This window comes from Anopheles cruzii, chromosome 3, assembly GCF_943734635.1.
Source record: "Anopheles cruzii chromosome 3, idAnoCruzAS_RS32_06, whole genome shotgun sequence".
In the NCBI taxonomy this organism is placed as follows: Eukaryota; Metazoa; Arthropoda; class Insecta; order Diptera; family Culicidae; genus Anopheles; species Anopheles cruzii.
Window position 1 is genome coordinate 25,321,829 of NC_069145.1, and position 144,179 is coordinate 25,466,007.

Here is a 144,179-nt window from a genome sequence, read left to right on the forward strand (position 1 = left end):
CCCGTTTCGCAATGCGCTGGGCCTCGGTGCATGGAGTAAATCGCCAAACCGTTGCGCTTTAAGGATCAGCCAAGTTGGCTGGCAGGCAGCCGTCGTCTCTGCGAATTCCTGCGCCCATCGGTAAGGTCGCAAACCGGTACCGGGCGTATGCAGCGAGAGGAAGAAAAACGACCGTGGGGCGGTCATGTTGTTAATAGGTTTTTTGTTTCAAATTATTGAAAACAATTGAATTACTGTACGGTCGCTCGTTACTTACCGATCCGGCCCCCGGGCGCCGGCCACCGCCGCCGCTGGCCCTCGGTTCATGTTCCAGGAGTTGTCTTCTTTTCCTGTTTGCTGCCCGGCGCTTTACGGACCCGACCCGGTTCTGCGAGACCTTCGGTCGATCGGTCGACCGGCGGGCGACCCAAAATCCACGGAGCCACTAACGAAGGCGGATGATCGTCTTGGCGCGCGCGCGATCTTCTCGGGTTGCTCCGATGCTCGTCAAGCGGAAAATTGGAACTCCATTTTCATCCGTTACGCCCGGCCGGTCCTTCGGGGGAGAAGACTCCCAACAGACCGGCCGACTCCCGGCGTACAGGCCGCCAGAATTTTCGGGGAAAGGTGTGGATAATTGTTCATCCAATAAAAGAGCAGTGTTATTGCTAAATTATACAGAGGCCGGAGCGGGCTTCAGCTTTGGGAGTTCGGAAGCCGCGGCCTGACCGTGGTCCCGGCACGCCGAGAAGGGGGTTAAATGAAAAATTATACAACGGAAAGTGTAAACAGATGTAACTGTGTGGGCGCCCGTTTTAATACATATCAAATGTGGTGATTTAACGAATCGTTCGACATCGCGCTTCGGATCGCGCCGCGGTATAAATACAACATATCAATTAATTATGATAATCCGTGCTCCGTTGTTTGCTCGGCTCGATACGCGAAGGCACATTTTGGACGTTCCTTAAATGAAACCGTGTTCCTTGGCCTAATGCGTAAACAAACCCTGATTCGGTCAAATACGGGCAACAAAAACACACTGGACACAATGCAAGAAACTTATAAAACACATTAAAAAGATAGAATTTTCCTTGCCAGGGTCGAAGAATTCTAAGCTCCCGTGGCGAACCGGTTGGGAAGCTCTCTAGTCTTAAGCTTTAACAATTTTCCCATTTCCTGTTTATTGCGCCGCCGCCGCCGGGGTTAGGCCGGGGCCGCATTGTGCAGGTCCGACAATTTCATGACCCACCACGATTAACGGCCCACAAAACGTGCACTATAAAAGGCACCGAACTACCATTACAGCACTGGTTAATAGCTCTGTTACCGGCCCGGCCCGGCCCGGCATCGCAACACATCTTCCGATCTTCCGGGCTGATGTTTAATTTTTTTACGACAACACACCACACAGATAAACCTCCGTTAAAGACCGCAGTCGGGGCCCGATTAGCAATTCAATTATCTCGCCTCGGACGAGCATCGTGGGCTATCGATAAAAGTAAATGCACCGCGTCGCAGCAAATCATATGTTTTAACACCCGGGCGCGATAGCGCCGAGGTCCCGATATCCATCACAGAGCCACTGCCGGCCACTGGTGCGAGCTTACATGGGGTTAGGTTGGGCGGAAAATAGTAAAAACACACATATTGTCTTATCTCCAGGCGCTATTCGTGCGCCTTTCGCGGCCTTCCGGCCCACGGTGTTTAGATGAGTGTGAACGGAAACCATATTTTAAGAAGGTGGTTGGCAGTCGAGTTATGTTTCTTTGTTAGGTTACCACGCATAGGTTGATTGTTGGCCACTAAAACCCGGGCGGCCCCATGCGCGAGGGATGCGGGATTTGCGCCGGGGAGCAATGATGGAGGTCAATTTTTATGACACCCGCCCCGAAACGCCCAAAGTATCTCCCGCCGGGCCGGCAATTAATAAGGAGCCGCCGGTAAGAAGGTTTCCCAACCAAAAGAAGAAAAAAGAAAGTAAAATAAACAAATGCCCACCAGATAACGGTTACGGCCACCCATCGCTGGCCGAACGGGTTGTAGAGTCCCGGGCGGAGTAGTGCGCCTCCAACTGCGAGTGTCGTCCCGCTTGGTTTGCGGAACATAAAACAAATATCCCGTAGGTTGCCCGGCTGGACACCGAACCTGCCGACACGGGCTTGCCAAAACACTACCGATCGGCGTGGGGGAATCGGAAGAGCTTCCCTCGCGCTCGCCCTCCGCACCTCTATCTTTACGATGGGCTCCGGGCCCGGGAACCGCATCCTTTGCATGCCGCGGGCAGGCGGGCGGACAGTAATAGCTAAAGCACACACCAGATAATCTTTATATCATTTCAGAAGCTCGTATAAAGCTCGGGCGCTCGGGAGTTGAGCAAATAAAAATTTGCACCACAAATAAACCCGGCCAAATCCTTCAAAATGGCTGGCCGGCCAACCTAACGAAAGGGGAAGGCACCCAAAGAACCGTGACTCACACTCACTCACTTACCCGCTCCAGCCGGTACACGTGGCCAGGGTTTGCGTTAAACGGCGTTGGAGAGTCGTTGTTTTCTTCCCGTTTTTTTACGAACACCACTCCCTTATCAGTGCGCAGCGCCGACTTTACGACTGTCCGGTTCGGGTGAGGAGTCGAATATTTCCAGCAAACGGGGGCCCGAGGAGACAGACGACAGCCCGCGCGTACCGAAGAAGGTCGTATAATTTCTTAGAAAATGAAATATACGACTTTTATTCATCACATTTTCTGCACCCTGTCAGTTAGCCAGGGGGGGACGTGGGGCACCGGGACCAACGGCGCGTCGGGATGACGCCCGGGGACGACGGTCAGCGTATAAATCACTCTCAGGCTCGGGATCACGACGTGCGATTTCAGTTTTATTACCTTTTTCCCCGAGTTATGGTCACCCGTAGTTATTAAAATCTGGACCCATAAACAGAATTGCGGAGCGCCGGCCAATGGCGTACCCGCCTAGCCGTACCTTTCCCGCCTGGCTCCGTTCTGGGCAGGAAAAGTTACCATTTCCATCAAGGCCCGCCCCACGTGCGGACCGCTCCGGAAAACGTCCTTGCGAGCGTTGTGTCCTTGCACCGCCGACGCCGCCGGTTTGATGGATGAACCGCGGGTTAGTGACGCTGGACACTTGACTGAGCTCCTGCCCACGGGCGAGCAATTAATGTCGGGTTCCCGCACCAACCAGCCAGCGGCGGACTCGGCATCGCGGAATTGCCAATCTACGTGCCACAATGGGGTGTTGACCGCCGCGGGCTTGATTGGGGGCAGTTTTCTGCGCCGCGCCGAGATGGTAAATCAATTAAAAGATATGCGATCGCGAGGAAGAGTCACCGGCGGCTGCCGATCGCTTGATGGCCACGAAAGGACACCGACGCGACTACGTGTGTGTGCGAAAATGGGATACTTCAATCGTCGACCATAAATAGACCTGCTGCTCGGGACTCCAAGCCGAGGTATTAGCTGCCTAGAGAGCATCTTGCTTAATTTTATCGCACCAGAGTCAATGTGTTTGTGATCGGTTCGATCCGAACAGGAGCACATTTTATCGAGCCTTATCTCGTGCGTGCGATTTTGCGCCTTGCATATTTAAAGCTCATTCCGAAACCTTGACCGATCCCAATTTGACACACAATTTCCGTTCCGAAAAGTATGGCCTCGGCAGCCTCGGTGCGACGGTGCGTGGTGGTCGTTCAGCAACATGCCCTATTGTTTGCTGTTAACAACATTACACACCCTCTCTCTCGCCTCGAGGCTCCCGGAAAGGATCCACCTGCCGCCCGGCACTCAATTTCCGAGCATAAATTTGCCTGTCACCCCGTGTGAGGCCCTCTGGTGCATGACATCGACACAATGTTTAATATACTGCAACCATGCAATTCCCCCGCCGCCGGTGACCCGCCATCCCTTCGGCTCAGCGGTGGACGGAAGCGGATGCTTGCGGATGAGTTATTCGACACGTCTCTCGCTCTCTCGCTTGCTCTCTCTGTCCGTCTCTTATTTCACTCCCATCTGCGCGCCCGTGTGTGTGTGTGTGCGTGTTTTCGTACGTGATTTGGCCAAGGCCAGCGTGTGAATCTTACTTTGTCGGGGTCTGGCCTCCCCCCCCGGAGCCACCCGTCAACGGTGCGGTCAGAGGGTTGATGAGGAAAATCAACGTTTCTCGCACCGAGCAGATGCCTATCGGTGGATGGGAAATCATTTTCCACACACCACCTGGCCGGCTGGCTGGCTGGCTGTCAGGCTGGCTATCGGCGCGCTGACCGGACCGACGGGGGCCGCGATTGTTTCGCGAACGGATATGCAATTATAATCTGGCGCTTCGCTCACGCCCCTTTTCCGTGGCGGCGGTGGCCGGCCGCGGGGCCGCCACCTGAAAATCGCGGCGGCCATTTTCCTAACCTTTTCGCGCCCCACTCGCTCTGTCTCTCTCTGGCTCGCTCGTTCGGGCGACACAATCATCAACAACAACGGCTGTTGCACAGAAATAGCAAAGACCAAAACAAAAAACGCCATACGGTCCAACTGCTAATTAAAACTGACCTACAATAATGCACAACACCCAGCCGTCCCACAACAGCGCCAGTGCAACGATTGCATGATAATTAGAGGGTTTTGGGCGCGATGTGGCGCAGCGGTGGCCCCCGGTACACCCGGGCCCAGAGATGATGGCCGCCTCGACGCTTTCGACACTCACGGGGCCCTCCGCGAAGTTGATTGGATCATCCGGATTGGTTTTTGTTTTTTTATGAAACCAAATCTTCATCCGCGTTCCGTGCGGACGGACCGACGGACGGAACACCGGAGCGGGGCTGGGGCAGTGTAGAAACAACAACAACATGTCGAAAGCTCGGCGGAAAATCCTCGCCGCTACGCCAGACTGGCCTGTGGAGCCGTCGGCCGTCGATGATGATGCTGCTGGATGGCCCCGACCGGGGCCGGATCTTTGATCGTAATCTTCCAACGGCCGGGCGGGGGCACTCATCATCATGCTGTGGGTGTGCAGGTGGCTCCAGACAGACTGATTGTAACATTCCGTCACGTGGCGTGGAATGTTTGGAAGGGCCTTTGCTGCACGAGATGGATGGTTGATTTTTTACTTCCTATGCCTCGATAAGTACCATGCAACTGTTGTTGAAGCTTGGGTGTATATCGGTAATTTAGGCCATTTTGAGGTTTTAGTTAAGTTTCTACGACTTCTTTCGTTACCAGTTACCAGTTACTAGACTTACTTAAGAAAAATAGTGGTAAGGAAAACTTTGACTTAAGGAAAATAATGTTGGCCAATTATCAAATCACCATTAGTCAAGTTGCTATGCACCACAATACATCGATTGGATCGTTCCATTCGAATTTTACCAATAATTTGGTCATGAGACAAGTTGGGTCTTGAAATTGGAACCCAAATTGCTCAGCTGAGACCAGTGCTTAAGCGCACATTTTTGGCCAGAAACAGCATACTGATGAGGCCAAAATCACCCTATCACCAATCCGTCATTTGTCATTTTATTTTCGCTTCAATTTATATTTTTTCTGAATCGAAGTAACTAATTTTGTTTGATGTGCTTCGAAGGCTGAAAAAAATGATGACGCAAGAGTAACATTTGACTGGGAAGAAATACACATCCAATAATTAAGAAATCCTTTTCGGACAAGAGTTTTGCTCTTTTAAACTGACGAATTGATTTTAAAAAACGCTCATAATTTCTTTGGTGAAATGTCTCTTTCAAACCTTTCCACATTTAACTTGTTTTAAGTTTGAAACGATCTACTCTTTTGGTGCTCTAAAGAGCATCTGTTATCTAAAGATAATTGTTTTTTGAACAAGTTCAGAACGTTATTCAATCGTAACATACATTTATGTTTCATTTAATTCCCATAAATGGAATATTGAGATTTTTAGTTCACATCTTCATCGTCTTGGTGTTTGCAATTGAAAATTGATTCAAAAGTGTCAGTTTTATGTTTCTTGTTTTTGTTTAACTCTTTATCTTACATCTAAATCGTTTGAAACGAATCCATAGAAAAGGTTTCTTTCAAACGCTGCTCCACGCACCTTGTTGCCTATTGATGAGCTCTTTCCGAAGGCGAATCGGTTCATCGGTGTTTGCTGGGGTTCCAACTGACTGTTGTGGAATTATGCGTAGCATTACAGTGACCGTTCAATCGGGCCACACTGCGAACGGCTACGCTCCGTAGGCTACGAATGGCACGCCAGCAATCCAATAAACATAATCAAGTGTGAATGACTTCCTTATTATAATTCTATTCTTCGTTTTATGTGGTCTCATTCCGTGAAACCCAATTTTCTCCGCCACCCTTCAGAGCAGGGCCAGCATAATGTGGGTTCACATACATATTAACCGTTTTCTTAAAACAAACCCACCTCGTTCGCTGCGCTGCGGACCTGGATGGATCCCAACCCGATGGCCAGCACGGCGCGCAAGGCGTATGATAAATGAAATATCAATATGGTGCCGTGATTGTCCGTTTATTAGCATCGTAAATGTGTTGTTTGCTGATTAATAGATTAACGATGACTTGCGGACCGCGGCCCTGTACGTTTGGACTGTTTTGACTCGATCGCCGTCTTAGTGGATCGATCATCTTCCTCGGGTCGCTCCGTAAGGAAGATCCGTGACGCCAAATTGATCGGTGAAACACATCCTCTGCCCTCGCCCGCACCCGTTCTTGTTATCACCGGCCCGGGACTAGAACCGATGGAAGGGAGCTTCACCACGGATCGGTAACCCGACGGGGACTGTGAGGTTCTGATCGATTGTGTTGCGTGTTCCCTCGGGAGATTCGTCGTTCCGCTGCTACGACTGCACTGCGACTAGCGACCTTCCGATCGTCGCCGGGTCTCCGTGAGTAAGTTCCATTTCGTAAGTTATTCCATTTCGGTTGTCTATTTTGGCATTCTGGATCCTTTTGCCCTGGGAATGTCGGGGCGCACGAAGAAGAACCGAGAAAGACAAGACATGAATTAGAATACGGCCGATCACTTTACGAGTTGTATTTTATTGAACCGCGATGATTGTCCAGATGTTGCCTCGCTCCAGTCTCCAGGGATGCCCGCGCCCTCTGCCTAGCCATGGGGCCTTCTTGTGTGAAGCGAAGAGCACGAAAACATCAACCCGAAAAGCGGACACCAAAGCTCGTCACAAGTTGCGGGGTGCACCTCGGTGGAAGGTGAAATGGACTGATGTTTTCATTCGCCAGGATCGTGCATCGACTCGGCCGCCCGACGACCCAACGTAACTCTCCCCTCCACGGACGGCGGGGGGCAAACCTTTCCTGAACCTGACGGAGCTTTTTCTTTTTCCCAGCTCCGTTCGATAATTATAAATCTCGTAACATCCCGTAATCAGGCTACAATTCCCGATAGGCTTCGCCATTTGTTCGGGCGCAATGACCACACGGCGACGGCACGGGGCGTACCGCACCGCACCGCACCGTACTGTTCTGACCGCGGCGGTGGCGGTGGCCGAAACATATGTATGCTCATCCGGCAATCGATCCTATCCATCGGATTTCGGATCGGGCCGATTCGTCGTGGCCGGGGGCGCAAATGAATCATATCTGGCCGCGCGGCCGCGCGCATAGATCACCCCCCACAAAAACCGTTGGTATCCCTTTTTTGGTGTTTTTTTCTTTTCGAGTGACGGCGACTGGGGCGCTTTTGTTGCGGTTGTCGGTAGATCTTCCCGGGACCCGCCGGCGGTGGGAACGGTTCTTCGGTGGACGGCACCGGGAACCCATGGGAAGATCGGAATTTGCTTATATCATTGCACCGTAATCCTGCTGCCGGCACCCGGACCTTTTGGGGGGTGACTTATGCCAAGCCACGAGGTCCCCAAGAGACGGCTGCTATGCCGAGGCAAACTTTGAAATGAACCTATGGAAGCTCCAGAAACGTTTCTTGGTAGCTTGTGCCAGATTCTTTGTTAAAATGTATTCACAACACACTTCTTCAAAGATTTTTTTTATATCTTACAATTAAATTGATAATTTAGTAAACTTGATTTACTATGCTTTGCCTAGTATACGTTACGGAATGTAATATTCTCAAGATTGATCATTTTAGTAAGGAAACTGACAAATGAACGAGCAAACGAAATAATGATTACACTCCATATTAAAATCCTTTTAGTTTGTGCAGGTTATTTAGAGTGGTTTGGACTGCGCTTCAAATATGCAAACAATAATATCAATAGTGATAGTTATTGTGTTGGGACACCGATTTTTGATTCTTTTAGAAACGAAAAGTAAATTCTGTGAAATTTTAGTAAATTCTGTTATGAGTAAAGTTTACCAATTAATTTCTTCTGCTCACAATTTATTCAATTTACCCACAGTTCACAGTCTATGGGCACCGGTTTTGCCCTCCTGCTCGGGGCTTCTGTTGCTCTCCGCGAGTGCTGCTCAATGATGTGTGGCTAAGAATGTTATTTAAATGAAAAGTACGCCTCGCATCGCCGCGACAATGGGTGCCGCGCGCCGATTAGTGCAGTTAGAAAACAATACAATCCGCTTAGCAAACTAGCGTTCGCCACGCACGGAATATCACTCCCACCCGCCCCAGACGGGGCCTCGTGATGCAACTGCAACTGCACGCGTATCGGTCGGTGGCTGCAACGTGCGCGCGTCGTCGTTCGCGAGTTTCCATTCCGGTGCATCCGTGTGCTGGGCGAGCGCGAGCGAGCGAGACGAATTTATGCGACAAAAAAAGCATAAACACTAGGCAAATTACTGAACGAGCCACACTTGGCCCTTGGGTTGGCGAACGCCTCCACTCGGCCTCCGAAGTCGAAGAACAATAGCTGCAGCCGGTTCGTTCGTTCGTTCGCAACCTCCCGGCGGCCATTATGCTGAAATCAGGAGCCACCTATTGCTGCTGCTGCTGCTGCTGCTGGGGCCCGTTGTTGCTGCCGTTCCATCGTCGATCGAGACGATCGTGGGCCGCGCCATGTTGGGCAGTCGTTGCCTTTTATGTTAAGGATGCACGGCGAACGGATGCACTCGGAGGTGGCGTGCGGCGGGCGCACAGTATCGGCTGATGACAATGAACGTTTCGCCATAGACAAAAAGCATAAATCGCGTCATTTATGAGTGCGCGCACCGCCGGCGATGCTGCAAGCGCGAGGAAGCCAAGCCCAGCCGACGTTCGGTTTAGCTGCACATCGATTCGTTTGCAACACACACTCTCGCTCTTGTTCTCTCCCTCGCGCGCGACAAAAGGATCCCAATAATAGTATTAATAAAAATACGCGCCCTCACATACACAGGGAGCCGGTGGATCGGCTTACCATCGGGGGATGCATTTGCTGCACGGTCTGTCGAACCGCGCGGGCCGGAGGAGTGAAGGCAGCAGCATCGTCAGCAGCAGCAGCAGAAGCACTGAGCTGCACCATTCTTTTGTGTTTGACAATTTGTGCGAAAATGAACTGATGCACTCGGTTCGATAATCGTAAATATTATGTTTTATGAAAATAATGAGAATATTCCGTCGCCCCGCTTTTTATCGGCGCGAAGCCCGGGCGGCGAACGGGATTTTAGGTCCGCGTCCGCGAGCTGGTTTTGTTTTTGGCATCCCAAGCGAAATGCCAACCGTTTCTGGTGCAACCGCACTTTTGCTGCAACTGCATCCGCCCATCGAGAGAAAGAGAGAGCGCTGACAAACGCACGTTACGGATACACAGCGAGATTGGAGGCCTTTGGTTGGAGAGCAAATCACTTTTTTTCACTCTGATGTTTCATTTAATCCGTTTTTGTATGCTCAAACGTGGCGGGACCAGGATTCGGTTACATGTTTTGATGTAGCACCGTTGGCCGGGCCAGGGTTTTGTGGTTTTGGTTCATGCGCCAGCTCCTGCTGCGGTCCTGTGTTTTGCAATCTATTCCGCACTCCGGTGCTCTTGGTGCTGTCCTGTGGCATTCCACTAAGCCTACACTCAGCAATATTCGAGTCACTGACTTTGCTACAAATAATGGCGACATAATCTAAATTATAAGCACAAAAAACAAGCATCTTGTGTCCACCGTTCGCTCAATAGAGAACCAAATCGATCGATCCGTAATGCAGCCGTACATAGAATGAGACGTTATCAGTCATCAATGTGCCCGGACGGGGTGCATACAAAATTAAACCTGGCAAAACATTGGCCATTCCAACGGAAACGTTCAGAATCGTAACGAAAACGTGAAAATTATAAATACCACAAAGAAGGCCCCCCATCGAGGCCCGGTCGGTCCTCAATCAAGACGCAGCAAATCGCCTCGCTAATGATTCTTGTCGACGCCCTCCAGAATCACAGCGCATGGTGCACCGTGCCATTTCGATCCACCGCCGTTCCGCCGGAACGGAAATGGTGCCGGTCCAAAATTGGCCCCGACCGTTCCAAAAGTGCGAAGCTGCCATTTCCGTAGCCGATTGATTGTTGCCGATTGCTGCCGCAATCGCCGTTGCAGTCTGCAACTGTCACGCAGGGTCCCCGCCGTTTCATCGATGGTGGCCTATTGCATGTGGCACTGATGCTCTGCCGCCGATATGCTAACATCGCACAATAACATGACGCACAACATCGATCGCACACGCTAAATAAGGTCCCGGCAGGAGTGCGTGGAGAAAAAGCGAAATGATAATTCTTGTCCACCTTTCCGTGTGGCGAGGTTCGAAAATTGATTTACTTAACACGCCACAATCATAAACACGTGCAGCACTCTAAAGTGGTGCGTGCCACAATCGGGGGCGATCTTTGCGGACCGATCCAGGATGCCGGGATGCCGGGTTGCTAGAGCTAGAGTACCGCCGTCCGTAGATCGTCCTTAGCGCGGTGAATTATGTACGACGTGTGAAAATATAATCAACCGCTCTCTGCGTACTGACCAGCGGAGGTGTAGAACACCTTTTAGATCCTGCTACCCATCCAGCCGCCGTAGCAGATCGTATCTGGGCCCGCCGATCTGGGCTTCGCCATCACCAAAACTAGTGCTCCGACGGGCGTCTCGGTCTGGGCTCCCATTCCGGTCCGGCCCGGGATCCCGTCCGGTCGGTCGGCAAGACTGTTGCAGGCGAGAAGAATCGCGCACGTTATTGCTGGCAAATCTTTATGGAGCAATAAATATTACTTATCAACTACATTTTTCAAGCTCATCATCCGGCCGGGTGCACCGCCGGCCCGCAGGCGCTGCCCTTTTTGGGGGCCCACACATTGGTGGCTCCGTTGGTCGCCGGTCTAATTAATTATTCATTTCTGAAGACGATAAAAGTCGCCGATATATGGAAAAAGGCAAACGCAGCCACCGCAGCCCGGCCGGGGTCCGCGGGCGGCCGCCGCGCGCGCACGCCTTGCTTTGTTTCAACAAGTTATGGCAAAGTTTTATGATGTCAATCCATCACCGGTTTTTATAGCGCCTACCGGAAGGAAAATGTACTGGAACTGATATTTCTATTTCCCTCTTTGTGTGTTTGTGTGTGTGCTGCGTTCGTTTGAGGGCCGAGCTTTTTCCCGAGCGGGGTTTTGTTGCTGTGTACATTCGTATTCACGATTATTTCGTGCGCTGCCGCTGCGGCATGGCGCGCGGGTTTAATAGCGCGCGCTCCGCGCCCGGCGCTGGAAGGTCCCGGGGAATGTGCTATTTTTATGAGATTTTAACCTGTACCGATTGCTGCCTTGTTGCCGAAAGCGTTGCCCGTGTTTGGTCGGGGGACCGAGCACCAATAAAAAACGAAACGAATAATGCGCCGAACGCAAAAGCTCACCGGGCCAAGAGTATAATGTCGTAATGGGTGGTTAAATTTCTGTAAGTGCTTCATTAAATCTTCGCCACTGACAGGAGGTAGTAACGTGGAGGTTCTGGGGCGCGCTGTGATGTCCGCGTGTTTGGTGCTTCTCACGGTAATGGAGTCGATCATGATTATGAGGTGCTGTTTCCATTCCGATCCCTGCCTGCAAGGTGTGCCGAGAACGTCCGATTTTTGTTCTCGAAACGAGCGCCCCAGATAAGATTGTGCCGCCGCAGAGTGTTTGGAATGGCATAATTGACAAGGGCACCGTTACGGGCTGCATGGGATGTGTATTACAGCTTCATTGAGCTTCGAAACGGATGCACGGATTTTTTGGAGCAAAAGAACTGCTTTCTTTTCTTAAATATTGTAGCATTACAAATAACAGAACAGACCGGACTACAGCGTTGTCCTTTCATGGGGCTCTTCCGTTTCGTGAACAAGAAAAGGTCACAGGAGGACAGATCTGGGGAAAATCAACGATGTGTGAGCCAAGGGCGTTATTGTCTTTCCACGAGTCAACTTTTGTTTTTCCGGACTTTCTGGGGATTGCTTTGCGCAAATTGCGCATTACTTGCAGGTAATGTTCCTTGTTGAGTGTTCTTCCCTGTAGCAAGAACTCATGATGCACCACGCCCCTGCAATCGAAGATAACTGTAATGCTTGTCTCGCGATACTTTTTTAACAGTCCTCGTAAATAACTATTAAGGGTCAGAATTATTTGGTCACGCAGTCTTCTAGCCTAGCGGTTTTCGTCAAAATGGCTGTAAATACAACAGAAACAAAAAAATAAAGAGCCATACAAATTTGATACGCTTTGAGAGTTTTTGGTCTTTGACTCGGAACTATTGTTCAGAAATGTACGAAACGACACTCTTCTAAGACGATAGAGAATGGAGATCGATGGTGTTTCATAAATAGATTACGCGATAGTCTAAAAAAATCTTTTCACTTTTCTTTGCCATTTTTTTCTTTTTTTTTCCAAGGTGAACTTCCATAAAAAGGAACAATCAAAGGATCCTCCATTCTAAACTCCATTTAGTGGCCAAATGTTGATGTTCTTGTTTGTGAAAGTTATAAGCCCATATTGGTTAGGTTAGTTCTTCTTTTTGTGTACAATAAAGCTACAATGTTTTTTACACTTTACAAGGGACTTTTCTATTAGCCTCTGCTTTACTACCTTTCCTGTTCGTTTGGGCTCTTTATGCTTTAATTCTTATCCTTCTACTGTCCGAACGTAATCCTTCCTCCAACACTCTCTTATCGAACGTTGTTTCCTGTCTTCCATTAGCACCAACAAAAAGCCATGTGTGGCCACGAGCCGGGGTGCTAGAAACATGCGGCCGATTAATTGTTTTAAGTTACCTTTCGTCCAGCGAACATCTGTCGAATTCAAATCCTTCCACCACAACACGCATTCCGTCGCCGCCGCCGCCACCGCCGCCGCGGGATACACAATTTCCGGTTATGGTACCCCACCGAGTGGCCACGGGGGTGTGGCGGTGTTCCGCCGACGAACATTTCGACAATTTCCGCCGGTTCGCCGCAGCATAATGCAATGTGCAGCGGCTGCAGCACCGTTCCCGGGGCTGCCCGGTTTTAGCATTTTATGATTTGATTGTAAGACCGAAGGTCCGAACGGCGGAGACACGCCGGGCATAGTAACGGTGCGCGCGCGCTGCGGTCCGCTTCAGCCGCGATGCTCATCCCACCGTCCCCGACCGTGGTTAATGCATGGAGTGTAAATTTTATGACTTCATTAAAATTAATTTTAAATAAATAATTGGTAAATAAAGAAGCATTATCGCCATAAATTGGAATTTCATGTTTGTGCGCCGTCGTGCGTTCTTTTTCCTTCGCTCCTTAGAAACCGACATTTCTAGGGTCCCTCGAGGCCCCATGTCTAGGAGGGCAGAACCACAGAAATTAGTCGAGTTCACCGAGCGTGACCGTGACTGGTGACAGAAAATTTTCGGACCACTCTCAACTGAGCCCCTGACGTGCTGACTGGGTGCTCCCTTCTTCAAACACGGCCCCCCCCGCAGTACTCGGGTTGGGAATGTTTTGAGCTCGAAAAGGGTGGCGTCGTCAGCGTCCATTCGTTAGGGTTCGTCGCCTAGAGCTTCGTCGGGGTCGGGTTTTTTGTTTGCACCCGCAAACCCGTTGCACCAAAATGGCGACCGCTACGCAAATTCGCAAACGTTTTCGCCTGTTTTTTTTTTTCATTTCCCGCGGCATCCAAAAGAATCCGAACCGGCGGTGGGAGGCCGAGGCGGTGGGCACCGGGGAGCGCCGTCGGCAGGCAAGACGTTGCGGTTGCAAATGAGCATAATTTTAATTTATGTACGAACAAATTTTTCCAACGTTTGCGTACATATGTAGCCAGCGGACGTCATGCTGCCCGACAGAGAGAGAAAGAGAGAGAGAGAGAAGCTGACGGTCTGACCCTTGCGTTCCTCTGGTTTGGGTTTCATTTTTCACTCGCCTCCCGTGTGCCCATGCGACGGGGCCACGGTGTGTTGTTACGGGGCCGTTGTTTTGTTTTCTAATTTGAATGTGTTAAACCGCACATGTCTTCCGCGATGGTCCGAAGACGATTGTGGCTCGAAGGGCCTTGCAGACACACAGGCACACGGACCGGGACACACACGTTCTTTATGCGACCCATTGATGCGACGTCGGGCGCGTAACCGGGGCAGAAACCATAAAGAAACATAAACTCCCGGCCCCGGCAAACGCAGTGAAACGAAAAAGAAGCGGCAGCAGCAAAAAAACGGCGAAACATATGCAAACGCACTCACCTTCGGCTATGCGGCGAGAGGCATCACCTGCACGGTGCGCCCTGATCGTCCCTAATCGGGCGCGGATGAAGGGAAGCGAATGCCCTAGCGCCTCCGGAATAGTTGAAAGGCTTCGCCTCCATCGCCATCGCTGCATCGCGCCGTGGTCCAAGTGGTATTTTTAGTTCCATTTTTTGTGCGTTTTTTTATTACACCCAACCGCCGGGCCGTTTTCTCATCACGGCCCCCTCGGGAAAACCTCGGTAATGGGGCGCGCGGGACCCCGTCGGTCCGAGGGGTTTCGGTGAATGTACCGAACGCTTATCCGGGACCCGATCTTTCCGCTCCGTTGGAACTCGAGCCGTCATCGTCGTCGTCGCCGGCGTTGGCTACGCGGTTTTCCCCGGTTTTCCCTCTTGACCTCTCTCTCTCGGGGGGATGCAGCGCTCCACGGCTGTCGTTTGCCGTTTTGAACACACAAGGAGCCCGCGGCGCTGCGTTCTATTTCACTAATTACCATAGACTTTAATTTTCGTTTAGTGCACTACAAAGTGCGGCCGAGTGGCGGCAAAGAACGTAGAGCCGAATGTTTGCATCTGTCCCTAGGGCCGGAGCACGAAGAACCTGAAATTTGCATCCAACGGTGTGCAGTTCTTGGCGTAATCTAACTTACCACCTACGAGAAAGATCAGGCGGCGATAATCAGCCGGCCCGAGCCCGGGCGCATCGAATTAATTTCGCCGGCCTCGGCCTCGACACAGTGCCGTAAATTATGCTTGATTTACCTTAAAGTTAAGCCTCCAGCCTGTGCGCTCTTGTGTGTGTGTGTGTCTGTGCGTGTTGTTGTTTTTTGTTTTGCATTTTGTTTGTTTGCAAACTTGTTACGCAAATGGCCCGTTGCCGTTGGCCGTTCCTGGCGCGCTCCGTGTTCTGCGGGTTTTTACAGTTTTGGGGTCGATTTGGACGTAGTCGAGTGCGTACAACATGTGTGCGCAACCGCCGGTTGGGGCAGTAATGGAAAATGGTCCTGGAGCGCCGGAACCGCTTTTCCAGCCGGAAGAAGGGCAGCTTTTGCTAATGAGCAACGATTAATATCTATTAGCGCGCGCGGTGTGCGCACATTAGCAACGCTAAGGCGGCTGTTTCATCGCGAAATCTGGCGCACCGATGACTAATTAACGGTGACTGGTGTTTCAGCGACTTGTAGCTCGCAAAATCTTCTTTAAAATGTTTGTCTTCAAAAGTTTTATAATAACGAGATTGTGCTTTTGTCAATAGAAGGTTTTTTTGTACTTGACGAATATGTCCAAATTACATGTGGCACAATGATATTCTGTACCACGAATAATCAGACTAAACTCTGCAGGCGGAAAGGGAAAACTGAACAGTTCGTTTTGCGAACATGCTGAATCCCTAGTGTCAACAGCGCCAGACAAAAATTGTCCACAAATTAGCTACCCATTCCCAAAATAGATTTTATTAACTGGACCAAAGATGGAATTCGAAGACCGATTCTTGGGACAAACATTGGCAAAGGCAAACCAGTAGCAAACTGTAGCAAATAGAACCACACTGCCATGGGCCGACCAGCCCAATTTCAACCATCAAAGAATTCTTTCCATATTACGGATCGAACACACACATTTCATACATCAACACCTAATGTGCAAACAAAACAAGTAATATGGAAATGATTCTACATCAAGAGTAAACCAACAAATCTACCAAAAGAGATAAATGAATCTTCATACTCAACATGCCTCAAATGATAATAAAACCAACTTTAGTGGCAGTTGTCTCCACGTTCGACGTCTTGAATTAACATATACGCTATATTCGTTGGCCCTTCTGAAACGGAAACAGAAATCGCGACTTGCTACACGAAACAAGCTGCCAAATAAGATTTCGGAGAACTGCAAAGTGAAGTCTGCAAAGGAGGGCTGCAAATCAGTATTTTCGATTTATCTATGCTTCGATCCAAACTGTTTGAATTATTGCGAAATGACAGCGATCATTCTTCTCTCATCGGAATTCTCTATCAATTGGAAGGTTCAGGACTTCCTTTAGGTTAGGTTGAGAAACGATTCGTTAATGCAATGGTAGAAGCATTCGTTCAAAGACCGTAGTAGACGATGCTAATCTTTGTGTTTCTACTCAATCTTCTAGCACAATATGTTTAATTTTTAACATTGACTTACGATTAACAATCGCTTAGCTTGCGCCTCACACTTTATGAAAGCTATTCACTTTTTCGTCTTTTATCGAACTTCTTTACCTAATTAAATTTTATATTTACTTTAGCAAACTCCTAGCATAACAAGTCCAAACGAAAATCAATTCCGAAATGGTAAATCTCAGACCCGTTTCCTGATGATTATGTTCCTCTTCCGCTTCGTGTCAGTCTTCGAAAGACGTCATTTCCACCCGTTCGACTAACTGCGTGCGCCTTAGCTAGTTGATTTATTAACTGTCGCTCCGCCTGGCTAGGTCACAGGCATCCATTTACAGCCGAAAACTATCGCTCTCAGTTGGGCCGGAGTGGCGCTGAGTGCGACTTCGATGCGCTTGTGTGATCTCGTATCATATCCGCCATGATCACCTTCATCATCATCATCATCAGCAGCGGTAGCAACAGCAGCATCGTTTCCCGAACATCATACATCAAGGTATCATCACTCCCCGGTCCCGGCCGCACTGGCCCGGCCACCGGCAAGATAAACAGGATTAGAAACCGCCATCCCTCGGTCGCTCGCCCGTAAATCGCCTGGTGCGCGGGGCCCGGGTGATCCTTCCGGATCCTTTCCTGTATCCGGCGAAGCCATCAACCCCCTCACGGAGTCAGCTCGGCGGAAAATCAGATTTTTAACTCTCCGCCATCCGGCATCCATGTGGAAAATTGTCTTTTTATTATGTTCCTTTTTTCGGCTTTCTTTTTCAATCAAGCTGCCGGCGTATCGGGCACGGGGCACGCACGCACGGACCGCCCCCGACCGCCCGTGGCCCGTCACGGCCGTGCGTGGTTTGGCCCTGTGTGCGGCATTGTGTTCGCTGTGGGCCGGCGGATTCGGCGGTGCGGACGTTTTGATGAACGGTTGATGCGGGTGCCGCTTTGCTGCTGCTGATGCCAAGCGACGCGGAAGAGTCCTGGTGGCCTGCGCTTGACTTCTGGTTGCGATAACGATATTGTTTGGCTCCTGTGCCGGCTCCCGGCCACGTCTTGCAGGATGGGCACCGGTGTTACCGGTGAGCGATCTGCGTCCTGAAGCTAGGGCGACGAAGAAGCTTTGAAGTTTCACGGCTGAAGATGATGGTAGTTGCCGATGCGAGAAGTGGTCGGCCCGGAGTTGATGGATAGCGATCTCTCGAAATCGGCCCGACAAGGGGTGTCAAAGCTGCTACTGATGACGATAATGATGATGACAAAGACGATTCGAGTCGGCTTTTCTAGTTCTAGTGGTCGCTAGTTCCAAACTATCCAGCATACGAAGACAAATAAGGCCAGCATCCTTAAGGCATCGATTCAATCGCAGTTTTCTAAATGGAAACCCGCGTTTTATAGATTCTGTGGCGCATTTTTCTTACCAGTTGAGCCAATGAAATATTATCACAATTTCCAAACCCCGTTCAGTCCAGTGTAAACGCCCGTCGCCGGAGTTTCTCATCATAATATTCCCTCGAACTGATTGAGAACACTTTCTTTGCACGCTTCTCTCAGATTGCAACTAGCCAAAGAGAAATTTCCATGGACTGTCCTTCCCTAATCCCTGCTGCCTTAATCTTGCAATAACCAGCCCAGTTCGGACGGGGATCGGATAGTGTGAAGAACGACACTCCGTGTCTCCGTATCCCTGCTGTCCGGTGGCGATGGGAGAAATCCATTTTCCGGAGCAAATCCGATCGTAAAATCCAAATCAGCGATACGGTTGGAAATCAATTTCCTTCGGACAGGGGTCAGCACGACCGATTCGCCGATGCGATGGACGGGCAAAAAAGAAAAAGGGTCAATCCGATCGCAGGGCAGGGCGCGCTATTTCACGGTTGATTAGTTATCGCCTAACCTTGTAATTTTGCTCCGTTTCTTTGGGCGAACCTCACGCTAAGGGTGTTAAAGTAGCACTTTGATTTATCCTTCTCCGATGGCTTACGCTACAAAACCAATAAATTTCACCAACGGAAATCCTTAAATTAATGTCTTATCAAGTGGCATCCTTTTGATTCATGGAATGCATATGTTTCTGCCTTCAAAAGGGGGACACTATCGTATGGCCTATTAAAAAGAACAACAGTGACATCGAATCCCGAAGGGCCAATGGCCCTGCAAGTGGCCCATCGCTTGTCACAACGCGAAGGACTAAAGCTGTTCGACAATCGCGCCAAAGAATGCATGTTTTGATCACATTCTGAGTGTGCTGTCATGTTCTGGCATGTTGAGAGATCCGATTGGCCATGTGTGGCCATCCGATTGGCCTCACTTCCTGTGCAATAACTCCTGTAGGCTGCAGGTGCACACACACATTGGTTGTCCCCTCGCACAAGCAGGCCCACAGTCTCGCGGGAAAATTTACGGCACCCAAAGAAATTTGATGAATTTTTGTTACAAAATAAATGATAAATTAGGGCCCGAATAAGGGAGAACGCAATAAAACAGGACGCGGCGAAAGCGGGGCTAACGCTTGAAGTGGGTCCTCAAGCTGCGCGAGGTCCTTAAACCGCAAGACCACGAGGATTCCGTGGAAGAGGGAAAAAAACCAACAGACACACACGCGCGCGCGCGCTTTTTGCCCCATTTCTGCCCCTAACACCGGGCCTCGCACGGGACACCGGGCTGAATCCGATTGCAGGTTGACGTGCGCCGGACCTGCTAACGACCCGAGGGCCAATCGCCACCGTGAGCGGTGTTGTGGAGCGTTCCGTGCGCGTCGCCCGTTAATGTGTTCGCCCCGCAGACGGCGTGGTCAGTGAAGAAGTAACCTGTCAAGGCTGCCGAGAGACACTGTGGCTGCCGGACCTTGTTGCTTTCGGTTGGCTCGTGCTGGCCTCAACAGCCAGTTACCTAATGATGACGAATCGCAGAACGAGGCCAACGGTTTTTGCGTGATTTTACGAGAGCCCCTCCAGTCCACAGCTCGAGGATCGAGGCTCGAGGATCAGCTGGCTTTTGGGGTTCACGCAAGCAGTCGGAAGTCTCTCCCTTTGCTGGGTCCTCTTCTCTTCGCTTCGTGTGTCTGTGCGGCGCAGGGCCGCAGGGCATCGACTGCGCCAGCCGACCTGCCGCAGCACCTGCCAAATTATGATATATATTTTTCGTGTTCCAAAGGCCGCCTCTAAGCGGCGGGTCATATTTGGATTTTCGTTTCCTTTTCTGTTGCCTAACGATCGACGATCAGTGAGACCGACCGACGGCGGCGGAACCTGTCGGCTGTCGGAATCCCTGGTTCAGGTGGTGGTGGTGGTAAGACTTTTCATTTCATCTGCTCTCCTCACTTCACAAGGGAAGCCAGCCAGTCAAAAGGGATGCCCACGCGTGCACCGAATGCAGCGTGCATTCGTTGAAGTACCAGCAAATAGTTGCACATACGCTTGCGCTGGCCATTACGGGGTCGTATCGGGCTCGCCCATCGGAATACGGAAATAGGTCTGGTGGCCACGAACGGCGGCGGTGATAGTTTTGACGAGATGCTACGATTCTTACTGGTCCCACTGTCGCAGATTATCAGCCTCTAACGACGCCGAAATGATGCCACCGGGCCATAAATTGGTGGTGTCCACCGGTTTCGGAACGTTGAAAGCAATTGGTTGGTTTGTTTGTTTGTTACGCTCGCATGGTTTGTCACATATTTTTTGTACATTTGTATTTTTTTTTATTAATATTTTTTCGTGATTTTACATTCTTTCCTTTGATATTTATTACAATACTTTGTTTTGCGCCAACGTCAGCGTTTTCTTCACCAAACAACAACCGAACTCGGTACACGATCGCGATCAACTACGGGTCTTGCGTCTTGTTTCCTCTCTCTCGCTCGCTCTCTCTCTCTCTTTTTCTCTTTCTTGCTCTCTCTCTTAATCTTAACGCTCGCTTCGCTTCTCCGTTTCTATTGTTCACTTTTTTATCATAATTTACACATTGATTTTAGTATTTATACTTGTATCCGTACGTCTATTTGTATATTTATAGAGACCGTTTCGGTTTTTGTTTCGAAAGTATGCAAGGTGTCCGCGCCAAGGGGCTCTCGGGGATTGGTTTCCGGGGGAGGGGATTGTAACATTGTTCGTTCGGCGGACCTCCTTCCGTGCGGTGCCCGAATCCTTACCACAAAGTACACAGTAATACTATTGTATAGTATAGGTCAACACATCAAAAGACATCGTGTAATGTAGATATTACCATGTGCGCTTATGAACATTTACCATCAGCAGCTGCTTCGCGTCGAGAAGCCGCTAGAACCTGCCACCGCATCCGACAGCATCTACCGGTTCCTCTTACCGCTCCTGTACTGATTTCTTACACTTCGGTTATCCTTACCCCCCGCTCTAGTATGTACATTAATTTGCGCTAAAAGTTTTGTTGTGGCCTTAGCTTATATACTACTCAATATTACTTTTCTTTTCCGGTGCCGGTGCGCCACACGGATGCGTTTTTGCCGCACATCTCTGTGCGCCGGTCTGTGAGTGTTAGGTTTTGATCACTTTCACATCTGATTACCAGTTCTTCGGTTTGCCCCGGCCACCGCCAGCCTGATTTACATACACATATTAAACATGTTTTTTGTGTGTTTGTCTCAATTTCTCTTACACTTCTCCCATGGTGATGCTTCTTTTTGTTTGACGCTCGTTACGCTCCAATGCTCCGCACACGCACGCTCCGCTCACGCATCCAGGCGCGGTTTCCATGTTCGCCCCATTGCAAAAACAAACCTTTCCGCAACTGTTCTTCGATCGATCCACGCAACGTTTCGTAAGGTTGTCGTTTTGCTTGTTTTTGTCCATCTTTCGCGCCGTTCGATCATAAATTTTACACTCTACTTATTTATATGGCATCTGCTTCTGTGTTTGTTTTTGCGTTTGTTTCTATTTTCCACATTCTCGCTTTTGTCCCGCTTTTTTTCTGCGCTACTTTCATTTAACGATTGTTTGCTTAAAACTCGCCAACACACGAAAGTGGGTTTGGTTCACCTAAAATTGCATTATGCACCAGGACCAGTGAAGTGAAGTGTTGTGAAGGAAACAAGTGTGAAACTAATCGTCAGTAAAATAAGAAAATATAAATAAATAATACTAACTTACAGGAGACGGGCTCTCGCGCACGATCCGACGGGCGTGCCGTCGCCGGCCAAAAACCCCTCAACCCCGATCAGTGTCTCGAGCCAATCGTGTGTAATAATTCAAACTAAGAAAATTGCACTTTTCTCCACTTTTCACACACACGTACGGATACGCGATCCATCCGCGTGTGTTTCGCGCGTCGCACTTGCCCTCTGGCAGTTGGTCCGTTGGCAAGTTTCTGTTTCCCGATTGAAATCATCCGTTGAACTGTTTCCTGTTCGATCGATCGATTAGCAGCATTTTCATGCATGTTTTGTTTGTTGCTATAAAAACAACTTCGATTGTTCACTGCTGCCTTCCTGAACTGTGCGAGGAAACAACAACAACAACAGCAACGGTCCACTGTCTCTGCTCTATCAACCCTGCTTTGTTGATGGTGCTCTGCTTTCCATTTGCAACGGGCGCGCTATTTGCGCTATTTGCTTGCTGGTAATCAATTGTTTTCTTACATCACTTCCGCTTCTTTTACAGTTGCGTTCGGCTCCGGCTGCAATGCGCCCAAAGTGCAATCCCGGTGGGAATGCAGCTCCCATTCAAACGCTTCCCCCACGGAGTGTCCGCCTCCCAGCGTGTGGCACAAACCACAAAACAAACAAACACATCAGGGAACGGAAAAACAATCAACACAAAACAAATGGTTTTATGCTCTCTCCACTGTGTTCGGGCTGGCTGTGTGCGCGCCGCGCGATCGCGTAATTTATCGCGCGACTTTAAATCTTATTTACACACACTACAGCAAAAAGCAAACAACGCGGGCCTTCGCTAGGAATTTCCACACCACTTTCCACTTCTTCTTCCGGTTCTTTCCCCCTGTTTTGTTTGTCCTTCGGGGCACTTTCCACCGATACCGGCGCCGAGTGGGTTAAATTCGTTTGCTCGCGCGTAACTTTCGTCCTCTCTCTCTCTGTCTCTATCTGGCGGCTGTCTTGGCGCGCACCGGAAACCGGAAGAGGGTTGCTGGCTTCCGGTGTTCCGGTGCTCGGTTGAAAATCATCAATAATACTGATCGGTCGGTACGATCGTCCTCGTATGCAAGTATCCTTTAGTTTGCTCTGTTTCGCAGGGTTAAATTCCATCAGAAGGCGTCACGGCCTGGCTCGGGAAAAGGGCGGGGGGTGGGCGGCAAGATGCACCGGAAGGACCAGAAGAAACGGGGTTGTGCTGGGGGTGGGGTGCCTGTCGGGTGACTAGAAACGCAGCCCCCGGAGGTGCTCCTGGGAAGGCCGAACACGGGGAATTCAGATTTGTACTTGACTTGCGCTCGCCGCCAGATGCAGCTGGTGCTGGTGGTGCAGGTGGAGCTGGGTGGCGGTGGCGGCCGACGCCTCCAGGTGGTGCTCGAGGGGCAGCTGGTGGAGGCCCAGGTGGTGCTGCTCCAGCAGGGAGGCCGCGTTCGCTATCGACGACAGCGACGACGTCGGCGACGATGGCGATTGCTGTTGCTGTTGCTGCTGCTGTTGATGTTGGTGTAGCTGGTGCTGGTGCTGTAGCTGGTGCTGCGGCTGTTGCTGGTGGTGCTGATGCTGCTGTTGTTGCTGGTGCTGGTGGTGGTGGTGCTGTTGTTGCTGTTGATGCTGCTGCTGAAGCTTCGGCGAGGTGCTGAACTCGAACAGATTGGTATTAAAGTTGCCGGTGCTCCATCACGTGTACTCCGAGCGCCAGCTCTGTGAAGGGAAAATCCCGAAAGAAAGGACGGAAAAACGGATACAAATTTGAGTGAGAAAAATCCAATGAAAAGGGCAGCACTCAAATAGAATATTCCCTTTATTAGTTGCTTAAATAGTAGAAATAGGCGCACGTCTCTGCTTGTGAATACTGGTGAGGTCCGCAGTTGATCTAGCCTGGCTAAGAATGAAGTCCTTTTCCACGATTTATAGAGCAATTTTCCAAGCAGCTTCTTCCTTTCTAAGGGTTTGCTGGCGTTTTTTTCATCTGGCAGAAACCCCGGTGCCGTATTTTCGTCTTTCACATTGAAGACGATCAATCCAGATCAATCCTGATGATCAGGTGATCTTCAGATCAACCAGAGAATCCCTCACTTTGCAACTCTACCTTTTGTTTTCCTCGCATCTCGCATTTATCTCGTGATTTTAATTATCTCATTTACATTCATATTTCAATTTCAATTTTAATTCATTTCAACAAGGCAACAGATGTTATGAAATGCGACGATGAAAAATTTATTTAAACCAATCAAAAGTCGGCCAAAAACATGTTTAGTTTCTTCTTTTTCATGGATCATTGATGCACATGAAAGATATTAGCCACACGCAATTAGAAAAGCCTTAAATTTTCTTATTTAAGTTCGGAAAAGTTTGTAAAAACAAGGTCAAACAGTTTACGTCGAATAACATTAACAAAAGGGACTTGTGTACCTTCTGATCGATGTTTTCGTTGAATATATTTGGCAGATTAAAGAAGAATTGTAGTTGAGATGATTACTAAAGGCTTACCGGTTTTACAAGGTGAGAAACGCCGTGAGAATTCGACATCACACGTCTCTAATTGTTGATTTTGCATTTTAAACATCAAAAACTCATAAATAACTTAATCTGCTCTGGCTGCTTCAATCCAAATGTGTGTGTATGTGTTAGCTGGTACGTTAACGTCAAAGACTTACCATCGAGTTGAGTCCTAGATGGTAGGATTGCGAGTGGGGCACTACGCCGCCGCCGAGCGACCCGGCGCCTCCGAAGCCGTTCTGCAGCCCGCCGGAAGTTCCGAGCGCCCCCATGCCGGTCGTGTACCAGCCACCGTGCATGTGCGTGTGCGCCGGATGTAGTCCCCCCGACAGGTGACCGTGTTGTCCTGTTGAGAGGGAAGAAAAACCGGAGCGGTTACATTAGCTACTGTCGCGGTGGGCCTCCATGGGCGCGACGGCTGCGGACGAGAACTTACCCATGGAGCCGGGAAAACCGCCCGGGAACGAGGGTTTGTGGTCGAGCGGCTTCATCAGATCACCGAGATGGCTGCCGAGCGGAAGACACGAGCCGGGGATGCCTTTCTTCTTCTTCGACTTTGACGACAGTTTGCGGTTTCTCGTTTGGATGCCCTCCTTCTTCATCGTTAGCGGCCGGTTAACCTGCGAGACAGACCGAGAGAGAGAGAGAAACACATGAAATGATGCTCAGTTTGTCGGGTTAAAAGTGAAAAGAAAGGTTAAAAAATGGGCGACATTTAAATCGGCACTTTTGGTCGGCTAATATCGGCCCTGCGTTTCCGCCATTCCGGCCGGCGGCTGGCGTTGCATTTACTGCTCGCTGCGCTTGTTGCGCGGAACACGCGGAAGATCCTCGCGCAAAGATTAGCGCAACGGCGTAACGGAGCCGCGCGCGGCACGTGCCCCTCATTCGCGCCGCGGTTATGCTCGATTTGGCCCGACGACGACGTGGCGTATGCTGTGGACCCCCCACTCTCGTCGGGTGCCCTCGTCGTAGGGCTAAATGTGGCGTTAAGTGATGTCTATTTACTATTTGGACCGTGGTGCCGCCGCCGCCGGCGCGTGGTAGTTCTGGACGCGGATTCTGGGAACCCGCTCCGGATCTTGGAGTCAATCGGCTCGATTCAGCCAGTCAGTCCCAGCCAGGCACAGTGGTTCCTAATTAGGCTGCGTGTGCGATCGCGTAGGCCCGAAGAAGCGGATCGAATGGATCTGCGCGTTGCTGGGGCGTGCGTGAGGGCATAAATCTTGATGCAAATCAGCATTCCGGCGAAATAATCCACCGGCGACGGGAACGACGACGACGACGACGACGACGACGAAGCCGACAACGAGCGCCGTCGTCGAGCGAAATCGAGCAAAGTTATTAAACGCGTTAATTGGCGTTCCGTACGCTACATCTAACTTCATTACTTGCCGACCAATGGAGGGGCACTTTCTTTCTCCCCGCCACCGGTCCGGGGCGGGGCCACCGGTGGAGATGACGAAACGGGATAAATGGTTCCGATGATTTTTCGAAGATAAATTGAATCATTAAAAATTTATTTAATTACAAACGGGGGCCCGGCCGGCCGGCGCGCTTATTTTCGGCACATTTAAAGCGCCGAGGCCGATGCGTCGTCCTGCGATGCGTAATGGTACCTCAAAACAAGATCGACCCCGATAAGGATAACGATCTGTGAGGGATGTGATTTGGAAATTGATGCGCGAATGCGCGGTTCACTCGGTCCTGCAGGCGGAGCCTCCTCGGAGGTCGGATTTCAGTAGGACGACGACCACGACGACGACGTCTGGAAGGTTCTGGATCCTGGTCAACATATTTGTTCCGAACCCCTGGCGGCTCCTCAGGTGAAGCTGTTTTGCTCGCGAAAGGCGGTCGCCGGGCTTTGTGATCGTAATCTTTCGCAATTCTTCATTTCCTGCCTACCGTCAATCGTCAATCGGGTCCCATGTCCCCGTTTCTTCCCGCTCTCTCTCTCTCTCTCTCTGTTTCCGTGAGACGGTGTTGGAACGTTGGTATCTGTCAATTGTCAAATTGGCTTGCGCAGAATTGCATCCTCCCGTGACACACACACACACACTGGGCTGTGACCCGAAACAAGGGTCAGCGTCCCTTCTGCAGGGTTGTTGGGTTGGAATGCAGGTAGCCGAATGGCGAATGAATTGAAACCACTTATCGAAAGCCACGGGAAATCCTCTCGAAGCCGCCGGTGACACAATGCACAAGCTGCAATCGTGTAACTGTGTTTGCCGTGTTGTTGCCATTGTTGCCAGCAAGGACCAGGACCGAGGACCTTTTCCCTCCGTAGGCCCGCTCCGTAAGGATATCAATTACTTAAAGGACCGCCGACCGGGGGGGGATTGGCTCTTGGGTTCGGGTCCTGGATTCCGGACTCTTTGCTGTTACAATTATTTGTGCAAATAAATGTTAGTTTTTTGGGCCATTCAAGGTGAGGTCGCAGGAGCGTAAGCGGGACCACCACCATCGCCGCCGGGCGAGATCGCCATCGCGGCAATGTGTCACTCCTGCACCGGGTTCCGTTTTCCATACGGCACCTTACGGCCACGGGTGGCCACGAGAACGACAGACTCAAGACAGAGCGTGTGGTGTGGAGCGTCATCAACGCCACCGTGACAGCTGTCAGACGTTGGATCCGGATTTACGGCGGGCGGGCGTGCGCGCGATGGGAGCTCACGGCACTGCACGGCAGATTATCAGCTACGCCTCCAGATCCCGACGAGCGACATGACGGATCCCGCTCCCGTGTGCCACGCATCGGGACGTGCATCAGACACCGCGCATCTTGCACCGCGCTCGCGGGACACTAAAGTGATCGATCTCGCGCGGGAGTCACCCACAAAAAAGTCACCCCTAATCGTCGTAAATGTGGTTATCTGTGAACCCAAAAAATCGGACACCGCGAATGCGCACGTAGCGGACACGGACGCGATTAGATCGCGGGCGTCGCCGAGTGTCCACGGCGTGATCAGCTTATCGTATTGGCCATTAATTTAGGATTTTCCTCCTATTCTCTGCTAATTACATCTGTGTACCTCGTCACAATGTGGCCACTAGAAGGTGGCTCGCGATAAGATCATGTCCGATTCCCGATCGCGCGACGTGCGACGATAAAAGACCTCCCGTCAGTTACTATCGGTTGCCAATCCAATGTCCAATTGTTTTTGGGGTTGCTGAAATTGCAACCCAACCAACCAAAATGCACGCACTACGGATGATAGGGCGGATGATTAGCAGAATCGGGTGGGCTTCCGAGAACACCTCCACCGGGTTTTTACACCTCCCATGACCCCCGGTGTGGTTAGGTTTTTTAATTTCCCAGCATTTTTAGCGGCGGTTTTTGGGAAAATGATACCTCATTTCTGAAATCTTTCACACAACATCGCCTTAACCACTACGCTTCGTCCGAAAAACACACACATTTTAATGATAATGACCATTATTATGGTCATAACAATTCATTTATGCTGCGCTAGGAACCCCCCGGGCGACTCATATTTCAATATCCTCCGTTCGCTCTCTTTCATTGTTTTGCTACCCCCGTGTCCCGTGTCCGGCGCGACGCCTTGGAGAGCTTTCCCCGGCATGTTTCCCCACGCCAGGCCTTTTTCCCGTTACCGGGTTGCCGGGTGGCCTTCCTTTGGGGGCGGTTTCGGGACAGACACGGGTTGATTCGAAGTTGATGTAGTTTTAATTTTTTAATGCTCCTTTCCGCGTTTTCTTCGCCGATAGACAGCAAATTTTGCTGGTGAGCCGGCTTCTTGACCGGGGTCACCATTTCGTTAATGTCTTTCGAATTTCGGAATCAAATTCTGGCCCCGGGACATGGCACGCACGCACCTTTCGTTTCCGTTTTTCCTGGGCCATTTTTTCCTTGTTTATGCTACGCTAGGGTGCCATTGACCGGTTGGCTGACCGACCGGCATTGCACGCGGCGGCGGCGGTGGTCATTTTTGCATAAATTAGAATAATGAATTCTCTCCCGCCGACGGCCAGGGGTTGGCTGGGTCGGGTCACACACACACACGGGCACACTGCGGCCAGTGTGGTTGGCGTGCTTTAAATATTAATTATAATTTTCTAATAAACATTTTGCAGCCGGCCGGCGAGGCTTTGGGACCTCCGCCCGTCGGTCGGACATTTTGGGGCCGTTCCACTGACAACTGACTGCTCCGTCGTCGTCGTCCCTCCCAAAACCCCCGGACCAAACCCGGGAGCCGATGAATGAAAAGCGGTTTCGTTCGGATTTCACCGGGGCCATAATTGCGCGGAAAGCGCCACTCACACACACACTTGGGGCTGGCGGTCATTTGCGGCTACCGTTGGTCCAATTTTCTCGACGTTGACAGGTGGCAGTGGCGTCTTGGCCACCGCCTTCGCGTACGTCGGAACGACGCTTGACGCGGCCTTCCCGACGCGCTCTTTTCAACTGTCACTCACAACCGAACGGTGGCCGTGGCCGCGGACAGTTCGGAACGCCGTACCGTGCCGTGCCGTGCCGTGGCGGGCCGTGGCGTATCATCATTATGTGCTTTTGGGTCGGTTTCCCAAGACGTCCCAAGGCTGGTGAGAAGAGCAGACGCGGTTGACAATTCGCTCGTTTCGTCTTCGCGAGATGGATGGCTTTTTGAAGGGGTCTTTGCCTTGGGTCAGTGTCAGTTCGAACGCGACGCGTCGCAGTCCGAGCTGGGATCGGCAACCCCGAGCAGCTCCCGCGATTGTTCCGCTACCGAAGGGAAGCGTAATCAGGGCCGGCTTCGGTCAATTACCAGATCAAGTACCAGCCGAGGCCCTCGGAAACGGCCACACGGATTCCCTTCCACAGCTCCGATTGGTATTCATTGCTCCGCTTTGAGTTCCACCCTCTCGCGTTAGGGGCTGTCGCCGTACGGATCCGGAAGCAGATCCTTCGGAGAATCGCGCTCGGGAAAAGCCCTCCCCACACACACACGCGGACACCCCGAATTGGCGGCGAAAATCACGAGTAAATCAATCTTATCTCACTTCCCAAACCATTTACACTCTATTATCGTGTTCGGAACCCGCCGGGGCCGCCGTGGGCTGCGTGTGATCGTGGCGAGATTGATTATCCTTGAGGCGAATCCTTGAAGCGGACAGGGGGACAGCTTGCCCGGCCGGAATTGAATCCACACACACACACGCCGTGCCCTGCCACGGTCGATTTCCGGGCGCCCGGGCCCCTCGTGACGCCGAGTTTTTCCACGCCACGTGCCACCGTCGGTCACGAGTCGGTGTTATAATCTGTTTCTTTCGCCTTGAGCCACCCTCCTTAAGCCCGTGCCCGGACCGGGGGCGCTATCTTGTGCCGCACATCGAAGGGTGCCGGAGCAGCCTCCGCCGTGGCTGGTTGATGGTTGATTAGAAGATGAAGTTAATTTCCTGTCGAATGATATTTGATTCCACTCGCCGCTCGTTTGTAGCGTATTTTTTGCTGTGTGTGTGTGCGTGTTTTTAAATTCTGTTTACTTTTGATTAAATAAACCAAATCCGAAGATGCTGCTCGAGAGAGAGAGGCAGGACCACTGGGAACTTTGGTTATTGGCAGCTGACTGTTGCCGGAGCATCCCGGAAACGAGCGTGGCATCATTAACGCTCATGTCGCGCGCTGGACGCTGGCAAATCGTCCTTACGGCGTGCCCCGGATATCCCCTTCGCACGTCGGATCGGCGCCGAATATTAATCGCTTCCGAGCGGCGGCGCCGACACAGCCTCCTTCGGAAGGATCTCCGCTGGGGGTCATTATTGTCCATCGATTTTATTGCCGACGGACTGGACCGGATGAACCCCCGGACCGGACCGGGCTAGGCCGGATAATCCGGGATGGATTGCGGGATCGATGCGAAGCCCCTTTTTCTGCCCCGGATTGATAATTTATGATCGATCGGCAAAGATCGAGGCGTACTTACGTTGTGCAGCTTGTAGTAGAGCCCGCAAGCGTTGCAAACGGGTTCACCGCCCTGGTTCCTTCGCCACAGCGTGGTGGTGGTCGTTTTGCAGTTGGCGCACGATGTTCCCGCGCGTCGGGCGGCACTTTGAAGCGACTGCAAAGGGAAGAGGGAAACCGTAAACCAGAAATTAGTAATCATACATCAGAAAACATGTTCATTATCGCGGGTCGCGTCGAAGGTTCGTCTATTACGCTCGCGGTCGGACGCGGTTCGGCGACATTTATTAAATCCGGGACACCCCGGCAACGTTTCTGGTGCCCGCGGGCGGCGGGTGGCCGGAAAAACCAGAAATGCATCACCTCGGGAAAACAATTACGGCGCGAAGGTGATTTATTGCACACACCCCGACCCAAGAACCGGTACCCCCCGCGGGAGGGCTTACAAGGTGGCGCACGCGGATGGCCATCAACTTTCCGGTTGCGCAACCTGCGCGCGACGGATTTGGAGCCTCCGGGCCACAGGCCTAGTGTCCAATTTTGCTTCGGCCCCGGAGCGCTCGGGAGGTGCAATCTACTCGAACGATTGCATCGGCCACGGCGGCGGTGTAACATTGCAGCCAGCTCGGTTGGTTACGGAGCAGAAAGATTGAAATGTCATTAGTGGAATTGGCTCGGTTTTTATGCCGCTGCGGCTGGTCCTTGCCGCTACCGTTTGTGGTGGATTTTAATGAGTTCATAACGGGCCGCGGCCCGGCCTGACGTTTGAGGCCATCTTCCAAATGAAATGTGACGCACACACACACATGGATCGTAAATCGGTTCGTTAGTCATCATTTGTTTTTTGGCTTACTCGGGGGCCACGGTCCACGGTGTAAGCGGTGAAATATGATTTGCTGACAGTCGGCAGAAAAACAGCCCCAAGCTCGCCGCCATGCGCCATTTAGTGACGCTCGGGTGTTTCGAAACCGCTTTTCGCTGCCGTGACGGTGGCGGGTTTGGGTGTTACTTTATGGCCGAAGAAAATTTTCGGTTGGAAAATTAATAATGGATAGCGCCGGGCAGCCGAAATCAATTTAAAAGCGACAACCGAGCGAAAGATTTCATTTGTGTGAGTTGCCGAACTGACCGACCCGGCTTTTGGGGCCCCGGGATTAATAAATTCCCCACAACGAACCATTAGTGCGGGCTTCGTGTCCATTTCGCCTGCCACACACCCGCCGCCGGAGTTGGTTGTTGAATTTCATTAACAATTTCGTGCGTCGTTTCGCCCGGAGTCCACCAGAAACCGTGCGGCCGCGGATGATGGATGGGAACCCAGGTCGAGATGGCACCTTAATTTTCCGTCGTTTTCCCTTACGGCTCGCGGAACACGTGGCAAGCGCAAGACAAACGAGCTGTCGGGGTGTAAAGTTTGTAGGCCCCCGTTTGGCCGCTTAGCTTAAAGAGTTTCGCTTCGCTCCTCATCTATTAAAGCGTGCTTTGGGGCTCGGCTCCGTTTCGATCCGCGCCCAGGTGACAGTCCCCCCCGGCGTCCCAGGTACGGGCGTGAAAATTAAACACGACCGATCCGCCGCCGCCGGGAAAGCGAAAGTGAACCGAAAGGACGCGGTCCGGCCTGGCTCGACCCGGTAATGCGGGGTTGATTACGCTCAATGTAAATCCCATTTCCGTGACGTTCGTTATTTATGCAATCCCCCCGTCAGCCCATCCTGCCCCCCCACGAAGTGACCGCACGGAATCGATATGCGTGCCGAGTCGGGCCCCGCAACCCACAGGAGCCCCCGAATTCCCCGGTGTAACACGCATTCCGACGGTAATGGCATTCCCATTACGGTCATTTGTTTTCCCGGTCGGGGGGCACCCCCGATGCATTTCCCGCCGGCCCGGGGCGACGCACCCTGTGGCCGGTGGCCGCCACATTAATTATAACCAAATTAAACGTCCGAATCCGATTGCACGGCGTGGCAACGACGGGCCAGTCACACTCAGTGGATGGAAAATCGATAAAATCCATTTTGTATTTTCACTCCAGACCCCAGGAGTAATACGGTGGCCGGAGAGGAGCGGCGGGTGCCACATTGGCCCCCACCCGGGCCCCCCTCCGTCCGTTTGGCACGAAAGATTTTCCCGCACAAAAGGGAAACTTCAGCCGACAAAAAAAGGGAATTATTTTTTTTTGCTTGCCGGACCAAGGGGTAGGGGGTGGTGGCAGCGACAGACAACGGCTGACGGACGGTCGGTAGCAGCAACTCCGATTAAAAGAACGCCACCCACCGGCACCAACACCAGTGCGCGCGCGACACGCGAAGCGAAAGAGCGAGACAGTGAGACAAAGTGAGAGCGAGACGGCAAGCTGCTCCCCCACCCACCACCCACCGGCGAACCCGTTCCGAGCGTGCCGATTTCCACGCCCACTTTTCACCCGCGCGGTGAGAAAATCTCATCACCAGAGAGAGAGAGAGAGGGTTATGTTGTTATGCTCTCCGGAGAGCGCACCGGATCAGGATGCATCGCCTGCTGCGCCTGTTTTGACAGCTTCTGGTGCGTGCGTGTACAAAACCCCCGCGCGAGGCATATGCTCCAAGTCACCTTCGACGACGACGACGTTGCCATGGTGACGCCAGAAGCCAAACATGAACGCCGGTGGCTGTGGTGGTGTAGCTGGCGTCCTTTAGCCGTGAGGGCCACCCCCAACCGGCCCCCGCTTGCCAATCCAACCACCCTCGCCCAACGGTCCTTCGACGCTTGGATGACTTTGAATAATGGATGATGGAGCGTCACTCTCCGCGAGTGTGCGCACCCGTCCTCGTGTTGGTGTGTGTTGGGGCCACCGTACGATGACGGACGGGCGACGGGCAGTTCATCAATTTTGTAGCCCCGTAGAAGCGTGTAACAAACAAACTACCTCCTGCGCCCAAAAGATGGATGACGCCGAAAGCCGGGGCTCCGAAGAAGCTAGGAACCGAGGGGCCAGCAACAGAGTCCACCACCCAGCGCCCCAAATGGGAAATCAAAAGCACACAGACACACACAGGCGAGGCGTGTGTGCGCGCGCGCGCTTGCGGACCTGTCAAACTGACATTAACCCAATTAAAACCATAACCTCTCTCGAAGGCGTGCATTGTGCTTTCGGGGGCGCTGTCCGTGGTTCCATTTCACGCATGTCACTCCTGCGAGTGTGTCTGTGTCCGGGTGTGTATGTGTGCCTCGGCCACCATACCCGGTCGGTATTAGAAAATCCGATCCAATCCGATTCCAATCCGTCAATCCGGTAATTGTTGTTTTGGGTTTCGCTCCCGCCGCCGCCGTCGCCGCCGCGTTCGAGGACCTGCAGGGGTCACCTGCGGTCGCGGACACGGAGACCCGGGAACGAGCTGGAGTTTATAAAAATATAAATGAATCGAAATGAAGCAACTGACATGGGCGAGCACGCGCGTCGTGGAGCTCTTGTTGCTCTTTTTTTCGGGCTCCAACTTCGGTTGACACTTTGAAGCGGAACCGGTTCCGGTTGTTCCCATTCCGGGCGCGGGCGAACGCGGGTGTGTCCGGTGTTGTTAAGTTGTTGCTGCTCCTTTTTTTGGATTCGGAGTGAGCCCCCTCCGACGACTGTCAACAGAGAGGTGTTATTAATTGGTTTTTATCTGTGGCTGGCGTGTATCGATTTCCGCGAAATCGGCTTTAATTAAAAGTGTCAACTCCCTGGGTACCGATAAACGCCACAGTCCGTCCGACTGACCAGATAGCACACGGTGTGTTGGAAACCGCAGCAGGCCTACTGTCGGTGCCAAACCAAAACACGATTTCTGCTTCTTCTTCTTGGCCGTCTTTCTATTGCCGTGCGGCCACGCAGAGGCCGTCCTTTTATGTTGGCCTCCCAGTTGATGGACATAAATCAGCTTCCATTAGTGAAATATTTCCCCGGCTTTCTTTGATTGATACGCGCCAGCGAGCCGCTAAGTAATGGTAGTAGGCCGCGGCTGACAGCGAAGATGGAGAGAGAGGCCCGCCCGGGTCTCGGCCCACACGATAAAGTCGAGGCCTGCTACGAATATGTTGCTTGCCCGCGTTTTTTTTTGGGGTGCTTTCGTTTGACGCAAAAAAAAACCACAACCGGGAACCGATAGCTTCGGGGTCAGTCGGGTCGACGGGGGGCAGTCAAACGGTTCTGGCTACCGAAACTGTTGACGCCACCACGCAACCCCCCTCCAGCGCTTTTATGCTGCGGAAACTCCTCCAAGCCCAGAGCCGGTGGTCAGAAACAATAAAAGAAAATCCAAATCCCACTCCCGGCCAACGGCGGCGGCGGTGGAAGACGTCTTGGAAACGTCAAAATTCTTGACATACCATTTTTCGTGTTCTGCTGTTCTGCCGCCACGACCGTGGCGGTTGTATTTTATTAATGAAAATCTCTGACCACTCCAGCGGCCGGCCGGGCACACCTTCTGGGCGCATTGTCTGGGTTGCCTAGCGAGATGCCTAGAGGGCCGGGTGGCTCAAAAAGTCTCCTACAAGCGCTACTTGAAATTGGAACTGTGTGTCTTGGGTGCCCCGACTTGACCCTGCCGGACGCGACTGCTCCGGAGTCGCACCTTCACAATTTATGAGCATCGCACGCCCGGCACGCCGTAAATTCCGGTTCGACTGAATTCGGCCATTAGTGTTGCTTCGAGTGTCCGGAACCGCCCGGAAGTTGATTGAAACGTTTTGGAGAAGAGTTGGCTTGGGAGCAATCAAATGAAAATCAGCGAATGGCCAGTCACCAGCGAAGCGATGAAACAGGAACCCTAATAAGTCAAAAAAGTGCAGATTAGAAACAAACAGATTAACTGCGGAACAGACAGCCAACAGTGAGGCTCTTAATTGGAGTGCCCAAAAGCAATAGAACCGACCGCAGAGCAGACGCGGCGCGTCACAATGATGCATGGGATGCTTAGTGGTGATTAAAACGGAGTCTGAAATGTTGGAGTCCCCAACATCGGCACCGGGATTGAGATCGATTCCTCGCTGCTTATTAAAAGCGCACAATCCCGCCGTTCCCGTGACTTCATCCCATCAGTCGATGCCTTTCGGGTCTTCGGCAGCAAAGATTTGGCGTCGATCGAGCGACATTCCCGCGTATCTTCGCCGGTTCTCTCTCTTCCCGTTCGATGGTTGCGTTATTGTTGCCTCTCTCGGGGATCCGGTTGTGGCTTATGGCTTCCCGGCAGCCGTGTCTGGCCCATTTGTTTGCTTTTATGTTTATGCTCGTTCTCCTTTCGCCCCGTTTCCGAAGGAACGACTTTAGTTTGGCAATTTTCTCGGTCCCCATGGTGTGCCATAATCGGGGTACCGGGCACCCAAGACTGCGGATTCCATCCCGGCAGCGACTTCTTGGCGCGTTAATTGAATTGCGCAAATCGGATTATCGTTAACCGAAACCGTAGCCACCGCAAGCCGGCCGGGGAGTGCGCCGGCGGTTTAACGGAGCGCTGCGGTGGAAGATTTGTGTCACGTCTAATATCCGAACGATCCGGGCTCCTGGCGTGATGTGTTAGGGATGTCATCTGTCTGCGTGTAGAGGCCGCTCCCTGCGTTACGCTTGTCCGGGCGCAAATGAAGCGTTCACTTCCGCATTTCGATCGCTCGGTTCACCGGGAGGCCAACTGCCTACTTCAGAAGTTAATGGCTGTGGCCCACGGTGCGACCTTAATCCCGCAGTGGCCAACGCTAGACCACTCAAGGCCACCGAGAGGGGTCTTGCACGAAGCCTATTGTGCCGTGAGGAGGGACCCCGCAAGTCGTGCTCCTTATTTGTCTTCGTTCGGTAATTTCTTGGGCCAATTTATGGAACAGCAGCGCCACGGTTGCCTCTCGGTTGCCTTTCGGTTCGCGGCGAAAAACTTTCTTGCGAGAAAATCCATCGAACGGTACCACGGCCACCCACGCCAGGGGCAGCGGCGAAGGTGGTGGAGGGCTGCATGGCTGCAAAATTAATAAGGTGCGTGGCTGGAGGTTATGGCCCCGTTTTCGCTGTCGTCTGCCGGTTGCCTGGTTAAAACAATAACAATCGTTGTTCATATAAAAATCACCTATAATCTAATAAATTGATAAAGAACTGGAGGGAGTCTCGGCGGGGCCCGTCGGGGCTCGTCGGGGCCAAACACTGAAGACGTCTACATCGGTCGGTTCTGTTGCGGTGGTGGGGAGAACATCGGGGGGTCGGTGGGAAAACATGAAGCAGAGAGAAAGAGCGCAAAATTCGCGCAAAAAACCACGCGAATCGCAAAGCATAAAAAGCCCGGCAGAGCCATGCTGCGGTTGGCCACGACGGCGGCAGAGACTCCGTTTCGGGACCCGGCCGCGCGGTGGGACGTCCCGGCGGAGTATCGACATCGTTGCTACAAATTCCATTACCTCCCCGCTCGTGCTGCCGCTAGTGTTGCTGTTTATGTTATTATTGTAGTAATTTAACCACTAGCAGCACCATCATCATCATCATCGTCGTCGGCGTCATCGTCAGCAGCGAGCGATGGACGCGTGGCGAGCAGAGATTTCGTACGGAACGAAGGAGGAAAATATTTTTTACTTAAGAAAGCCCTTTCGCCTATTTCCTGCTCAAAACAGGGCGCACAGAAAAAAAACAACCCGGACGAAGAGTTCCCGTGGCGTGGCGTAAGCGACTTTTCATCGAACCCCGGCAACATCGGCAACATCGCAACCAGAACGTCGTTATGGTTGGCTGAGCGCTCGCCATATCGTTACCGCGAAGCCTATCGCGAATTTATGGCACACAAAGTGTAATTTTATTATAACCATTTGTTTCTAGTCACGACCCAATAGTGCCGTGGCATGAGTGCCGTGGAGGGAGGGACGGCGGACCACACAGGCGATGTAGTGTGGCCGGGACTAGCGAACGAGACAATGAATCCGTTCGTGGGCCCGCTGGGATCGAAGCTGCTCGAACCGGCGGCGGTGGCGAAGGTGTTCGATCCTTTCGCCTGGATATTGTTTCCGGCGAAAATCGGTGTTCAGTGACAGTACGAGCTTCAGGTAAGGACTTCTCGGCGAAAGGTGTTTAACAATTTAACATAAAATATAAATTATGATTACATTAAGTAATGACATTACTACCACTAACAGTAGCCTTCTAATGACGGTGCCTGAAACCAATATTTGTTGCCATTAAATTTCTATAAAGAAACAATTCAAGTGTTTGGATTTTAAACTACCGATTACTTGACTTTTAAAACGTCAAACTTTATTCTGAAAATTATGAATATTCAGTGATAACTTTGACATTCACGAAATAGGACGCTATACGCTTACAGAAAATTGGGAAACAATAATTACTATTTTATTAAAAGTCTTCAATGTCGTCGAGCAAGAGAAGCCAATGCACCGACAACGAGTGACTGCTTGGTGCGGATTTTGGATTGGCGGCATCATCCATCCATTTTTCTTCGAAAATGAAGAAGGAGCCGTAACCGCCGATGGCGTACGCTACTGAGTAATGTTGGCTGATTGGTTCTTCGGGGAAATTGAAGCTGAAAATATGGACGACGATTTGAATTCAACAGGACGGCGTTACGTGCCATACAGCGACAGCCACAATCGACATTTTGGGCTTCATCCTCGGTCTCTGAAGACGACTGACTTCTGACTTCTTGGTCGACTGTAATCGAAAGTTCACATCAAGACTATTCTCTGGCCGATCGGCGCATTTATGGTCAAATGTGGGTTAGGTTCGCCCACAACAAGAAAGTGTCCTTTTGGCCTGCATGATCACCTCTGTCCTTTGTAATCATGGATCCAGGCCAACTCCTCGGGACTGTGAAATTGTAGACCACTAAAGTGACGTGTCTGTCAGAAATCTGTCTGCAGTGAACAGTTTGATGGTAACTCGTTTTTTTGTGGTCTCAACTGTGTGTGCTCTGTGAAGTTTGAGGCCCCTTTCGCATGATGAAAGTTCATTTCTCCTCGTTTTTTTATCCCTCAAAGTGCGTTCTTATGCTTGTAGGTCCCCGCTGTGTCCACTCAAATGCTACAACCAGTTTCCCTTGCATATGTGGCGCTGTATTCCAGGAATTGTTTCAATGTTTCTGCCAACTTTGACTTCGACGCTGGCTGGCTGTCTGGCAGACTGAAAAGCTCCCAGCCAGCCCGTCGACCTCACACATAAGTACACCCACCGGGCGGGGGTGGTGCCGGTACGACCACCTCCTGCCGGCCAGGTGCAGCTGCGTTACAACGCCACAGCACAACATACGCCATCTCCCAAGGGGTCCCCAACGCGCGCGGCCCCCGGTCCCGGAAAGTTGACATTGATTTATGCTTCTGGTGCGTTGGGCCGATGTTGCGTACTTTGCTCTCTCGCTCTCTCGCTCTCTCTTTCTCCCTCTCTCTCGCGCTTTTGTTTCAACCTTTTCCCTGCTTTGAATTCGCACCTCCCTCGGCACATTTATCTCGGGGTTCGCCCCACACTTTCGCAACACATTGATTTTCTTGCCACCCATTGCCGCCGCCACCACCACCGGCTCCGCTTCTTAGCGTGGGGCAGGGCGGTGGTGTAGGTGGACGACACCCCGCAGAATGTATTCCCTCCGACGGACCGCGAACGCCAAAGTACGCGCCAACTAATGCCGCTTCTGCGCATCGAGCGTCCTCGCGCGAAGGAGTCTGCGATGGATGCCAACTTTCGAAAGGGGGAAGAACGAAGTCCCCGGGAGTCGGCCAGCCGGCGGTAGTCGGTAGTTAAATTATGGTGTTAAAATATATGTTACAGTTGGAACTTTGGTTGGAAGTTTCGCACAAAGTGCGCATCGCCTTCGCCGGGAGCATATTTTGTGGTCCGTTTTTCTTTGCTCCCTCTCTCTCTCTCTCTCCCTTTCGATCGCGGTGTTGGGCCTCCCCGGGTAACGCAACGTGGCACTTGGCGAATGAGAAATCCGCGCGCGAAGAATGCACACCTCGGACGACGGCCGTAGGCGCAGAGAGAGCACGGCGCAAAATTGGTACGCAAATTATTGAGCTCGTGAAGAATTTCACGTCGGGCAACCGGCGGTGCCATATATCACGGCAGGTCCTTGCGGGACGGTTTGCCCGGCCCTGGGCTTCGCCACGCTCTTGCAGCATCCATCTGCGGTCGGCGACAAAATAGCGCGTCCCGCGATTCCTTCCTGACAACTATATTAGCGACGGACGGCAACGTGGACCGGACACCGTCTTCGCCATTCGCCATTCGGCGGCCATTCGCGGAACGCGACCTCTACGGGTTCTAATTTATTGGCAAGCCCCAGGATCGCGTCGCGCTAAAAATCGAATGGTGCTGACGCGACCATAGCCGGGCGTTCACCGGGTTCACCCGTTCCAGCCGAAAGGGAAGAAGCGCAACCGCTGGCCATCCCGCCCGAAACGCTCATCAATCCCCACGGCCTGGGCCACGCGGAAGATCCCTGCACACCCCTCGGAGTCAGGTCAAACCCATCCGAAAACCGTCCGCCGGGCCCGTAGCGTCCGGGGGCCCACAGCCAGACGAGATGCTAATTGGAATGTATCGCGTTTCAGTTTCGCTGGAAATTTGGCGACGCCGGACACACTCCCGCGTGCCGCGATTTTATGCGCCGAACACCAGTTCCCGAAAGGATGGCCGGAAATTTTATGTTTGAAAATTAATTAAATTACCCGAGACCGGGCCGCGCGGGTTCGGCGGAGACCGCTCACGAGAAGATCGGATCGATCGGGCAGATCACCGATCGTCGATCGGTTCGAGCCGTTTTGGGGTCCGCTTTTAAACCGTGTTCGACACAATTAAACGCACATAAAAACCAGTGTCGGCCGGTCGCGGCCCCTAGAGCGGGCCGCATTCGGGCGGCTAATGAATTCTTCGAATTAGTTAAAGTACCACGAAAACGGCTTGTCACGAATACGTGGCCGCCGGCCGCTATAAAGATATCAATTCGTCCGCGATTCACCGCGTAATGCGCGCCCCAAAAAGTGGGGAGTTCTTCCGAAGCTAGGGCCTCTAACAAGACTAGGGCCTCTCGGAGTGGGCCTCGCGCGACTGTTGGGCTAATATTTTTGCCTCAATTGATAATAAACATGTCAGCCCCGGCCCCGAGCCCACCGGTTCGGGTTGGCCCACCGGGCTGTCAGCGGGCTAAGGTCTACTTCCGGCAGCAGTACGTTCCGCGGACGACTCACTCAACAGGCCGCGGCGCGCACTCGACACCAGAATTTACGAGCTCGCCTCCGAGCTCTCCTTCTAAGCTCGTCGGCGTCGGCGCTGCCAGCCGTGTCGTGGTCGCGCTGCAGTCGGTCGGTCGGTCGGCAGGCGAACCGTGGCCGCACCGCGACCGCACAGCGAGCCGCAAATGATGAGCCAAACTGATTTATCGATAAATTTTATACCCTCAATAATTAACCTCATTAACATAACGGACCGCAACACAGCGCCGCGCAGCGGCAAGGTTACGCCAGCGGCCCCAGCGTCGTGACCTTGCGACCCACGTGGCCGGGCGGGTCCGGGCCGGGAGATTCGGCCCGGTTTTTGGACGTTTCACTTTCTGCGCTCCTTTCCGTTCCAGACCTAACAAAAGCAGTATTTATTCAAATCCGCCCAAAGTCCGCGCTTTGGCCGCAAGCCACGTGGTAATATGCAAATGAATTCCGGGAAGCGCCTTCCGGCCACCGGAGGTTGCTGAAGTTGGCTGTGGAAATTATGAAACTTTTCCAAAACAGTGCGCCAACCGCCTGAAGGCCTAATTTGCGAGTTGCAACTTGAATGAATTATCCCCGAAACCCGCTCCAAGAGTTCCCGTCCTGCTCGACGTAACCGTTTACTGGGACATATCCCCCCCCCCCATGGTTTGGCCTCATTCTTTCGCCCGATGGCGGCTCCCGTTCGTGTGGCAGACCCTAGAATGCGCGGTAGCACCGACCAGCGGGCAACATTCTTGTGGCATTCCCGCAAACAGGAATACCGGGAGCGACTGAAGGTGGTTCTAGAATAGCCAGACCCTCAGATGGGTCCGCGATGACGAAGACAGATCCCCGGATCTGGTGCCGAGTGACAGTCTCTGGCTCAGGCCTCCAACTTCTGGAGCTCCACGCGGCGGCCGCGATGGACCCGAGATGGAATCGTGATTATCTCAATGTCACTCGGACCCATTCATGCCCGCGCCGTGGCCCGTGGGTCGGTAGGGCCCACTGATTTGACTTGACTGACGAGCTCTTGACTGGCTGACGGGGGGCTTAGACTGACTGACTGTTCTCCGGGTCGGGAGCACGACGGGCGTCCCAGCGACCCGGGGTCCGGATCCGGGTCTCCCAGCGCGCGCGCCAGAACTTCAACCTGACACACCGCGCAGCTGACGGTGACCCCATCGTGATCGGGCGCGGGAATTATGGTTTCCCCTACTACTAATTTATGCACTTTTGTACAATTATTAACCATCACGAGCACGGAGACCGGAGACCGGCAGCACGTGCGGAGCAGTCGAAAACACGACTAATTTACGATCGTGCCGCTTTAATCGAGCCTGTAATGGATTGAATTAAACCTGTCGGAACACAGGGGTACGGGCGGCGATATCCACCACCCAGGACGACGTGCAGGTTGTGTCGATCACGTCGCAGCGGATCGGGCGGTCTAGCGCCAGCCAGTCAGCCTCCCAGAGCTCGACGTCGCGATGACGTCGATCTGCGTGATGAACTTCGACTCGAGTTCTCCGGGCGGCCGAAAACCGGTTTATCGATCGTCTGAAAGCCTACACTGTGACCCCAGCCGAGGCAAGGACACATCATATCATAGACCCTACTCACTGGTTGCTGCCCAACGTTTGCCGCTGAGTGCAACGACGCGCCAAGCTGTGTCCGAAGGTGCACCGGTCCGCCGCCGTCCGCGCGGTTCCAAAATATGCTGGAAACAGCCTGACCACAGCATTTAGCTTCCGGCGCCCTGCGCGGCGACCAGGAATGCGGTTTTTATGGATTTAATGTACGCCCGGATTGGTGGAGCCCGGGAGATGCCCCGGGAGATAATAACGCTTCGGTGATTCGGGGCCACGGCGGCCAGAGTCAAGTACACTCGCCTGCACCCCGTTTAGCATACATTAGACGTGGTGGTGGTGGCCGCGGTGGTGTACAAGCATTTTAAAGGTCGCCTCAACGCAAGCCGGAATATCTGCCCCGGAGCTCTCCAAATTGGGGCCCCCCAATTTTCGGGGCGCAATCAGTTCCGCTCGGGCCCCGGCTCGGCTCCCAAATTGCCTTCACCCGCGAAAAGACCCGACCTACAAGCGAAACGGTGTCACATTTCGGTGCGACACCGATGCCGATGCGGTCGGGCCTCGCCGACTGTTTTCGGAGTGTCAATTAACCAAACGCCGAACCTTTTACCGCGCTGGTGGTGGCGGCAATTAGTGGATAATTGAGCAGCTTCCAGCCGCGAACGGAGCTGCCGATGGCCGAGGACACCCCGCGGGGGGGTTTCGAGTCCAGTTGGGTTGGGAGAAACAAATCATCCCGCGGATTACCCGGCGCGGATGGCGCTTATGCTCGCGGGAGTGCACACAGTTTGGCACATAGTTGCAGCTAATTAAATGTACCCACATCCCCATCCTGGAACGGAAGCGAACCCCCGGCGGGGAGGCCGACGGCCGAGTGATAACCATCATCCGTGCGCATCTTTTGCTCCCAAAAACTTTATCCGCCCGGAACTGGGGAGCTGAGCCTCTACTCTCTGTCTCACTCACTCACTCCGTCCTCTTTTGAGTCGGTCCTTCTCGCTCCCACTCTCGGTCGCTCGCCTCGCTCGATGAGAAATTAATTTAAATTAGTCAATAAAGTCAAGAAAAGTTACATCGTCCGCGTCCGCCACGTCCGTTCTGTGTGGCGCGACGTTTCGTGGAAGCGAAGGAAGCTGGACATGTGCAACCGTGTTCCTGAGAACCGCTGCTCTCGGGAACCGTACACCATCACTGGCCCGCTGGTTGGCGCCCCGCAGAGCGTGGGTACCGAACCCACCGGTCACCGGTGGAGCGAGACGTTTCGTTCGACTCCTTCGTCTTTTTCTGGACGCGGGGCCTCGGGGCGTCCTGACGATGACGAAGACGTTCGGCGCGTCGAGCGATACTAATATTGCATGAATCATGGCTTATTATGGTACAACCGGACAACAGGGTTCCCGATTTTTTTCCCGTCTCTCCTTCGAAACTTGGGCTCTCGGGTCCGATCCCGCGAGGTTCCTGGCAGCGAGTGTTGTCACTCACCTTCGTCACTGGGCGCGCGCGCCCGATCCCACGGACGCGGTATGCGAACGAATAAATATAATTCTTTGCGTTTTATTAGAACCACAGTGGGCTCGGCGTGAGCCATGGGAATCGGTGTTATGGATCGGGCTGGATGCCCAAGATGCTCGTTAGCCAACCGACGGTGCTACTAAAACCCGTGGCCCAGGTAGGTTTTAGCTGGGGAATCATAACCGGCATTTCGGTCCGTGATCCTGTCATGGCACTCCACGTTGACCACAGAGTGCACCAACCTTTCGGTTTCGATTTAAATTTGTTTTAAAATGGTGCCATTATCATTTGAGTCGAACAAATCGCTAGCAAACAGATTGATGTCGCTACTCATTACCGCGGAGTACTCATTCCCAAAGCGAGGGGCCACTATCACCCGGAACACACAAATTCCACTGTCCACACCGCGATTCGAAACAATTTCATACGTAATTTGGTTCCCGTAATTTCGCTGCCCACCGGAGCATGGACCATTTATTTTCCGCTAAACCATGCCACTGATCGGGGCTGACCGACCCACATCGGCCATCCGGCAAGAGACGCCCTTCAGGAAGACGTTTCAATTTCGGCGGGGGGGACATCAAGGGCAAAGTTGTGTCCCGCCCCGGTGCGGGGACATTGATAATAGCTACACATTCTCCCATTTATGTCGCAGAACCCCGGACCGGGGACTGTCATGGCGGCGGCTTCATAAGGTAAACGCGGCACCAAAAAACATGTGTGACAGAAGGTGACGCACCTCCGGTGTCCTCGCGGCCGCCGAGGGGGCCGCCACTGTTTTTTGGTTGTTATTTTCGGGTGTCGACTGACAGGGCGGCCGCCGCGGCTAGGCACAATTATTAAGTGGAGATCTATGTTCGCCGATAAGACGCCGGTCGCCGTCGGCGTCGTCGTTGGCCGTGTCATAATTTTGCGTTCTTGCGGCGCCCCTTCCGACAAACGTTGCCGGCCAACGGTCAACGGTGTGCGTGTGCGTTGGACTGTTCTAGTTAGAGACGTGGAGAAAGGGACCCCGGGTGCGACTACTCATGGGGAACGTGGATTTTCTTCAGCCGCTTTGGGTCCTTTAAGGAGCCATTTTTAGAGCACAACTCGCCACTGTTAAAGGGCGCCGGTTCCGTAATGCCTGAAGACGGACTTGCTCGAGGTGGCGACTGTAACAAGTTGCTGCTCCTGAAGCGACCACAGCGAGGCAGGTGTAAATGTCCGCTCCGTCGGACGGGTCGTGTTTTGTCCGTCCCCGTCGGCTGCAGCTGCTCGGCTTGTGCCTTCGTTCCTAGTGCTGTCGAGGGCACCTCGAAAAAGCCCAAAGTCTCCGGGTTTTTTTCTTCCAGTATTCATGCAAACGATCGCCATTGAAGGCCGGGCTTTGCCGGTCGCCAACCATCAAAGACGATTTGATTGTTTCATGCCTATGTTTTCGGTTGGGTTTCTCTCCCTCTCGTTGGGTCTCTTTGTTGGCTCCCGCGAGTCCTCGAATCCTCGAGCCAATTTTTTTATTGCAATTTGATTCGAATACGCAAATTCGCCAAATTCGCTTTCCACGCGGAGTCGCGCACGTGAAGTTTTGCATGAAATTTGAAGGCTACCCCTGCGGTCGGTTGGTCCGTGGCAGGCTCCCGTGGCAAACCCGGGATTGTCAATTGTGTACCGAACTGGCTCGAGCGGCCGGCCGGCCAACGACGACGAAAAATTACCGCAGCTGATCAGCGGGCCGCGATAAGCGAAGCACCGATCTGCGGCGAAAGATCTTCCGAAGGCCGGAGTAGCGTAGCGCCAGGCTCGCCGCCGGGGGATACGCACGGCAACGGCAAACGCAAAAAGAAGCTCAGCCGGAGCTGAGCCGAAGGGCTGAGCATTGAAATAAATTAAATCACTTCCTTATTTATATCGGATGTAAACTAATTAAATCGACGAACGTACAGCAAACAACTTGTCCACCGCGAGCGCACCCCCTCGGCCTGCGTGGCGGCGCTCGGCGGGGTGGTTCTAAAAATTCCCAGACTTGCCTGTCCTGGTCCGGGCAGCATAAACCGTTGCATGGCGGCGGATCCAACCGAAGGAAAACATTGTTTATTTTTTTCATATATATTATTCGGTCTCCAGCGCGAGGTTCGGTCGTCCGGCGGGGATCGTCTTCGGGCTGGAGTTGCAGAGTTGCATGGGAAAAACTCTGCACTGCCGCGCGGTTCAACCCGTGCGCTGCCTTTTCCAATGAATCGACGCCGGCCGGTGTGCGGACCCTACAATTTGCTTCGATTTTCGCTCAACCGTCGTCGTCGTCGCGATCGTTAGGCGGCGGCCGATTCGAGATGGCGGATCGCGAAATTGGATCGCAATCGTCTCCGTCCCGATGTGGCTTTGATTGATCCTTTGAGTCCCGTTGGCAATTAAAATTGGGGCGCCCTCCGCCACCGCGGCAGGCTGCGGGGTGTGCCGGGCTGGGCCGAGGATTAATTTCAGGAAGCCAAGTTCGTTTGGCCAAGGATGGGCGTGTTGGATGGGCTCGGGACGCTACGGCGTTCTCCCACGGTATCCGATCGAACCGATCGATCCTTACGATTCTTACGCAAAACGAGGCTCGAGCAGCTTTCTACTACTTCTGCGACTTTGGTAAGAACACGATAATCAATATTTTTAACAATATCCAGAAAGGTTAAACTTAAAACCCATAAAAAGTTTAAGCATTTTGAATTATTAATTTTTCATCCCAATTTCAGAATGTTGTTAGACCAAAAGGTTGCCAAGTTTTCCCGAACAGTAGAAGGTTGCCTTAAGGGCTCGGGTATCGAGCACACGGGCGCATCGGTTTGATTTATTCGATTTTGATAATGTTTCTCACACATGGTGCCCTTGTCCGTTCACGCCCACCGTCGGGTCGGAACGGGCCCGGTCCGATGCGTTTGTAGTATTCCGGCCATCGAATCGAAGCATAAGTCGAAGGCCCAAAACAGCACGGTCCTGGCACGGATCGGACATTGTGGTGGAAAAATTTAATCTCGCTCCGCAACGCGATAAATGCGATATCCCGACGCAGCTCGAATCAGTAAAGGCGTAATCGTACTGCACACGCCCCGGTGAGGTCGCCTCTTGTCTTGCAGGCGAAGTTCCAAAATCGAAAACGGTTCCAACAGGACAGGATGGCGTCGCGAAAAAAGGGGCAAAACCTCGTTAAAGCTCGAACCCAATATCGATTGGAGCGCAGACGCTTATGATCGCCGCTGCTGCGGCAAGTCTCATGAATCAATCATCAACACCAGCCTGTGGGAAGGATTGTCGATGGTCACCGAATGGCGGGCCACCAAATCGCAAGGATCGCATTCCTGCAATCCCCTGACTGATCCGATCCGATCTAATGTGCTGATTGCCGCGCGGCCCGATATCGATCAGCCCCAATTAGCAGCAGTACAAACAAAACACTTGTCACCGTGGTCTCCTTCTCGCTCGCTCACTCCCTATCTCTACCTCTTTGCGATGAAAGCCCAAGAGAAGAGCGAAACGAATCCATCCGAGCCGGGCCGGGCCTTTAAGACGGCGCGGAACGAAGACAAGAGCCAAGACAACATCGCCATCAAGATCGCCGAGGCAGCTCGTCGTCCACCGGCACCGGCTTCTGAGGGCGCCCACGGACAGAGGACGATAAAATGAGTCAAAATAAAGCCGCCACCGAAAAGCGGGGTCCTCCTCCGGGGCCACCTGATCCTGCTGCTGGCCCCCGTTGGAGGATCAGAAAACGAGATGCAAAAATTATCTTGTCGTTCCCGATGATACCCATCGATATTGCTACTTACAATTAAAAATTATCATAAATATAGCGTGTTTATGAACGTGCTGTGCCCGTGTCTTGGGCGGCCCAACCTTGCCCACCGTCGGCCTAAGGGTCACTACGTGTGCGTGTGCGTGTCCTCGTCGGTGCACGGATGATGTCTCGTCGTACACGTCGGGTGCACAATTCATCGGCCGGTTGATTAGTCTTTTTTCACAATTGTGACGATCGCGCGCCAGCAGGAGGGACAGCCGATCGCACTTTTGATTGACACATGATACCGCGGGACCGGGGTCCTGGGCCCCCTGGACAAGTGTGCGAACGTGTGAAACATTTATTCAAAACTTCAGCTCGCGACTTCTGCCGGAATATGATCAGCGCGCGCATATTAAGCGGCGGGTTTATGTGGCCTTCACAACATGCGATGGCTGATCCACGACTTGAGCACGTCGTCAACATAGTCACAGACTGTTAATACACCAGTCGGAGGAGCGAATAATCCCGCGATACTTACGCTAACCAGTCTTCGTTTCGGTTTGATCAGTGGACGATTCTGGCCGTTCATTTTGTAGTAGAGTCCGCAGGCGTTGCACAGATAGTGACCGGTACCGTCCCGTCGCCACAGGGGCGTCGACGTTGCACCGCAGTTGACACATTCTCGACCCTCTGCGTGTTTTTGGAGAGAAAAGGGAGAAAAAAGGGAATGAAAATCATTAGACATTTTACGAATTTGGTGTCACAACAACGGCGTACGTTACTGTTATTTGTTAGCCATTGCCCGTGCGCCAATGTTAGAGAACCTAAACAGACCCAACCGCAGGAACATGTCACCAAAATAACCGTTTCTTGAGAAACGGGAAAAAACCGCAGTTGACAGGCGCCCAGATCACGCACCGCCTGAGCCCACGGCCCATGACTATTGAAATTAATTAAATTAGTTCGGCAGCAACATTAATTTCAATTTGACGTTGATAAATTAGGGACCCCGAAATCACGCAGACGAAGGTTGAAGGTTGACCTACAACCGCTTCACAGAGAGAAAGAGAGAGAAAGAGAGACCATAGCCAGCGAGCCTAGAAATGTGTCTCCGAAAATTCCGTCCTTCCGGCGCTCGTTAGGCGACAATCTGTGGGCTCCTTACGAGCGGAACCTCACGGTTGCGTCCCGAGGGCCCCGGGGGCCTAGAACCCGGGGACATCATTTTTTATGCCCTCCGCACCGGTGGACTCCACCATCACCGCCCCGACCGGCGACAAGGACGAACAGCGAGAGAAAGGTTTTCCCACCCATTTTCAGACCTCTGCCACAGCTGCCCACACTATCAAATATTAGTTAACCGTTTAACAAGTTATGGAATAAATTAGTCTCGATTTCGCTTTCGACATTTCGACACACTCGTAACATCGATTCGACGACGACGACGACCGGCTGCGACGCGGCTCTCGGTGGCCGCGGCTTCCGCGCGCTGTCCGGGGTCCACTTGGCCGCAAGATAATTTTATGCAGAGAGAACAACATTTTTATTTCGATATTTATGTGATTTTCTTCACGGGACCGGATCGGACCGGGTGGAGATCACCAAATTCTGAGGCCCGCTACGGTTTAAGTATCTTGTTCTTGTTAATTTTTATAAGACATTGTTTGTCGTCCCATTCGCCCATTCCGCGGGTGCCAGCGCCATTCATGGTAGCGACCCGCGGGTCTGGGGTCTATTAAGAAAAATGTTACTTCCTCGATCATTGGCTACCCCCGGCGGCGGCCGCGGAATTGCGCGGGAAGGGATTCGATTTCTTTCGCTCCTTCTTCGACGGCGACGAGCGGTTTTGCGCGCGCGTTTCGCAGGCTAATCCGGCGCGTTCGGGTGTTCACACGGAGGGGCCCTCGGGTCGGTATCGACCAGGGGGTGTTCCACGGTAGTAGTGTGGTGACGCTGGTGATGACGCTGCCGCGGTACTCATCGGTAGGCGGCGGGGACCCACAGCTGGGGCTGGGAACGGAAACGGAATCGATTCCTTTTAATAATCATCATCCATAACATCATAATCACGGGTATTCGCCATATTTCATCGCCCGCCGATCGGTCTCGGGTCCGTCGGCTTGGGTCCCCCCCGGGAGGTTGTTGAGACAGTTCCGAGCCCATTACCGTCCCGGGAACCTGGTGGGAACTAATTAGAGTGGCTTCTGCCACGCCAGAACCACGCCGGTTTCGGCCAATCGGTAGCGTACGGGCCTTTCGCGGAATAACGTTTGTTGCTCTAATGTTGGGTTATCGAAACCTTGGGATTGCCAATTTGATTAAAACCATACCATGCTTTTCTTCGATGCTTTGCCGGGGAGACAGAGAGAGCAAGAGAGAGAAGGACAGAGAGAAAGTCTGAAACCGAGGCCAAGCATGCTCGATTCTGTTACGTTCGAAGGCCGCAAAGAAGCTCAAGGAAAGAGAGCTTTAGCTAAGATTATCGTGGTGTGGTGTATCATGAATCCATTCCGAATGGACAAACTGTCAACACATATTACTATTTGGCTGTTGTGCGTCTTTTGCGTAATTCGGTAAGCTCAACAGACCAATACGAGGACACTTTTTAAAGGCTACAGTCGAGACAGGAGCCAAAACGCAGAATACGTCGAAGGCTATTTGAAAAAAACATATTTCCGGACCATTTAAAAAATTGGAACAAATTTAAATGTGTTGCATAGAGTAGGGATTATTTTAAAGAAAATGGCATACATTTAGAAACAAATTGCGATATTTTTTGGCCACATTAATATAAACATCGCTGGCAGTATTAAAATCAGTGGCTTAAGAATAAGAGACACGAAACAGAGATTTGTTATGTGACGAGCAGTGACCTGTAAATTGAGCGGATTGCATCGCCTGGACCTGGCATGGCCGTTACTGGCAATGTATTTAACATTAACCGCAATAACAATCCCGTTAACAACCTAAATGATGAGCGACCCAATCCGGCCCAATGTTGGTTGGACCTTCCGGTTTTTTGTAGCCCAATTTGCTATCTCATTAGCGCAGCCCACCGTTGTCACCGGGGCCGGAAGAGTGTTATAAAGTGGCCAGAAGCTTGTCCTAGGTTGACGTTAAAATATTGAGCTCCGCCTAGGAAAATGTTGCCATTAAGGTCCTCGCCGGACCAACAGGTGCGCACGCGTCGAACGAATCGGTAGCAAAAACCCGCTAATCTCACCTCTTTCGCGAGGAATAAGAAGCACCGCTTCCCGAATCCAGTCGTTCGGATCGTTTCGGGGCCATCCGGACGGGTTCGATCGTCTATCCATAAATCGCATTCTCTATCGCGCCCGCCCCGGGGACCCCAGCGATACCCAATTATGAGCAGAAAGGAAATGGCCTCCCGGCGCGACCCGAAGCCCTGGTGCTTCATCTTCAGCGGCTCCAGGGTCCAAGTCCAGCGGGCGGACGAAAGTGCCGCGATGGTCGTCATTTTTCACCCGTGGGCCTCACGACACAGCACGGCCAGCCCCCGAAAACGGAGGCGTACATATTTTCGGTAGCGATGATATAAATTAAAAATTTTATTCATTTATATTTGGCTGCCGCAAACAAGATGCTTTCTCCGCGTGCGCCCAGGCCGGCCCGGTTCCCGAGGATGCGGCGGGGCCCGCGTTTCCAACCCTTCGTTGCGCTCGATCCCCGCTTCGCCTGCGATTGGGCTTCGCTTCTGTTTCCGAGAAAAAATAAACCACCAGCGCCAGTGGGCCGCCGGTGAAGCAGGCTCTCGTCTCAAGCACACTGTCAACCCACTCTCGTGACAGAGAGAGAGAAAGAGAGAGAGAGAGAGACGGATTTTAGGGATCACCCTCCGAAAAGCAGCGGAGACAAAACGGTCCACGGTCACGGTCCTTTCCCGGTGGTGACCGATAATAAATCAGTTACTTAATGATCTTTCCTAAATAAATCGCCGGTGGTTTCGGCCAGGCGGGCGATCCTCGCCACGATCGCCTGGTGCCTGGTGGCGCAACGGAAAGCAACGAAAACGAAACCTCCACCGAGGGGATCGTTGTCATCGTCGTCGTCGTCGCCGACGAGGTCTCCGCTCGGTCCACCATCCGGTCAGTGGAGTAGGATTACTGTGCGCCCCGTTTCTGGGCTGTGCGATGCTCACGCCAAGGAGCCAACGAAGCCAAGGAGCTCATCTTCTCGGCCGTTGAGCGTTTTCGCTGCCACCCCGCCGAACGACCTGCGAGTCCCGGGAGGGGCCCCGATTGACTAATGTTTTGTTTAACTCGTATAAACAATGTGTCGAGGACAAGTTACAGGTATTTAAACATTCTTTTTCACCCGTGTCCCGGGCTCGAGTCCGGGGAGTGGGTCCCGAAACCTCACGGCATCTCGCAGGTGACATCGCACACCGTCCGATAGCCTTCTTGCTGTTCTTCTTCTCCGTCTCCGTCTCCGTCCGGGTCCGTGACAGGGTACGAGGGTACAGCATAACGACGTATGCAGGAGCAAAAAAACGGACGAACAAAATGTGCACAGTCAGCAGCATTCACAGGGCCACCACCTTCTGGCCACCTTCTGGCCACCTTCTGCTGCTGCCGCTGCCGGGTCCGGAGCTGTGGGAAAAATCTCGCTCTGGGCACAGAATGGACTCTCAAGGGTTGCACTCGGTGAGGCTGCGCATCTCGGTTGCATCGTTCGTACGCTGCTTGTGGTGCCTTTCGTCGTATTTTCATTAGCGTTGTGCACGCCCCGGTCATAAACTGTTGGAGCGCCAGAACCCGGGACGACCCGTGCGATTAGCCTCGGAGACGTCCGTGAGAGGACCGACCGAATGGTTCCGGAATTCCTGCCACTTGTCGTACCATTACAATCGAACCAGGATCGGTCCAATTCTGGCGGTGAATTCTTCGGCGGCGGTGACACTCGTTTCTAGCATGAAGCAGCATAACCTTTTCCACTTCGCTTCTAACGTCGGCCCAACACGAACGGCGAGCATGGTGGCGTGCCACTGGTGCCGCCGTCTAGCGGCCCACCGCGTCCTTGACAATGAACCGACTGCAATTTTATGCAAAATTCTTAATTGCTCCCATCGCACGGCACGGCAAGGGCACCGGTGTGCCCGCACCTAACGCGACTTTGACGAGTTAATTTTAATGCTCCGGCTAATCGTGGATCAATCCAGCAGCGTGGATGGGTTGAGTTCCGCAGCCCGGCGAATGATGATGTTATCATCGGCGTATCGGCGCTCCGGGTGAGCCTTTCTGTCCCCGTGTTGCCACGGAAACACACACGCTGTTGGTTCGGACTATTTATGCGCTAAACAGCTCAACATAATGAGGGCAGCGATGTTATCGAGTGGCTTTGCGTAGCTGAAAACAATTTAGTGTTGTGGCTTTCGGGGCACTCCGGGGCACACTGCTATCGGAAGCGACTACGTGCGCGAGTGTGTGGATTTCATGCCGGCTGCTGGGCTGGGGATGAAATCCTCACACGTAAGACACAGACACGGTGTGGTGTGGTGATTGTGAAAATAATAAAAACGGAACATCGAACAGAAGAATTAAGAACTAAGAAAGGAAAAAACAAAACTCAGGACTCAGAAGGTAACCAAGTAACGAAACGAACAAACGATGGCGTAAAACGAGTGACAAGTGAAATCGGACCCAACATGTCGCACATTCCCACACACAGGTCCCTCGGGAAACTAGAGACAGGCGTAGCTAGGCCCCGTTAGGCCCTTCGAGTGGCAACACATTTTTCCTGCACCAGATTTTGCTATAATTTATTGTGCAATAAATTTGTCCGTTTTTTTTTTCGGTGCCAGGTAGGACTTCCACTTTCGAACGTCTGAAGTGCGCAAGACCAACAGAAGGTCCGGTGTCATCACACGACGGACGGAAGGATTCGTCTTGTCGCGACCCGGCCCGATGATCCTTTTCAGTCCCTAACCCTATCTCTCACTCGTTCTTTCTTGCTCTCTCCCATCCTTAGCAATCCTTCTGCCCAAAAACGGGAGGAATCCTGTAGGTCGTGATTCTTCCCCCGGCGTTGCATCGATCGTGTCTCGATCGATCGAAGACCCGGTGGCAGCACCATAAACAACTGCCCGCGTCTCAGGCACCAGCCCGGGCACCAGAAGGTTGGCCCCAAAAACAAAACCCGGAGGCGAGCACACACGCACAGACCACGGCCATCCCAAAAATGCTGATCCCGTCCACCCGTGTGTCGGGTCGGGCCCGCACACCTTTCGACAGCGTCGACGACGACACCGGGGACTCGCTCGGGGGATGAAATTCCAAAAACTGTCACACCGTGGAAAATATATGGATCTTAGGACGGGCCCCGAGCCCATATGTCCCTCTTGGGTTCGTTTTCGTGTCTCTGTCTCTCTCGTCTCGGTCCCCGAGAGGGCCGAGAAGGTTCTACGGGGCTACTTCTGACCGGTGGTGGTGACCACCTGAAGTGAGCCCAAGAATCGACCCCCGGCCCCGGTCTTCGATTCGTTTTGGTCTCGACGGACTTTCGCATCGTCACCGTCGGGTCGGGCTAATTGGGTTTGTGCTCGCCTTGGCCCGGATCTCGAGGATCTCGTAAGCGCGTCAGGAGAGGGCGCCAGCATAAATAATTTCGTCTATTGCACGCCGCACGGAGCCACAGGAGCGTGCGTGTAAAGTGGCGTGTCCTTCCTTCCGCCAAAACAACCGGCGTTTCCACGGGCATCAGCTTTCAGGTCAGCGAGAGAACGAGAGAGAGAGAGAGTTTGCGAAACGTCACGTACCCGAGTGTCATCGGTTCCGGTCCCGTTCCCGACGGTAGGGTGTTAAAATATGCACCAAATCCTCGGCCGAGAAGTGGCCTTTTAATTAACTTTCCAATCGAGCGTCTCTTCTCGGTCTCGAAACAAAGTGATCGAGAGAAGAAGCGAGCATCTTGAAGATTCCCCGCAAACAATTCACGCCCGTTCGCGCACGCCCTGCTTCCCGGTTGCTTGACCTATGACCGATCCGGACCCCCGGCGGGACGAGGCACGTACCGGGAAGGCGGGTTTCAGCTTTTCCACTGCATCTCCGCGATGCACTTTGCGGCATGCGGCACCAACACCGATGCCGCCGCTCAGCAGCGCCTCATCATCGCCAGCCGAACAAAAGCCCCGAACATGTGTTAAACGAACGTGGGCCACTTCCGGCACTCGCGGCAAAGGGGGTGCCCCCCTACGCCCTACCTATCCACCTGTCCAAAAGTTTCCCACCGTGCACTGGCGTTGTTGTGTTTTCAACAATTAACTTCGTGTTCAAGTTTGAATTTCCTATTATGACTCCCCGCAAGGGGCTCCGCGCTCGCGTGTGTGTGTGTGGTTGATGGTCTTAACCGTGAAAATGCACCAGCCTCCCCACCACCACCACCAGCGCCAGCGCCAGCCACCCTTTGTGGGGCCCCCGGCGAGGTCGAGAAGGTTTCGCCAATGAAGCATTGAGATTTAATTTATGTTTTAGCGCGCCAGAAAGAGAGCGCAAACGAGCCGTGGCCGTGTGCACGGGGGGGGGGCCGTTCAAGTGCACGGTGCGGCGCGGCGGGGCCCGCCTGTGTGGTGCTTGAACGCGCACGTCTTGCTCGTCTTAATTTATGCGGCACTTCAATTCTGCTCCGCGAACGCCCGAGTGGCGCGCGCACTTCGTCTGATGTTTTCGATCTATCCGATGTTTTTATTGTGGCCGTTGTTGTGTTGCGGTTGTGCGTCGCTTGTGTTTATTATTGTTATTTATTCGAAACGGAAGCCGGCCGCAATTGGGGCACAGCGCACTTACGGTCGCACTTGTTCCGACAACCGAACTACAAACCGAGCCCGGGGCTCTGTTTGGTTATCGGGCAACCGAACCGGAACCGACGCCAGGCACTGGTTGGTCCCATTTTCCACCCTACCGATCATCGAGGTCCTTCGAGACGCGCACAAGTTACCCACCTACCGGGGGTCACCGGCCGATCGATCCCGAACCGCCCGAGGATTCGACTCGGTCACGGCGCAGGTGTCAATGCCGTACCGGACGAACGGAACTAGTCCCACCACACACACACATTAATCAAAGGCCACCTCGGCGAGCTGTCCTGGACAAGCCGTCGCGAGTGAGTCAACTCCGGTCGTAACGTGGCTTGATGTATGCTCTCGTTAGCTTCTTGTGAGTGCATCAAGGTGTCCGCTGCCCAGTCACCCGAAAATCCGGAAGCTCTCCGTCTTTCTTTCACAAACTGGGCCGGGGAACCCATTTCACCCGCCAGCCAGCCAGTCCGTGTTATCGGTGCAAGTGCATTGGAACCGTTCCATATTTTTCACGGTGTGTGCAAAACCCAACCAGGGCGACGACGACGGCGTCGACCGGAACGCTTTTTTCGACGCCATCGGACAGAAAAGTCCCCGGATTCCGGAGCGTGTCGCGGTCGCGTATTATAAGGCCACATAAATCTAGTTTATGTGGCCCGATGCGACTGCACTCATTAACATTTCGGGCGTTCGGGTGATCGTCGATCGTCGGACTTTATCACCGTGGAAAACTGAGCTGGGTTCTCCGGCCCCGGGAAGAGGGACCCTGGGTCAATTATTCGTGAAGTAAGTACGTCCATTCCAAGTCCGCGAGCGATGACATAATCCGGCGGAACTATTTTTAATGTCCAAAGGGGCTCACAGGCCCGGTGTGAGTGTTTCCCGGAACTCGGCTCTGGCTCCCGACAACAACCCAACCCTCCGATGGCTACCGAAATTCGTTGACCTCATTCAAGAAGGGCCCGTTCTTTGGTTGTGCGTGGTCCGGGGTTAGTATACTTGGAGGCTCTCATCGGTGCCGCCAGCCGCTACTGTTGCCGTTGCCCCGTTGGTCGTTTGCTGTAGCTCGCAAGTCACGTCAAAGCCGCCGCCGTCGTCCACTAGAGGCGGGGGCCTCTTCGGTTAGGAGCCGGCAGTCCCGCGCAAGTGCCACTCGACCCGGCCCGGCAAGTGTCCTTGAGTGAGCGGCCAAGTGGCCACCACTTGGCTCCCGGTCTTCTTGGAGGCCTAGCCGGGGCTCGGCAGCCGATCGCAGACCCCGGTCCTTTGGTCGTTCTGTTTTGCTCACTTTACGAGTTCGGCAAAACTCGGACGCCGCGAGATCGAATCGAACCGGGCGATCGTGAGGCTCATACAGAAACACGCTAACCACTCTCCGAGGGCCACATGTGGGCAGGTGTCTGACCTGACCTACCGGGTACCGGCTGACTGGCGACTGGCGAATGTACCGCTTCGGTCTGCGCAACGGCCACACTTAAGTGGTCCCAATAAAAACGGATTCCGCTGGCCGAAATGCGCGAATCGCCGGAGGCACGCCAGGAACGTGCTGTGCTGACGCAGGAGTTGCTGAGGCCGACACCAGGTCTCAGAAATGGGGGTCTTTTCTCTAGAACCACACTCCGTGCCATCTCCGTTGTGGTCGGTTTTATTGTTTTATACGAGCGTGTGTTCCATTAACGGCTGCTCTAAATCAAATCGCGCACGCGTCTCTCCCCGGCTGGACCGTGCCACCACCCGCTACCCCCACTGTCAAACACTGATTGATGATCACCGACCACCGCCGCCGCCCGATGCGCCATTATGGGCCGCCAACGCTAGCGCTGCGAGTGGAGCGTCCAATTTCGCGCGGCCATTACTTACGCGGCCAGTAGTTTATTAGATGCAATATAACCTCGGCGTAAGAACAATAGAATGCGAATAAAACACTCCCGCACACACACACACGCACGCAGTCGCGGGCCGCGTGGACGAGTGAAGGGCACATTATGCACTCTGACGCGGAAGGGAATGCAATAAATAATGTGCTTGTGAGGTTCTTACATAAGCGAGAACTGGAAGCCGATAGGTGCGCCCTGTACGACCTGCTGGCCTCCTCCAGGGCCGCCCAGTGCCCACTTCCAGGCGGCTTCCGCGACGACTGTCGCCGCGCCAGATTCGATCCGACTTCGTGGGGTCCGTGGCGAAAATATGCAGTTTTGGGCCAAGCCACACGCACGATTCCGGGGGCCTTGGGCCTGCGTTTGGGAGGGGACTGATGAGCTATTTAAGTGTGCGAACGTGTGACGACCAAGACCAAGACCCCAAGTGGGAAGAAGCTGTGAGTTTCGTGCGGCTGTCGAAAGGCACGAAAATTGCCGAAACTCCAAAACGGGAGGGTTATTGTAATGTGCCGTGTCTTCGCAGCGGGTGATCATCGTCAATTTGAATAATTAACACCCGATTTGTTTAGCACAACAATCGATGTGCGTAGATACGGTGTTGATGGTGGGAACGTTTCGCGCCATCACCGACAAGCCATTCACAGTCAAGCCTGCATGCCATAGGTTCTCGAATGTTGGGTTGGTTAATTGAATGTTACAGTCCACAGCTTTGTGAGTTTACATTTATGCGATCGGCGATCTACGGTCGAGTACAGCACTCGGAATGATTTTGCTGATCACTCGGTGTCGATTCTAATAATTTCGTTGCGAGAATTTTAACATTTAATTTTGTAGATTATAGATTACACTTTATTCTGGTTGCTTCTGGAAGTCTGATGCTGAGATTGATTAAAGATTTACCTAAACTGTATAAAGCTCCTCTCAAAGATACAGATGCGCCATCTTAAATTGAGCCAACAACCTCCGCTCTGTCCATCTAGACGGCCTAAGGCGATTTTGCGGGTTGGTCCTTCGTTTGCCATTCTCATGACATGACCAGCACACCGAAGCCTAGCGAGGTGTATACGCTGCTCGCTTTGGAGCTTCTCCACTGTCTCTCTACAAGTACGGGGCCAAATATCAATCTGAGCATAGTGCTATCTGTAGAACCCCAGACTCGGCAGTCTCGACACGAGATGTGTGCGAAATAGTTTCCTCCGACTGTAGAATGACTTGTTAGCTGCAGGCACCGTAGCGCGCATCTTTTCCCTTAGGTCATTATTGAAACTGGATAGGTGATGCTCGAGAAGACTTCGAACTTTCGGTCAGCTATCCTTTCGGTCCTTCGGTCCTTTCGAACTAGAATCTACTAGATTAGCAGTATTTGGCATGTTGGCAAGTTTGAACTCCATTTTTCTATTTCGTTGCCTTTCTGAGGAACACGGATCGTAGACAGATTCCCTTTTCAGTTTCTATTTCCAGTTTTTACTTTATGTCCAGGCCCATTGTCATGGAGCCAAGATACCGTACCGTGTCTGACCTTCTAGTCCATTCTGGTCGTTTTTCGATCAATGCATGGTTCAAATTGATAATTTTTTGTCATTAGCGATCTGTGTTAACGGTTTCACCAGGTTTAGGAGCTTGTGGTACACCACACCTTTCTGGTCACATCAGAAAGTCCTTTTTTGGAATCTTCCGATGCTCTTTGCTTGTTAAGTCAAAATTACCATTTTTAAATTTTACAAACCGCTTAAAGCGATCTGCGATCTTCCAAAAACAATTCTGTAGGAATTTTCTTCAGCAGGTAGCCCAATGATGGTAAAACAATGGTGTCCGTATTTCGTACTTTTCAGTCACAAATATCGGCATGGTCGTTTGCCTGGTGTCAAAACAGGTTATTGTTGCCAAAAAAGCATAGTGTGAAGGCCAAAATTGACAGCTAAAGCACTCGGTTTCATGTTTTAGGTCTTGTACGTTTCCTTGTAGAACAAACTGTTATATCTGTGACATCGTTTCTAGCGCTAGAGAATAGCCCCTTTCTTCACTACTTATCGACCTCCCGTGTGCACCATTTAACGACAGCAGAAACCAAAGACAGATCGTCGGATGCTACTCGAAATGTGCAGCCCACTTGTGGCAGCTTGTGCCCTTTTCCAACCCACTTTTGGGTTTTTTCGACCCAATCCAACTCTAATTATGCAAAGTTACCGCTGCGAGAGCGAAAACCTCGCGGGGAACAGCGTTGTGGAGGGCTCCCAGGCCACAGAGAGAAGCAACCATTGTCCGGCGACACAAGAAGAAGAAGAAGATACCGGTTCCCTTCGTTCCGCCGTGCGCTCAGTAAATACGCCCGGCCCATAGCGTCCTGCGCCACCGTTATGTGGGGCTTTCGTTTTAGTTAATTGTGGCAATTTTTTATTACACAAAATGTCCAACCACCCAGGCCTCGTCGGGGGCTTCCACATTTTCTCCATTGTTGTCCGCGCGACCGGACGGACGGAGCGAAAAGCGTCGTTCCAGTTTCTTCCTCCCGGCGTGCGGTCCGTTTGCGCAGCCTTTTCTCAACTCCATTTTTCACTCCCGACTCGCCCGGTGTGTGTGTGGTTTTGTTGCGCCATTGTTGGTGGTGCCCTTGTGCATAAAATCAGCCCACCAGCGGCGTGTGTGCGTGCGTGTGCCCGTCCCCGGGACGGGCACGGGCGTCATCCGGATCGGTTTGTAAGGCATTAGGCTCCTCCGGCAGGGCGAACGCATCGGTAATGAGAAGATGCAAATCGATGAGCGCGAGAGCGTGCACACGACACGGCCAGGGTTGGCTGGCTGGGCTGGCCTGGCCTGGCCAGTCGCTTTATTTGAGCGGCCACTTTTTTATGCTGCATCTTTTATTGCAACGCACCGCTTGCATCACAGATGCAACCGCCGGTCTCCGGTCGGTCCGCCGGCCGATAGGAAGTGCAAGTGCAGCGCACGGCGGCGTTTGGGTTTATGTAACGCAAACAATGCGACCGGACAGGGCGCACCCCTCTCGCTCTCTCTCTGTCGGTGGTATTTGCGCAAACTGATGACGTCCGCCACGAGGGCGTCCTCCGGACAAAAAAGTGGGAAGAAGTTTTACAAAAGACGGAGCGTTACGATGGCTGCGGCCAATAACTTCCAGCGGTGCACTTTTATTGTACCCTTAATTTTCGTGCTCTCTCTCTCTCATTCTCTCGCCGAGCGAGTACCAATAGAGGTGAACAAAACAAGACAAATGCATGTGCTCAGCTTTTTTTTGGTCTATCAATCGCCTGGCGTACTGTTGAACGTAATTTTATGACTCATTATTGAACAAATAGGGTTTCTGTGGCAACACGCGACCATTCAGCGACCGTTACACACACACATTGATGTGTTTTGCATGAAAACAATAGTCAGGAGTGCCGCCACCAGGAGCAGCACATCCTCTCGTGCGGTTTGGTGCTCGTGAGTTATGGTGCTGCAAGCGTGGCTCACGCTGTGCGTTAACACAAATCGACACACAACGACAACACACGGACCACGGGGTGATGATCAACTAATACTGCGCCCACTGTTCAACAACATAAAAGCATAACCAAAGTGGCCAAAGTATGTACAAATCAAGTGACAAAAAGTAGCGAAAACAAAAAGAAATTAATACAAACGCACAATTAAATAATAGTTGTTAGAAAGGAATAAACAAACGAACAAAGGAAAAGAAAAGAAGAGAGCTCCACAAACACGGTGCGTGTCCGTCGTCTTACCGGCACTGGTTCGCGCTTTCGTCCTTTGCGGCTTCATGTGCGGGCTGTTCATGGCGGGTCGGGGGTTGGGCTGGCCGAAGGACGCACCGTTGTGGTGGTAGCCGTACCCGCTCGTGTCGTAGCCCCCCGTGACGTACGCCGCCGATTGCCCCGCACCGTCGAACAGCCCGCCACCGGAAGTGTTCGGCCCGACGCCGTGCACACTCCCGTGTGGCCCTCCGCCGGGGACGCCACTGCCGCCGGGTCCTCCGGGGCCACCGTGACCGGGCGTGCCGGTCGGCGCCCCACTTCCGCCGCTCGTACCTTCTCGCTGCTTTGGTTGGTTTTGGCCTCCGGTTCCGGCGCCCCCGCCACTCGATCCGTTGCCCCCGGTGAGGCACGGTTTCACGTCCAGCCCGCAGCCGTCCGTCTGTCCGCCGCCCCCGCTGCCTCCTCCACCGCCGCCGCCCCCACCGACTCCCTGGTTCGAGCTGACCACCTGGGCCTGGTGCATGAACGCGTTGATCGTCGCCTGGTACTCGGCCGGCGCCGTCTGCACCGAGTCGGGCGTCGAGTCCTTGGGCGGGGTCGGCGGGAACGAGAACAGGTGCTGCCCGGTCTGGGCGCCCTGCACCTGCGCCAGCTTGTCCTGCGGGTCCTGCGGGCAGGCGAACGGGCTGCCCCAGGCGCTGCCCGAGGCGATCGGCTTCGGTGGGTCACTGAGCCACGACAGGGGCCCGTGGAAGTGTGGCCGACACACTTGCGGCGAAACGTGCGACGTGCTCATGCGGGATGCTGTAGGAGGGAGAGAGAATGACAGGTGAGTGAATGAGATAACGATAAGAAACTGGAGCACCGTCAATGGAGTAATTGAGTTATTTTTGGCTCACAAGGACATTTTATACATTATTTAACGTAAAGTGTATTAATTCATTTCATTTGAGCAACATTAAGGCTGTGGTAGTCGATGGAAGCAACCCTCCAGTGGAATGAAAATACTTCCGTTCAGTTATTTTGACGATATATTATTTTAATGATCATGCAAAAGTCGCTTTCTGTCACTGGATAGCAATCATGGCCATGTTTCTGGTAATAAGGCTTTTGTTTTATCAAATTTTGTTGGCTCGCTGTAAGCTTCAGACTACATTTTTGTGAACCAATTTCGATCCAACAGATCTTTCCATTTTATTTTGGAGACTTGTCGAAATTGCCGGAATCCTTACATCATTTTCTTACTCTTGTCACATCGTCCAGTGCCCTGTTCGTCGCATCGTGCGCCACAAAACTTGGCAGTACTGGGAATTTACCAAGAGAACCTTTACCATCATTTCGGCTGGTCGGTAGATCATCCGTCTCTTTGCACCGATAAATCGGTTTCTAAACGAAAGACGTCAGTTCGAATCCTAACATTTGCATCGACTTTATTGCAAAACATTAAGTTGATGCTTATTACGACTCTGTTTATTTTAACAAAAAAAATATTTATAATTATAGCCGGCCATTTGACCACAAACAACCTAACAAAAACACTAAAACGCTTAAATGACCTAATCCTTTGAAAATATTTAAGAATAAAATTTTTCAAATATTTCAAGAGCTTCGGTTTTTCATTTTAAAGCATTCCGAATTCGGTCAATCACCCATCTGCGGCGAGTGTCTTGGATCCGTTTCGGAAAGGATTCGGCTTTGTTGCTACATTTCTTTTTCCGCCTTTTTTTTCTTAAATTATTGCTTCCGTCGCCGGCAAAAATAACACCAAACGCAAAGCACAAACCCCTGAGGCTGGCGGCCCGCCGACTTTGACGCAGAGAGAGAGAGGACCACTGCCCACTGCCCGCCCTTTGTCCTGCTGCCCAGCGATCGAGCGATCGAGGAAAGTATAATTTTTCGTCATAACGGCGGCCCCGGCGTCGCTGTCCGCCGTGGTTAATGGGTGGAATTATGAAAAATGCGGTATGCTGCGCCGGCCATTTCGCTCCGAGCAAACATTGTCGAGCGACGGCAGAGTGAAACAATGTGGCAACAGCGGTTGCACCAGCGGTAGGAAAAGCCGCCTTATTTTCGCCCGGCCCGGCAAAGGCAATCGTTAAGGGCCAGCCGTCGATCGTGGCGAAGGAAGCGAGCGCACAAGGGCTGGTGCTGTGGGCAAACCATACATCACCGATCGACGGACGGTTCGCAGTTGGCGCCCCCGGGGAAAAGCGTTTTGGTTTTGCGATTTTCCAACCGCCTTTCGAACGGCACCGAACGCCTCCATCAGCTTGCCGCGAGGAGGAAGCGATGCTGTCACCCAACGAAGCGGTGGGATCGCCAGCCAGGATCGGGGCCAGGCGACCGGCGATCGATGCCGGTGGCACCGTAGCAGCTGAGGTGGAGCGGCCGAGGAGTTGGCGGAAGGGTGTCCATAAACCTGCCACACTCTGACAGATATTTGCCGCTGCCGCTGCCACCGATGCCGATACAGTAAAACGGGCCACGAGGGGGGTTCGTGTAAGGAAGCGGAAGGATTCCTGGGAAGGCCGGCGAAGGAAAACAAAAAGGGGCCCCTCGCTCAGGTGCGCGCGCGCGGCATGAAATAAAAATTTATGTTCAATAATAATAAATGATTATAATTTTTAAAGCGAAAAAAGTGTACACCTTGCGCCGCTGCAAGTGCTGCACTTAATGGCGGTTGGCCGCAGGACTTGGCAGGACTTGGCCGGGCCGGGATAGCAGCAGGCCGCAGCAGCCGGATGCAAATCGGCACCAGATTTCGATCGGACGCCGAGGAAAAACCCATAAATTCCAACACCTCCATCGGGGCCGGTGTCGGTGCGTTCCTTTCGCTTCGCGTTCGGCCCGTCGGACGTCAGTCAAGTCGGGAGGATGTCAAAATAGAGTGATTGAAATTTATCTGATTGCTGAGGCCCGGGCTGTGGTCCGGTCCGGGAGGGGGGGCAATCACTGGCACCGGCAATTGCTGCCGGTCCCGAATGCGGCCACAATTACGGGCGCGTCTTCGCGGGCAATCGTTTACGTTGGTCGCTTCATCCGGGAACCAGATTCCGTTTGAATATCATAATCCACCCGGTAATCGGTCCTCGGTTGTGATCGATTGCTGGAGGACGGTTCGCGCGGCTCGTGTTAATCGGATTAATGGGCCCTGTACTTGGCTCGGGAAGCCGCACACTCGCTCGAGGCTCAAAACGAAGAATGTTCGACGGCAGGACGTAAGCTTCAGGCTTTTCACGCCAACGGCAAAGTGACACGGAAACAGATCGATCACCGCTCTTGGGAGCGGGACCCGTGTCTAACGCAATCCGATAGCCCGGTGGGGGGAATTAGAACCGCCTTGAACGGTCCCCGGCCCATTACGGAGCCCGAAATAAAAGGGGGGACCAATCGTGCCCTCGAGTGGGCTCGAGTGATAAATCAAAGATCGACACACCCGGGGATTGATCGATCCGATCGCCATCCGATGGCCGGACCGGATGATGGCACTTGGCACACCAGTACCTTCCGAAAAGCCATGTCGCCTTCCCACGTCGGAATGCTGCCGACCCGAGGTTATCTTTCAATTAAATGTAATTTGAGCCTTATTAAAACATTGTACAAACTATGCTGCACGCCATACGCACGCCCCGATCGCCGAGTCGAGTCGATCGATACTCGGCCCCTGCACCGGCCGGCCGAGGACCGTAAATCACTCAAATCGCTGCGCGATCCGAGATTCCGCCAGCAGCAGCCCGGGTCAACATAAAAGTTTATGCGAGACCCCGAACCGAACCGAGCCGGGCCGGACCGTTGTGTGTCTCGGCACGGCACACAAATCACCACCCGGATTCCCCGGACAGGTCGATTACTTCTTCAGCAGGCCCCCCCCCCCCCGTCTGCGTGGACGTGCCCGCCACCGCCGAGGCCGCCACCGATTCGATCGGCGGCGTACGTTTGCCCTGCAGTTGCAAAACTCGGCTGCGGCTCGGTGGCCGCGCCCGATCGACGGCAACGAACGGCACGGTAATAATAAATAATAAATAATTATCATAATAATAATAATAATATTATGCTCCGTGCGCCCGGGATCGATCCCGGTTGACCGGAAGGGATTTGGCCAGCATCACGGAGGACCGTTCGGTGTTCCATTTCTGTTCCTTTTTTTTTGTTTGGTTTGGTTGTGTTTCTCTTCCACCAAGAAGTGACGGGTCGCGTCAGGATCCACGTCAGGTGAAGTCAACTTGACTCCTCGTCAATGCAAGGAGTTTTCCGTCCCGCTCCGCTCCCAACCCACCCAACCGCCTACATGGTCCTCCGCGGGATACGCGGGAGGACCTTCACCTTTACGGGAAGACCTAGAAAGACAGCCAGCGTCGGTGTTTGGTAGCGGCCAAGATCAGGTTCACCGGCCCAAACCGGGGGGCTGCAGATGATGGAAAGTGTGCGAGATTCGTTCCGTTGCCACGGACATCTCACGGGGGCTGCCCTGGCCCCGCGTACACCCGTGTGATTCATTGATTTATGTGCGTTAAGATGATCGATCGACTTCGAGCGTTTTGGGAAGCAGCAGTAGTGGAGAGGCCCCGGAACGGAAGATGAACGGTGGATTAAGGCCGCCAGCAACGGCAGTGAAGGCCACCGGGAGGAGCCTGGCGCGATCGTGGAGGGTACCTGCGCGCGCGCGCAAGTAGCTTTGGAAGGAAAGTTTGGCTCGATAAATAACACCGAGGTCCATCGAGGAAGGCCTAGGAAGCCCGGCCGCCTTTGGGAGCAATTGCAACACGAAGTTGGTTTCCGATAGGCCATCAATCAAACGGCGGGTTCGAAGCTGGCCTTTTTTCTGGGTCCCTGATTCTGTCCCGGACCTTTGCGTGCCACCGGAGCATTAGCATAAACGTTATCTCCCTAAACCTAGCTTCTGGCTCGTCCCGTAGGCCTCGTTTTGTTCCTTATCCAGCTTCCAGTGCAAGCAAATTTAAAACCGAGATTCGCCGTGCCAACGCCGAAGATTCGTAGCCACCACTAGCGTCAGCATCTTCAGCCCGGCCATCAGCTAGCTAACGGCCCGCCGCACACAATGCTACACATATTTTACAACATCACATCATGTCTAACAAGCGCAAACAATGAAATCATAAAATTTATAATGCCCATGCCCGCGGTTCGGTCCGCGGAGAAGTGGGGACGATAAAAACACACGAGAACACGGGGTACGTAATAGAGGAAAACAAATGATAAATACCTGTAATAACATTAATACAGCACGCGAAGCGAGCGAGCGGCGCAAGCGGGGCAACAACGGACCCGGGACGTATCAGGATGTGATAAAGGCAGCAAAAACCGTAGAGGAATAGAGCAAAAACGAGGGCTCGCCTCGGCACCCGAAGAAAATAACACTCGCCACAGCACACGGGCACACTTGGCTCCTAGTCCGGATGTCAGAAGAAACGGAGAAACGGGGTGCCGTCAACAGACCCGGCCGGGGGGCAGGGGGCACCCCTTCACGGGATGCATCCCCACGACGACGAAGACGACGGCAGATACTGATTTGATTCAGAGCACGAACGGACCATTCTCGAGGCCCGGACCATTCCTTGCTCGCGTGTTACCGTTGCGTCCCGTTCCGTCCGTCCGAGCGGAATGCGTCCCTCCCGGAGACGGTTGCTTGCCGTGCGGCTTCTTGGGCCACGAAAGTGGGCTCGTTAGAGGCTCGGTTTTGTTTTGCTCTCCAGTTCTCCTGCCTCCTGCTTGTTAGGCTCCCAAAACCGAGGCGCGACCGGTCGGTCATACGTGAGGTTATGATTTATCCCCCCCCCCACCAAACCGGGCCGAGGCCGTAGTACCGGGCACCCTCTCCAGAAGCTGCGCTCCCTTTGGGAACGCCCGGGACACGTACATACAATTTGTTGCTATCAGCAATCGTCGTCCTCGTCGTCGTCGTCGCCTTCATCCCGGCTTTGCCGGTTCGCGGTTGCGCGGTGCGAGATCGGCCGTATCCCAATCCCGATGGGGCTTAGATTTTGTTGTTTTAGGGAGCCCACCCCACCCATCGCGTATCATTGTTTTTCCAGCGCGCGCCGAAACGCGCCGGAACGGAAAACCGCGCCGATGAAACGTGAACTGCGTGCTGCGGCTGATGAGCGGGTTCGTCGTCTATCTGCCTCGTTAGATCTTTCGTTCGCCATCGCGGCTCCGCGGTGGTGAAGTGACCACCGGCTCGGGAAATCGGGTCAAGAAACGAGGTCGGGGGTTGAGAAAAATCGCCCACCAGACAAAAAAAAAACAACTCGATCGCGATCCTGGAATCGGTGCGGTCCACCGGCGATAATTTCGGTGGGCGGCGGCCGGCGGCACATCTCGCCATCCTTTTTGGCCGGGCCGGGATCATGCTTATCATTATTTATGATTATGATCTCATCGATGTCAGTTGATTATGGTCATTGGAGAGTGCGCGGTCCGCTCGTCAAGGGCCGAGAGGGCTCCCACTCCGAGCCCGGGTTATGTTTACAAAATTATTGTTCATTTTATTGTGTACCTCGGATCGGTGAAGGACCGTCAGTTGCCCCCCCTTGGTTTGACACAAACCAGCTCGCCCTTCCCGATCCGCGAAGCGATGATTTTACGAGACTTTTATGACCGTAAATCGACGCGTGTAAGTGTGTGTGTGTGTGCTGTCCACAGGTGAACAGGTCCGAGGACCACTCCGAGGTCGTGGACCACTAACAGCTGTCGAACAAAACGGCGATCATCATCCGTATCGCGCGCAGAATGGACACGGGAATCCGTCTCGCATTCCCGGGAACCGATGCCGATGCTCGATGCTTATGTTGCGTCCGATCTGTTTGGCCGAAAAACGCGAACCGTCCGGCCGGTGGTCGGTGTGGCGGTGTTGGTCGCTAACTTCTTCATCCTGGCATCGTGGCTCGCCAACATATCTAGCTATAAAGTGTCAACGATTAATTTGGAAGCGAGATCGCGATGTTCGATCTCGATCGCCGGCCGGCCACCGATCCGTCCTCCATCCCCGTCCCACCCCACCCCCGTCCCGGGTGCGTCCTATCAGCACGATTACGATCGAAATCTATAAATCTACTTCATGGCGCAGGACGGCGCGGTTGTCATCTTCGATCTCGTTTGCTTTCCCGCGTGTATCGTGTGGCAACGGTGGCGGTGTTCCCGTACGCCTCAAGGCCCCCCCCCCTTTCTGGGTCCGATTATCGCTCAGCCCCACCAAAGCTGCACGAGGAATTGTTTAATTAATTCAGTGTTCTCCTCGGATTAGGCCGGCCTTTGCTGCTTCTTCTTCTTCCTCGTTGGTGCCCGCCTCCTAACGAGAGCTCTCATCGGTCCGGGCGGGATCAGATTACGGTCCGGGTTCGGCCTCCCCTTTCCCCTCCCCCGCGGTGATCTTCCCCCCACCCGTGATCGCGAACAACTTGTTCTAATCGTCATCGGGGACACGATGGAAATTAAACTACAAACTCCGTGCCACTCCACGGATGCCACGGAACGAGCGCGAGAGGAGCCCGATTAAGGCCTTCCCGGTGCCAGTAGCAGCGCCCCCCCTGCGCTCGGTCGTTTCTGCTTTTCTTCCTGATCGTTTCGCATGCGATGGAGTTCTTGGAAAAAGATGTCCCACAATCCAACCGAATGCTAACTGCTTCGCTAGGGCCGCGGAACCAGATGTGAATTGTGATGACTCAACCACCGCGCGGTGATTAGAGCCTGTTGTGATTAATTACGCGCGTACGGGGCACACATTTCGACACCAGCTGCGCTTCGGCTGCACTGCAACAGCCGTGAGCCAAGCATTCCTATCCGCGCGATCCGGTCAGCCGATCGGTCATAAATCAATGTTTCGCTTGCTGTGTGTTTGGTCCTTGGCAGGGCTTGGCACGGTGGCCATTGAACCGTGTGGCCGGCAGGGAAGCGCCAACAGCGCCACCCAGAAGCCACCTTTACAAAGCGCCTTTCTGCAGGGCAGTTGACCGAAAACGTTCCCGCCATTCAATTACACTGCCGGCGGTGACCATTAAAACCCGCTTACTTACTTGCCGTTGTATACAATGTGATTTTTGTCAAATGCCTGCCACAGATTATCGATACCGCGCCGTAAACAATCGCCGAAGCACGGGCAGCGGGCGCTTGTACCGGAGCTGGCAAAAACATTGTTCCAACCCGCTTCTCGAGGGCCGACTCGGCGAGCTGTCAAGAGGTGAACAGGCGCATTGAATGAACTGCTCCCCCCGAATCCCGGGATCGGGTGGGAATCGAATCAGTGTTTCGTGTGTCCTCGCGCACGGTGGACGACAATTATGCTGCGCGGACAACGGCGGTCCCTCCCATTCAATTCAATTGATCCTTCCTTCGGCTTCAGACTTCGGGCGGGGAACGCGTTTTTTGTCAATCGGTAGCATTGGCCACCGAAAAGTCCACCGGTGCGGCCAGTGCGTGACGCGCGTTTGACGAGGCGGCTGGCACAGGACGAATCTTGCACAGGCCGAGCCCGAGGCCGAGCATAAGACGACGGATTAGTCGGTGGCCGCCGGAGTCTGCTGGCCATTGTTCGCCACGGCCTACCGTTCCGGGGAACATGTTTAACGATACGTTTTTTTTATTTTGGTTTTGGTTTTTCTGGCATTTCCACGATCCCTTTTAAGTCGGCACCACTTTTTTCATCGATTTCTTTTCCACTCGACGATTGTGACGATTTTTCACCTGCAACCACGGGCCGGATGCGACGTTCGCAGAAGCGCCGATCGTCCGGCCAAAAATAATATTGGAAAAAACAAGCGCAGGCACAGGAGAAACACACAGTCTTTTGGGTCTCTTCGCGTTATTTTGGTGTTGTTTCAACTAGAAAACACAAGACAAGGGCTGCAGGTGGACCAAACAACCACACGGACACACACACAAAAAAAACGGTCCGGTCCGATTCCGCTTTGCGCCTTTTCTACAGGGGTTTCTCTGGGGCCCTCCGCACCGAAAGGAAAACGGAGTATAATTGAAGCATTAAAAACATGTAATTGACCGCGATTAGAGTGGTCCCGGAGGGACGTTGAGGTGGTGTTGTCAAACTGACCGGCGACGAAGCGGCCACCGCTGATTGACGGAAGCGGATCGAAACGAGGATGCTTTGGCGGTGAGATCGATACGATCGGCGTGATGCTTCCCATTCCCACTGCATTGCGTAATTATTGTTTGATCAACTGTTTTTTTTCTTCTGTAACGATCGCAAAAAGGAAGTGAAGCAATGTCCTTGTTATTTAATGGACGAAAATATGATTGAATTAAAGCGCCAACGCGCTGCTGTTGGTCATCACAGTTTTTAATTGGAATATTCAATTACAAAAAAAAAGGCTTTTCCATGAACAGAAGGATAAAAAAGGCCTGCCGTGGCCGCCGATGGAAGCAACGCAAAAAGGTGTATTTCCCATAGGTCTGTGTCCTATATGGAGCCCCATCACCTATTCGCTCCGCAGCGAGGCCGCCTTCCTCGAATGCCCTTCTATAAAAACCAAGGTGTGAAAATGGATTAATTAAGTGGCGATCTGGCCAAAAAGCCGTAGCCTGGACGGGCGTCGCAGTCAGAAAGCAGCAGCTCCACACACGCGTCCGGCGATATTAATTAATATACCCACCTTTGGAGGTGGCTTTGCGTACCGGGTCCAAGGATCTGGCGAAGGCGCGAACCGGCTCCTCACCGGGTGGTAAGTGCACGCACTGCCAATTAAAGGATGCTTCCCATTCCGATCGGGGTGCGGGTGTGCGTGCGTGCGCGAGGGGAAAACCCATCAGGGAAAACATCGAAAAAAGACACAGTGACCGGGAGCCGAGAGCGGCGGGGACATGCCTCGCATAGTCTTTGCCTTCCCGGTGCCGTGACCTTTTTTTCTCTCCACCCGATGATGTGATCGATGATGATCGCACGATACTAATACGCTTCGCACGTACATGTGGCCGAGCCGAGCAGTGTGGGACCGGGAGGGGTGGCATGGCTTTGGAATGGTTGCATGTTGCGGCCACAGCGCGCAGCAGAAAAAGCCCTTTTCAGTCACACCGCGTACCGATGGGTATGATGAATGTTAATTAATAGCACGGCCATGCCATTCGCTGCAACGGTTCCGCATGCTTTCGCTACTTTTCTTTGCGGCCGCACGATCATCGTCACGTCGGCCCGGGACCACCGGCAACCGGTTGGCAGCCTCCGGTCCGGTCCGGTGGCCACCGCGAGAGCGAGCGAAATTAAAACCGCGATGACCGTTCCCGGAGCGAACCTGTGCCTGGGCTTGCAACAATAAAATAAAGCCCGCCATGAAATGCGGTTAATTTCTTCATTTATGGTCACTCGGTGGGAAAAGTGGATTGGTTCGGTCCCTTCTTGCGCAGGATCGGATTGCAGGATCGCGTTTTTTTTTCTTTATGTCCCGCTTTGGACTGCCAATTTACACCTCCTAATGATGCGCCCCGATGACACGTGATGAGGAGGACTTCGCTGCGCTGCGCTGCGCGTTTTCCGATCGGAAATTCAATCGGAAAACTTTCGCATGAGAACGCATTAGAGGATTGGCCAAAAACGGTAACGAAAATTATACGCCGATTGTGGGGGCCCGATAAGCGAAAGAAAGCATCGAGCGAACTGAAAAGTGTCAGCCGAAACTCACCAACAACGCGAACAAAAAAACGGTGGATTTTTTTAGCGTTCGGCCCACCCCAGGAGGCACCAGCATGTCTGTCAAATCTTCCTTTTCTCGCCACCGTACGTTCCGTTGCCAAGTTTATGTGAGTTCTCAGGCCCCATTGTTGCCCCGACTTGGTAGCCCGGTAGCCGCGGTTGGGCGGACACGTTGCCCGTTCCACTTCCGGGCACCGGTTACGGTGGCCGGTGGCGGATTGTGGTAATTTTTGTGACAGTTTCTTTAACGGTCCGCGCTTTCTCGCTCGGAAGGAAGCGGATTGTCAGAGTGACGCGCCCATGGTGAAAATGTCACCGAGTGTTGGATGGAAGCTTTTTTTGGCCCACGTTTTTAATTGTCTTCTGTGGCGCAGTTCGCGAGCAACTTCTGGTTCGAAGGAGATAACTGCGCTTATTGTCGGACCCCATTGCAGCTGCATTTGTTTGAATCGCTATCTAATGAGTTGGAAATGATATCCAAACAAATGGCACAAAATAATCGAAACATTGACGCCCGTTTGGACGTGACCTTTCAATACATGTCACCTTCGTCCCAAGCGATCCAAAACCCATCTTTGGACGTTCGTTGTTCGAAAAACACTTGCCACGAGCCCGACCCGGCACCTAGTTTGAAAGAACACAGTCCAAACACCTTTCGGGTCCTTTGCGAGGGGTCCGGAAGAAATCACCTGCCAGCACCTGGCCACACACGCACGGGTGGGGGACTAAATCGACGGGAACGGCCCCAACCCGCACCGCCATCCTTTGTGGCGGAATGTAAGAAAATAAACGAATATTACGCGCACACACAGCGCCGTGGTCCCGCGGCCAAAGGGCCGCGAGGATTTCTTATGCTTCTGCTTTTTTGCCGCTGCGTTTTTTTTTTGGTTCCTGCACCGGAGGGGTCGTTAATTTACGACCCACGGTCGCCAGGAAGGAAGCCCGAAACGTAACCCAGGAACGAACGGAATCCTTCCATCAGCACGGCCAAGAAGTCAGTGATCCTTCGTCCGGTGGTGGTTCGTCCTTTCGTCTTTGGGGTCCTTCTCGTGCGCTCTTAATCGAACTCTCAAATTATTACATTACAACGGACAGCCGTCCAGCCAGCGAGCGGACGAGGAAGTAACAAACACGGCGCGTCGTGCAAGAGGGCTGCGAATCGTAAGAAGCGACCCAGCCGACGGGGTCCCCACAGACTTTTAAACACGAAAATATGTATTTATTATCAGCTGAGGCGCATTAGCGTCGGGAGCAGGTGATTGCTCGCTCGCTCGCTGGCTGACTATCCGAGAGGGTCCGTTTTTGTACCGGTTCGTGTCGCACACGCGAGCATCCAGCTGATCGATTTGTTTGGCTTGGGTGTACTCGTCCTCAAACGAGATTCGTATTCGTAGCAAGCAGTTCAATGCGCAAATCCAACGCAAACGAGCCAAGGAACCGATTTGTAACAACATTGTTTCCGGTTTTGCTGGGGTCTCTGCTTCGTGCCGAGACCACGTTGAGGATGAGTCGCAACGCCTCAGAACAAACAACGGCAACCGGGTGAATTTACATATAACAGTTTAATTAAACGGTGACCCAAACCCGGCGACGCCGAAGGGCTTACTTTCGGTTGCTTCAGGTTCCCCTCGAAGTCCGCCGCCGCCGCCGCCACACCGGCGGGTCCTTTTTTGCTTGCCACCGGATGTACCGCTGGAACGGCGACGCTAACAGCAACGGCGAAAATGCGGTCGATACTTTTGCTCGGAAGCATAAAAAGCATACCCTCAGCATAACGAGCAATGCAATGGGATGATTGTTAAGCGCGGCTCCGGCGGGTTACGAATCTATCGTCCATTTGCTTTTGCCCGCCCGGGTTCCGTTTCGGAAGCCATTACGGTGACACCGACGGCCACCGTAGAGAGCGTATGTTTCTATGTGGCGCTTGACCAATGCCCACCAGAAGGGGGAACAAGGCAGACAATCACACGCAATTATGTTGCTATGCAAAGGGTCTGGGAATGAATTATTTGGAGCATCGAACCGGGACCGGACCGGACCGGAGTGGCAGGGAAACAAAGTTTCACTTTTTTCCTCCCTCCCTCCGTTAATCACTAGCCTCCCGTCGTGTGTGTCGTTCGAGGTTCCACTTTTCGATCACTTCCCGCCCCATTTCGGAAGATCCCGAGGGCCCCTATTTTACGGAAGTCACTCCCACCGGCTCCCAGGGACAGAGAGACCGTAGACAGAGAGAGAGAGTGGAGTGTACGTAAAACAAACATCATTCTGCTACAGGCCATTTTAGTTTCTAATGGGAAAAAAGGGGGAACGCTACATAAAGAGTGGCTTTATGTGCGGCGCTCGAACAACGACTTTAACCGAAAAAGAAAAACCGTGCTACAAAAAACGCCTCTCTCACGCAGCTGCCCTATGCGCGCCATCTTACGGATCTTGCGCGATAAGCATCTCCCGGTTCGGCCGAAGCCCTCTCTCTTGGTTCGGCTCGGTAGCCACCCGTCGGTTAATGACGGGGCGCGCGAACAATGAATCCCTTTTTCGGATCCAGATGCATATGGGTTGGCTGCGCGCAGCCCAACCCAATCCTGCCGGGCGCATCCTGGCCTTGGCCCTGGCCCAACTGTATCAACTCGTCAGGGCGTCCGGAGAGTGTCAGCGATCAGCGATCCTTCTCAGGAGCCCTCCAGGACCAGGAAATTGCATCAATATGCTGCGATGTGTCACCGTCCCTCACGGTCACGGGCGAGCGGCAGTCAGTCAGGCGGCCGGGTAGGGGCCCCGCGTTAAGCCGATTGGTGGCCAGATCGTGCCGGACGAGATAAAGCCGACCAAAAACCATCGTTTACCGGTTGGGCCACCGGCAAAATTGCACCAACAGCGAGCGAGTGAGCGAGAGAGAGAACTATGCTGCCGCATACATAAAGCATAGCTCAGACCATCAGGTTCCGGTTCCCTGTGTTTTTTGTGGTTGTAACCGAATCTCGAGGGGGCCACAGTTCGATTGCTTCCTGAAACCTCAAGCAAACATTAGCCCTGCTGACGCCACCGTTCGTGGCCGTGCCGCGGAAAGGGGCCGCAGGGAGCGACAGTTCGGGCGAACATTTCTAATGTAATGTACTCCAATCATTACTTTATAACACACACACTGGTAGCGGGCCAGGACTCACGGCATGGAGTCCTGCCGAGGAGGGAGATAAAATGAAAAATCGAAACGCATCGTTTGGTCGCTTCTTGATCTGCGTGCGATAAGAGATGCTCTGCCGTGGCCGTTGGTAGGTAGGGCTAGGCAATGGCTTCGGGTGGACTGGGCCGGGCTGAAGCTGAGATTGGCTCTCGGGCGGATTTGATGGGAAGAGGGAACCCCCGGCGCAAAGGGTTGCCAGATGGGCTGGGCGATATTCTATTAGTTTAAAGGATAACGAGTTAAATGAACGGCTCAGAGACACACACACAGTGGAGATGTAGAATTGAATTGGAATCAGATTACAGGCGTCCAACTGAACGGAACTTGAAACCAAGTATTTAAAAATGACGTCCCAAAGGAATGCAATGGACCAACGGATGATGCGGAGTTGGACGCTGCGCTATTGTGACCTCGCTAATTTATAGTAAACTTGTGAATGAGTTGTTATTGTTTCTTAATTTTGTTATTATTACCAGAACGACCAGCGACGTATTAAGCACCGCTGTCACCGTCGAACGGCCAATGTTTATATAAAGTTTAAGGTTCTATATGACAGAGCAACACTTTTACTCTTTATGACGATGGACATCGAACGATGTTCCGTCGAAGTCCGCCTAATTTCAGTTCCGATTCGCTCGATGAACTATTTGACGAACGAATTTGTCAGAAGACTAGCTTCCGTGAGCCTCTCCTTGTGAACCCGTCGATGGCAGCGATAATCGATTGCAGCGTTGCCCGCCCCAGAGCCACCGGAATGCGCCAAATGAGCTGGCTGGCTGACTGGGTTTGTTTGTTTTATTTAGCGTTCCCTAGCGGCACCCTGCGACCCCAAACACACACACACACACACACAGCCAGTCGGATCGATCGGCTGGCTTCGCTTTAAACTCCCGCCCGCTCCTGGAACGGAACAGTTGCGGAACAGTAGCTTAAAATATTCCATCATTCCACTCCCTCGCTAGGGGGCGCCACTCGCTGTTGGAACTCATTGCCATTCCACCCACCGGCAAGGGGTGAAAATCTGGTGCAGGGTGTCAGGAACGTGGTTGTGAAAATGTTGCCCAACACACCACCGGTGGGGAGTAAGATTAATAATAACCAGTCGGCCTCCGGACGGACCCGAGGATACCAGACGAAGCGAAGCCACGGCAAGAAAAAAACTGAGCGCCAACGCAACGGAACTACGCACTGGGCCCCAGGAAGTAGGCCAAGCGCCCTACCAGGGATTGGCACCCTCGCTTACATTATTTAATTTAATTTATGTTAATGGCGGGGACGCCAAACTTCAACGGAAAGAAATCAAAACACAACCGCTCCGGAGCTTGAACCACGGAATAGTGCGTCGTAAAGGTGTGTGTGTGTGTGTGGGGGGGGACCTCCCTTTCTGGGTTCGAAGTTCGTCGGAAGTTGGACGACCAGGAAATCGGCAACTATCAACAGCTTGCTGAGTTGCTGGCCAATGAGAGTATTACAATTAGTGCCCCGGACACAAGTCGAAGTACGCAGACTGGTGCTGCCCCGTGTGTGTGTGTGCTTGCGTGCGTGTACCGGTGGTAGTAATTATCACCATTTGGACAAACGGGGCCTCCGAGCGCCAAGGATCAACCGCCACGCCACGCCACGATCGGGGACGCCGCGCACGAAACCGGCGTTACTCGAGCGGAGCCAACCTCCACGATTCGAGGTCCAGCTGGGTCCGCCACCACCGTTTCCGGTCCCCCTCGACCGAGAAGAAAAAGCAAAAGTCACGCACGAAGCCATTGCAATCATAGTGGCGGGCCCGGAACCCAAATTCTTGCGCCCCATTGTTTCGCCCGTTGGCTGGTTGGGTGAACTTTTGGGAGATTAATTTCGTTACATTGTGGTCTCCGTCAAACCATCAATTTGTTAGAGGTTATGTTTTACTCCATTTTTTGGGCGATTGTTTCTGCTGCCCCGGAAGGAACCAAAATGGCGTCCGGCGACCGTCGACCGTCGAGCTGTGCTCGTCTCGACCCCAAACACGACCATCGATTCGCAACGGTCCCGCCAACGGCAAGGACACGCCGGAAAGGACGAAACGACCGCCGGTGGTTCGCCGCGTGGTGGTCGATAAATGTTTTCGATGGCGAGGATTATTACCGAAATATGCTGATGAACTCGCGTGAGCTGCGCCGCGATACACTGCGGCCGGACACGCCACCAGCGGACAGTGAGGGTCCGATCGAAACCGGACCGGAGCTCGTAATGGAAGGATATTTAACGCATTTTTCAGATAACTGCCGTACGCGGGACGAACGCTGTACGAACAAATTGATGGCCGGGATCGGACCAAGGGGCCGCCGTTGGTCACGCGCGTTGTTGTCGAGCGCGTTTGCAGCTCATTAGGAATGGCCATTGGTTGCGGCTGGCGATGGGAACCGAAATGAAGATGTCTTATTTGCATACCAAACGAAGGGCTTCCGGAGGTCTCTTCCGTCGGGACGATAACATAGGACCCCGGTGGCGGGGTCCCTCCATTCACCGTTCGGTGGTAGCAAACGGTGGCTTATTTGGGTGTTTTTGAATGTTCCAAACACGGTACAACACTCGAACGAATCACGGGTGTCATTCCGACGCCATTTCGTAACGCCCGTGAACGCCGGTGGTCTTAACCATCAACATAAATGCAGCGTCTTTTGGGTTTTTTTTCCTTTATATTTAGTCCTCCTTCCGAAGACCGATCCCCGGGGACGTGTTTGATCGATGCCCCCCCGGTCGCGGATGTGGAATTCATAAATTTGGCCACATCACACTTTTGACGCATCAACATTTCGATACCTCGCTGCGGTTTTGGTGCCGCGCTCGGTTCCACCGGTTCGTGTCAAAATTCATGCTCACTTTTGGGCCAAACTCCAAACGAAGCAAACAAAAAAAAAACGGACAACGAAACGAAACACAAACGTTCGCCGATCGCCGCGCGGATGTGTGTTCAAAAATTCGTCGCATCCGTTTCAACAGCCGGCGCAAATAGTTGCCGGTCGCCAGAGAGTTTGCGCCATTTTGCGCCACCAATTTCGGGTTGCGCCTGAATACCAGGGGGGTAAAAAAGCGCCAGGAAATGCCACTCGCGCAACCTTCGTGGTCCTTGGACCACGCGGGCGACGGGACTCCGAAACGGGGCAACCGCACGCTCAGGAGAAGTCGCGGCTCGGTCCGATGATAAATTGACTACGATTGACGATTGCAGCATCCCCAACTCGGGGTTGCGGTTTTTGCGGCCGACCACCGCGCTGCACCGCGCCGCGCCGCGCCGGTTGATCGTCACCTGAGCCGATCGCAGCTTCCGATCGTAGAGCTTCGATCATCCTTCTGCCGTCCTGCGCGCGCGCACTGGCGCTGGCGCGATATCTTCGCCGAGCTGTCTCGTTAACAATGAACCCTATCTTTCTTACACATGTACTGTGAGAGATCGGACGCGATGTTCCGCGCGCGAGAGAGCGATCGGGGATCCGATTTTTTGTCCGTGCAGTGCTGCAGCAGTGCGACATCATAAATTTTGATGCATAATTCCTCTGAAATTGGCCGGCCCGCGGTGCGGCCCTTTCGTTCCCGTTCCCGTTCACCCGCCCCCTGAAGAGGGGTCCTGAGAAATCACATCAAAAATTCATCTTCAAACTGCTCCGTGGCGAGAGGAGACACCGCGCCGCGTCATCTTCCTGCGAAACCTCGACCGCGAACGACGTAGTCAAAATTCCACTCGGAACTCTCCGCTCGTCGTTGTCGCCGTCGTCATCGTCGTGTTCGAATTCTTCGTCCGTTGTCCGCGGTTTTTTTTCTTTTTCGGGTTGCCTTGGTTCCCGCCCGGAGTGTCGTTATCATTGTTGAGGCGATTTTGTTCTCTTCCCGCTTGCTCACATTCGTCCCCCCGTCCCGGCCCTCGCCACCTCGGCCCCTGTGGGCCGTGTCGGCGGTCAGTTATTTAATTTATTATTTATTTATTACAGTTTATATGATTCGCGCGACTGCATTGTTTGTTTATTCGTGCGCATTCGAGAGATGTGTCGGGGGTTTTCGTTTTCGTTTTTTTGCTTCCTTTTCCTGTCCTGTCTCTCGCTTATGCTTCGCCGCACCGGACCGGACCGGGCCGGTATTATTTGTGGGTTGCTTGTTTTATGCTGGCGTTTCGTCGGGCGTGTGCGTTTGCGCTGTCGACGTATGAATTGTTTCGGTTTGTCATTTCGAGCGTTTCGCGTAATGTTTGTCCAGTTCACTTTGCTCGGTATCGGTGGTGGTCGCGGGCTGGATGGCCAGCCACGATGTCTGCTCGGATTTATCTCGGGTCTCACGCGCCAAGCGCCAAACCCGGGGACCGGGCGCGCTCCTCGTCGACGTTGACCACGGCAGCCGAAGCGTCGCCGAAGCGCCGAAGTTTCTTAGAAGTTTTGGCCGCAGGACACGCGGCCGGCGTAGCGTTGACAAAGCCGCGCCACGTTCTTGCGCAAATCGGTTGGCCGTTGGCTTTTCGCGCGTACGGCGGCGGACCTCCTGGAATTCTTGAATTTATTACCTTATGATTTCTCTCTCTCTCTCTCTCTCCCGCTCTGTGTGTCTCCCGCGGTGGCGGTGATGCTGCGCGATTCACCGATTTGCCGATTTATTGATTTTATTTATGAATTATTAAAATCCAATAAATAATGGAGTGAAATGGACGCGGTTCCGTTCGGAGGTCCGTTTGGCGGATTGGTCAAGGGCCCGTTTTCGCAGATTCTCTTTCCCGCTCGCTGCTCCTCCGTGTTGGTTATGTTGGGACGAGGAAAAAAAGCGCGTACGAGGATCACGCTGTCGTTGCCGCAATTTTGATTGATGCGATCGCACCGATCGCCGGAACCTGATACCCGGGGGTTGGGGTCGAGTCTTCTTCTTCGGGTTCGAGTTGACTGATTTGAATTGAATTAGATTTATGCGCATCACCGGGCCGACGCGGGATGTTGTCGAGTGGCGCTGGCGTGGCTGTTGGGCAAGCTGTTTGTCACACCAACGACAAGGTGTGATGTATGCGTGTAGTCCTGGTGTGTGGTCCCTGTGCGGTCTCGGTAGCCTGGAGTGGACCAACAGATCTCACGGGCGGATAGTGCCCGCGTAGCATAATTAGCTGGTAGCTTGCCCACTGGCGGAAAGTGTCCGTTTGGTTGGCAATTTAATACTAGGATCGGAATTCAGCTAACCCACGAAGCCCATTGTCGACATCCGAACGCACTTCCGGTGGCAGACTCAGCCCCAAAACATAGCAAAAATAAAAGCATTGCTCGATATTGCGTTTCAGCGTTTCCTTCGGCCGATCGACAGGTTGCGATCTCGGATCGGATTCGCCGAAGAAAAGGCTGCGCCAGCTGTTTGAGCCACAAAAGCGACAGCAAACCATTACAGGGCTAATTTGGAAGGAAAAATCAACAAACCCCGGGGCGGCCGGGATAAATTGGTGGCCCTGTCCAAACTTTCTTCGACCGGCCGCCCGCCCATCAGTCGCATTCCGATCGGGTGCCGAGAAGCGCGAATAATTGAAGCCTGGACTGCCTGGTCGTGATGATTGGACCACAAATTAAGTGTTATTTTGCTGAGGGACTACCGGCAACTCGGAACACACGTGGCTAAGCGCGCGCTCAGCATCGCACCTCGCAACCACAGCCAAGGTGTCAGACCACAAAAACCGCAAACTCGTCCCGAAACGCGCTCGCCCGCTCGACATAAATTATATGTTTTGGTTTGGGAATTGAATTGCAACCTCACCGGGGAGAGAGAGAGAGAGAGAGAAGGTGAGACAGGCCTTTACGATTCAATTACTTAATGATACATAACCACGCTGCGTGGACTTAGTGTGTTCGAAGGTGCGTCAGTGCGTTTGCGCTGCTCGTTAAACGCTTCCGGAACCGTTTTACGAAGCAACCGGCAACCGGCGTAAGCATCCGAGAACCGGATCGACGGAGGCGCCCGAAACATTCTAACAGCCCCGGCGGGGGGCAACCGAGGCAATCAAATTAGTGGCAATCTAATGCAATCACTTTCCTCCATCTCGCGTTTCGATGAATGAATTCGGGGCGCGTCGGAGCCGCCGATCGTGTTTCATTGACAACTTGAGGCGCCCGACGAAGAAGACGACGAGGAGGTCCGCCCTGGTCCGCGTTCACCGAGAGCCACCGATTTAATCGTCTTACAATTTAAATCAATTACCACCTCCAAACCCAAGGTGCCCAATTATCGCATCTGTGGACCGGGTTTTTTTCGCGGTCCGAGAATCCGGAGGCCCGAAAAAATCAATCGAAGCCCGTCGAGATTCGTCGAGAGGCGTCCGTCCGCGATTCATTCACATAAGTAGCTTATAATAATAGCAATAATCTTCCGAGAGCGACAGAGAGAGAAGAGCAGAGCGACACGAACGATACGATAATGATGAATAATTATCGTTTGCTCGCGCGCCGGCTTCGAAAGGAGCGCTCGATTGGTCCCAACCCCGAGCAGATGATGTTCTTTTTCTTGTTCTCATATTTTTTTCGGTTTTGTCGAATACTGAATTTCCTCTAACTCTGGCTCTGGAACCTCGCAATTGCGCTAGGGGACACACTGAAGCTGCCAAAAAGCTGGCGGACGAAAAAATCACACCGCTGGCGTTCCATCCGCAAGATGATTTTAAAATATTCCGGACGCTTCCGCGTCTTATGCTGGCGCACCCCGCGAGCCAGGCTGCTATGCTTTTATGCTGGTACGCGACACACTCACCAACCGCCGCCCGGGTTGGCGTGTGGCTCACGTGATAATCACTTTAATCAGCTTGATTTCATCGAGATCGAATCAATTTGATTTATTTGGTTCTCCACCGTGCGCACGCTCTCTCTGTCTCCGTCCTTTCCACCCGATCGTGGTGCCATCTTAAGGCAAACGTGTCCAAGCAGCAGGGACCCATTCGATACGGCCCAGTGGGGAAGGAAAAAAAACGGGCTAAATACCGGACCCCATCGGCGCCCTTCGACAGGGTAAGCGAGAGAGAGAAAAGCAACCGAAGGAACTGACAGCGAAGCCGAATGAAGGCCCGCTGACGGAAGCGGGTCACAATTCAGACATCAAATCAACATAACAGGAGGATGTCGTTGGTTCATAAGCATAAATAATCCATTCGTTTCTTGCTTCCCACCGAACCGAATCGCCCAGAACGAATCGGGGGCCCGGCCGTTTAGCGGCCGGGCGGCTCGTTAATTCTCTCGTCCGCCCGTGGAAAACAATCTCCACCGTCACCGTCATCAGGCGATCGATCGCGTCCTGGCCGTAGTGTCCGAAGCCTAGTGGCGCTTCGGTGCGGACTTGTCCTCCGCTTCGGCCGAGGGCATGCGCATTAAACTGTCCACCCGACGAGCGAGCATGAAGCACAGTGTTTCCGGGTGTTCCGGCTGGACCGATGGTTCTTCACAAATCACCGTTCACCGGGGGCCGGGTGTGTCACGTAATGCTCACGGTGCTCGGTTGGCCTCGGACAACATTGCACAACACCACCACCGTCGTCGTCCCCGAAATGTCGACCTCCATTATTGACCCCCGGAGCCATGTTTGCCATTTTCGGATGCACCACGGCGCTCGGGCGCAACCGAAGTCCGGTCCCGGGGGCGAAACGTTGCAACATCAACGCGGTGGTGCGGTGCAGTGCGGTTGCAATTTGCGGTCCGCAAACGCCCTCCGGGAGTGGCCGCAATCGGATTAAGCAATAGAAGTCCGCTACGAAACCATAACGATGAGGTCGGCTCAAGAACAGGTCGGCGGCGGAGGCATCCGGTTTCGTTGGGTTTTTCTCGGATGCGGATTGCGAAAGGTGCTGGGCGCGGGCGCGTGTTGGGCAATCGGGTTCCGAAAACCTCCCCAAAAATGGCCGCCGGAGGTTTGCGACTGCAATTTTGCGACGAGGTGCAGCGAGCCAAGGGTGCTCTCGGTGAGTGTTACGCACCAAACAGCGATTCTAATTAAACGACGACGACAAACTTGACACAAATGGAGCGCGGCCACTGGTGCGGCCATTTTGGTACTACTTTCAACCACCCACCAGATCGCGCAACAGATTATGCAACCGAAAAAGGCCAGAATGGAGTGCAGCTCGTTGCCCCCCGGACCCGCGACAGTCCCAAAGTACTATGGTGTTTATTAAGTTTTGCGGGTCGATAAGAAGGACACATTTTTACGGTTTAAAACACACTTTATTGTTCAGTACGGTCTCCCTGAAGTTCAGTATGGTGCATTGCCCTGATGAAAGAGGTTACATCAATAATAAAAATTAATTATTTTACTAGTTTTCAAGTAATCCGCTAACAAAATTTTATTCGCATCCCATAAAGCTGATGCTTATAGTCCAAATATTGGTTATCACTGCTCAATGAGATGGCCAGGCCTTATACTTAATCTCTTTCAGTAATTCGACGATTTACCAATAAAATCTCCAGTGTTTTTGCTACGATTTCAGGTGTTGTGTCTATTTTTTGACGCTTTTGAAATGGATCGTCTTGAAAGTTAGTACGACTCCGTTTAAGCTCAGGAACCCCCTTCTAGGCCCCTAATTAAAGGCAAAGAATCCTTCTACACTTGACATTGATTCATAATTTCCCTTTGCTTTTAAACCTATCAAAAATAAAAATTCAATCACTGCACGATACTCGATTTTTTCCGTTGTAAAAAATACTGTGACATTTCGATACTTAATGGCTTGGTAAAAAAAAAGTGACCAATTGAAATGAAACTTCACATACGTTCATATGAAGAGTGTACCAACATACCAAAAAAGAAATTTGGCTCCTGGTATCGACCCGCAAAACTAAATGAACACCCTGCTACGTTAGAAACCGGTCCTCGGTGCCCGGGAGCTGATTCATTGCACGGGGCCTCTGCACGGCACACGCAGGTGCCTCGGTGGCAAGGTGTGAAATGGCGTGTCGATCGGTTTCGGGATGGCGATCGGTAACCGAAGCCTGCGTGATACCGTGCCGTGGATCAATACGACTGACGGGAAAACTGACGGGCTGATTAAAATCGGCCGCATCGCGAACGGAAAGGTGTCAACGGTAATGAGCGGATAAGATTACTGATCACACCACCACCCCCCTTCACCAACCCGAAGCAACCTCCTTCTCTCGGGGTCCTTCGAAGACCGATGGAAACATTTGTCGCATAAAACATAACGCTTGTCCGAAAAGTTTGCCAGCATTTCCAGCGAATCGGCCACCCGCCTTCGGGGTGGTCCCTGAACAAGGAAGTTTCCTCCCTTCTTTTTCGGTCGCCAGCCTCGGTGATTGATAAATTGTGTCAATTTCGCAACAATGCGCGCCACCGACGGGAGAGTCGCGCGCTCCGCAGCGTGCATTCCACGGTGCAGTGGGCGTTACGCCGTTGCCGTTGCTGCCGCTGGTAAACAATTGACAATTGCATCGCATGTCCGACGCGGCGGGGAGACGGGTGGGACGGCGGCTCTCCGCCTATCCTGCGCCATATTTGTCGACAGAAGCTGTAGACACGTTGCTGGGCGTCGGTGCGGGTCGTCGCTTCCACCGGCGAGTGTGCGGATTGCGTGTCTTGAGTATCGAGAGAGAGGGAGAGAGGGAGACAGAGAGAACCAGGCGGCGGTGCATTCTCTAAGCCACCAACACGGAGTGGAGCTTGGCGCGGGACTACGCATCGCGCTTTGCGATGCAAAAATATGTGCCCCAGTGGCGCTCGCGGACCCATCGTCACGCCATCGAACCGATTCCCCCCACCCGATGTGTGTGTGTGTGCGGCCTGGGTGGAAGGGCCAGCCCTGGCCTGGCCAGCCCCCGGTCATTAAGCAATCAACATTCGCATGTTATTATAAAATAAATACCCGAAATGAAGCTAATAAAATAATGGGCACGCTGAAGCGTTGGGGACTCCGTTGGGGTAGTGGTGGTGGGGAAGTGCATCTTGGCGCGGCCACCACCACCGCGGCAACAGCGCACGAGGAGGTCACACACGCGCGCCGCCGCCACCGCGCAAAACGCGTGCACATTTGCGTTGCCATCGCGGGAAGCGCTGAGGGAAGCGGTCGGGTCACGGGTTGGTCGCGGACTGGACGCGGCCGATGCATCGAAACGTTGCAGGCGCTTGCCCGCTTACTGGCTGGCGCCTGGCGTGGCTGGTGTGGCCGGACCCGCCGGAGTATTATGTAAATATTTAATGAATTAATTGAGCGCCAGACATCGGGAGATTATGTTCCTGGGCCCCCGTCGGACTTTGTCGGCCACCGCCCACCAGCCCACCCAGTGGCCCCCACACCCGGTGTTTTTGATGTGCACATTTCCTTACCGCCGCGTGCGCGCCGGCGGTCCCCGCTTTTCGGCCTTTCGGCCCATGCGCTAATTAATGAAGATGAAAAATGAGACCCTTCAAAGCGGCCCGCCACAAACATTCCCGAGAAACTGTCCCCGAGCCGGGCGTGGAATGCAGTTCCCGGTGCACCAATGCACCCTGGTGCGGGGGGGTTAATAAGTCCAAATGATCCGTCCGCTGACGCTGACGCTGTTGGGGATTTTTGCAAAAATAGCGCCATCTATCTGTCCCGTCTTCGGGACTTATGGACCCATGTGGGCTGTGGAACGCGCTTTGTAACCGAACACGCCTCCACGGGCCGAACGCGGCGACGACCCCCAGGATTTCCCAGAATCTCCACCCGCCACACCCGGGGGCTTTGATGTCGAGTTTTCCGCTTCCTTAATTCAGGCGTCACGCCGCCGAAAGCGGCCAGTTTTCAATTAATGTCTTTTTAATTCGTTTTCCCCGAACGCAACTCGCGAATCGTGGCCTTCCTCTTCTGCTTCTTGTTCTGCCCATTATGACAGCTGTCAAAGTCCGGGACCAAGAGATGGGGACTCTCAAGCGATTCCCGAGCGTGGCCGTGTTAGAATGAAACATTGATCCGCCTTATTCTGTGCAGTTTTCTTCTTCGTTCGCACGTTCCGCGACATCTTCTCGGTGCGCGCCGTCATTAAAATTCATGACCGCAAAGACGTCAATTGACACCTTCGCGGTGGTGGCCACGAAGAAGAACAACCTCTACCGCAAAAACACAAGAACCGGCCACCCGGTTCGCCCATTGGCTGCCGCGCCGGAGGCTCAATGCTGTCTGTGGAGGTGCTCCAAGCCATTTTTGGTACTTTCCGAGAGACCGAGACGGGCACCGACCAAAGGAGGAGCCTAAGGACTAGCCAGGGCCGGTGCGATGTTTTCGGGGCGGACAAGTGCAAGAATTATGAGCTGACGCGGCCTGACCAGCCCGGTCCGGTCCGGTCCCGGCCCGACGGCAAATTTATTCCGTTCGACATTTTGCGCCCCGCGCCATTGCTGCTACGTGGCGACGCGGCGTGGCGGTCACTACGCGAGCCCAATAATAAATTGCTGATAAATTATGAGCACCACCCGGTGGTGCTACACGTACACGTGCGTGCGTGCGTTTCGTTCGCTTCGGCCATAATCCTTTTTTTGTTGTTGCCCGTCCTGTTCCTTTGTTGGATCCCAAAGGTCCCACCAAAAAGTCTCACTTCTGCGCGCAATTCGGCTTCAACTTCACTGCGGTGACTTATGGGCCCTCCTTCTTCCCGGTGTGTCCGGGGGACCGTAGGTGCCAAATACTACGACCGCGGACCCCCGCAGGACCCCGCTCACTGCGCTGGGCGCTGCGCGAAGTTGAGCATTCATTACGTGTGCTTGATTTATGAATTATGTTTCCCGCCGTCCCCATCTCGTCGCTTTTTTCGTGTGTTTCTTCCCATTTTCACATTGAAATCCATCCGGTCCGCGGGGACGGTCCTTTTCGTCGGCAGATTTTGTCCACTGATTGGGACCCACGCCAGAGCCAGGTTCATCGCGGAATGGGCGACCGTCAGCTGACTGTTTTTTGGGAAGCGTGAGAAAGGACTGGCTCCCGAGCCGAGCTCAGCCCATCGCCGTCGCGGAAGTCTGCTGCATGTCAATGAATTCGAACTGGCTGCAAACAAAATGGCGCCCGTTCCATTGGGGCTCCCACCACCAGAACTTGATCTGCGTTCCTCTCTCGGACTGCGTGTGTGTCGCCGTCGCCGGCCATAAACCGGCCTCGGAGCGATATTAATAACTGCACATCGAAAGCGGCCGGCCGGCACACAGGAGAGTCCGGAGCGGAGTCCGGAGGCTTCCAGATTCGGAGATGACAGAACCGAACGAAAAACGAGGGGCTCGATAGAGCGCGCGCGCCCCGCGGCGGCAGCAACCGGTGGCAGCCAGGGAGCCGAAATGACGATAAATTTCTCAACATAATACGTTCGCAGCATGGGTCCACTCCGTCCGCGTTGTTACGTTCTCGCGCTCGCTCCCAGAATGTCTTCTGGTGGTCCCCCCCGCCATCCACCCGGCGGGTAGGGGTCTACCTCCAAGGGTTGACAGTAGTGTATTGGATGGGCGCGCGCACCGGTCACCAAGTATCCGGTGGCCTCCGCTTCCGCCTGTGTTTGTTTTTTTGCGCCGCTTCGCTCCTTTGTCCCCGTTCGACTTTGCCACCCCTTTCGCCACTCCCGGTCTCAGCCAGCCAGCCAGGGAGTTTACAGGGTGGTGATTGCAATGCAGCACCTGGTGTTCCAGGGTTAGCCCGTGCGAACCACCGCGGGGTGTCTCCCGGACGATGGCGGAAATCGAAAACCCCACGGTGCGGATTTCGCTGGTGCTGTCCGTGAGTCCGCTGGGTGCTCTAATTTATTGGTTCGCCGAAAGGACAAAATGGCTTCCTGGCTGCAGGACGCCAAAAATGGCGGCTCAAACTCTCGTGCGCCGATGATGATGGGTCAATAGGTTGGGCTGGGAACTGACAAGCGGCTGTCTTCAAATCGCATCCCAAAGACGCAGCCTTCCATTGTTTGGTTGCAGCCGATGAACCCTTTTTCTGGCACCACCACCACGCGGGTGATCTTGTTTCGGTCCCATTGACACCTTGGCCTCTTTGTTGCGCGTGCGTTGTCCGTTGATCCCAACAACTCCTTCGACGACTTCCGACACGCACCGCACGCAGGGCCACATTTGAAAGGATTTCTTGGGCGCGTCTCTCGCGCCTCTTTGTTGCGCGACGATTGGGACAAACAAAATCTTCCAATTTCGGTTATTTATTCCTTTCTCGGGTGCCCCGGCCAAAGGCCAAACGCGCATCGTTTTTCATATTCCGTCGTGGGTTCCGTTTTTTTGTCTGCCGGGAACGAAGCATAAGCTACCGGCCACGGCACAATGCGCCTGTTGTGGAGGAGAACGCAGCGAAGAGGACACTTTGTTACGCGCGCGCTTTCCGTTACACGTTTTTTGTCATTGAAATTGGATATCCCCCTGGCGGGTGGACTTGGTCTTGAGCTTCGGCAGTTTGTTTGTTGCCCGTGGCGCAATGGAAATGGTGCTTTTGTTGCCGCTGACAGGACAGAAGGTAAGTGACGCGCCTCGGGGTGCTGGAGTTTTTTTTTCTTAAGCCATCCCAGCATTTTCCGGCCGCGTAAGCCACGTGTTTTGAAGGCGCGCGCGTGTACCCTGATTATCTGATCCACCGTAAGTAGGGCCCCCAACGCTTGATAAGCGCCCGCAACGAGAAGCATAAAATAAGGACTCCACTTTCGAGGAGGCACTTTCTTCCGGCGCACCTGAGGGGAGAGATTAAATTAATTTTCTGCACTCCAAAAAACACACACACTCATTACGCTGGCCGTGTAATCACTTCCGCAAGTTCGTTTGCAGCGGTGGGATGAAAAACTGCGCCCCGAAGGAGTGTGGATGAAAGAAATCCTATTCCGGCGAATCGCGATAAGCGCTGGATTTTTTTCCGTTTCCGTGTTTCGTGTCATCCTCGAGAAAAACTCGTTTTCTAATTTTTCCCTCAGGCCACCGGCGCACGTCAACGGCAGCGGCGCTCCAATTTGCTCTGCTCCAATTTTCCACACCGTGCCATTTGTTTCGAACTTTCAACGAACTAGCCCAGCGAAGGAACTAAACAATCCCCGGAGCGCTTCACCGTGGCGCTCGGCTTATCTCGGCCAGAGCATCGCGGAATTGGATGTAATTATTATTTATAATAATCATTTTACATAATTACACCACCAATTTCAAGCTCAAGGGTCGCGCGCGGTAGCCGCCGACGAAGACGAAGCAAATCTTCGTGGGCCGGGCGGACCCTCTGCGTTCTGTTTCGGAAGTGTTCCGTTTTGGTTTCCTCTTCCCCACTCTGTCTCACTTTGGGCCACTCATCCTCGAATTGGACCTTTTTTCGAGGGCTCAACTGTCGACCAGCAGCTGCTGCTGCTCCTGACGGTGAATGATGAGTTCATTTGTGTCGTCCTGCGGCGGGCCAACGAGGGGCACACGAACGGACCCCGGCGATGGCGGATGTCACATTTCGTGTTTGGTCCGCCAGCGGTCTAACAAGCATCATGGCCAAATGGCAAGGTGAGTAATCAAATCGCAGAGCCCGGTGTGCCTTGGTTCACTTGTCGGTCGGGTTGGTGGACCTCAAGAACACGGGGGATTAAGATGACAGAGAGAGCCCTACAACAAGAACAACAACAAAAATGGGGAAAAACATAATCAAAGCGAAAATGATAATGCAAAGCACGAACGGAATAAATGAGACCGCGCTTGGGTCGCGCGTACAGGATCGGTTTAATCAGCGTCGGGAGAGAGCGAGAGGGACAGTGGTGGGACCCCGAAGGGGCAGAGTGCTGGAGGCACGGTGTGGGGCAGACCGCGAGCACACGAAGATCATGTTTACAGCCACGTTCAGGTCCCGGACCCGGCTGAGCCCCGCGAGTGAGAAACCATCTCGTGTTTATCTTGTTTTATAACTTTATATTTAAATTATGTACGTACTCCCTCTACATGGCGCTCGGTTGGCCGGACGGAGGACGCGGGTCGTGGCCTGCTCTATGCTCCGGGTGTGCGCCGGTCTACGCCCGTGTGTGTGTTCGTGAGCCTCCCGTGAGCTTGGCGGGGTTAAAATATGTAAATATGTTCCTGGCGCTCGCCATTTTTATGCTCCGCGAGGCGAGATTCTCGCCCCGGAGTCTCCACCCTTCGGAAGGGGTAGCAAATTAAGCCGACGACAGAACGCCCCGATCAGAATGCCAACAGAATGTGGTGCAAAAACACGTCTCCTGACTCCCTCCTTCCCGGTGACCAATTCCTTTCCTACTGAACGTTCCAGCATAAGCTATGTTTTCTTCTTTCAGCGCCTTTTGGGAAAAAAGGGTTGTGCTCCGTTTGCCTGCTGCGCCATCCATCATCGTGCCTGGCTCCGGCGGTTTGTCCCTTCCCACTTTATCCACACGGTGCACGGATTCATGTTTGGTGGAGAATTTCTTGATTTACCGGTTTCCGCAAGCCGTCGGTGCGCCATTGCGCTCGTTCGCCGGTACCCGATGCTCTCTATCTCCCGTGTTGTTTCTCCCAATCGGTGTCCCAATCTCGCCGAGAGAGTGTGTGTGACGCTGGCTCGCTACCGGATCACCGAAAACTGACCACGGCTGGGCCACAGGTACTTAGAAACGGGCGCAATGCATCCGAGACAGGTAAGTGTTTCTGGCCCTACGGGTCAGCTGATCCTCGAAAGGAGCGCAGGCAAAACCGAACCCGCCGCCAGTAGCCTAGATGATCTGTCTGCGATCCTGCGAACCACAATCCGATCAGCGCACCAGCGCACTCGAGAGAAGCAAGGGTTACTGACCATGGGACAGCCTAAAACGGCCCTTACTGGACCTTACTGGCGCCAGCTCGCCACACCCGGGTAAAGCCAATCCCTTCTCCCTAGGGAGAGAGAGCGAGACGGTGGCCGATTACTGTACCCCTTGCTGTCCGTCGGAACTACCTCCCGATAGTCGGACATGTCGCCAACGTAAATCGATGGCCAGGCAGGATCAAGCGATCGTACAAGCGATCGGTTAGAGATACCACATCCGATCCCGGACCGGGCCGGGCCGAGCCGGGTACGGATTAACTTACGTGCCGTGTCCCCGTTTCGTACTTGCTTCGGACCCCTTCTGCTCGCTTCCGGTGTTATGGGTGCCCTTGCGGGCGCCTGTCAGGGCTGGCGGGTTCTGACGGTGGTTGCGTTCATGCTCGCTCGGCTTGCGCGGACAGCTTCACTGCGCTTCAATGCTGCACGCGTGCGCGTGTGGCGCTCGGCCCTCGGAGGCCCTCGGAACCCATCTCTGCATCCCAGCGCTGAAGAGCGTGTGAATGCATTCGATTCATTAAAAGCTCATTAAGCGCACTGAAATGATCTACAAGCCGAGCACGTGCATCACGCTCGGACACACGCACGGAGCTGTTTATGGCTGTTTTACTCGGTGCTCGGTGTGATGATCACACTATCGCCACGATCGCACACACGCATCAGCAGTGGATCCTGCGACAGGCGGGCGTCACGCAAGAGCCCCATTCGGAGCGTCCTCGCTCCGAGGTTGTGTTGGTCTATGGACACACAAATTAGGGGTCTTTCTGCCCAAAACTCCTACCCAAAGCCGAATCCACGGCAACAAAACTTCGGCAATCAGTTTTATTAGGTTTCGAATCATCAACTGACAGTCGTCTGGATTTTTGCTAGGATTTAAAGGCACCTCAAGGCAGCTCAGACTGGGGACCTCCTAAATTTTAGGAGGACCCCAAAAACAGTTTGGTGCCAGTTTGACGATCGGTAGTTAATCGGCCCGCTCCCGCTCCGTCCCTTTAATTAACGACCTTTGGCTCCACGAAAGCCAGACAAACGGAAGGGCTGGCTGTGCGCTAGGAGCTCGTGTCGAATGGCGCGTTTCATGGCCATCGGAGTTTTGGTGATTGAATTTTATTGCCCCACCGCCTAAGTGGCCACAATCAATGGCCGTCGATTCCTGGAACACCTGCGGGGAGCCAGAGACTGCGTTGAAACATAACTGCGTGTCAATCGGTACAGGATTACGACAGGATCACCGTCGATGCTCGCTCGCAACGTGCCTGTGACCCGCGGAATGCGTGTAGCACTTCGCACACACGTGGCACACGTGGAGAGGAATTCGAAGAAACGCATTTCAAAATATTTTCCCATTTCTCTGGCAAGCCGCTGGCGGTCCGTGCGGTCCTTCGAGCGCTGGAGAATGTTGTAACATAATTTGATTTTATTTAGCATGATCTTGCAATTTTTTCGAACCCAAGACCCGGCCGGCTGGCTTCACGGCGGCGCCCGACGACGATGCCTTCGTGGAAAAGAAATGGAGAAAAAAACCGAAACATGCCCCGAACCAGAACGTCTGGCACACGCGCTCACGGGAGGCAAGGGCGATCGAGGCCAAAAAAAACCTTTTAGCGGATTAACCTGCACCCTTGCCGCTGTGGCTTGCACGCTGTGACCGTCCCTGCTTAATGGTCCCTGGTTACATTTGGAGCACTTTCCAGGATCGGCCTCCTTAACTAGAGCGCGCGCGCGCGAGCGATCACGAATCGCGTCGTTCGAATTCGCCGATCGATGATGATCTCAAACGCGATCCCCGTGCGTTTGAGTGTGACAGAAAGGGACCGAAAGATAGAAAGAGAGAGATGAAAACCCAAAACGTGGCCCTCAAACACAACACGACGCCGCCAAAAATGAGCACTTATTTGTTTTAATGTGTTTATTAAGGAAAGCCTTTAATTTGGGATCGGTCGATCGGTCGGCCGGTCTCTCTCTCTCTCTCTCTCTGTCTGTCTCTCTGTGTCTCTCTGTGTCTCTTGCTCAATCTCCCGGCCATGCCGGGCAAAGGTGCGACCATCGAAATATGATCGTCCTACGGGCACACCGACCGACCGGCGGCGCTGGCGGCAACATATGCGCGCCATGCGTTTGACCGACGCCGACAAAAGTGGAGCGCTTGGTGGCGCTCGCCCCACGATGGGACTCCCCACGCACACACACACACACACGCGCACCGGCGCATATGTTTTTGATCGGCGACCGGCAAAACAGAAGCCCCCGGCCCGGATCTGGTAGCCGGATCGCTAAATTGAATTATGACAGTTTGATTGTTGGTGTTTGGCCGGAGCGAGTGAAAGAGAAAGCGGACCGCGGACGTCATCGTCGTCAATCTTGGGGCCACGATCTTGCCGGGTTCGGTGTGTCCCTTCCACGGTGTCTGGCGGCGCTGGAATTTTAAGTGGCGCTGCACCATCGGCCGCTCGAAAGGCGACTCGCGGGCGCTCGCGAGTCCTAGTCGCTGGAAAGGATTTCGCCTTAATGCAGTCCTGTGCGTCGTGCGGCCGGTCACGTCCCGACCCACGGCCCACGGCGTCTTCGCGCGAGCGCGCGCGCGCGTTTCGGACACAAATGTGGTAATTAGCTTCAATTAAGACATCAGCCCGCGAGATGACAGATTAACTTTTGCCGATTAATGCGCCCTGGTCCGGTTCGGTCCGGCCCGTCGTGGTCGTGTTGGTCGCGCCGCACGGAAAGTAGCAATTAATTGCACACACACTCTGGCACAGGGGGGATTGGGCATGCCCTTGTCTAGCCTGCGTCGGAGTGCTGGAGGGTCCCCGATTGCGCCCCGTTTCGGAGCGCGCAAATGTTTTGCGCGACACGCCGGACGGCTTGTCTAGCGGCCTCATTATGCGGGCAGATGAAACGTAGAAGAAGGGAGCGATAGCAAAAAAAAAGGATCCCGCCCTCGGCCATCGACACGGCGGAGTGTCTGATTGAATTAGACTGTCTTGGATCAGCCTCAACTCATCGACGGCAGCCGCAAAAAGACAACGAACCATTTCTCGAGCCAGCTGTCCAGGAGTTTCTCGAAAGTAAGACGGGGACCCAGCACAGCACCACCCGAAGGTGGACCCGAAGAAACTCATAAAATAGCCCCGAAAATTGTTACCCGATAATAAAGCGATCGCACCGGGCCCGTCCCCGAATAAACTGATCCGCCGGCCGCCCGGCCGTCCGTCCGACCTTGGCGAAATGCAAAACCATAGACCAGACCGCTGGGGCGGAAAGGCCTAGCACGGAAGCACCGAAAACTATCCAAAATGCTAATGCACACGCGGGGACAACCGCGTATCATGTTATCGATTATTTTATGATCGTCGCCACTCACCAGAGGCCAAAGCGAACAGTCATCAGCACCCTGGCCGGTGTGCCACACGGCCTGTTGCAGGCCGGCCGTGGATTCCACTCCGCGCACGCCCGCGAGGGTCGTAAACGTTCGGAGTAGAGTGATGAGATATCAATCAATCACTCTCGGCTCGCCTCTCCGAGCTGTCCCCGTGGCTCTCCGGTGCGGGGCCACGTTGTCGCCATCCCGTTGCCTTGTTTACTTTTCGTCGTCGGCAGGGGCATAATAAAAAATTAACCACCTCCTAGGAATCGTAAAACGCTTTTTTGGTCGGCCGGGACCATCTCGCCGGGAAAGACGATCCCGCGAGGAGCGAAGGAGCGCAAGCACCAGAAGCCCCTAGACACCTCTAGCGCGGCTCGGTTGATCGATAGGACGCGAGAAAACGCCAGGGTTTCATTCCGGTGCTGGTAGCCGGGAAGTAAATCAAATATTTAAATTAAAAATCTACGTTCGGGCCGGGCCAGGTGCGCCGGGAAGGTCACCATCACCGCGATGGCGCGGAGAGGGGGTGCTGATTGTGAAACGCGAATACGATATTTATTGCGCATCAAAGCCAATCAAATCAAATAGGTGGATGAAATGGAGTACAAAGTAGGAACGTTAAATAATGTTTTATGTTGATGAGCGCAAGAAGGGGGCACCGGTTTTGTTGCCCCCCAAAAATCACGACCCAAAGAAAGGGGGGAAAAAACACGGGCATGAAAAATGATGTCCACGAGTGGCTCGTTCCGTTACAAACTTCGTTAAAACTCGCTCGCTCGCTACGGGGCCCTCAAAAATCCGCCATTGCCCGAGCAGACACCGATTAAGCATCTTTTAATTACGCTGCTCACGAGAGCCTGCCCGCTACCGAGCTAGCGCCTCTCGAGTGGTGGTCCTCCCCGGTTGGAATCTAATTTCCCTATCGCGCCGGAACAGCATTTCACTCACGAAGCGCGCGCGCGAATGTTGCACGCGAATCGAACAAGCAAAACCAAGCAGACAACGACGGGACGGACCATCACCGCGGGAGGACGGCCCCACGGTTCCCAGCCAGAATTGCATTCTGGCACGAACTAACCACCACCGTCAAGCCACAGCGCGTCAAACCATGCAATTGACGCCAGTGCGCAGCGCGAACACGACACAAACCTTCAACGGCACAGCAAGCGACGAACCCGAGAGCGCGCGTGCGCCCGAAAAACGGTTCAATGATAAAGTAATTACACACGGGCCCGGGCTGAATCGTCGCTCACAGGTTCGTCAGTCACCCGTGTGCAGGAGGGGGGAAGGTGCTGGGCCACTGGACCACCACCCGGTTTGGCGGTTTTTGGCGTGCAGAATAATTACATTTCCGCGCGACGCGACGCGTTCCGCGTTCCGGCGCCGTTTCGCCATCGCCTTGATGGAAATCTCAATTGCAACTTTTCGTCGCTTCGACAGCAATGCCGCTTCTCCGTGGCCCCTGGCGGCGGCACCGTCTAACGTGCGGTTGTTGTGTAATTATTGTTAATTACTTTTCTTATGTTATTGAAAATGAAACGGCACACTCTATACGCTCCGGCCCCGTCTTCGGGGGGGGTCAAGGGCTTCGAGTCGTCGAAGGTTCGATGATGTTTAGATTCTGCGTTTGCAGTTCTGAAATTGGTTTCCGGTGCCGGACTTACCGTGCGGGCCATAGCTGGTCGGGTAGTAGCGTCGGTGGGAGCCATTTTCGAGCGGATAGAATGGATTCATTTCCGACGGGTCGACCGCCGCCGTCTGGTGGCCGAGGGCTGCGGACGTGCCCGGCGAGCCACCGAGCCGCTGGTTGTCGTACCAGCTGCGCGCTTCCGCTGCCGATGTCATATCCATGGTGGCTTTCGATTTTCGATTCGTTTGTTTTCCGCGTTCCTCCCCGTTTGATCGGGCTACCACCGTATTTTCACTCACTCACGCCACTCACTTGCCACCGGGTCGTCACCGTGCACACACACACGCGCGACGCACACAAACAGGACGCACACACTCCGGGATCGGGAGGTCCTTTGCCGGCCGCTTCGCTCTGACACTAACTGGGTGCTACTGTTGCGCGCGCGTTCGCGTTCAGTTTTTCCCCGTCAGCCGCTCACCGTCCATCGTCACCGCACAGCCTCCTCCGATGCTGCCGCCGTGCATGGTTCGGCACAGCAAATAAATCGCGCACTTATCTTCACCGTGTCCGATTACCACCGCGATTGCGATTGCGCATCAGTTCGAGTTCTCTCTCTCTTCCGCTCTCTCTCGCTTCACAATCCCTATCTCGTGCCCCGTTCTCTCGTACACGCCGCGCGTATGCAGAACCCGATGAGAGCAACGCGTTGCTATGCTCCCGGGACACACAGACACAAACGAGCGCACACACAACACACACGCACCGCACCGTGTGGTGGTTACAAAATGGAGGATTGAATGGAACACCGAACCCAATCACTCCTCGCGGAAACGCAGCGCGGAAAAATCCGATTCGTCGATGAGAAAACCGGCCCGATCGTGGGACGCCCGCGGGGGGAGGGCAAGGAATACGTTAGCTGCGGTTGCACTGCCTCCTCTGTTCGTACGTCATTTAAACGAAATAATAATAACCGATAACTATCATTCCGTTTCGCCGTCGCGTGGTGTCGCCTTTTTGGTACGATTCCGTTCTTCGTCTTCCGACGTTTCACCGACTGTTCTTCCGGATCCGGAGCGCTCGGGTCGGGTCGGTTCGGGTTTTCCTCAAGCTTCGGCCCGTTTTACCACGCTCGTCTTTTCGGCGTGTAATTTATACCCAAATTTGGCTGTTCACTCGGTGAAACAAATTGTGTTGTGGTGGTCCGTTCCGGGGCAAAACTTCGGAGCTCCACGACGATGGCTCGTTGCCGAATTGCCGTTTAACCTGTGCGCGCGGCCGGGGATAGAGAGAAACAAATGGGTAGCAATGTTAGTAATCAGTGGCTTAAATAAGGCGTAAAATTGGCCTTTGGCCCGAAGCGGAACACCGGCACATCTCTGTGTGGTGCGCGTGTGAATCGATGTGAAGGGTAACCTGCGCCACTCGTGCGGAGTAGTCTCACGCACCATTGCTTATCGGAAGCGCCGTCGGTGCCGTCGGATTGCTATCACCGTCTTCCCGCCCAGCCCAGGAGGACAACGAATGGTAACCCCTGGAAGACGATAAGGATCCACTTTCGTACGCTTAGGTCATCGTCGTCTAGGGGTCCCGTCCCGGACGGTCCCGATCCATTCGTTGATACGGTGCACAATCGACACCGGGGGCAACAAAAGCCATCATCGGATGCTATCGATGACGATGTGTCGTGGTCCGGTTACGTGGTGATTTATGGCCCCCGAAACGCTGCCCACCTGATGTTTGCTGGCTGGCCGTTGGATTATTGACGCGTTTCGAGCTTCGTTAGAAAACGGGTCAGATAAAAACGCATTAAATAATGGCTCTCGTTCAGCGAATTTACTGTGATTGGCGTTGGTTCCATCACACGGCAAAGTTCCGTTACAATTGACATCTTTTGTAAACCATAAAGTCTTCTTCAAACTATGCTTCGATTGTCGACAACAGAACGGGGACTGCATTCACACAATGACGGTGCCACTCGACGCATACAGCACGGGCCGCGATGGTAGCGCCGCGATAAGCGCCGCTTCAAGGATCCTTCGAACTTCTTCAACCTCCCGCCGCCGAGGGCGAAGGAAAACCCTCACAAAATGGCGCTGCTTTGCCGCGGGCCCGCGTGCGTCACAGAACCTATCCCACCGAACCGAACGGCGGCCGTAGGGCCGTTGTTTGCAAATGCGCTCTGCATAAAATATCAATTGCATAAAGCTGAGGCGGGCCACGAGCCCAGGCGGCCTCGCGGCATGGCACCCGACAGAGAGTACCGTTGTGCGGCACGCCTCGAGAAGAATCTCGACCGAAGCGGGGAGCGGAAGGGAAGCGGCCAGGGTCCGTCCCTCAAAGCCGCCTCGCGTTGGTAACAATTTTTCAACTGCTGGCAATGTAGCAACAATGCTGCTGCTGCAACAATGAAGCTGTTTGGCCGGAGCGGAGCGGAGTAATCGATACGGGTCCTGGGACCTCTGCCACCGGGTGTCACCGAGCGTCGGGGGGGAGGGCTGAAGGCCAGTCAAAAGGCCTATGGTGGTACGAAGCAACATCTCGGGCACTTCCTCCGTTTCCGACGATGCTCGGCGACCGCGGCATATCATGTTTCCTGTTCGCGTTTCGCGTCCCTCTTTGCCGAAATCCGTTTGGAAGCTTGGCCTCCCTTCCGGCGGGCTTCCGGCTAATTTGTGATTTTGTTGTGCTGTGTTTTTTTTCTGTTTCTGCAAATGTTTCTAATCACACTTTAGACGATCCAACGCAACGGGAAATGGAATATCCTTAAGCGTAAATCTTTGTTTTTTGTACACACTGCAATTAAATAGTATCGAATTTTGGGAATGTTCTCACAGCAATAGGCGCTGAACTGAGTTCCACTTCGCATGGCTCAAACGAGGGGACCCGACCCACCCAATCGGGTGGCAGGGACACCGATCGAAGCCGAGACACTGCCATCGACACCTAATCGATTGGAAGTTGGTTCGAATGGTATTCAATTGAATAATTTAATTTTATGGCAGGTCCCTCTCGTGCCGTGCCGAGAGCGGGGTCGGCGTCAGGAGCACCCCTAGCCCAGCCATCCCAGCACCACCACCACCAACGCCACCATTAGCGCGAGTGTTCATCGATTTTAATGGCGACATTTCCTGCCACAAGTTTTCGCCCGACCGGGCCGCGGCTCTCCGCCATTTCCATCGCCAGGTCGCAAAGCCAGGTCTTTGGGGAATCGAAACGTGGCGTGGCAGCGTGCGGGAGTGGGGCCAACGGGGCAGTGGGGTTCGTGCCGTACGCGACGGGAACACCTTCCTTGCGGGCGCACCCAGGCGGGGCGATAGTTTTGGAAGTGTCACCAACAAGCTTGTTAGTTGGTGCTTCGCGTTTGCTTCGTTCTCTTTCGGCATCACCACCAGCACCGTTGGCTTCCGTGTTGGCTCCCCGTCCGAACCGTTGGGCCGTAATTAAATCACCAGACCTTTTGCCAGCGCGGGCAAGAAACGGCACACCCGGCTGAGTAAGGGCCGGGACGGAGTTAAGGAGGGTTGATAGTAGGAAAAACACGGTGATGGCGCCCTGTTATGATCCGTTTGATTGGGGAATCTCGATTGCAACCATGTCACCTCCGCTTTGGATCGTGTCGAATCTGATCCCGATGCGCTTTCCGGGACACTGACCCGACCAACCGCACCGAAATCAAAGTCGCAAGTCGTTGCCTGCCGAATTTCCTACCCATAAAGCCTGATCAAGGGCCAAGGGCTCCCGGCATAAAACCGAGCAAGTGGCAACATCATAATAAAAATATGTTTAATGTCCTGCCGCTCGCTTGTGGACCCGCGGGGAACGCGGCGTTGTTGAATGGCAGACGCCATTTTGTGCCCAGCGCTCACGAGGCCGCGCCGACGGATCTCACTCAGTTCTGTCAGTTTTACGACGACAATTGGTACTGTAATTTTATAGTACCCTTCAGCCTTTTACGACAGAGACACAGGCCGCGCGGCCAGCCTGCAGCTCCCGAAGGGGGCCCGAAGTTCGAGTGGAGTTTGGAGTCTTTTGCGACTCATTAACTGGTCGCCGGCTCCCCGCCGGCTCCCCGCCGGCTCGGCAGGCGGTAGGGCGGGAAAGTCTGGCCCCAAACAGTAGTAAGTGAAATAATAATATAAAAGTACTAACTCCACCACCCGTCGGGAGCCGGACGGCGGTTCGGACTGGCAATCTCCGCAATTCGTCGAATGGGAAGCGAAAAAAAGGGGCGACGACGACGACGACGACGGAGAAAAAATATATTATTATTATGAACAAAAAAGTAACGCCCGACCATAAAATGAGCCCCCGGGGGGTACTGGTTCACTCTCTAGCGGTCCGTAGTCGGGTCGTGGCCAATTCCGGTGGCCATCTCTGGTCACTGATCTGCCTACCGGACGGGGCTTAATGGGGTTCTCATTTATGCACGTTATACGTCCCATCAAAATCATGACGCTATCGTAAAACAAATGTAACGCACACCCCGCGGGGCCGCGCGCACCGAGTGTCACCCGAAAGGGGGGCACACTCAGTTTCAATCAGAAATCGGCGAGCCAAATTAAAAATGAAAAATCAGAGCACAACCTCTCGGCGGTCCTCGGTTCGGCGTTGCTGATTGTTGAGTTTCGTTGATCCTTCCCAACGGCAGGCAGTAAAAGCTGAAACTATCAACGACTAACGAACGTCACTTGCGACACTGCACCGCTGGCCACTTGAGTCAGTAAGAAAGCGGTAAGTAGCGAAAGACAGTAGCGGTCCGTAATGAATTCCGGTCCGGGTGCTTCCGTTTTTGGTTATTTATGAAAAGTCATGCAGGTTTTGTTTTCTGTTTTGATATGCGCTCTGTTTGCCGAAAGCTTTCACCCGTAAAATAATATAAAACAATATTAAAAAAGTGTTCCGTTGTGGCTCTCAGCGCTTCTCTGTGGTTCGAAGTGTCCACCATTTGTTTTTTTAGCCATCCAAAGAACACTTCACGAAACAGAGAAGAAGAATCGCTCCCACCGCTGTTCGGGTCCTTGTTGGGAACTGCCCAACGCTGGCCGGTTTCGCACAGACTCTCAGGCACACCGCAGAGTGAGGGTCCGAACGGGCCCCCGATCGCAATTAGACGCCCGGTTCCAGTTGGTCAGCGCAATGGCCGGGTTTTACGATTTTCCAACCGACCAACCCCACCCGTAGCCCAGAGAAACCCGGTTTTCGTTTAATTTCGTTCCGAATCGAATCGGGTGGGTTTGCCTCGCTTTGCCTTTGTTTGTATTTGTTTGTCGTGTTGTGTGCTCCTGGTGCTGCTGGGCGCGCTGTGCGCTTACGGTTCAGTTTAATCACTGGCCGTTCGCGTTCATTTTGTTCGTTACTGTCGTTAACTTATATTATACGATTGTACTACGGTTTTTACGAGAATGAAGAAAACTCCAAGACCGGTAGAAAGAGAGAGAGAGAGCGAGAGCGAGAGAAGGTTGATCGTTAAGAGTAGTTACAAATGACTAACAACAACTAACGGCCCCAGAAAGCCCTTTCGTTCCTCGATTGAGGCTCCTTCCAGGGCTCTCTCTCTCTAGCTCGCTCACTCGCATTTCGAAACGTTTCCAAATTCTCGACAGGGATCCGGACGATGAAAAAGGTGGTAAATTTCCCACCCGTGGTGGGCCCGATCCGGCTGCACCCGCGTGAAGCACAGGTTGCACGGCGAGTTTTATGTTGAGCACCGCGCCGGCCAGTGAGGACTTCCTTGGTTCGGTTTATTTTTTTCTCGTGTGTGTTCTCCCCAGGCTTTGTACCAATTTATTGTGAGCATCACGCGCGACCGGATGGACCAACGTTTCCCTGGGATCTGTGGCTCCGGATGATGGGTTTCTGGAAACCCCAGCCAGCCGGCCCATTCCGGGAGCAACATAAAATCATGTAATGTTACGGCAGGACAAACAGCCGCTGTTCTTTCTACTAATTAAAGCTGGTCTCTGGTTCATTAATGGCTGGTTCAGTGCACGAAGACGAGTCTAAGGGGCCTGGAACTCGATACCGTTCGGAGCGTTATGATTTCTCGACGATACTCGGTACTCGGTCTTGGGTCTCAAAAGACAACTTTATCTGGTACTGGTCGATAGTTTAAAAAGTGAAGTTGATGGGTTAAAAATTCAAATAAACCGAAATTACTGTGGTGGCCACCATAACAATTAGTAACGAAAATTCAAATCGCATAGGCAAAATGGGTGCATTTTAATAAAACGGCACGCCACTAATAGAAACACAAGACAACATAATAAGGGGGCCCGATTCCGATGCACAATTCATCCCGCACACCGGGCCGCTCGTTCCGTTATCTTTATCGACCTCAAATCATCACCCCGTGATCTACGACACAGACCGGCGCTCCGAAAACAAAAACAATTTCCGAAACTCCGAAAAGTGAGTGTTAAATGCTGGAGATTTGCATAATTTTTCCCTTACGCAAAACCACGGTGACGCCACACGGTGGTGAATTAATTCGATGAAGGCGGCCCGAAGGAAGACACGGCGACCAAGGCGGTCTTTGGCTACGGACTCAAACTTTCGTTTTATGTTTGTTTATTGTCCACAACGCTGGCCAACCTATCGGGGGGCTTTCGCTAATCTTAAAGTGGAAAGCCTCATTCGCGCTGGCCGGGAAACTGTTTCGGGCACGCAGCCGGGTTGTATCGATCTCAACCGGAGCGGAAAACTCGAAGCGACAGACGTGCCAGACGACCTGGAGAGTGACTTAGAGCCCGGCCTAAAGGGGTCGTGTGTGCGCCCATTTGCGTACCCAGCCCAGCCCAGCGCGAATCAGTTGACCGGATCGTGGGCACAAATCACGAGCCGCCTGCACACGGTGACGGGGCCCGGTGCTCGCCTCTGGCCAAAGTCTGGCCGTTTCAACACCCACCGTGTGGCCATAAACTGCCGCACCCGTCTTAATCGCGGGCTCCAACGGAACAACATGTCGCTGGCCGTGTGGGACATTGGTCCCCTTGGGCCCCCTGGGAGTTTCGTGTGGCTTCTTGCTGGTTTCTTTGCTTTTTCCCCGACGTTCGAACCTCCCAATTGAGGCGGGATTCGGCCGCCCGAAACTGCACCGCGTCTCGCGTCTCGGTGGACGATTTTTTAGGTGACGGTTTCGGTTTTCGGACGGATTCGGAAGAAAAACGCGATTCGCGCGCGCGCGCCCCAGAGCTAACAAAGGAAAAGCCAAAGACCGAGACCGAGAGGAAGCGAGCAAAAAGCATGTAATACGGAAACCCCAAAATTAGAGCCACGAAAGCCGCCGTCGCCCGTAAGTGCAGCGCAACGGTAGATTAATTTGAATAATTGTTTCGCGCGCTGCGGGACTCTTTGTAATTTATCCACCGTTAAGTCGGTCGGTCGGTCGGTTGGGGAAATCGTTGTTTTTGTGTTTTCCACCCGAAAAGCGTTTTCCAAGCGGGAGAAAAATTTACTCCAGCAAAACTCTGGACACTTCGGTCTTTAACTTTCGCCTCGCCGCCGAGTTTCAACTGTGCGTCGGTGCAAGAATTTAAAGAGGCCACATCCGAGAGGGCACATAAGTATCTTCCGAGGCACCCCGGCAGGCAGAGAAAAAGAGCGATCGACAGTCAATAAATCTCAATCACTTATCACATCACTCAAGCGCGCAGCGCGAGATCGCCGGCCGTCTATCTTTGACACGATCGGCAACACAGCACGCAAATGTGCACTCTCGCACGCACGCACGCACGCGACCACCCGAGGGAGGCACCGGGGGGAGGCACCTCGGTGCAAAAAACGCGAAACTGCCCCCATCGAGTCGAAACAACACACCAAAACGAAACCAAACGAACTCCACGCCGAGCCGGAGCATAATCCGGATTGTTCGATTGTTTCGATCGTTTCCGATCGCGCCCTCGGAACCTGTTCTCCGCGCCGTCCGCGGGGTGGCAATACCATAATTGCGCTCCAATGGCCGACCAATTTATGGTGATAAATTGTCTAGCGGCCGACCACCGGTGAACCGCGCGAGCGGCGACGGCGACCCCGGCGGAGCTGATTAGACAACCGGCTGAAAGGTCCGGCCCCACCAATCCACCGGTGGCATCTTGGGTCACTTGGGTCTCGCGCTCCACGCGACCACCGGCCAACACAATCGATAGCTTTCTTCCTCGTTCGGCACTTTGGCACAACCGAACCGAAGCCGCACACATTCGGAGGATGTATTTGAGTAATTAATTAATACTCCCGGATCGCCGGGTCACTCCACGGGGCCCGCGAAGGAAGACCTCCGGGAGCGGGGCGCAAGGATGCTGCGTGGCCCTGGTTAGGCCGATGATAAATGGTTCGTCCAGCGCGCGCCGGCCAAAAGCGTCAAAATATTAAATTGAAATTATCGATTCGAGGCCCACAAAGACGGACCAGAGTCCAGAGGACCCAGAGGTTTGTTTTAGACCGCCCAGAGCCGATGTACTTCTGCCTGGCACGCCGTTCAGGTCTATTTCGAACGCCACGGGAGTTCGATCCTCTTCACAACAATTGTTTTCCGGCCGCCTTGTGCCGTGAAAGTTTTCAAGTGTTGCTGTTGGCCCCCGGACGGCAATAATTGTGGTCGGAGGAAATTGGAGAGAAAGAAGATCCGAAAGAAACCAACAGCAAAATAAAAAAAAACAACAAACCTTCCTCACCGAAGGTAGGATGCTCATCCTCGGGATGGATTCAATTTCGACAATACGCAAGGTGTCACGGAGTCATTTTTCTTGCGCACACCGTGAAGAAGAGAAACGCACGCAGCGCGCGGACGCGGTAGCCTGCCCGGCGGCCGAAGGAGCTGCGTGAACTATCCTGCAGAGGTCCCGGCCCGCAGATCGCCCCTCTATTGATCGAAGGAACCGAGCTGCGAGAGAATCGGCTCGACGACGACGGCGCTCAATTGACGCGCAGCCGTTTTGATTTATTGATTTTTCGGCTTTCTTACTCCATCGTCGTCGTCGTCGGTCGGTCGGTCGGTCGGTCGGTCGGGACCCCATTGCAGGATGCTCCTCGCTAAACGAAGCGCAACCCAAAACATTCGACAGGGGGCCAACCAATGAATGAAACCCTTCGCACATCCCCGGGAAGGTGCATCGTCCACGCATCGCTTGGAGGTCGCTCTTCCAAGGTGTGCGTCCGATCGGGGATTCCGATCGAAAACAAATCACGGTCAATTAAGAAAATTAATTAAAATTTAATTTTTCGACCAACCCACCACGGACTCACGACGGGCCTGCGACCGTTGTGGGGAAGAGCCTTCCGGGAGAAACTAATAATCTTCGGCTACCGACCGGAGTCGCCGGGGCCACAATCAAGAACATCCGTGTTTCGGTTGTTCGGTGGGTTAGTAATGTAAAAGTTCTCGAAACGTGGAGCAACTCACAACAAAGTGCCTTTGGGTGCATTGAGGTTCGGCTTCACACTCTTCACCAACGATGAAAGTTTGTTTCCAACAACCAATACACACTCTTTTGTGGAATATTTTGACCGTTCCCCGCCTAATTGAGACGCATTTGTTTCGTTCGGCGCATCTTTTCCGGCGACCGGTGCCGTGGCCGCGCTAATGAGATGGGAAACATTGTTGTCGATAACAAATTTGTTTCCACGCAGCGGTCACATCCGTCCTTCCTGCTTTGAGCCATCCTTTCGTCGTCTGTGATGCAGGTGATGCACCTAATTTGCATCGCATTTATTCGAATGCGCCAGCGCGAGCGAGAATCAATCGATCGCTCTCTCTGACCGTCGCCGCGTGGTGTCGTGGGTCACGAGCTACACCAGAGGGAGATCCAGGGAGAAGGCGAACTGCGAACTGCGCGCCTCTTATCAGCCGTCCCGTGTCAATGTTCTTCATCCCCGACAACCCGAAAGCATTGTTGGCGGCAGAACCTTCAAAAAGGGGAACGCTCTGTTTAACAAGCACCAACAACGATTTCGGTTCGGTTTTTCTCGACAGCAGCAACACTCGAGGAACTCGCTTGTGGCGTCGTCGTCGGCGAACGGTTGATGGACGCCTTTCGGAGCCCGCGACGAAGCCCCGTTTTGCCGTCGGCTCGCTCACGTCGGGCGCACCTGATCTTCTTACACGGCGCGGCGCGGTGCGGTGTGTTGTCCGAGTGTGATAACGGAAGTGATACACACGGGCACCCCGACAGCAAATCAACTGTATCGTGACACCGTCGACGTCCTCTCCGCTAGGAGGCACCGTTTTTTTTTTTCCTTCGGTCGGTCGGTTGCGCCGCTATCGATCGATAAGAAACCGAGGGACGATGGTTGAGATCTCGATTCGATTGACCATTGCGCCACTAGGGTTGTTTTTTTGGCGCTACTTTGGTGGGAATGATATTGTTACGCGCGTTGCTCTCCCTCCAGTCCGCCCCTCCAGGTGGCCATTAGCCGGACTTGATGATTTGATTAGATAGCGCCCAAATAATATAATTCTTCGAGGCCCCAAAAAACGGAACGGAACTACTGGACCACGGCCCCACCGGAATTTAGGGAGTTGAGTGGCTTTTCGAAATACAATTTTACCGTACAACTCTTTGGTCTCACTTCGGTCTCATGTAAATTGTGCCCCGTTCGGTACAACCCCTATCAATCATCACAAACACCCATCCGGACACTATCGAACACGGGTTCTGATACGGCGCGCTGTAAGGCCGTTCGAAACAGCCTTAACCTAATCGATCTAACCAGGCTGACGGTAACACCTGAGCGGGGCCAAATCGAATTAATGCATTCATTTCACTTGTCGCAACACCGTGTCGTTTCAGTGGCCCGGCCCAATGCCCAATGCACATGTGCCCGTGGCGTCAATTATTAAATTGTTATCAACAGCACTTAAGTGTCAAAATTTTTAAATTTATTACCAATTTACGACACCCCGATAACGGACACCCCATTCGATCGGGGGCCCGTGATAACGTGATCCAGTGTTTTGGGTGCCAGCCACAAAGCCAAAATTCGGCGGCCGCAGGGCGGGAACACGGGGGACAACGGTTTCTAGTCTGGCGCTTAGACGTGCTTTTGGAGGGTACCACAAAAGCCCCATAAAACACTGGCGCTCTTTGGTGGCTTTCGAGCAGTCCGGTGGCCCCAGACTGTGAGAGGGACCCAGCAGGGGGTGGCGCATCCCGAAAAGTTTTACGAGCCCGACCGACCGATCGAGCCCGATCATGGGTCATGGGTGCGTAACCATTTGTACTAATATTTCGATTGAAGTGCTTCACGCTGCTCGATTCTTCACCTGGCCACTAAAGGACGGCTCGCCGTAAATCACTTGCTGGCTCACCTGTTTCGCCCGGTAAACTTGGCCAGATAAACGCCAGGCCTGCGTTGCAATTCCTCTGCCAGAACACACTTAGTTTAGAACACTTGCGTCAAGCGTCTTGCGCTTGATAGGAAACGGGGACTGTCGAAACGGTTCTTGGTGCCGTTTGGTTTGTTTGTGTTTGGACCCATTAAAAACCGTCGCACCGCCGAAGTGTATTATCCTTCCTTCAGTGCACAAACACACACTCACACTTTCGCACTCACATTCACACAGGTTACAGGTTGTGCGCAAATCCTAACGGCAGAGCTTGGATTTCACAATTCCAGCACAACTGCTTTTGTAACGAACGGCACAGAACTTCACCTTGGGCCGGGGCGGGATAGTTTGAAACTTCCGTGCGCTTCCGATGGTCACTTTCCGCGGACAGTGTCACACCGTTTTTCTGTTTCCTTTTTGTGGGGCACAGAAATTCACTCGCATTTCAGCCTCTACCTCCAGGTGACTACTACTTGGCAGAGCAAGGATAGTGTGTCCGCGACACACGCGTCTACGCACAATCCGACACCGAGAAGAGCACAAGCGACCCCACAAGCATTGGAGATCCAACACACGACGCCGTACGGGAACACGGAGAAACGACGTGAACAACGCGCAACAACCGACTTCGCGCGACTTCTTCGAACGACTGAACGGATCTGACCCTCACGTACATACACCGGCGGCGGCCGCAGACGCACACACACGCAACCGCGCACCAAACAGGTTGCGCGAAGGACAAAGCGCACCCGATTCGAGCTGTCTCACTCATTCTCACGCTCGCGACCAATGGAACGAGCGCTCACAGGAATGGGTGTGGCCTACGGGAGCGTGCAGGAGGCGTGACATCTGCACGCGCAGGAAGTGCATAATAATTGGTACTGCACGAGAGAGTGAGAGAGAGAGCGTCAGTGGCACCCATCCCGAGTGCGGGAGCGCAAAAGAGACGGCCGGCTTTTTTGCTGGACACGCAAAATGCAATTCGTTTGTGTCAGCAATTTTCGCTCCCGTCGCCGTTGCAAGAGCACTCTCTCGGTTTTCGTTTTGTGTAATGTTTCATCGGCCACCCCGCCACCCCGACGTCCCTCCGGAACATATGCAACACCCCCATGCCCGCCCCTGTCCATGGTTCCATCGCCCACGGAGAGGAAAGATTTTTCGGAACGGAGCAGCAGGACCTTTTCGCATGCAGAGCTCTCGCAACGCGATTCGCACAATCTTCTTGCGTGTGTGTGTGTGTGATCCTAACGTGTCATCTTTCCGCTCGGTTTTTGGCATTATTCCGGGCTGCTGGAAGGATTTAAACAGGCCACCGGCAGAGTTGAAGGAATTGAAGAGTTTTCGACAGAACGCCCAGTAGACTTGTGTTGCGGACAGTGGCCACGTGCGAATAGAGGTCGGCGAATAGAGGTCGGCTGGCAGCCGCCCTGCCACCAATCCACCAAGCTCGCCTTCAACTGTCCTCACCCCCGGATGGGAACGCACGCTTGTGGCTAATGGCGGAATGTCTCGCCTTTAATGCTGTCAATCAAACCGAGCCGTTTTTCGACATTTTCCACACGGCCACACGCGGACGGACGAGTTAGGGCCGCCGCCGCAACCACATTATTGAATTGTCCATCTGCCCCGCACGCTGAAAACGTCACCCAGGCGGTAAACAATTTTCAGCGAATTCAGCACCCGCGGGCGGATGCATCGGAAAGCGTATGCTTTTTCTAGTTACCCACAAAACATAAAAAAATCGAGCATAACCGGGAGAGGGAAAAAAGACCGTCGTCCGTCGTGCAAACTCCCCGCAGCACCCCCCGCGGGGGCCACGGCTGAAGGGATTTTTGATGCGAGATTTCGTCGCCCGATTGTCACTCGAAACTCGGGCTCGAGTCGCGGCGGGACCGGGCCGAGCCGGGCTGGGCGAGAGATGCGAACTGATTAGAGCTCGCACCCGACAATTCGAGGACCATAGTTTTTCCCTGCGCCCGCCCGGCCACATGAACCGATCGCCGACCGAATGTGTGAGCCCCCGATGGGCCGATACTATCGGTTTTGACGATTAACAGATGTTCCACTGACACATTACCGGCCACATCATTGTTTTGGGTGGTGGTTTCGTTTCGATTGTAGTTTTGCTTTCCCTCTTTTTCTTCGCCGTTTTTTTTTTGTTTGGCCTCTATGCCACGGCTTAGTTTGCGTGGCTTTTTTTCCCGTTCGGACTAGTCCAGAACGACAGTGCGTACCGGGCGTGCTGGTTGGGTTTATGTTTATGCTTCGCGTTGTTTCGACTCGCCGGGAAAGATGAAAACTTGTTCAGTGCAGTTTGGCCAGCGCAGATGGTACAACGGGGACAGAATATTGACGGCAAATTGTGAAGTGGTTTATCAACCCAGATAAAATCACCCAACCCGTATCGGCGATTGCTCGGGGGTGAAGCTGGCAAAAATGGCAGCTTAGAATTTGGTCGAAAGTTTGGGAGAATTGGAAGCGAACGGTAGATGTTAGAGACTATTCTGATTGAAAGGATGTCTGAATACGAGAAGGGAAAACGAGAAATACCACACTACTTTAATGTATTAGGTCTAGGTGTTAATTCGTGCGGTTTTTATTCAATATTTATAACCTAATTACAACAACATAACGTATAACTAACTTATTGAAAGTATTGCCCGTCGTTAGCGACGACTTTCTCCCATCTTTCGGGTAATTCCTCGATTCCGTGTCGATGGAAATTTGTATCCTTATCAGCAATCCACTCAAAGACCCATTTTTCTATACTTTCATAAGAGAAGAACCGCTGTGCTGCCAAATCGTTACTCATGTAACGGAACAAATACTAGTCAGAAAGAGCAACATCTGGTGAATAGCGCGGGGGGGTTAATAGTTCCCATCCGACATTTTCGAGATAGATTTTGACCGGTTTTGCGATGTGGGATCGAGTTTTGCCTTTTGAAAAATCAGCTTATCATGTCTTTTATCCCATTTCCGTCGTTTCATGGCCAAAGCTTTACTGCAAATGGATTAATTGTGGTTTATGGGATTGTTCTTCAACAATTTAATAAGGTTTTAAAAGCTCAAAGTATACCACACCTTTCATATCCCACCATATGCACAGCATAACCTTTGCGTAAGGAATATTTTGCTTTAGTTGCGGTGGCCCTGGTTCACCAAGCTGTATGCAGGGTTTTTTGCGTTTAGGATTCTTGTAATAACTCCCCTTTTCATAACCAGTGACGATTCGGTACAAGAACCCCTTTTGCTGCCGTGCAAGCAGTAATGAAAAAGTACTCCCCGCAAAACTACTCTACAAGGAACAAAACTTGACATGTTCAAATGCTTATAAAAGGTGTTGTTTGCACTTTAGCAAAAAAACATATACTGCGTTAGATGCGTAATGACAGTAGCTGTCAAACACATATTTCATTTCAAAAATATTCGTTATACTTAGTGAGCAGTGCCATGTATTGTAAACCGCACGAATTAACACCTAGACCTAATATTATCAAACATTAGTGACATTTCGATATTGAATTCGCGTGATCCACACGCCCTTTGTATCAAGAAGTACGATTTTCAGCTGACTTGGATCGATTTATGCTGCCACAAGATTTTTCCAGCTCCAGCACTGGCGAGACAAAGCAGGCGGAAACCAGAGCGACCCAAAAACCCTTCTACACGTTGCGCAACGGAGTAAACGGCACCTCTTATTTTATTTCCACCCTTCCGCATCGTTTACAAGATGAGATTTTCTTCGTTCACTCGCAAGATCGAACTGCTTACTCACTCCGTCCGCCATCGAAGATCGTCTTTTCACGCTTCGTCTGCTACTAAGTTGCAGTTGCAGTTTTGTGCTTCCGTCAGCCCGAACGGAAGACACGGACACGGAATAAAAAATGGCTCAGGAAAAATCGTCCAATTTCCATCGTCCGTGCGGCCAATCCTGCAGTGATGCAGTCCCTATCTCTATCTTGCCTGCCAGGTTCCGCTACGAAACCCCAAACCGTCCAATCCTGGGTGTCGATAAAATGCGGTTAGATGCGCTGCTGTGCATCGGTTGCATATTTGTATGCTTTCTACACACTCTCTCTCGCAAGAATGTGAAGGGCTGTGTTCGGCTTCGGCTTGGAAGATGCATAAAGGCGAGATTTTACCCCGCAGCCAGCATCCGCAGCAGCAGCGATCTATTCCGATACGTTCCATTTTTGTGGGAAAATAAAGTGGAATCGTGTGTCCAGAGGGACTTGTGGCGAACATGAGAACGGTCTCAGTGTCGTGTGGGGCAAATGAAATAGGTTCAAGTTCCTTTCGTTGATGGTGTCAGAAGACGTGAAATGATGTAGGACAGCTTATGCACGATAATTGGCTAATAATAAAAATTCGCCACAGCAAATGACGCTTCAAATGTGATCAAGAAACTAAAAGTATTAACTATTAAAGTACGCTTTTGGGAAACACTAGTTGAATGTTTGTTTTTTAATCAAATCAAATGGATCCGTTCCGGTCCGGGAACCAAAACTTACCCCGTCCCTATACACGTCTATGCCAAAAGAACGTTTTGGGGTACCTTCCGCTACCATCCACTCAGCCAGCGCACCCGCGGCCACAACGAGGTCACGGGAAAAAGCGATTTTTCCGACATGGCTCGCTTCTGCCAGTCATTTATCCATCTATTTAAAAGGCCAGGCCAGCAAGGCTTTCCCCTTTTGTCGTTCGGTTTTTTTTTGTTTCCTTCATTTGCTACAACGGTGTTTTTTGTCGAACCGACTGGCTGACGTTCCAGGACCGATGGGGCTTTCGCCGGTTTTCCCGGAACTGACCAGCGCACTCCACCGGAACCGGCGCAGGGCGCAGGGTAACGTAGACAGACGCGGCGAGGGCCCTGCCCCCCCGGGACTGAATGTTGCTGAAAGGTGCATGCCAAAGGGTAATTCATTATTTTCATGACCTAATTTGCATAATTAAAGCATTGCCGAAGCCCGCCTAAATCAGGTCCGGTTGAGCTTTCGGCGTCTCGCGTGGCTTTCTTTTCCGCGGCGAATCTGCTGACGGCCGTCGTCGTCGCCGGGGCCGAAGGTTGTCCGAAGGAAGTGAGTGAGGGAAAAAAAAGAATCGGCCAACCACAATTGCATTAGAACGCCGTGTGCAGTTGAGTGGCCCTGTTTGGTAAAACGCGCGCGAGAGAGAGGAAGGTATTGTATCTTTTAAGGACATGTTACAGCACACCGACTATACCGGGAAAGAGAAGCCCAACGAAGAATATGGATTCTTCCCCGGGAACGGTCGGATGGTGCCGCTCCGCCAAATGTTTATGATTGCCTCGTTGTGCTTTTGACGGGCCACTAAATTATTGCAAAACTGCAAACCTCCGCGCGGTCGCTGGTTGCCTGGCGGGCTCGAGGATATCATATGGAAACCATCGGTTCACTTCCGGCCGTCCGAGACTAAGCGGAGCGGAGTTAAGGAAGAGTTAAGCATTCGCACGACCGAACGAGCATTCTCCGTTTCGGGGCCGATCACCACCACCGCGGCCGCTTTCCGACCGGAATCAGTTCGGAACGTCGCCGGGCGCGGGTTGCTGTCAAAAGCACTTGCCGGTTGAGGTCAGCGGAGAAAAAGGCTCGCAGGCTTTTCGACGCGGCGGCGGATTATGGTGGTCACTAGGTACTGGCACTTGTGAATTACTATTTTACGAATTACTACGGAAAATGCATTGGCCAACGAATGGGCTGGCAATGAAGTGTACCTTTGTGGGGGTTCCAAGTCTTACATGACGAGTAAAGTCCGATTGCAATAAGTATTCGATCCGTATGACTTTAAGAACAATTTTCGATTTCTCTGCATAAACCTTAAGCAATAATTAGTTAAATTGGATGTAGAAACCATAAAGAAAACAAAGAGTAACTAAGCTTTAACTATGAGAGATAAAGTTAGCGGCGTTTAATGAATTTAGTTTTCAAAATATTACGTGTGACGTATGTTAATCGACCATAATGAAAGTCATTATGTTCACTCCGGCCTTCTTAATGACCCCATCTGAAAGACGGCAAAGAAATGATTGCCATAGCTTCGTCATAGCTGAATGTAAGACAATTATTTTGCGACAGACGATTCTTCGAAGAGAATGTTAATTAAATTATCCTCGTTCCTAAAGTCCCAACGTTTATTGCATTCACCGAACCCCGCAAACAATCGTCATACATTGACAACAAAAGACCATCGGTTCGGGTGGAACGGTATCGATACCATTCATCCATCGGCCGAGTTAATTGGTGGCCAACCTGGCCGCTCCCGTCCACGCCGCTTCCATTTCCATAAGCAACAACCAAAGCGGTAAAAGCGGTAAGCAAAAACCTCCCCAAAAAAGGAATAACTGGAGCCAATTCCTTCCAGTTGGCGGCACCGCGTAATGCCAATTGGAAATTTGGCAACCGTACGAACCGCGTTTGGCTCATTACGGTTGTCGTCGTTTGCGTTCGTGGCAGGGCAGCAACACAGGAAAAAAAAAACCGGGGGACGTGGACAGTACCGTGGGCCGGCGCGCAATATCGAATCCAAATCCACAATGAAGCGATTTTCCACGAAATGAGACAAAAATCAACACAAACTCAACGAAGGACAAGAGGGACAAACAAGGCAAAGGGGAGATGGGAAAAAAGGAACCAAACTCGCCGGTCGCCAAAAACTGCGACAATTGCGCGATGGGCGAAGCGAACGGCCCGAACGCTGGGCTGGGTAATGAAATGAAAATGAAACGAAAACAGAGCATCACCCGGCCAGACGTCCTGGCAGCGGGCCGCGGGTGGCTTTTTCAGCGGATGGAAGTAGGAAATTAAAGTTACTCCCGCGGGGGGCGGAAAAAAAACGAAAATTGGAGTCTCACCACTCGCAGCAACACCAACAATAAGCCACCGGAGCGCCGAGGAACCGGAACACAAACAAACCAGCAAAGGCCCCAGAAAGGCAAAGACATGTCACAGCGACGCGTGGAAGACGGGGCCCTGGCCCTGGCCCCGCCAAACCGCAAAGGGCCACGGAGAAAGTCGAAAAGTAAAATTTGCATTTTGGCCGCTCGGCCGGAGGACGATGGCGGCCGAGCTGATTTTGGTGGTGAATTTTTTCATCATCATTATCGCGTCGTCGCGGTTCTGTCGACAATCTACTTCGATTTGCAGGCCCTTTGGGGATCGCCCCCCTGGGGGTGGGGGTTTCATTTGGGTTTAGATTTCGTCCTGTGGGCACCAGATTCCGCCCTTGCTCGGCCTTTTGCTCGTTATCGATTGGCGGTGTCGGTGGCTCAGGTTTGCGAACGGTAGTCGCTAATGACGATCGCACGGCAATTGGAATCCTGTGCAATCCTGCTGTGGGCCATGGGGATTGTGGCAGCGTAATGGAATCACACTTACTGCGAAGGTGTACGGAGCTGCGGAGAACCATTTCGGACCTTATTTTAAAATTTAACTTAAAGAGTAGTTTAAAAATCTTATGCATAGCACGGAACGCCTTTAGGTGGTGGCATTAACTTCAAAGGATTACTTGAGGGGTGGACAGTTCCAGACCCAGGTCCAGGTCCGACTAACGAGTGGGTGCTGTAGGCATTTCCGCATTCCATTCAGAGTTATCAAATATTTCACATACCGTCCACATTCCAAAGCAAACGGCATGCTCTTGGGTAGAGCAAACAAAACCGTCGTCTTTAACCGTCGGTTGGTGGAGAGTTCGTGATTCCATACACCCCACACCAGGCTGGCTGTAAAGTGCAACGGTACAGAATGCACTTGGGCCTGCAACAGTGACATTTTTGTGCCAAAGGAGTCCTCAAGCGCATCCACACATCAAACGGAATAGCTTACGTCTCCAGTGGTCTTGCCTTTGTGCATGACGCTTTCGCTTTGAATCCGTATCCCGGGCGGCCTTTCAAGTCCGGCCCCGGACGTGAACTATGAAAATGTCGTTAAATGCTCCAAGACCGAGACCGAGTGGGACACGAATGAGGAAAGGTTAATGGAAATGGAGTCACGTGTCATTCCCGGTCTCGTTGCCAGTATTTGCGCTGTGTCTAGGACGCAGTGGAATCGAAATGTTCGAAAAGGTACAAAAGGTCTGCGGTATTTTAAGGTTAGTAAATCGTCGACGTATCACCAGATGATGCGCCTTGATCCTGTTGGATGCTTTATGGTTCCCGAACAGAGTTCAAATAAAAGTCGTTGGCTTTAAAGCGAAAAGCTTTATGATTTGCGAAACGACAGGCCTGTTAAAGTCAAACAGCAAGTCGGGTCCCCTTCGTTCCCACCTTAGGCCAAGTTCAATGACCGATTGGCTTCACTATCACCCTTTGCCACGCGCGCGTCGAGAATCGCAGACAGTTTTATCACCTTAAAGTGGCCATAGTTCGCAGTGATGCATCTTCTGCGACGCACGGCGGGAATGCAGGTTCTTCGAAGGACCGTTCGCCCACAAGGACAATATGGCAGCGGGCGGGCGGCCAACAAACCCAACGGCCAGCCTGCCGGTGGAAAAGCGTGAATCGAGACCGTAAGCTTTTAAAGTGATTATGTGTCGGCACACCAGCGCCACGTCCGGTTATAAAGACATCCTTATGGGGCCACCAATAAAAGCGGCTCGAGCCCCTTCGCCCGCATTGACGAGGCCCGTGCGTCTCGCTGGTGTGCGTTCGAACCGCCACCAAAACCCATTCATTGCCCAAGGATTCGATTCCCTCTGGGGCCTGCTGGCGGTGTGTGCGTGTAGTGGTGTTTTTCGGGTCCCCCATTGCCCCGATGGCGGTGAAAATCGATAATTTGCAGGACCGCACGGGGCCGAACAAGGGAACGAGTGGGAGAGCATAGCAGCGGCGCTTGCCGGAAGGACGAGGCGTGTGGACTCTGTGTGAAAAGTTTAGCCGCAGAGTGTGACAAACTTGGTGGTGCGCATGTGTTTGTGTTTGAATTTTGTTCCTTTCGAATTGAAGGGGTTTTTTTTTCGGTCGAGGAAAATTTTTTCCTCACCTCACGCTGTCACGCGACATAGCAACGTTGCGTGAGTCCGTTTCTGAAGGGTATTCGGCTCTGTTCGGGCCTCGTTGCACCAACACACACATCCGCCTGCGCGTGTTACGCTTCGCAAGCGAAACGAGAGTGTGTGCGTGTGAACCAATGGGATTTGCTTCGAGCGGGTCCGTAGCTCCGCCCATCGCGAAAAATGGCGCGTCGCAGAGAGAAAAGCGAGCTTTTCATGCAACTCTCCGAACTTTGCACTCGGATGCAGCTGATTTTGGGGAACGGTTTTTCATCCCCGACAACCGGCAAGGGCCGAGAAAATTCGAGTCGAAACACTGAGCAGCGGAGCAAAATGTCTGTGTGAGAGAGAGTTTCCATCCGAGAGCGCATGCGCACCGCCCGCACCGCTGCTGGAAGCTGGAAAATCATCTCGAAGATGAAAAACTGGCCCTTCTTTGTAGCCCGTCACCGTACTAGATGCCAAAAAGGGGGTGCCATTAGAGCAGGAGACGCTCCTCGCGCGAATGTTACACTTTGGTTAACTTTCGGTTTATTTTGTTTCGTGGCGGGCTTTTTTTGTGCTTCCTTTTCGCCAACTAGCAATTGCGTAAATATACCGTTCTTTTTTGTGGGCTTCACGCCAGTAAGCGTCTCAAGTGGCGGGCGACCGAAGTGGAATGTGTCCTTTCCGGCTCCGGCTTGATGATCCAATCTTTCGTCTTTCGCTTTATCTCTTTGTTTTCCCTTTGTCGAGTTTCGCCTGCTGGTGCGAGGGGTTTTGGAAAATCGTGGCACAGAATTCACGGTTACGGCGGTGCATGTTTTCGGTGTCAAATTGATGAATGAAGAGACGTGGCTCCACTTCGTTGACTTTGCCGACTAGCGAACTGTGGGGCGAAACGGGCAAAGTTTTTCCACTCCAAAGCACGAGAGCAAGAGAGCTTGTGGGGATCCCTGCTGGTGGATGGTGCGGTGCGGGGCCTAAGGATGAAAAGTAGGAAATTGCTAATGGCGTTTTTCATCAAGGCAGCGGCAGACGCGACAACTTACTGGGGCCGAGGATAAGATCGCTGCCGCACACCGGGGGCTGGGGACGAGGATTGCGCGCGGAATGGAGCGGATTTTTCTTCGGCAGCGTCACTGGATGGAGCAATTGGCAGACGCAATTGGCATTGGACGTACGGAAACGGAAAACTGATGGTGGGAATATCTGTTGCCGATGGTGACCTTTACAAGGAATTCTTGTTCAATATTAGCATATTTTCTTAGTTTTAGCACGAATCGCTGGCCACAAGAGACTGGAAATCGCATCTCACACGGTGCAAATTAAGATACCAATCGAGTCCGCTTCCTGCTGTCGGTTGGCCAATCCGTCGTAAAGCATGAAATTTGATCATCCCTAGGGGCTGTTCTTACTCATTAGTTAAAAAGGCAGGCACATGAAACAAGAGCGAAGAGAATTTCCCGCCGGTCAGCGTTCCAAGAACGGCCCAGTGTATTCCTTTCTCTCCCTCTCTCTCACTCTCTATTTCTCTCTCCGGGTAATCATTAAGATTTAATGATTTGCCTAAACATCCACCGATCGCCGTGGGCCCGAGATCGAGTGGTTTGGTAAATATGAAACCATTTATCCGTCAATTCCATCACATGCTGGCGCAATTGATACTATCGGCCCGGCCCGGCGGCCATTTAAACGGTCCCGGGCCTTTCCAGTCCGTCAAAAATAGTTACCCCGACGCTCCGAGCCTCCAGATGGGCGAGCCTCGGTGGGCACAAATCAACACAAAACTAAACACCTCGCCACCCAGCAGCAAACCGATCAATCCGTCGATGCCGGATAAAGTATCGACGAAACAAATTAACTGCCCCATCAAATTGTCGTTCTGTTTCCACGCGTTCCGGCCCGGTCCGGCCCGAAGGCAGCTTCCAGGTCCGCTCGCTGGCAATTTTCGTTTAACGACTTTAGTTTGGCTTTATGTGTACACGCCAGCGTGGCTCGTGTTGCACCGGTGGCCGAGGCTCGCCTTGTTTTGTTTATGGTTTGTAAGTTTGCCAGAAGTTGTCAAATTTGTTTAGAGAGTGTCTTTTTTCTGGTTTGTTTGGGCCACAAACACTAAAGCCCCATTAACCGGCGCTTGGGTCAACTTTTGGGTCGTAATTTTTACGAACTTCTTCTCGCGAAGTAAGATGAGATGGAGTGCCGATTTCATCGGTGTCGTTGTTGCGTTTGGTTCTTCTGGTAACAGCCACCCGCTTGGCGTTAGCCGTGGAGTTGAAGCAAAACTAGCTTTTATGGGTTTTTGGCGTTCGAAACAGACACGTTTTCGTTCGTTCAATTTAAACGGACTTGCTCCCGAGGTAAATTAGGTACAGTTTGTCCGTTTATGCTATTCCTTCTAGTTATTTACTTATTTTTCTAGAGGACACTGGGATCCATCAAAGGAACCAAAGAGTAGCAATCTTGATTGGAACTCAGTTTTATTTTCCAACTGTTTCTCTCGATTCCCGCTTTATTGTTTCCATCTGTCTGTCAGTCGATGTCGATGCTTTCTCCCAAACCTTTCCGGCAAACCGTGTCACTGTCCTTGTCGGAGTCTGCTGACGCTTCACAAACAGCATAATTTCTTTCGATCGTCCCCTGGATCCAAAAATTGCGAATCGAAACTAATTCGAAGCGACACAACGCAGCGGCTTCCCGTTCTTCGATTCGGCCCACAAATTCGTCCTGCCCGCGTTGCGTTACGGTGTGCGCGCTGTCTCTTGAATTTGACCATTTCGGTGAATTCCAATCGAGATCCCGCAATCCGCCTCGGATACGCTTTTCTACCGCTACCCCGACGGGTGGGTGGCGGCGACCCCGAAGAAAAGGATCCACCCGTCGAGAGCGGGAGCGGGGCTTTGGAAAAACGGAGAATAAAATTTATATCCTGCCTTATCTGCAATCATTAAACATCGTGTCATGTTGGGGTACCAACGTGTGTGTGTGTTGGGTTGAAGTTATCGTGGGCGAAGGACGTTCGGCAGGCAGCTGAGTGGGCGGGCAGGCAGCAGAAGAATGATGGCGGAAGTCAGAGCTCTGCACAAAAGAACAGAAGCGAACCATCAGCCACAGCAAGCCCCGGACCAGAGCCTGGAGCCTGGCGAGTGCCGAAGAATTGAGACAAACAAACGAAACAAAACCAGGACGAAAGGGAAAAAAGATTCTGCACCACACACACACACAAACTTATATCGGGGAATACGCCCTACCGATGCTGGGGGCAGCATAAAATAGCATAAAATAGTGGCAGCCAGCGAAGAAACCGAAATCAAACGGATAGGAAACGAATCCGTTCCAGGAAACGGGGTGGGCGGACGGGGAGGGAACCATCCGGAGATGGCCCACAAAGACACCCGCTGAAGATTACCCGGCTCCGGCCACCACCCTTCCGGTGTGCCGTGGTGCTGCGTCGCCTCCTACGACGGCCACCGCAACGAGACGGGGATAAAGTTCGTTCGCCATTTTTACCGGGGTTTCTTTTTGTGCCGGCGCCGGCAGAGAAAAGCCCTCCCGAAAAACAGAAAAACCGGAAGATGCTGCCGCTGATTATTGATGCTGCCCCCGCCTTGACAGTGAGAGCGGTGGCGGAAAATTTATGCCTTTGCGAGAGCCGAAAATCGCATGATTTACCTTCTATCCGGGTTGGGGGGAGAGGATGGCGGCTTTCTTTTCCCGGCCAGATGAAGACGATGGATTTGGGATTTGCTTTCTTTGTGGGAAGGCGAAAGCGAGTTCGCCGCCGAACGCAAAATTTTAAATTTCTCATCATGGCTGATGGCGAGTCGAGCGGTCGTCTTTTCTTTCGTCCTGGCGATGAAGCGGGATGAAATATGTGCTTTTTAAAAAGTTCGTCCCAAGCCCCAGTCCCAAGTAAGTGGTGATGGGGCATGCCATGCACCAACGGGCCACCAACGCTGATAAGGGGCGACTTACGTCCTTGAGACACAACATGTTCATCGGCCACGGTTCCACCGTTTCCGTCAGCTCGGCATTACGCGTACGTGACAAATTGGGCAGAAGTTCTCTCGTGGAAGGGCAGCGCCCATGTGTGTGTGTGTGTGTGTGTGTTGATGATGGCCACACAGCCGCTGGTTCGAGGTTAAGTGACCATAAAACAAATACGTTTTATAGTCCTCCACGCATCGTTCTCCGTTTTATTTATTTTCCCTTTTTTGCTGTGATTGTAGCTGATTGGATTTACAACCCATTTAGTAGGGTTCCCATTTAAACTACAGATGGGAGAAGGAACATTCAACCTATCCGCAGATTCAAAGATCCCTTTCACTATTTTGCTCCTTTAAAAATGACGCTCCAGTTTTAGAACTTTCTTTTGTTAAAAATGACTCACAAACAGCTGTTTCGCTTACGCCCAGTATGCTCATTGAGTAATTGGTGTCCCTATTACCCAATGAAACGCTACGATCGCCTTGATAATGGTGAGGGCCGATGCCACAAGGATCGCTATTTTAAGTGCCACCGGAAAGGTGCGTCGGTTCGCTTTGAACGTATCCCGACGGTGATCCTGTCGGCAGAGCAGTTCCATCTGAAGTACGTTCGGTGGCACTTCGCCCGAGCAGTTCCCTCCGAAGTGCACACCCGAAAACAACCACGCATCAGCGCCCATCAAAGCAGGCGTACCGTGAGTGTCAACCGTGCGAGAGGCGTCCTTTCCGTGGACCACTTTCTCACGCACGCAAGCGAGTCCCACTTTCCCAGGAGTGTCCCCTGGTGGCGATCGGCTCTGCCTTTGATTTATATGACGCACCAACTTACGGGGCACGCACTCGTTTCGCGGCCGTAGGTTATTTACATCAACGCACTAACGACCCGGATGGTCGGTCGTGTGGTCCCGACCCGACGGAGATTCGCACATCCTGCTGCTGCTGCACTTCGCCTTGACGTTCCCGCTTTTTTTTGCATTCGCGAACCTAATTTTATGTTCCAATATTATGGCAAATAAACCGACCATGTCGCAATTAACAGCAAACCTCCGGCGGTGGCGCCGTGACGAAGGAACCTGTCAAAACAACTCCATATCGGAACCCCCGGGGCCTCGATATCCGGCGTTGAGGCGTTGTCGCAATCGTCGTTGCGTTGTTGTTGCCCTCCGTTCGCGCACATGAAACAATTTAATTACAAACCTGCGGCCTGACGGCGGACGTGTACTTACGCGCGCGCGCGCGGACCGCACCGTGGCTGCCGCTTTCACGGCAATAAACCGGAAATCGATTAGTGGCGGCGGATTGGCCGTTTCGGGCTACGGGTTCGGCCTTTTGCAACCGGTTCACGGTGCCACGCCACGGCACAGGCAACTTTGTTGTGACAGGCGAATCTTCACGGTTCGGGATGTGCGCTTCGTCGGGTCGGGTTGGCTGGCCGACAGTGAACGTGCCCCGTCCTTCGGGTGCAGTCCACGGAGCCACGGAGTGTTTGGAAGTTAATTAGTCACAGAAAATTATAGAATTTGTTACAGAAGTCGGTCTCTCGTGAGGGGCTGCGAGATTGGGCGAGTTGGTGGGAAACAGGCGCTTTATGGGGTTTGTTTGTGATATTTATGACGGAAGATGGGTTGGATCGCTCTGAATGGGAAACGATCTGTCTCGTTTTATCTTCTGTCTTTTGGGCAAGTGGCTCATTGTGTGGAAGTGAGTAGCATTTTTTTTTATTTCATTGAATAGCTTACATTGCTTCAGCACACTTAATAAAGTAGATGGCTAATTGCGTAAACAATTCGCAGCCATTGGGACACGATTTATATCCTAGAAAGGTTAAAATTTTTTAACTTTTGTAAACCAAAATAGAAGACGTCTCGTGGATTTGTAGTAAAAAAAGAGTGCAAAAACCGAATCCTTTTGCCAGTGGGATTTGGCGATTACTGATCCATCTTCGTGGAATCCCGTTTGCCGAAACGATAAATCGTGGAAGTAAACGGAGGAACCGGCTTATCATCGCGAACTATCTTTCGCATCGCAACTTTCCGGCATTCTATCGCGGAATCGGAAATGGTAAGCCTAGGATCCTTTCTCAAGAATTTGTTTCTTTTAGTGAAGGAATTAATATCCGTAAGAAATTAGTACATATAGCACATGTGGATTACCGAAACTGACCATGGGTTTGTTGCTTCTACATCTAAGTTGTTGGTGCTGATTGATGTTATCGCTATTCCCCTTTTAAAAAAATTATAAATCCCGTGCCAGATATTTTCGCAAAACTCCGATTGCTGGCTAAGCTTCTTGTTACATTCTTGTAATGTCGGTACGCAAGTTGCGCAAGGATGGTGCCAAAGTTTTCCACCAAACGCCAGCGGAGAGGGATTTGGTAACGGTAAGTTTTCCGGCCGCATCTAACCGACGATCGGCTCGGTTGCAACATCCGAAGGATCACGACCCCGGCCTCCCCGGAATGCCGCGATGTGAGCGATATTTGCGATTTTCCTCGCATTACTTTCTTGAATCCTTGCGCCACAGTAAAGCCGCCGGCGCCAGTGGACGTGGATCCGTAGATCCTTTGCCAAATCGTAAGCCCCACCAGGGCTAAGTCCACTCGCTCCTGCCAGGGTTTTCGGGACAGGGAAAATCGGAAAAAGCAAGGGAAAACAAACGGCAAAGAAGCCAAAGAGAGTTGAAAATAAAAATAAAATAAAATTCTTCGGACAGTTTCGCATAAAAGAGCGCGTTATCTGGAAGATTTACGATTCCGACTTCCACACTCGCTTGTAAATACACGCGGCCACATTCACACAAACACACACACACACGTGGATTGTTACGCACACTTACGGGTACGGTGGCATACGTACGATGTTGGAGCACCAAACCGAGAGAGAGAGAGGCCAGTGACAAACGTACACGACCACCGCACACAGATTTAGCTAACAGATTTCGACTGCACATCCTGCACCGGATGGCACTGGTTGAAGGACATGCTGAGGGGACGCGCAGGTGTCGCGCGAACGGGGTGTGAAAGATTTTTTCCGCTTTTATTTCCGGGCGGAAGGTTTTTGGCCGAAAAAGAAGATTTTCCTCGTTCCAATTGGACGACATCGCGCAGCCGAGTGTTGACCATTCATGTAAAAGGATATTTTTTGGTATGAAAATTACATACATTTTAAGTTCTCTAGTTCAGTTAATAATATTTCTGTTGTAGTACTCAAAAGTACTATCATTTGTGTCTTGTTGACCTGAGTACCTTTGGTCTTTTAAGAAGATTCAAAATGTGCTCGAAATGGTTAACTCTTGCAAACACAGTCTTGTGCAGTAAACGTTCAACCCATACGCAGGCAACAAACACAAACCCGAATGAATCCGTCCATTTCCGTTCGTTCCGTAAGGCTGAATGCATTTTTTTGGCATCGCTTCATGCCAAACTCGTAGTAGCTGGAAGAGGAACAAAAAACAAAAAGCACCCTAAATTCAACCTCCCACAGGACCCCACCCAAACGATTACTTTTCCCACCCAACGATGCTCGCGCGCCACGCGTGGTACCGTCGTTGGAGGTTCGCGTCCTGCATCCGGTTTCTCCGCAGCGGCGAAGGATTCCAGCGGATAGGTTAATTTATGGCACGGTTTAGACTACGTTCGGTCGTACCGTTCCGGGGGCCGCTTACGGGTTTTACGTTCGATGGATTTTTAGGCAGCATGCGACAAGATTTAAGGGCCAGTGTCATCTCGATCTAAATACAAGTGATTTTTTGCTGTCCGGCTGCCAGGGTCCAGTGTCACCTTCCGCAACGACGGTGCCACTACATTAGGCTCGCGTTTTACTCACTGCAGCACTGGAGGGCCGTTGGAGCTGGTTTTTTCACCTCGGGTTTACTTCTCCACACATCCGGCAAGATGGCCGTCCCGGACGACACCGACGGTGGCGTAAACCATTGTAACTATTACGACGGTTTCGGACAACCCGGTCCGCGGAGAGCAGCGATCCGAGATTTACGGCGACGGCCGAAAGTTATGTCCTTGCCTCCTCGATCCCTACCGGCGTGTGCGTGTCCCGGAATGGCAATCTGTGCCGTAAATTTTGCGCGGGTCAATGTGCACCTGCACTGTAGCTTCTGTTTAAGAAATTTGTAGGAAAAAATCTCGTAAAGAGACCCAACTTCAAGCGTACGGATGGTGTTTTTCAAAGTAGAAACCATTTTTTCGGAACAGTTAAATAAGTTTCTATCCATAACTCTAACTACTATTCGGATTCTATTACTTTGATATTACGCTGCCCATGGAGATTTCATTCGAATCGTTTTCACTCTTCCATTGGGGCTCTGGCGAGGACTTCATCAAACATCAAACACAGCAAACTGTTGGCAGCAAACATCAAAAAAGGTGTCGACGACAGTTTTCCAAAAACACTGCCATTCTCGGGGCTCCGTAATGGCTTCTTTCGCATTTTGACGGCGGACATTTTGGGCCCGCCCCTCCCCCCACTTTGGCATGTCCTTAAATTTCGAGCAAATCCTTTTTTCCATTTGCGCCGCAATGTTTCCGCACCGTTGGAAGCGCTGGAAACCCCATCATCCGAATGCCAGCAGCATCGTCATCGTCAGCAGGAGCAGCAGTAGCATCATCATCAGCGTCGGCCTGCTCGGTCCGGGCCCGGGCAGCACGGGCCGGAGGTGCGGACATCAATTCATTTTCTTATCCTTTTTAAATTGAACAAAGCGTACATTTCCCTTTCTGCGCTTATCAGCGAGACCGTATCGGGGGTATTTCCTATTGTCTTCATTTGCACTACGCCGCCATGATGGTGGCTCTGCCTCCTCCGGTTGCTGCTTAGACAACATTGACGCACGGCAGTGACATTCGGCACCGAGAATAGCGGGAACAGGCAACAGCAGTCCGTTGCGAAGGGTTTTTCGGTGATTTTCGTGCCGCACCGCGCTTCACAACCATTCGGGGCTCTGTTGCGCTGGGTGTTGCTGGCCGTGGGTTTGCATGGCGGTTGTGGGTCGTTTGCTGTCAGGCCAGGCGTCCTTTTGATGTCCTTTTGTTCGCCTTGCTGAGCGCGCCCGCAGCTTGAAAAGGACCGTTGGCTCGAGAAGGATCGCCGTGGCCGATTGACGGTCGCTGTTGACAGACGGCCAGAGCTGGAACTGCCTCGACGCTGGAATTATGATTCGAAAACAGAGAGACAGAGAGGGGGAGATTTGAAACAAAACGTAACGCAAACAAGTGTGCCATTTCGTAGACCCCACACGGTAGCCAACTGTGTAATTTACATTTATCTCCACAAAACCTACGCCGCGTGTTGCTTAAACCGAGACCATTTTATATTTGCGGGTCATGCGCGGGTTTGTGTTTTTATTTTTGCACAACCGTCCGCGGAATCCAATTGAACCGTTAATGAAGCAGATAAGATAGTACGTCTTGGAAACTCCCGAAACGGAACCATATCCTGTGCAGTCCTCGCCCATTCCGGTGCCCGTAATCGGCATAAGGCCGTAGGAAGGCTCCAAAAATACTGCTCAACTAGGTTCGCGAACGAGACCCACCGAGCTTTTTTGATGGATTATCCGCAGCACGAGAGTATCACCGTATCCGGTGTATCATAATGTTCGGATCGTGTGCTGGGCCAGCGCAACGCAGCGATGGCCGGGGGTGGAGTCTGTGGGTGTAGCTGAGATAAACCATAAAAATGAGCCATCAAGATTTATGGCCTTCGCTTTGGTGGGGCGAGCAAGGCACCACGAAAGGTCACGCGAAAGGACGAGACTGCCACCGTGGACCGTAGGTTGCAAACGATTCCCGGGTGAGCACTAACTTATGAATTGAAGAAGAATGGGTACGAGTGGTACGAAGTTGAGTGGCGCTGCTGATGGAGAAACTTAAAACTCAAGTGCAAACTTGGCTGTGGTTCAACAATGCGCAATTCCAGCGAGAAGCTGCTACAAGTTTTTGAAGTAGAAACGGTTAGAAGCAATGAAACGATATAAAATAAAGTTGTGGCGGACCGTGCTGGAGTTTAGATTAATCACCGAAGCTACTAAATCAATTTCACTCTGACTCCGATCGAATCAATCTATTTATGAAATAAAGCTAAAAACCGTGTGGTGAAAATCATTCTAAAATAAATACCGAAAATATGAAGCATCGGTTCGGGAGTTTCCCCGGCTTCCGTTCCGTTTTTCCGGGATCGTTATCTACGTCTATCGGGACCGTCCGAATCCGTCACCCGGTGACGGATTTCCCAAAACCGGCCATTCATCAATTGCCCAAACAGTTTGGCCATCAGCCAGGCCAATCTCTTCGCGCTTCGCCTTTCGGGTGGCTGCCTTCCGGGAGGCGGTGCGCTCGCCTCACCGGGAAGTCAATTTATAATCGGATTAAACGCAGCAAGACACGCGCTCGTCCTGCGTCCGGCGTTTGCGTTACCCTTTTGTTTACTCTGGCACCATAAATAACGCCATCATCATCATCACCGTCGTCGCTATCGGCGAAGCGAGATCGAATCGAATCGAATCGAAAGAAATCGAACGTCACGAAAGGAAGAACTTGGCCACTGGCCGCACGGACCACGCTGGTGCTGGCGAGGATTTCCTGGCGCAAGAATTGGGATGTCCTGTTTCGACGGCTCTTTCACTAGTAGGGAAGAACCACCAGGAGTCCTTTGGAGCCCATCATCAATCTGCGAGCGTCTATCGTCCCGCTGTACGCATTATTGCACGCCGTTGAACACTCATGCACGCGGTGAGCGTTGCGTTAGAGGTTTGAAATTTAACTTAAGTTTACATTGTAGCTCCAACTCCTTAAAATCGACATCCAGTTTTCCTTTTGTTCCTTTTTGGGGGCTTTTTTTTTGGCTTTCAAACTAACCTCAAACTATTCTTACACCCGTTGCTGAGTCTAAACTTTGAAGAAATCAGTTAACTGGTATTCCTGCTGTGTTGTGCCAAGATGTCCTGCGTTGAGATTGATGTTCGAAATTTGTTCTGATTAGTGTGTGTGTGTTCTTTCTATAAGCCACAGTTTATTCCGACTAGACATGCGTTTATTATTATAGGCTTTAGGGCCGCCTGCCACCAAATAAGCAGTTCATTCCTAGGGTCCAACTTTAATTCCCTGTTGTTGAAAGGACATTCGAGAGCACGCTAAGGACGCCTCCAAAGACCGTTTCTTTGGTTCCATTCATGTTGGCGTTTGTTTTGCCTGTGGAACATTCAATGTGTCCCGTGAGAGGGGACGCGATGCACGCGTAAAGGATAATAACCTCACGCGGGACCCTGCTCCTGATGGATGGAGAAATCCGTACTTTAGGGACGTTAGGTGGCGCGCCGTGATTGGTGCTTTGTTTAGAGTGTGTGCGGCACACAGCTTACGGTGCGTCTTCTCGGAAGGGTGGCTCACGGATGGCACGGTGTCATAATGATCCTATTTCTTTATCTCGCAACCACCGGCACCGACGCCGGCTCGTCGGGGTTCCGCTCCGTTGCATATTAATCGCCCGTGCGCCGGTTCGCCGGGGGGTGTGCAAACTTATCTTGCCGCTCATAAATATTAAAATGTAAGAGGTACCACCCTATAGCGCGCTATTTGTGTGAGATTTAAATCGGTCCACGCAAGGGCACAGATAAGACACAGGGAGCCACCGTCGATCGGGTCACCCAGAAACGCATCCTTCAATGTGGCTCGATTCGTGGCATCACGTTCTAAACTAATTTTGAGCATCGATCCGAAGTGTGGAATGTCATTTCAATATTCGTTTTTTCAACGTCCATCAAACTAAATTAGCACCATCCCGCAGAGACGGGACGGGGGCAACGTTCTGCCGGGAAGCCCACACACGCCCGACACCACAAACAGGATGTTGACGGCCCGGGCTGCCCCTGGCAGTCCGTGTGGCAGCCCCCGTAATCGTATGCAAAGCCTGTCCGGTGGCTGCCATCGAAATTATGAATGAATTTCATGACGATCTCCGGCGGTTCCGGTTTCCCCGGGTTCCCCGGGTTTGGCCACGACTCTTGAGTTTAATTGATTAAAATGTAAGATTTAACGCAACCCACAACCCATCGCGGATCGGCCAGCGGATCGCCAGAGTGTCCGCCAGAGACCCCATCTCAATGGCAGGTCATCATCGTGGCATAGTTGAGGTAGCGAGTGAGGTGGCCACCCCCCGCAGTTGTTCTCGTTTCATCCTTCCTCTCTTTCTCCGCCTCCCTCTTTCTCACGCTCTGTCCCGATGGGACCCGATTGTGGTCCCGATCGGACTCGTTACTCGGTTCATTAATTTTGTAACCCGATACGCTCCCGCAGCGAAGGCAACGACGGAACCGCGGGGACCTTAGGGTTTAAGATTGATTTCTTAACCACCGCCGTTGGTTACCCTGCCCTACCCCGCCGCCGGGCCTCGGAATGTGTCTTGCGCTCTCTTTTGCATACATCTTTTGGATGCAAAAAAAAAACAAGAACAGAATCGGGATCATCGAAGCTCGGCTCGGCTCGGGAGCAGCCCGGGAGCTGGCAAGTTGTCACCAGAGCCACCAACCGCTGCCCCGTGGGACGGGCGGCGGAGGCCTCGCGATTGGCTGCCCTCGATAGCGGATCCCGGAGACCCCGGAGAGTGAGTGGGCCGCGATGGCCACCCCGGGTGGGGTGATATGATTGATGCCAGATAGAGCGCAAACTGACGGAACAATAATGATATTTATTAAAACACTGATCACAACCGGAATCGAAAACCCGCGCGATCGTCCGATTCGTCGCCGTTCGTGCCGGGCTCGAAGGTGTTTTAATTTCGGTCCCCTCGCGGAGCCGGGCAGGGATCGATTTCTCAGAGCCCCCGGCGGTCCCGGGTGCCGGCAAGAAACTCCGTCGCCGGTCGTCGGTCGGTCGGTGTTGACCGTTAGGGGTTGAGAAATAAAATTAATGATTTTCAATAGAAGTGGTAAAATTCAGTAGCCATCTGGGCGCGGGCAGGGAATTCGATCCGAATCCGACCAAGGGAGGCCACGAGGCGGGCGTTGCCCGCGAGAGGGGCCGAAGAAAAATTAACACCGAAAGGCCCAAGTGCAGGCCGACTGGTGACCGCACTGCGCCCGGTGCACGCTTTCGAGAGCGATCAAAATATGGCGGAGAGTATCATTATTAACTGCACTGTCACTGGATTTTGCATACAATTTATCAGGGTAATTTATGAGCCACCGGGTCGGCAGCAGCAGCAGCGGCCGGCCGGCGTTCCGAGCTCGGATTCTGCGCGGGCGTTCGTGGGGTGGAAAACATTAGTAGCGATGGTTGTTTACATTCGCCCGACCGGCGGCTGATAGAGCAATATAATTGTTCTCCGGGTGAAGCGTTACCTTCGTCCTGTGTCTGGTGACACTTATGGAACGTGGTGCGTAAGTTTGAGTTCTCAAATTGCGAGCAATAAACCAGGGCTTATGGCGGGCGGTGGCTCAAAATTAATCGATGTTGCACCAGTCGGCAAAGGTGTGTGTGGAATTAATTCGAATTGGGGCCGGTGGTGTGACAAATTCAAATTTAGACTAAATTAGAGCACTTTATTACTATTTGTGTGTTTGTGTCTGTTGTACACTTCGAATAGCGCTGAATCTGTCGAATAGCGCCTTTAAACAATATTTAGGAACCACTTTTACCAAGCTTCCTTCAACCTTTGTCAACTCAAAGATCTGCTCGTTTTGGGAATAATGTTGTGAATCCAACGAAGTGAAGTAATTTCGGCCAGTCATAGTTATCTGAAAAGATCTGAAAAGCATATTATAAAAATGGTTGTGAAAACTTGCAATCTAATGGCTGACAGAACGGTTCGGAGCAAGGTTGGAATGGACCTGTGAACATTTTACAACTAACAGTACTCAATGTTTGGAGCAAGATTAACCATGTCTTCCTTTTTGTGTAGCAACCTTTACTATAAATTAATAATGTTAAACAGTTTCGCCCGAATAAATAGATAGTTTCGCCCGATTAAAAGCAACGGGTTTTTTGTTAACACACGCTTATTAACTTTTGAATTGATTGTTATACTTTGCTCACAATTTCGTCCTAAAACCATCCCAGTCAGGCTATTGAGAATCTGACCCGCTCATGGCCCGTTTGAGGTTCTTGTTCATTTACTCCCATACTCCGATCGTTTCGGAGTAAATATTCTAGAAAACAGTGTGCAACCTAATAAAATCAATAAGTCTGCAGCCACAGTGCGGTAAGTTTGTACAAAGAGCCCATAAAAATCAGAATCAGTTAGCGTCAATTAATTTCAAGCTAGTAATATCTGTAGAATGTTTAATTGATAAAAATAGTTGCCAAGACACATTGGCCACCAGACAGCGAGGAGTTAATTGATTAGCCTGAAGCAGCTCAGCGTGTGAGTTCCGGAAACTACTAGCGCGGCCATCGGCCGATGTGGAGAAAGCCAAAACTCTGAATAAACCCGAAACCTCGATCAGCATCGAAGCATGATGATCCGCCGTAAAAGTACCGTAGGTTCGTGGAACCGAACAGAAGTGAGTTCGTTATTTATCTTGTTCATTAAACGCTCTTTACGATGGTAGCCCGGTGGCAGCGGGTACGGACCGGGACCGGGAGAGAACCGTAGACCGGTGTGTCCTCGCGCCCCTTGCTAGACCGCCCAGAAAACGTCTCGAACCCTCGAACCGCCCGAACAGGCCGCGGACGGAGCGGGAGGCAAGAGACAACATCGGCACATAACTCATGGCCCAATGGATTCGGTCGCCCGTGTTTTGGCATTTTTTGTTGCCGTTGTTTTGTTTTGTTTTCCCTGCGGTGCCGGTGCGACCCCGCCGGCACCTTCCGAGAGGTCGTAAAAATCTCAGCATGAATTTGATTTGTTCACCAAAAGCTAGAGGGCCCGGATCCTCCGGCCCGGGCTCCGGCAACCTGACGCGCCACTGATGAAGACGGAGCCCTAGAACCGGACCACATTTCAGCCCGAAAAAAGGTGAAAAACCAGCTTCGGGTTCAGCTCGTGGGGTTTTATGACAAACATATCTTCCCTGCTTGCACATTCCTGGTTTGCCTCCTACACGAGGGTGACCAATCTCGCCGCCCCGGGCCACCAGGAGGAGGTCAGCCATTCGCCAGCCGGCCCTCGAAGCCGGCAGGCCAATAATGTGAAGTTAATTTTCCTTTTATTTCGCATGATCGCATCCCTGCGGGCCCTGTCACCGCACCGCGAATGTCCTCTCGGGGAGGATGAATCCCACCGTTCAGCACTGTCCCAGGGGTTGATTTGTTGTGACACAGCACCAGGCACCACAATACACGGCCCATGATGATCTATGGAAGGACACTCGGTTACATTTATATTTTTTTCCAAAGTTGGTTAGAAAAAAAATCTCCAAGGGCCAACGAAGCATAAGAGCAACATAATGTGACCGACGTGTAGCGGGATAATTTTTGATCGTTCCGTTTACCGTTAGGCCGCTGGAAGAATGGAACAATCAATTTAGTCATAAATTCTCACCTCCCTATTCCATTGATCCTTATGTGTGAGTCCTTTTGTGTAGCCTCACACATGGGTGGTGCCTTGCTGAGCAAGGCATTTCGATTCCCGGCTCGGAGGATGATTTGTAATTAGAAATTTATTCATGGAAATTCAAAACGCCTTCCGTTGGCCTCAGGTAAGGTAGCTAATGGAGAGCCGTTCTTTGGTCGACGCCTTCAGATTCATCTTTTGCCAGCCATTCAAGCCGAAGAAAGTTGAAACAAAAGCCTCACCTTAAAAACTGCTACCAAGCGTGATCGATACGAGGCCCCGAGGTACGGCCATCGGATATACTTCCACCGCTCGAAAGGAATGTTCCTCCCTGTGCCGGGTGAAGAGAGAAATGAAACACCACCAAACGGCAAACAAACTTGGAGCGACAGGGCGAATCAATCAAAACACCAGAAGCGCCAACAGAATCCTTAATAGATGCATAAAGCCAAAGCCCCACGGAGCCACGGAAACCTCGAGGGTGGCCGCCATCGCCATCGCCGAACCGGCTTCCGCGAGAACTTTTAATTTTCCTACATTTCTCTTTAACACGAACGCCTGACGACGATGACGATGATTTGTGGCGCGCTCCGGTCGCGATGTCTCGGGGGCTTCTGTCCTGCGACACAGATGAAAGATAGCCTCGTCCCGCCGGTGGCTTCGTCCAAACCTTCGCCACCAAAACTCCGGGCGAAATGGTCGACCTTTTAACGATTTCTAACACCACGGACGAGCATTTGGAGAAATCTGTCCCATTTAATCACTCACCCCGGCCCCGGCCAGGGCCCGGAGGAAAAACCTTTCAATCATAGGCCAAGAAATTATCGTATCACTTTGAGGAAATTATCAAAACCATCTGGACGCGAGCGAGACGGCGGAGCGAGCGGAATGCGATCAATACGGTTTCCCGGAATTAAAACCGTCGGAAAACATGGCTACGGGGATGGAGAGAGAGAAAGAGAGAGATGGCGAAAAAAACTGGAGATTCCTCCGGGCGTAGGTGACAAATATGAATGAATTCCAATCAATTAGACACCCGTGATAAATCATCTCCCGGGTGCCGGTGCCCACCGATGGAACGGATATTCAAATATATGTGCCTCATTTGGGCCGTCAGATTTGGAAGTGAGATGTCAAACGGATCACCGGGCAGGATGTTTGCTACGGTTTCGTGTCAGAATGGGAGAGACAAAAACCGAAGACAAAGATCTGCTCTACGATCAGCCTATTTAGTGGACATGAAGTTTCAATTAAAAGGAAACAATCGAACGGAATTCAAACATGGAGCTTGGTGGTGTCGTACCTGGGCTTTAAACTGTCGACCAAATTATCTTTACAATTGTACATCTACTGTGGCCTTGTTCTTGATTGATTAAAACTGTCGCTAAACCAAAAAATAAGGATGAAGTTTATGCAGTTGATAGCCTTTATTTCAGACCATGAACTCTCAGCGGTTGCAGTAGCCGGATAAGTAAGTTATGTAGCCGATGTTTGGAGAATGTTGCTAGTCGAGAATGAGAAGTCTTTTTCGCACACTTCCTGCCCTTATGGCGAATTCTTTCGATACATTGGAACCACCGATATGCTTGTCAGCGTCTCGTTTCTATTCCATTTCGTACAAGTATTTTCCAGAAAACCCCGCAGTTTGTGCTTCCCAGCTACAGCCCTCTGGCGAGACGAGCGGAAAATGTCCTTGCTGGACTTCGAAACCGTACGGGGTTGCGGTGAACAATGTTTCAAGTGCACTACGGACCGTCGGACACAATGTCGTCGAGTGTGGTGCAATGTTCCGAGGCCCGAGCGCCCGGCCCACATGTCAAACCAATGGCGTGGTGAGCACGCGTTCACGTTCCACTCAACGCCGATACCGATCAGCCCTCTTCCTTGCTGCTAACAATAATTAGCAGCTCTTTATTTGCTCGGCTCCCTGCGCTGCAACGCACAAGAATGCAGCATAAGCCCCCATGTGCCGGCCTCGGCGTGTGCGGCCTCGCCGTGCATCAGCATATGGCGCCCAGGATTCACTCTCGGCGCTTCAGATTGATCGATGCAAAGTGCATCGAATGAGTGGCAGAAAGGATAATGTGGACAAAAGCTGAAGAAGAAGAAACACAATCACCGCTGAACAGCGCTCCTGCGTGGCGCGCTCCGCTAGACCCCAGATGACACATAACCTCACATGTTGATGTCGCAAAGCGCGGTGTGTGTTCTGCCGCCTTCGTGAACAATTGCCCTTCGGTGGCCCCATTTCGTACACCTCCCGCTTTTTTTTTCGTCGTTCTCCGCAAATATGCAACGCCGTCGCTGGCGCAGGCGGTCTGATGTTTCATATTTCACGGTTCCGGATTTCTGCCTGCCTCTTGTGGCCTGAAACGAAAGTTCAAGTGTCGCTGCACTCGAGTGCAGGGAGGGTGCAAGTGGACGGGGTTTTCTTTCTTGTTTCGTACTCTAATTTTCCCGTTTGCGGGAAAACAGATTGTAGGCACGCGCCAGAATCCACTCTACCTACCGCGAAGCGAACCTCGAACGGGGGCTGAAGTGGCGAAGTTTGCAGTCCTCGCCGGAAGCCTCGGGAGCGGGTGCAGGTGCTGCGCTTGAGTCGGGTAGCCGAAACCGGAAGCAGACACGGTGGTCCCATGGTTTGTTGGCTACCGGCACCGTTCCTTGTTCCTTGGTCACAGCTGACGGTTAGTTCCTGTGTCATTAACGATTAAAAGACGAGCTAATCGTTTATTGTGTTCACCGAACTGAAATTACGGAGACTTTGAGTCCATTTTACAGATATTTTCATCTTAAAATCCACAACATCCCATGAACGTTGGCTAGATCGGGTTAAAGGGGATTTTGGCCCGAAATTTTATCTGAATTCCAATGAGCTTAACGTATCGGTTGCTGGAAATCCTATACGAACTAATCTTCTTCGAAAGCCAGTCGCACAAACTCGCAGGCTCCACAGGCTCTGGTGCTCTCTCTCTTGCTCTCAGTGTTACAAAATATGTGTGTTCATAAAATCCGAACGATCCGCGCGCATCGGCTTATCGGCATCGGCCGGGGCGGCATCGATCAATCCACGGGGCCACGCGGAATGGCGCAGATTTTTGGGGAAACGTATTAATTCTACCATTGCCTGGCCCGGTCGCCCGGTGCTCGCTGGGCGCAGATAAAGCAGATTGCCAGGCCGTAGGCTGCGCGCCGTGCCGCTCAAAGAAAACAACAATTTTGCTTCTAAAATAAATAAAATTTCCGAAAAGCACTTCCCCGTCAAACCGTCAACCATCGATCGTCGAAACGGTGCGCCCGCGCCCGGCGCTGATGTGTGCTGGGAAAAATGCGATAGCGCCCGTAAGGAAAGCAATAAAATCAATAATTTGATTCTGAAATAAATTAATGATAATAATGTTTTATGGGTGTTCATAAAACCGGAGAGAAGATTTACCTTGCTTTAGCATCCTGGCAGCCATTCCGGTAGCGGCCACAGTCGGTGCACCTCGCGCCATACGCCGCCGAAAGTCGTGCCCTGTGACCGTCGGGCGATTTTATGTATCTCTCTCTCCGATTGACAGTAGCTGTTCAGACACCGGAGCGTATAGACGTACCTGAACAAGCAGTCCCAACAGCACAAACACAAACCAACAATACAGAGTGAAACGGGGAGCGTTGATCGTTCCTAACCCTGCAAGTATGGGGAAGGGACGGATCACCAAAGTAAAGAAGACGGGGTCAATAGTGTTCAGCCCAGCAACCATCAGCACGTTACAAACAGCGACCACCAACCGCTTTGCGTTGCTTAGTGATCGAAGTGGCGACGATGTGGCGATGTCAAACGACGATCAGGGACGACAAGCGGGGGGGAAGCCATGGTCCCCGACAAGTGTAGTGACGGACAAAAGTGTGTTAAAGCCACCACCACCAATAACGACGGTCAGTTGCAACACAGCTGATATACACCTTAAAATAATAGCGGCAGGCGTAGTTAAATACACGACCACAAGTACAAGAAAGGGCACTGTCGTGCGCTGCACGAACGCAATTGACTACAAAAAAGTGACCAGCCATTTTAAAAAAATAAACGAACAATTCCATTCCTACCAGCTGGAGGAGGAAAAAACTACTAAAATCGTACTAAGGGGCCTAGTCGATTGCTCCTGCGAGGAGGCAAAAGCCTTCCTGTTAGAAGAGGGCATCCAGCCAGTTGAGGTGAAAAAGTTGAACATCAAGAAGAAATACACCGACCATGCAGTATTCTTGCTACACTTCCAGAAAGGGGCAACAAATCTGCCATCACTACGGCAAATTATCGCCGTTAACCATTGCCGTGTCAGATGGGACTACTACAGCAAACCCAACGCACCCATGCAGTGCAAAAACTGTTTAATTTTCGGCCATGGCGCAGCAAACTGCAACAGAGGCCCAAAGTGTAACAAGTGCGCGGACAACCACTCATCAGCGTCGTGCCCGATGGTCGCCGCTACTAGCGACGGGATAATTCCAACGCACAAGCTTAAATGTGCAAACTGTGAGGGCAACCACTGTGCCGGGTTTTACGAGTGCCCGAAGCGTCCAAAACGTGCTGAAAAAACACAAAGGCCGGTTACACACACCAGTTACAGACACATGCCGAACGAATTCCCGGCGTTACCGATAAGGCACCCAGCAAATCCCGTTAACGCGTGGAGCAGCACGCTTACATCCACAAAGTTTCCCCAAACTAAAACAAGCGAGAGACAAGAGAAACCCGAACTTTTCGAGCGCTCGGAATTGATTCCTATCGTAGTGGAAGTCATAGACAGAATGCAACACTGCAAAACAAAGCAAGAACAGATCATGACGATCTTTGATATTGTTACTAAATATTGCTCGCCTTCGCCGTGAACCCAAAAATAATAACACCTAAAATTGCATACTGGAATGCCAATGGCATTTTAACTAAAAAACAAGAACTAAACTATTTTTTAAGTTATTATAAGATAGACTGCATTGCCATCACAGAGACATTTCTGAAGCCTGAACATACGTTTTCGATTCCAGAGTATGTCACATATAGGTTAGATAGAGTAACACATGCTAAAGGAGGAGTACTTATATTGATAAGAAATGTCATTAAACATAAGTTGTTAAGATCTATGAATTTAAGTATTATAGAAGCTATAGGACTAAGAATTTTCACGGAAAAAAGCTTTTTCACGTTAGTAGCGGCATACCACCCAGGTGGAAACACAAAGATAGAGCTATTTAAAAGAGACATAATTAAAATTACTGCAAGATCAGAGCCCTTCGTGATTTGTGGCGATCTTAATGCTAAACATAGAGCATGGAACTGCAAAGGTACAAACACAGCTGGAAAAAGATTATATGAAGAAGGGCAAAAAGGGCTCTTCACCATTCACCACCCTAGTACTCCTACATACATACCTACACAAGCGTCGAGAAACCCTTCCACACTTGACCTTACCATTACAAATAATAGACTAGACCTATCTGAATTGACAACCGTAACAGAATTAACCTCCGACCACCTGCCAGTAATTTTTGAAATCAAAAATACCAATGTCAACTATAAAAATCCAAGACAAATTTACGACTACCAAAATGCAGACTGGACCAGTTTTCGGAACTACATTAAAGGCTCGCTCGATCTAACAAACTTCAATCTATCGAACATAACTAACACCCACGAGATCGATCAAATGATCGAAAACCTTACATCTACCACCTTGAGAGCTCACGAAAACTGTGTCCCAGCGAAAGTTCCAGACAGCTTCAATATAATCCTCCCTGAGTCCATTCTCCAACTTATTAAGATTCGTAACAAGTATAGGAAGAAATGGCAAAGGCATCGTAGTAACATGGAATACAGAAGCACATACTATTTCCTGAAATCGTACATCGAGACGGAAGTATCCAAAGAAAGAAATAAGGCATGGTCTAGGAATCTACTACAAATTAACTCTGAAAAAAACAACAATAGAATCTGGAAATTCGTAAGGATTATCAAGAAAAAACACACACCCCTTCCAGCCCTGAAGGTCAAAAACAACATACTAATAACAAATTCAGAAAAATGCAACGCAATTAAAGAACATTTTGAAAACGCACACAAAACCACCTACAAATACCATAGCCCACTAGAAAAGGAGGTAATTAATACCATCAGCCAATATCAGTTAGAATCAGAACAGACAGCTGAAACAGAGCGTTTCCCATTAATAAAGCCCAAGGAAATTATCAAAATTATTAAAAACTTAAAAACTAAAAAATCAGCAGGCTGTGATAAAATCAATAACAACACTATCAAGAGACTCCCGACCAAGGCAGTGGTATATATTAATCATATCTTTAACGCATGCTTGAAATTGGGGTACTTCCCAGACGCATGGAAACAGGCAAAGATTGTAGCCATTCCAAAACCCGGGAAAAACAATTCCAATCCCGAAAGTTATAGGCCAATAAGTTTACTTAGTTGCATAGGAAAAATTTTCGAGAAAATCATAGTCAACCGACTAAACCAGCATACCAACAGGAATAATATTGTCCCAGAAACGCAATTTGGATTTAGACCCCATACATGCACAACACACCAACTTCATCGGCTTAAAAACCACATACAATCAAGTAGGGAATGCCGTAAATCAACTGGATTAATATTACTAGATACTGAGAAAGCATTTGATACCGTATGGCATAATGGCCTACTATATAAACTCATAAAACACAACTATCCTCCCTACATTATAAAAGCTATCCAATCGTTCATAAACAATAGAGTCAATATAGTGCACATAGGAAATAGTCAATCAGAACCGTTCAGCCCAGTCGCCGTTATTGTGTTCACCGAACTGAAATTACGGAGACTTTGAGTCCATTTTACAGATATTTTCATCTTAAAATCCACAACATCCCATGAACGTTGGCTAGATCGGGTTAAAGGGGATTTTGGCCCGAAATTTTATCTGAATTCCAATGAGCTTAACGTATCGGTTGCTGGAAATCCTATACGAACTAATCTTCTTCGAAAGCCAGTCGCACAAACTCGCAGGCTCCACAGGCTCTGGTGCTCTCTCTCTTGCTCTCAGTGTTACAAAATATGTGTGTTCATAAAATCCGAACGATCCGCGCGCATCGGCTTATCGGCATCGGCCGGGGCGGCATCGATCAATCCACGGGGCCACGCGGAATGGCGCAGATTTTTGGGGAAACGTATTAATTCTACCATTGCCTGGCCCGGTCGCCCGGTGCTCGCTGGGCGCAGATAAAGCAGATTGCCAGGCCGTAGGCTGCGCGCCGTGCCGCTCAAAGAAAACAACAATTTTGCTTCTAAAATAAATAAAATTTCCGAAAAGCACTTCCCCGTCAAACCGTCAACCATCGATCGTCGAAACGGTGCGCCCGCGCCCGGCGCTGATGTGTGCTGGGAAAAATGCGATAGCGCCCGTAAGGAAAGCAATAAAATCAATAATTTGATTCTGAAATAAATTAATGATAATAATGTTTTATGGGTGTTCATAAAACCGGAGAGAAGATTTACCTTGCTTTAGCATCCTGGCAGCCATTCCGGTAGCGGCCACAGTCGGTGCACCTCGCGCCATACGCCGCCGAAAGTCGTGCCCTGTGACCGTCGGGCGATTTTATGTATCTCTCTCTCCGATTGATTGTTGAGATGTTTTGTTTTCACCGTGCTTTGTTTGTTTGGAGACTTTCTTACATACATTATTCTATGCTGGCCGTCGCGATGACGAAACGCCGTGTTTTATTAAGTGCCATCGGGCGTGTGCTGCCGGATGAGTCGCCGGATCCGACCGTTAATCTTTTAATTTTAATTTTTATGATCGAATTTAGATTTCATTAGCAGATTGAGCGCGAACGACTGGCATCTTGTTCCGCGGGACCCCGGGCCCGGCCACGGTGGTCACGGTGCAAGGAGTTTACTTTCAGCCCGATTTGCAGTTAAATATTTTGCCCAAAAAATTATCTCTAGCCATCAGCGTCTTCGCGTTTTATTGGTCAAACAAAAAAAAGGCGCTGCGGGTGTCCCGTAGTGTGGTGTTAATTTTGCATTAGAGAAGTTAATGTGGCCGCTGTTAATGCGCTTGTCAATGCGCTTGACGGTCGGGCAAGAGATTTTTAATAATTAATTTATTGCAGCCCGTCGATGGCCGGTGTGTTTTTGTGTTTTGGCCTCAACATGTTGCTGGTGGCCCTCGGCATCACATTCTTAGTCGCGGACGCCATCGCACCCGATACCGTCAACGATCGACTAGGCGTCGGCTCGTGGTCGTTGCGCTTAAATCGGTCAAGTGCTACCGTTTTGCCGGTTCGGTAGCGATGCCAGCGGCCAGCTCTAAAGTGAGCCGCGAATGCTGATGATGTGGGTATTTCTTCGGCCGATCTTTTATTCGGCTCACCCGACCCGGCAATGGCAGGAGGCCGATGGCCGATCGCTATGCTTGAAGGCCATTAATTAGTACATCAAACCACCCTTTTCATTAAGATACATTATCTCGCGGCTACCGCGTTGACCGCGCAGGACGAAACCATCGCCGTGTGCTGGCGCGGCGGGCGTATTCGACGGAGCAATCGCTAAAAATCGCGGGGATGGCCACCTGTCAACCGCCTACAGTCTAGCGCCATCCTCGTAGCCCCGAACATCGCGCCAAGTCGAGGCGCGGCCAAATGGACGCCTCCGTCTGGGCGCGCTTCTTAAAAGGCTCCCCGCATCGCATGGAAGCGCGCCGGCAGAAAAACGGTATCAGCGACGGTGGCAACATTGGCGATGCATCATCGAGCTTCTCAAAGATATTGGCCGGCTCATGCTCATGCTCAGGGGACTTTCGGCATGTCATCGGCGCGGGTCCGGTCGGTCGGCAAGCTATTCAAGAGACCGCGAGGCGATGACTTTGAGAATCCGCTGCCACGTCGACGCGATTCTTACACTTCAGCGGTCAGTCCAATTAGATGGTGAGCTGCCCGGGGCTGCGCTGAGAAAGCTTCCAGCTCCAGCCAACTCCAGCCGCACCGGGGGCGGCGAATACAGACGCCCTCCCGTTGAGTACCTTGAGTGGGTTTTTGTTTAGCCGATGGTGAGTTTAGCCTTCACGCGCCGCACGCTGGTAATGAAAGAGTCGCAATGTTTCCTATTAATCAATGTTTAGTTTTTGAGTGTTGTTAAATCCAACAATGTTCGCGAGCGGCTTGAAAATGGTACCACATATGCCATTCCTCAAGGAATGTACCAAAGTATTCAATATCCCAAATCAAACTTAAACTACAAGATAGTCAAGCAGCATTAGAGAGATAAAGCGGTTGCTTCCCAAATCTAGGGACTCAGTAGAGAGCTTCTCTTAGGTATCGATCAATCTGTTCCGATATGCAAAGGCGGACATGAAGGTTTGATGAAAAACCCGTAGCGTTCAGGTTTTTTTTAAAATAAAATGCTTCAATTGGGCACACAATGCGCCACAGGGGTAAATGAAACCAAAACACGCCGATTATCTGACGTATATGCGCACGGCGAGCACACAGCTGTAAATCATTTGATGATATCATAAGGCGTTATAATTGGGTTAATTTAACCGATAGCGATCCTTGTAATCTTCCAACCCGAATCTGTTACTGTACATAAAAAGGGTGCTACATTTGTCTACACCGGCTCGGTGTGTGTTTGCTGACGGGCCGATTACACTGGTCCTGGGCACCCGATACAGATTACGGTTGCACCGACCCCGGCCGATGCATTGCGCTCCCTCACATCGGGACACGAAGCGAGTTAAAAAGTGTCGAGCCCCTTCCCGCACGTACCAGACGCGGGCAGAATCTAGCCGATCCTATCGCGCCCATAATCAATTAGTGGGCCCAATTAAGTTATTCTCAAATCTTGCGATCCACGATGCTTTTGGGGAAGGAGACACTGGCACACCTGCCCCGCCGCTCGAGGCATCGCCAACGGAAATCTTTTACGGCTCCCGGTACGGCGGCTGTTCACGTTCACCTTGGCCGATGGTTTCTTTTTCGGGCTACTGCTTATCAGTCACATATTTCATTGCTCCGCTGGGCCACGCGTTCCTCTCGGAGCCTCCGTGGTCGGAGCTTCAGGTAATGGCCAGTAACACTGGCTGGTTCTGCTTCGTCGCCAAGCTGCGATAAGATTACATCTGGCACGTGGTGGCACCCATCTGTTCGGCAAATCTTCCAGCAAACCAACGCAACTGCCCGGCGTGTGCTCTGTTCCGGAATCGGGCGAGTAAACAATTAGATTTCTTTGATTACACAATACACACACGCACAGCTAAAGGAAGGAAGACAATCGAAGGACTAAGCCCCAGTCAATTTTTCCAACTATTCCGCAATGTTTTTGGCTGATTGAAGCCATTGGCATTTGTTCTACTCGTCTTCTGAAATAACTTCTGAAGGTTGAAGTGATTGCTTTTCGCCGAATTTGTCTTCGTTCTGACCAGAACAGATGCCATCAGGCGGAACATGCGTTCTTGATTGCTTTAATTGAAAATCTCAATACGGCTGGCCGAACAAGACGAACAGCACACACTTTCAGCCGAAACTGCACATCGGGCAGGGCGTGCTGATAAGATTGTGCCCAGCCAAGTTCGCCCGCAACATTAGGTATCGCAAAATGCTTCTTCCCGAACAACAGCAACCTTGACCGCCGCCGAAGGCCAAGGGTCCGACGGCACAGCATGGACCGCCGGCCCGGCGCCATCGTGCGTACGTTGCGGCAGGTCCTGTGTGGCCACCGCATCAACACCGTTTCGGGTTTCCCTTGATCGATGCCCTTGACCGAACGTTCGGTTGGGCCGATGATGATGGGCAGATGAAAAATTTTTCGATTCCGGCCTTTCGGTTTTGGTGTCTTCGGCACCAACGTTGATCAGTACGATCAGGACAATCTCCCAATCTGTCGCCGGGGGGTCCCGAGCTAGATGCAGATGTTCACCGATCCCTCTATCCGACGCTCCCTTCGTTAGCGTTGTTCATTGACTGTGATTAATCTCGTGGCTGGCGATCAAAACATATGCTAAAAATACAAACATACGGGACTATTCTATTATTTGGCTGCCACGGTGAGCACTCAACTGAAACGACTTTATTGGAAGATTCTCTCAATCTTTGCAACATAATGAAGCTGAATTGGAGACGAATTATGGACATGTCGCTGTCACTAATAGCACAACAAGGGCGCTACTAGTAGTGCGTACTGTTGTATGTAAAGATGCATTGCTGTGATTATTGTTATGTTTCTTGCATTGTTCGGGAGTTCCTTACCCGACGAGACAATACGATCGCCGGCGCAGAACACAAACACTCGAGACGTGACTCAGTTTGATGTTGGAATCGTGATAAAACCCGCAGCAGAAGCAAAAAAAAACGGAACCAACATTTCTCCGACCCAGTTAGGTGCGACAGCTGTTGCGCTGTTGTGTCCTCGTTGGCCGCTCCTATATGCAAATGGTCACACGCACAGACGCACGGGTTTTATGCTGTTTTCCAGTTGCCTGGAAAGTGAGTTGGTCCTTCGCTGTCACCCTGGCTAAACGAGCGGGCTGGCGGATCGTGACAATTGAGGGATGAAGCCCCGCAACAAAAGGACCACAAGGGGAGTCCTTCACGAATTAGGTACCCCGTGCTCACGCAGCATCCACGCACACACGCACGCACTAGAGAGCATCAAAGAGCGAACGGTTGACGAAAACGTCCGGCGATCGACCCAAGCTGATAAGGACGCCGGCTACGTGTGCGAGTGATTGGTCCTGAAATTTGTTCTCCTTCTTGGGCCCGATCGTCCTGGCGAGTGAGTGTCCGCTCGCGGTAGTGGTGCGGGTTTTGCGGTTTGTTTGGGCGGTCCCCACGACGGTTTCGCCAGAGCCAGTTTGCGTATGGAAAGTGGGTTCCCCGTCGGACCCTGGCTTCCTCTCCTGGCTCGGAGTGTGAGGGTCTCCAGTGCCCAGGTAGGCACGGTCGGCGGCCACCGCATGTGTTCCACGCATGTTATGAATGTTGTGATGAAATTATTAGAGATTCCCATCGCCCGTCAGATTGGAACCGTCTGATTTGGGAGTTCCTTTGTTGGAACTCTCGTCGTCGTTCACGGCACCGGATCGTGGTGACGGTATCCTCGGCATAATACACGCAGGACCAAGAGAAGCTAATTGTAGAGGCTTTTGGAATTGTTTTGGTCTCTTCCAGATGCCGTCCAATCAGCTCGTTGGACATGGACCACCATCGTTAGTTAAACACCCCGAGATTGATTGATTTGCAATTTTTCATCCAATCCTGTGTTCCATAATGAACGGTCAAACGGTGGTCGAGTGTGTTTGTGTGTTCTGGACACAAAGCACAGTTGTCGTGCCATTTGTCACTATCGCCCATTGGGAGGTGCGAGGGATGCGTCTAACGAGCGGTCAGACGGTTAAGACGTCTTCTCGGCAGGATCCTGTCTGGCGCCAGCATTAGAGGGAATTTGGTTCTCTTGAACCCCATAGCCACCAGCGTACCAGGACGCCGCTGTTAATCCCTTGACCCCGCTCCAGGAAGGTCAAGCCGCTGCTGAGCCGTCGGTGATACCTGCGGCTGACCTTCTTCTCAGCAGTGGCCCACAATGGTGTCATTGGGCTTCGCTCGCTGCCAAATGACAACCAGAACGGTCTGTGGTGATGTCTTCTAAACCTTTGATCCTTTCGCGTCGGTTTTGAGGTTGATCGGGTTAGGTTTTGCGAAGTGTAAAACAGGCCAGTCCAAATGGATCAAACTGTTGTTTAAAATAGAAACTGAAGCGGAGCAGTGAGTTTTAAGATTCATTAAACGAGTTTGAAGTTATGAACAACTTTGCGTAAGTCAATAAATTCGCATTAAAAACTGTGTATGTAGCCAGGTTAACTAAAACGCCTTAAATCCGAATGAAATGGTCGACAACTTCAGCAGTATAAAAAAAAAAACAAAACATTCCGAACCGACTTTCTGATGATATACTAGCTGTCAAGTGTTATCCGGCGTCGCCTATCGTTCCTGCCGATCGCCAATAAACTTCAATCGGCATCGAAACCGATCCAACAAAGCACTCTCACGCTATCCTGCCACCAACTAACCACCGCGGACGATCGCGATAAACACTCGCTTATCGTTAGTTTGAACTGGTAATATATGGA

At 52.3% G+C, this 144,179-nt stretch overlaps 1 protein-coding gene across 1 annotated transcript; it reads right to left on the bottom strand.

Annotated features, from left to right (window-relative positions):
• Positions 1-23,525: 23,525 nt before the first annotated feature.
• LOC128272381 (endothelial transcription factor GATA-2) lies at positions 23,526-95,457 on the bottom strand. Its single transcript, XM_053010182.1, has 7 exons — positions 95,271-95,457; positions 60,705-61,478; positions 47,810-47,961; positions 30,272-30,406; positions 24,784-24,967; positions 24,506-24,693; positions 23,526-23,549 (listed from the first exon to the last, which is right to left on the bottom strand). Exons 1-7 carry the CDS (start codon positions 95,455-95,457, stop codon positions 23,526-23,528), a joined length of 1,644 nt encoding a protein of 547 aa, XP_052866142.1.
• Positions 95,458-144,179: the final 48,722 nt, after the last annotated feature.

Bases quoted from the DNA above. Each gene is read 5' to 3' on its own strand.
- LOC128272381 (XM_053010182.1), bottom strand. From the start codon at position 95,457: ATGGATATGACATCGGCAGCGGAAGCGCGCAGCTGGTACGACAACCAG. The intron at 61,479-95,270 runs GTAAGTCCGGCA...TCCCTCCTACAG, and splicing joins GACCAGCTATGGCCCGCACG to CATCCCGCATGAGCACGTCG. The intron at 24,694-24,783 runs GTAAGTTCTCGT...CCCTCTCAACAG, and splicing joins CGGTTTTCCCGGCTCCATGG to GACAACACGGTCACCTGTCG.